Below are 144,179 nucleotides of genomic sequence, written 5' to 3' on the forward strand. Positions count from 1 at the left end.
CGCAGACCACTGACTTTCACTACCTCCTCTCTACTCCTGGACATTCCTCCTCACTATAGCAGTGGTACAACTTGCTGTACGCAGACCACTGACTCTCCTCACGTTTACTTGTCCATCTGGTTCCTCGTGTTCATACATCTAAGTCATTACCAGTTGCTGCTAGTCATAGACTTTCATTGAGCATTCTCTCACCATCTGCTGATTCTCCTGTTCCGTTGTCACCCTGCTACCAGAGGACCATAGTACCTGCTATATTACTCTGGTAAGAACATCATCTGGTGATATCCTGGGCAAAGACTCCTAGTGCCCGTGACAATCCCTTTTCTACAAAAGAAGCCTTCATATCATGTATCTGAGCCCAACAAACCTCTTCCTCTGAACAATTTCTCCTCACCCTCTTCCTCTGTCCTAGAGGGATATTGTCCAACCATATATTGTGATGGTTGCTGTCCAGTTGAATACAACTGCATGTATCTGTCGGTTTTCTATATGTCATGGATTGGATCGTTGCATCTTTGATATAAACCGTAGTGTCTAAAAATTTGACCCTCTACTAGATTTAAAAGATGGTTCAATATTTAGGGAATTGCTATTGAAATACTCGCAGAACTCACATAAATCTCCTTCCGTACCTTTCCAAATGACGAATACATCATCAATGTATCTATATCAGGCCACCAGGTTCACCCCAAAGCCAAGCCCCATCCACACGCTCGACTCCTCCCACTGAGCCATGAAGATGTTGGCATAGCTAGGGGCGAACCTGGTGCCCATCACCGTACCAATACACTGGGCATAAAACTGACCATTGAACCTAAAATAGCTATGATCAAGAATGAAGGATATACCTTCCTTGAAAAAATCTTTCAGGCCTTCCGAATAAATGGAACTCTCTAAAGCCTTGGATACAGCCTCCATACCCAAATTATGTTTAATGATAGTGTATAAAGACTTGACATCCGCTGTCACCAGTATTAAATCATCATACCAAATAACCTGGGATGATTTTTCCAAAAACACACAAATATGATCTACTAGAACAGACTAGAGGTTGGAGATAAAATCTATGACCTCTGATAAGTTGACCGTGATAGACCCCGTACCTGATACTATAGGTCTCCCTGGAACTTTACAACTATCCTTATAGATTTTTGGCAAGGTATACAAAACCGGTGTTCTCGGATGGGGAATAACAATGGAATCCAAAATTTCCTTTTCTAAAACACCTTTATCAACATATTTAGTAATAAGTAGACTCAATTTGCTAATGATGGAGTCAGTTGGATCATTTTTCAATTTTTTTATATGTACAACCAGAACTCAGTTGCCCATAAATCTCCTGTACATAGTAATCCAAATCCATGATAACCACCGCTCCTCCAGTATCTGCTGGCTTTATTACTATCTGTTTATTTCCCTTAAGATCTTCAAGGGCCCGTCTTTCTTTAAAAGTCAAATTTTGGGCCCCTATTTTTCCCTGGTTTTTTTTTTAACCAAACTTCATGTTTCTGATTTCATATGCCACTATTTTACTGAATGATTTACTCAATAAAATGACCTTTCACATATGTGGGAATAAAAATTGAATTTTAGAATTTGGAATGATTATCCATAACCCCAGATACCTTATTTGGCAACTGGTCTTTCTTCATATGAAAAAACTTCTTAATATAAATTTTTCTTATGAACCCTTGAATGTCAACAGACATATCAAAACGGTTAATCTTATTTGTAGGTGCAAATTTCAAATACTTCCCAAGTACAGATAACTCATTCTTAGTCAGCTTCAATTAAACTTAACTTAATTTAACTTAAATTAAAACTTACTTAAATTAAAAATATTGGAAGGTGGATCCATAGCTTCTGGCAACACCTCCACGATACCTGTCAGGAGTGATTGTATAGATCTGAGGGCGATAGGACCATCAATGGTTTATTAATGAGGGGTCCCCCTGAGCCATATCTGGGTCCGATAACTCTTGCTATGGGAGAGGCTGGGGGCCTGTTTGCCTGGTTTTGAGGGCAAATGGGTCTGAGCCCATGGGGATGTTGAAGCCCGAGAACTCCTCCTAAGTAGTTCACAAGAGATGGCGACTTGATGGGTTTGACTTTCTTAGATGGCATGATAGGGATTTTCTGCCTTCCTATCCTGAGGGGATTGAGCAGTAAAGTAGGTGGCCAGGCGTCGGCGAGGTCCCTGGTAGATCCGGTAGAGTCCAACGGTGCTGCTTGTATAGTGGTAGGGTCAGGTCATAGTCCAAGCGTCCAACTTAGTTATCCATCAACTGGCCATGAAGTCATCTTTGGAGCCAATAGCGATAATGAGAGCTTGTTATACAAGTCAAGATGTAGCAGAGGGGACAACGGTACCCCACCTCCCAGATGGGCACTAGGCGCTGGTACTGTCCACTTATACAAACAGGAGTTAGAAAAGGCAAGTGTTACTGGTTATATGTAATATCTCAGATGACCACTAGATGGCCATACAAACCAGTGTAACACAGAAAGTCAATGTTACTGGGAATCTGCAATATCTCAAACGACCACTGGGTGGCTAAGGATTACATGTGCAGATTCAGAGGCTGTGTGAGCCGGAGAACAGGTACACTGCACATAGAGAGATCACAGCTGACAGCCAGAGGCAGACATCTCCAAGACGGCCCAGATTTCAGATGACTGACAGGGAATCCTCAGCCCTTGAACAGAAAACCCGAAATAGGGGGGCAGCTTAGCAAGGTCCCACAATTAGTAAACTGGGCTGTATAACAAGTCTCTTCAGGAAAGGCTTGGCTGACAACGTGAGACCTCCCAGAAGCAGAAGCAAACCCTGTCTCTCACCCCCTATCTTACTTATTTCTGCAGCTCAGCGCGTTCACTGCAAACGGCCCGTGACAGGGGAGGAGGGATGTCTTCAGAAGCTGCTGATTATCCCCACTGTGCACCAGCGGAGGCCAGCTAGAGACAGCAACTTAAAGGGTAACTTAGTGGGGATCAGGTAACAGCTGGGGGACAGTGGCGGATCCAAGGGGGGGGGGCGCGATCGGGGCAATCGACCCCCCCCTAGCAGGGGCTTGCTGCCGACAGCTGCACACTGTGCAGGTCCGTTCGGCAGTGACAGTGTTTTAAACACAATCAGAGCAGCCAGGCAGCACATTGTCACTGCCGAACGGACCTGCACATAGTGTGCAGCCGCCGGCAGCCTTAGAAGTCAGAAAGGGGGCGGGGCCTAAATCCCCCCCCCCTATATCGCCCGGGGTAGAAAATTTTTCTAGATCCGCCCCTGCCTGGGGGGAGCCTCACAAAAGAAACTAGGCTTACGATAATCGCGGGTTCTGCCCACTTGGTGCTGCTGGCTGGATGCAGGAAATTTAGTCCGCGGCTAGTGGACTGCCTAGGCCGCAGGTCTGTCAGTTGAGGTGGAGTGTGTTATCCGGTCCGTAGCGAGTGAGAGGGGTATCGCCTGGTGTCGGGAGGCAAAGGTACCAGTCTGGGCTCAGAGCCGAGCTAAATTATCCCCTATACAAGGCTGGTCCGGAGCAAATTTAAAAACGTGGCTGTTCAGAATGATAGCCAAGTCACACCCCTGGTTTCATCTTTTTAAAGATACTTTTTCCACCTTCCTCCTCCTACTGGGATATGGTCTCCAGAGGGAACCTGTGACACATTTTACAGTCACAACCTGTTTAAAGTCTCATTACTAAAATGTAACAAAACTTTCCCGGGGAGCGTCACACAGACCCAATTTTGTTATTAATAAATCTAGTACCAATTTATAGATACCAAACAGCATAGGTCCAGTGTATTAGCAGTGCTGATACAGATTTCCTCTTCTTCTCTGCATGACAGCTTTATTTGACGTGTGAGCTGCCCTTCATCATACTTTTTATGAATGTGTGACTTATCACTAATTATATTGATTGTAAGTGTATTTTGGAAATGGAATATTTTTGCCTATATAACATATAGCAAGCCATCATCCTTGTGTAAGACCACAACCTGTGAATGGCTCCTTAAAGTCTCTCTAACATCTCTTTAGGTGTCAAAAAACTATCCTATGCCAGCATATAGCTCCTCCCCAGGAGGCCTTTGAAGCTGTTCAGTTTCCCATAAGGTGTTAATGTTAACTAGTAACACAGGACACAATGGGCCCGAGTCATTAAGAAAAGTATGGCAAACAAAAGGAGTAATGTTCTCCAAAACAAACCATGTTACAATGCAACGGGTGCAAATTAGTTTATTGTTTTGCACATAAGTTAAATACTGACTGTTTATTTCACGTAACACAAATACTTGATAGCTTTTATTTTTACATTGAAATTTAAGTTGATCTAGGACATTCCCTACCCAAACTATAAATATGTCCCCAGATTTTAAATTTACCTCCGCCTCCAATGCAATATGGTTTTGCCCATGTGCAAAGTTACTCCTTTTTCATGATTTGCTCTCCTTAATGGCTCAGGCCCAATATTTCTGGCCTCACATTTTACACATAGAATTACATTGTTAACCCTGGGAGAGCAGGGCTCCATATTGAAGTCATCTGCATTTAGTTTACAGAGAAACACAAATTATAAATAGATTAATTTGATATTTACAAGGCAGTTATGTTTATGTTTTTTTCCCCCACAATGATGTTATTTGTTAATCCTTATAACTGTAATTGCTCCTTGTTCACTACAGTGGCGCTATATAAATAAATGATGAATCATCATCTACTTACAGCTGTCCCTGACCACTCTCAAATAAAATCGCTTTATCATCCGTCTCTGCGACTCTGTCCCAGTATGAATACAAACGCAATTGCTAGAACACGCCATTACTGTACATTGTCCGTGTTAGAATATCCCTTCCCTCCCCATCACAGGTCTAAATAGCCACAGTTGCGTGCATTCACTTTCTGAGCACGCGCAGTGCAAAAAACTCAAGTATGCTACACAAATGGATGGCCATATCTGAATTATGTCCATATTTCTCAGACATTTTGGTTCTCTCCAGGCAAAGAAAATACATAAGTTGGCTTCATCTGTCGAGCAGCGGCAGCAGGGATACTACACCATACTGAATAAGAGTATCATTATCACGTGTTTGGCTCTGCTCTGAATTTACTGTACAAATAATTGCATGTCAGAACGAGCTGCCCGTCCCTGGACAAGTGTTGTTTATGGCTTACACTTCTAACCTGAACCATACATATCTGAAGCAATGAACACTGATTTAAGAGTAAAAAAAACAAAACCCTGAATTATTTTTCTGACAGACAAGGGAGAAATAATAAGACTCAGTACTTTTCCAGAGGATGCTGTCAGACTTGTTTATGAAAACCATAAACTGTTGATGGTAGAGACAGTGAAATCATTAAAATTAAGTACACATTCAAATATAACAAATATTAACATTTATTTTATTATCATTTTTATAGCACCACCATATTTCACAATGCTTTCCAGACACTATTGAATCATTCACATCAGTCCCTGGCCCCATTGGAGCTTACAATCTAAATCCCCTACCGCACAAACAAAGGTCCATTTTTCTCAAAGGACAATTAACCCATCAGTATGTCCTAGGACTGTTACTGTCACGGCTAGCGGCTATTGACATAGTCTTGTAGAACAGGTGGTAGAGGTCTTCGCCTTTAGCAGCCGCCTTTCCCGCAGAGCTTGTTGCGCTCACAGGTACTCAGATGCCCTCGGGTCTTATGCTCTGCGTAGTACAAGCTTATGGATATAACCGTAGCGCGGGCAAGGGGATGACGGCAGGACATAAGCGAAGTCAGAGACAGATCGAAGTCATAGGGCACAAGCAGGCAGCGAGGTGAGGCCCAGGAAAAGGGTCAGGTCCGACAGAAAGACAGGATATCTGAGTCACAGGCAGACATTAGGGTCATCAACAATGAATCACGGTCCAATTAACAAATCAAGGGTCATACACAGAAGGGTCTATCCATAAGTACAGGCACAAAGTACAGGAGCAGGCCAGCAGCCAGGGAACTGAACGCTATAACAGACAGGGAGGCTAAGCCCTCCCTTGCCTAAATACAGATAGTGGCCAATCAGGAGCAAGCTCCACAAACAAGATAATGGGCCCCAGCTACCACAATGAACCAGCTGGGCATGCGCCCAACGACCAGCTTGCCGGGATGCAGCGCTAATCAAATAATTATAATACACATGCCTGGCTGTGTGTACCTGCCGGGACACTTCGGGGACTGGGAAGGCATCCCAACCATTGGCAACAGCCGGCTTGAGGCAGAAGTGATGTTTCAGTTGTCATGACGACTCGACGAGGGGCACTGAGCACAAGCAAGCCGCGGCGGCTCATAGTAAAGCCGCGGCTCATGAGTTACTTTAGGAAATATTTAAAAGGTAGCCCTGGGGCCTAAAGATTGCGATGACTACATAAGTCAATATATGTATGCTGGAAGTTGTAGGTTTATATGACATTAGTTGGGGAGGCGCAGGTTGACCAGCATGGATTAATAGATACTCCTCTGGAACGTCATTTCTCATTACCAAACAACATAATAAAGTAAATAGGGCCCCACCCCTTAGGATTTTGGCACATGAAGCGAAAATATGATACACACGCCACATGCTAAATGATTAATCTCATTACCATTCGTGTATGCACTAAATCTGCCCTGACTCCTCATCTGGGCATGCCCCAGGCATTTGGACATCACTGAGGAGGCAAAAAGTGAAATGTACCGCTCTCTCTCAAAATGTGACTTAATACACATACCCCATTGTTCTAAAAAGCCTGCACAAATAATAGCATTGTACTGATCTTTAATTTATTTTCCTTTAAGTATTCCATGGCAGCCCTTATAATGGGTTAACTCCCTAATCAGTTGCAAAGAGACCGTAAAAGAAACACACCTGTAAGTTATATAAGGCAACTTCTACTGCAGTTGGGTGTCTGAAAAAATTTCCAAGTTAATTAGTCTTACTGCCCTGACCATTATAAATTAGTCTAGTGAGCATATGATTAAATAAGATATTTGGGAGTTAATAGCAGTATCTATAATAATAGGGTCTTGTGCTGTGGTATTACATTACAGGTTTGCAAGATCCAGAGTATGCAATTGTTCTCCCTTTTGATTAGTTGGTTGTGGACAGAGAAACAGTAGTGTAAAATTCTGGCTAGATGGAAAATGGAAACTACTTTATGAAACGAAGGATTAGTTCTTGATACTACTGTGTCTTCATAGATGTTTAGAAAAGGTTCTTTATACAAAAAGGCATGTAACTCTTCCACTCGATGAACAGATGCAATTGCTACTAGAAACAATACTTTAAAAGCAAGCCCTTTATCTTGAACATCCTGCAAAGGTTCAAAGAGAATAAGGCATCCAAAACAATAATAAGATCAAAAAGCCACAAATTTGATCTCAGGCCATAATATTTTTACGGCTTGAAATAACTGAAAAATAATGCATCAAGAAAAATACTGAATGTAGATAGCTGAACTTTCATGGTAGAGAACGCTAGACCTCTATCAAAACCATCATGAAGGAAAATTCTAAATAATTGGGACACTGGTAGAAGTGGGATCCTATATCTTCATTTTAGTCCACAAATTGAACATTTTCCATATTTAATAATAAACAATAGGATCATTATATTTTCTTGCTTGAATTCAAATATCAATAAATTTATCAGACATCTTTGCATCCCAACATTGACCACACCATCAGAGTGGGATTCCGTTGAATAGTTGGTGTAGAAGGTCTAATTAGTATGGTAGAATGGCCAAGTTTGCTCCATTGACCAAGCCAAAATAAGGCAAAATAAAAGGATTGCAGCAATCTCTTTCTTGATTTTCCACAGAGTGCGGGCAATGGTAGGAAAAGGAAAAAACACATAACCTAGCTGGAAATTCCACAGTATTGACAAAGCATCTACTCAGACTTCCCTGATGTCCATGTGATGGGAGTAAAACTTGACTACCTTGGTATTCTGAGCGGATGCCATCAGATCCATGTCGGGAAGACTATCACTGAACTGCCAACTGACTTTCCTATGACAAAAATGCCATCTAAATATACAGCCAAAGGGTTATTCCTCATTATTCGAGAGTGGCCATAAAGATCATCAATACCATGGTGAAGGTGTTTGGAGATGTGAGGAGGCCGAATATAGGGCAGGGAAACCGGAAGGTACATCCTTGAATGAAGAATCTGAGAAACCAATGATGTTGTACTGCAATAGGAAATTGGAAATAAGCGTGCTGTAATTCTCGTCACGTTTGGAACTCTCCCTTCCTTATTGCATTGGGAATGGAGTTCACCGACTCGATTTGGAAATGTGTTGAGTATACAAACGGATTGAGTCTTTGTATGTCCAGGACGGTTCTGAAACATACTGAAGATTTTAGTACCAGGAACAGCCATGAATAGCTGGTGCCTTCTTGGTCCAAAGTAACAGTAACAATCATCCATGCCTTTAACAAATGATGCAAACTGTCTTGCAATGCTTTGCAGTTCCAGTGGAGAGGTTGGACATAGGATTTTACTATTTTGCTCCCTTTGGGCGCCTTATGAAACTCCATGTTTTAGCCTTTGCCGACTATATCTTAAACCCACCGATCCTGAGTGGTAAGATTCCAGACCTCTGTAAAGCTTTACATTCTGCCACATACAGGATTAACTAGAGATTGTGACTGGAGATAATCATTGTGTTACTTGCTGTCCTGGCCTACCTCTTTTAGGCTTAAAGGGCCGAAAGGATAATTAAGAAGAGCTTTCAAACTGCCTAGAATATAATTTCCCAGGCCTAGCACTATATTTTAGGCACAAAGCTCCATCTAAAGACTTCCTCACCCTGAAATGGATACATACAGGCTGTCATTCTTATAAACATGATCTTTAAAAACTTCTTGTGTATGAAAAAATAAGGTCTTTGTCCAATGATCTTGAAAAAGAGCATCTTGGAGGATAACAGGGTCTGGTGTAGCGTCCATTCCCATGGAATACATATTAATATGTTTAAGGATTAGATTAACAGCATCAAATAAACAAACTGGGTAACTTCCTAAATTTATTGGCTATGGGTGAACTTTAATGGCTGTCAAAGCTGGGAGGTGTGATCCACTAGTTTCCATAACCACACCCACCTAAAACTTTGTCCGCAATTCACCTATGATTACTCACTGCTAAAATTTTTGCTCATTGAAAACAATTCACATTTAAAAAATTAGAGGGACCACAGGTTGACACAAGAAATCAAGGAGTCATAGAAGATTCAGATTATCTATATTTTATTGGCACTGGAAGAACAGAACAAGTTCAGATCACAAGGAGAAAAACTAAATATTACAAATAGATTTTAATAGGGAATTTGCGCTGGTTTAGAGAGGAAATAATAATAAAAAAAAAATGTTCCTACGTGCTGTTACAAACCCCATCAATATAATTTACAGCAATAGACTATAGTTTAGAAAAAAATATTAACACTTTTGCCTGGAAAAGATCCCATACGGCCATGAATGACGGAGTTAATGAGCAAATATTTGCCAAATAAAAATACTAGAAGTATGCCATTAATACTGAAAGCTCTTTGAGCATTACATCTGTTTCAAAATACTTTTTTTTTATAATACAGTATACAGTCGTTTGTGTTTCCCAAAGGCTGCTTTGCTTCTTCCTCTGTACTACTTTTCAACTGTGCATAGCTAGAAAAAAAATACTTATAATACCAAAGGAAATATATAATACTGGTAAAGGGTGGAAAAGAAATTTCAGCATGGAGCTGTAACCACCAAGACAAAAATTATGTTCAAAGAAATACTATCCAGCAGTGAAGAATTAAGTTTGTAAAGAATTCCTAAATGACACATGTATACTATGATTTAGACAAGGAAGCAAAGAAATGCTTTACATCTTGGCCAATTAAGCATGCTTCCTAGGGTGAAAATGGGTCTATTGTGTAATATATATTACACATAATCAGAGGCACAATTGGTAACCAGATACATAAAACATGTTTCCCCTTCTATACATTTAATGTTTTTTTAAAAGCAATTAATAGATCAGTTACTGGTTTTCAAAAATAAATAAGTATAAATGATTCCAGAATTTCTACAATATGCTATGCTCTCATATCTTCTGTCAAATGATATAAATGAAAGACTTGCTACAATATTTCGAATATGAAATTTAAGACAGAAACCAAATTAATGTACTTCAGACAATAACAAGTCATTACACATTACAGTGTTGGAACTGTACAGCTCCATTTAACCAGTGCAAGAAATAGACAACAGCATATTTAAAAGTTGGTCTTTATAAATTGTACATGGGTTAGGCACATAAAGCTCCACTGTTTCGTCAGGAAGAGACATTTTTGGGGCAGGATTTTTAAATCTTCAAAACTGCTGGAAAAATAGAGGCTTTCTATTTTGGTTGCATGTTCAGTATCTCTGAAACTGCCAAATTTAGGAGGATGGAGCAGTATCCCTGCACAAGAGGAAGAGTTGAAAGACTACAAGCCTATGATTGTACTGCATCAAACCCTGCCTTATCAAAGTGGTACAGTAGTTCCAGCTGAGCCATGGAAAGGAAGGAGATCAATGTGTGAAACAGACAAAAATTTGCAGGTTTTACATAGATTCAAATTCATCTATACGCTGCTTGGTGTTGCCTTGACGGATCTGGCGAAGAGTCTTGTACTTGTCTCTTCCAGCGCGCACATTTTCAGCATGCAGAATATCATTTGCTGTCTTCTTCTCCTCATCTCTGGCATTTGCCAGCTCAGAACTTAACAGCTGAAAATATGAGAGAAGCAGTTACAGAATTTTTTAGTTTCTCTTTTATAGAGAAGATTTGCATATAGAAATATCTACCAAGACATTTATATTAAATATTTTTACTTTAAGGCTCATCTCTTCTAGTTTGATGCTGTACTATCTATATTAAACTAATACTTCAGTAAAATTAGTACTTATGTAACATTAATTATGACCAGATCGACTGTTAATAGTGATGGCATGTTATATGGCACTTTTAATATGCTTTCACAGCCAAGAAAATACCCCTGTGCATTTGAATCACTGCTAAAGCAATACAGTATTACACAGCTCTTGCAGAGTCACAGGAAGAGAAATGGCCCAAGAGATTTGTCAAAGAAAAAACTGTGCATTTTAGGGTTTTTAATGCTTTTTGACTACCAGCTGAGGTTACTGTGTTTCCTATGGGGCACTATTTCACTTGCGTGACTTGAGCAATAACTATTATGTGACAAACAAAGAAATATACACTTTAAATTGGCAGTCTTCCCACAATTTCATGAAGTCACAAAAAAAATTGTTGGGGAACAGCAAGCATATTTCTGCCAGTAAATGGGATGTTCACACTCGTCACTGAACCTTATATATTAGGTGACTATAAAAAAAAAAGCTAATACAGGTGTAAACTGCCAATAAAATTTAACACTTGTATATGTATATGTTGTACTACTAGGTTGTAGGGAAACTTTAAGGTGAATAGGGGTTTATTCCTAAAATCATCATTACCTGCAGGGCAGTAAAAAAAACCACAGCAAAAAATAACTGCCTAGAGATGGCCACACACCATCCAATATATGTTGGCTTAGCTCCTGCTGCATGTATATCTTGGATAAGGGTTTGTAGATTGTAGACAAAGCACCAGTATAGGTTGTGGTGTGCAAAACCAAGCTATATGCTCTATCTCAGTTATGTAAAATACTATAAGTACAGTCGCACTCAATCTATGTTGTAATGAGGAGGCCACTTAATGCAAGTCACAGTGATGACTTTTTGTATACATTGCAGACTGGGGTGTTTAAAAATTCCACATAATTGAACAGGCATAATGACTTTTGCATATTTCAGTCCACGTCCCTAGGTACAGGATTTTTTTCTGTAGCTATGCATGTGAACAACTTGCTTGAAAAAATGTGAAGTTTTTTTATTTCAAAATTCTATTAAAATAAATCATGTTACTATATAGACATCACTGTGTATCTTTAATTGTTTTTCAATGCTATTCCTAATTTTTTCATGCATCTAGCTTGGCACTGTGAAAGAAAATGGAGTAAGGCGTTTATAATCACATAGAAATACCTGAAGGTGTTTCTGAACCCTTTCATTTTTCTCTGCCTCTGTGGTGCGATCTTCCTCACTCCGGTCTTTGATTGTGGCTTCTGGTTTCAGCTCTGCACTCGCCTCAGCAGTATTCTCATCCTGCTCATCGTCATGTTCATTCTCTGACTGCATGGGCTCCTGTACATGTGGAGTGGTCATAACCAGCTTCAGTTCCTCCTTGGTCTTTTCTAAGTCAATCTGCACTGTCTGGGCCTGTAGACGAGTGTAATATATTAACAAAAATGTCAATGCATCATAAATATTTAAGTTTGTCCTGTGAAAAAAGTCTATTATGAGCTATTCTGATAAGCACTATTGAAAATATAGAATATCTCAAGTTAATTGACCAATTCCTTGAGTTTCTGAAGAGTTCCATAAAACAATCCATAAACAGTCTTTGCACCACTTCAGTACATAGCCCCTACGGTAGTCTATAAAAAATAACGAAACAAAACCCTGTTGTAGCCCTTTACACTGTATAAAATCACCTGTTCTCTGGTCTCTTAGCCTTAAAGCACATTTCCACCTAAAATCTATATTTCTATAGCGCGAGTGTGTGAGTGCCAACTATGATGGGAGAATAAAAATATGTACTTACTTCTCACACTACTGTCTATCCCAGCATCCTAGCTTCTCATTGTCGCAGTAATGCATTGCTGCTAACAGATGCCATGGTTACAATGGCAACAAAAATCATATACCTGCAGCATGACCTGCTATTCTATTCCCAGCAGGTTTAGGCTGTTCTAGGCGCCTCACACAGAATGTCGGGACACATGCCATCATAGGCTCAGAGCAGTGAAGGAGATCTAGCATGCCGCAGTAATAGAAGGGGCGTGGGAGGCATTTACATTTCTATTTTTAATCAACCACCAACTAAATATCAAAATATATGTTTTGGACATAACCATAAAATTATCATGGAACTCCTTAATGGGTTCATTACCCTTGTAAGTTGCAAAAACATATCAAACATGCACTACGTGTTATCTTATATATAATTTAGATGTTCTCCTTTTAATGAAACTAGACTTGAAAAATAAAAGATTATTTGAAGTGATAAGATGACAAAAGGAATGAAAAACTGAACAGTATAGAGAGACAAATAAATTAAGGAGCAAACCTGAAAAAATGGATAATGGAGACACTTTTACATTTCTGATAAGGGGACATAGAAAAAAAAAAATTCCTTCTTTGTGCAGGAGAAATTCAAAACCATTTTGCTTAAAGAGAAGGCACCATTAGATTAATCTTAGTCACATAAATATGGTATAAAATAAATGTGCAATTCTTACCTTCATTTGCCATTCTTCAGCTTCAGCTTCCTTCTTCTTTCTGGAAAGTTCCAGTTGGCTGATTGTATTTGTCAACTCTGCTAATTCTGAAGACTTTGAAGCAAAGTAATTCATGTTTGCAATGTAAACAAGGTTATAGTGAAAAGTTAAAAATAAAGTTACAATAAAATAAAGTTTTTTTAAAGTTTGTATTCCTGATCTAAGGAAATATGCTGCCTTATCTTGGAATGGTACTGTTGGGCAAGCCAAATGTTAGTTCCAAAAAAAACAAAAACACTGCTGCGGCTAACCACATTATCATAAGGTAAGCTGAGGCGTATTTTTTTTTTAAACTATCAAAATTTAATTTTTTCCACAACCTAATAGTGCAGAGGCCATACCTTACTAGCATCACACAATACACCTACAAGCGCATTATTTAGGAGAGCAAAAATCCAATGTATTTATGGATGATCTGGATCGGCTTATTTATAGTGTAATTTCATAGTAAGGTTGTGTATAAAAAAAAAAAAAAAAAAGGGGCACAACCAATCAATTTTTTTTTTTTTTTGTAGTTCATTACTTATCCAACTAGAGAAACACTCCCAAATATGACTTCAGCTACTGCTATCTGGAGACATAACATGGACCGTAAGTGATGGTGTATTATAAATTTTGGGGGGCAATATTTTCTATAGCGGTTTTTCAGGCTCCATGCTGTCACTGCAAAGGCTCTGAAGTCCCAGACCACTAGGAACACTCTGACAATGACTCCCCCTTAGCACAGTAGACACCCACCAAGCTATTCAGAGACCGTATACTGTCAATTTTAACCTATTCCTTTGAGGATATTAATTGGAACTAGGCACAACAAAACACTGGGGGAAAAACAGAATTGACAATACTTGATGCTACAGTGATATATATTTTTCACAAAACATGGACAATTGGAGAATCACTTCCAAACACATTTTAAGCTACTACTGTGTACTTTTATACCACAAGTGTGCGCTATTGTGACTACTTAGAACCAGACAAAATTTTAACAATTCAGTCATTGCAGAGTCTCAGGATTGCCAGAACATTTAGAACACACCAAAACAACAAGATATATATTGCTGGGGGATTTTTCTCTGTAGTCTTTCCTTTCTGGAAAGCCCCACCCTTTCAAGCACCCGTTGTGAACCTATAAATTGAATGAGCAACTTCCATTTCTGAGAATATGTCAGGATGACAGCATAAATCTGATATGATGAAATAGAATATTGAATGTCAGGGCCCAAATAAAACATTGCATTGATACATAAATAAACCTGATTTTCAACTAAATGTTTGACCAAATGTTTTTAAAAAGGAAACAATTAGCCCAGTAGGAGGTAATTAGGTTGAGGAGACCTGCTTAAGATATGCAAATCGAATATCCATTGTTTTGATCATGGATTCCCCTTCCTAATTGACTTCCTTTCAATAGGTAGTATAAACACAACAAACAACTAAATGTAAATGACAGAGCCATATGCCTAGGTGAGATCCTTCTAGACAAAGATAGCATTTGAAGACTGCCTATAAAGATATATAGAATTATGAGCTTCAAAAGGAAAATGTCTAAATAGTTCATGCTGGCGCTACATAAATAAATGTTGATGATATTTTGGGAAATCTGGGTGTCACTCCATACTGAGAAGCAGAAATCACACCAGGGTTGTGAATGTCAGGTACTGGCGTTATCCGGGAACAGTTATAATCACATATCTTTGGTATGTCATATTGTAATAATTCCATCATGTTTGGTATCAAAAGATGGACAAATTCATAAGGGATTTATTAATAATGAAATTAGGTCTGTGTGATGCTTCACAGAAAAGTTAGGTCACATAGTAGAATTGGGTAGTAAATCAGGCAACATACAAATAGTGATTGAAAAAAGTATCACAGACACAACCCGTGTGGGGCGGGGACAGGTGTGGAAGTGTCTGTTGTAACTGGTCTCAGTTTTTTTAAAAAATTTCAGACTTTTGGGAAATCAATTCACATTGATAAGCTGTCCATCTTCCAAGCCAATTTCCCTTGGCCAGAATATACCTCTTAAACTGTTTTGCTTGTATGTCAATCTATTAATTGTTTATTAATTATTTTTTATATCCGAATGCCCTGTACTTTTGTATATTAAATCTATAATTTAAAATGTTGCGTCTTTGATACTCGAAAAAAAATAAAATAAAAAAATTAATTACTGAAATGTTTGGTTTTTTTTATTTTTTCCAAGGCACTTAATATAATCATTAATGGTATATAACAATTTATGTTAATACAAGAAAATTATAAATTATATGTGTGGGTGTGTATGTATATGTGTGTGTGGGGGGTGTGTATGTATGTATGTATGTATGTATGTATGTATGTATGTATGTATGTATGTATGTGTGTGTGGGGGTATGTATGTATGTATGTATGGGGGTGTGTATGTATGCATGTGTGTGGGTTTGTATGTATATGTTATATCTTTATTTTTCTTTAAAACAGTAAATATAAATATTGATGCTTGACACTCTTATTTTCCCTGCTTTATGTGGTCATTTCTAAGGAACAGAAAACTATAATTAAAATTATTTAAAGAGGTGTGGCAGATGTCTGCATTGGGCAGGCTTAGGATGACAATCTTCACACACTCTTCTTATGCTATTTTGGAACAAACCCATCACTTTGTTTGTGCCTGAACTTTCCTTCTGTGCAGGGGAAATGCCTCACTAGCTTTCAGGGGTTATCAAGAGCACACTAATCTAGTACTAGCAGTTCAACACTGCACCATTTTCTGGTTACGACCGTTCTATCCATCAATAAACATTATTATCCAGATAGAAAAAAAAAGGTAGTAGCCTTATTCAAACAACTGGGATTAAAAGGACCTGCACAATCCTTGTATACCCAAGAATAGCATTAGAAATGCCAGACATCAGAGAAAAATTTGAATTTCCATTCACTATAATAGTTCCAATACATAATTTCTCATATGTACGTTGAGGTGAAAAAAAAAAGTACACCCTCTTTCAAATTAAAGGACCTAATTAAAAATCATCTAGTCCTCACAAAATTTGATAAATCTAATCTCATGTGACAAAAAAGTAATATATCTTACTTTTTCATTATATATTCAACCAAAAATAAAAACAGACATGAATATGCCATGTGTGAAAAAGTAAGTACACCCCATGATTCAGGAACTTATACAACCACCTTTAACAGCAATAACCTGAAGTTATTGTTTTCTGCAGGAGTTTATCAGTATCATCACATTTCAGGAATTTTGGTCAACTCTTAAACATAAACAAACTTAAAAAGTGTTTTATAATGGAGGGCATTTGTTTATGTACATTGGGATCAAGATCTGGACTTTGACTGGGTTGTTCCAAAACTCTGACTTTCATTTTGAACCATTCAGTTGTAGATTTGCTTGTGTACTTCGAATCATTGTCCTGTTGCCAGGTCCAATTCTAACCAAGCTTCAGTTGGACAGATGGCCTCACATTTTCTTGTTGAATATTCTGGTATAAAGAGGAGTTCATAGCAGTCACAATGTATGTGAAGCATCCAGGCTCAGGGAGTGCAAAACAACTCAAAATAATCACCCCTCCATAACTGTACTTTACAGTATGTATGAGGTTCTTGTGTTACGTAGTGTTTGATTTCATGGGAGTTCCCCACTAAGAACAAAATTGCAAATCGACTTCTCATCTAAAAGCCATACTTATGCAGTGTTTTTCTGAGGGTAGCATAATTAACAGTTGACAGAGGCCTGTACGTCCCATGTATATAGTGGCTTTTGGTTTCTGTGCGATTTCTCAAATATGGTCTGAACTTTGGGAGAATTTGCTAGGACTCCCACTCTTGGGAAGGTTGGTAACATTTATAAATAATGTCACATTGAATGATGGACTTCAAATTGTTTGGAAATTGCCTTGTAGCGATTTCCAGACTGAAGAGGCAATAACTGCTTCTCCGAGATAAATGCAGAGGTCTACTATCCTTGGCATGGTTAACATAAATGTGAATGCTCATTGAAATGAATGGGCATTGGTTCTCCTTATATATGTATATCCCATCTGATAATCAAATAATTATAATTATTTGCACATAATTATGTGCACTTGATTATCAGCACCTTACTACTTACGAATCCGTAAAGAAGGTAAGGGTGCATTTACTTCTCCACACATTATTTGTTCTTGTTGCTTTATTTGTTGTTGAAAAAATAATAAACAAATAAAATAGGCTAAGGGTTATTTATCACAAAAATTAACATTAGCGAGGGCTGGATAACTGTTAATTATGTCCAATATGTACAAACATAATTTTGAAAGAGGGTGTACTCTTTTTTTTCTTCCCCTTTTTAACAAATGTATGTTTCTATAACATCCCTGCTGATATTGACAGCTGATATAGTATCTGGGAAGTAAGACTGGCATGAGTTCTTGAAGAAGAAAACCTCAAATATCTATACTATTAAAACTCAGTCATTGCTTTGTGGGTTATGGTCACTCACCAGCTGCTCTTGACTCTTCAGTTGATCCTGTGATTGCTTCAGAAGGGCTTCTTTGGCTTCCTCAGCAGCCTGGCGCTCTCTAGCAAGTCTTTCAGCCTCCTCATTTGCCTTTCTACGCTCCTCCTCTAACTCAAGGGCTTTTCGGGTCTGCTCCTCCAATTCTGTGATTGAACATAAGAAAGATTACACATTCACCGCCTCAAATTTACTATAAAACTCATTTATTCTGAATAAAATTAAGGGTTATCCATCATTTTAACAATAAAAGTATTAAAATGGCAAGTCCATGTTTGTGGATTTTTTGTCATGATTTCTTAGCTAGACTTTCTAGACCAAAATTGCTTATTCAGTAAATACAGGTGCTTCACTGTGTCTTGTGTTTGGTTATATAGACTTTGTAGCAGAATCAGTCCAACACTACCTGCAGCGGAAATCCGCCTGATATGAGTCCTGGCATTTTTCCCAGCTTATCTTATGGTTTAGTAAGACTGAGTGAGCGGTGACCTAGTGACAGCTCGATTAACAGCAGTGCTAGTCCCTTCATAAGAGTTGGTGAAGGACATAAAGTAACCACTTACTTGCCTTGGCAGGGATTTATTGGTGTGCTACAGGGCTGGCAGATACGTTAGTGATTCTCAATGGTGCAATCGGGGTGGCTAGGTCAATCAAATATTCAAATATTAGGACGGATCAGATATTAGGACTGATGTAAATAAAACAAAAAAAAAGCTTTTAAAGAGGATGTAGGGAATAATGTGCTTAACATTTCGTTTTTGCACCGTCTATACTGAATTACTAGACTACATTACCATCTCCCAAAAAGCATATTTATTTATATAGCGCCAACATAATCCGTAGCGCTTTACAATTGGGGACAAACATAGTAAACTAATAAACAAACTCTGTAAAACAGACAAAGAGGTTAGAAGGCCCTGCTCGCAAGCTTCCAATCTATTGGACAGCACGGTGGCTCAGTGGTTAGCACTTCTGCCTCACAGCACTGGGGTCGTGAGTTCAATTCCCGACTGTGGCCTTAACTGTGTGGAGTTTGTATGTTCTCCCCGTGTTTGCGTGGGTGTCCTCCGGGTGCTCCGGTTTCCTCCCACACTCCAAAAACATACTGGTAGGTTAATGGTCTGCTAACAAACTGACCCTAGTCTGTGTGTCTGTTTATGTGTTAGGGAATTTAGACTGTAAGCCCCAATGGGTCAGGGACTGATGTGAGTGAGTTCTCTATACAGCGCTGCAGAATTAGTGGTGCTATATAAATAAATGATGATGATGATGATGATTAGACATTAATTGCGAGCACCGGAATTATATTATTCTACTTGGGGGTAACTGAAATGCGAGGCAGTAGCCCCAATAATAGTCTAGTTTTTGGTGACCTCACCCACTGCAATTTTTATTTGCTTTCTATTTCTATTTGTGAATGTCACAACTGCTGTAGCCAACATATTTAGTGGATCCATACCAACAATAATATATTAAAGAATCAACACATGCCAACATCTAACCTTCTTGGGCTTTTTTAGTTTGATCTTCTATCTGCCTTAGCCTCTCCATCAACTCCTCCTTCTCTTGCTCAATCTTTTCCTTTTCTTTCTCTGCCAGTTCTCTCTTCTTCTTCTCATTTTCCAGGAGGGCTCTGAGGATTAGAAATGCAAAACATTGAAGCTTCTAGTACCAACAATAGAATATGTTGTCACTGGATCACTTATTATATAAATGTATTTCACAGTGCAGTGCGCCAATGTTTATAATGCAAATGTACAGAGTTTTGCATTGAAAACATACTGATGCCATGTTAGAGGATATTTGTTTCTGCAACTGTCTGAAGAAAGGAAATCCTATGCTAATTAAGCATCTGAGTGGCCCACACTTTTTCAGCCTGAATACACAGCAGAGAGTTGTTACCTTTTATCGTCTTGATAAAAAGATAGTCAAAGTACATGAAAAATGCAATCAGCAAGTCATTTAGGAAATCACAGATTGAGGTGAATTTTGTAATACCCAAGATTAGATAATATATTACATCCTAGTGCTAAATATCTGATGTAATATCTCCGACTTTGTGGTGGCAGCTGGGAAGGGGGCTGGGTTATCCCCTGCCAACATGTGTGTCAGAAACAGTAATTAAAAGCTGCATTTTGTATTTTAACTGTATTATACCATCTGTACTCCTGGATGATCACTAGTACCTCCAACTAGTGTGTAACTGTCATTGCAAGGACACCACGAGCAAATAAATATCACTACTTGTAGATACTGCCTGACGTCTATTGCCACCTGTCTCCTGTGACCAACAGATAAGAGCTTACACTCTAATCCGTTCCCTGGCTGTCCTGTGTTGAACCCAGTGTCTCTGTTTCAAGGCTCTGCCTGCTACCCAGTAGTCTGGATCCATAGTAAGCGGTCAGTAGGTACCAACTAACCCACAGCAGCTATACCAGCTACCCAAGAAGTAAAAGGTTCCGCGAAGGACTCTAGTGGTGGCAGCGAGATTCTCCTACAATCGCGCAACTGGAGTTCGCTGTCAGTGGTTTTTTTTAATTGATGTGGACAACAAAAGGCCCATAGGCGTGTTATATATAATAATCACCATCTGGCCATTTTGATTTTGTTTTTCTATCAGTACCACCACTGTATGTTAGACTGGCCTGCCTGTCTCACACCTATGGGGCCAAGTCAATACAGTATGCGTCACTGCCTCCTACTACACTTCCATGCCTGAGCAAACAGCATTTTGTTCTCCACAAAACCAGTGTCCATTTCTATAGCTTTTCTAACTCCTAATAACATCAGAGAAGGGGCAGGTTTTATAATTTCACCCCACCCAAAAAAATCCCCCTCAAAATAATGTGTAATGCTGGTGGACATGATGGCCCGCACATGTGCACTAATGTCAGTAATTGATAAAGCTCTGCTCACAGTGACATCCCTGAGACCAAGGGAGCGAGGGAAAAGTAACAGTTAGGTGAGAGGAATGACTCGAAACTGGCAGTTGCAGTGTGAGAGTTGGGCCCGGTCAGCGGTGAAACCTGTGAGCCGTTTAGGGAAGAACCCTGTCATTTAGTCAGCAGAAAAAAACCTATGAGTCTCCGAAGAAAATCAGCTCATGAGGAAACAGACTGGAGGGACAGGAGAGGGAGAGCCCTGTTAGACTTGTCAACCCTGTCCTATAAGAGAAATGGCTGAAATTTCCTGTGAGGTCTGAGGAGAAAACTTAATCTAAATGGATAAGTGTCATGTGCAAGCTAATTTTTAGGCATAAATCTGCAAATATATGTTTGTGAATTACTTCCTAGAAATAGTGTGACATGGTTCTCTTAGAAGCTGTTAGATCAATGGGTTGTGTGTATGTTAAACTGCCCAGCGGGGCTGGTAGATAAGAGTAGCACCTTATACCATTTATGGCAGGACGCAAATGTGAAAGCCTTTGAGGATATCTCTTGCAAGACAATGAAATCTAACACCTGTTTGGGAGGCCCCAGACATGCCGACTGCAGAGACAGAGGTGTATGGGAATGACAGATTCAAGCTGAATAGGATCACTGGAAAATATCATATCATTTTCTCCAATATCATACCTACCAGAGGCATGTGTGGTATGCAGATGAAGGGAAACTTATGACCTGCTGTGTGAAGGTAAAATCAGGTTTGTAAGGCCTATGGGTGAGAAGTTAGGATAGAGTGACAGAAACTTGTCTCTACAGCATAATCATAAAACCCTAATCTGCATTCTTGAGACCTGTTGGTTCTGACCTCCCAGGAAGGTGGGCTGTGGGCTCTGTAGCTTGGCTTTAAAACTGTATTGAAAATGTAACTCTGGGTTCTTCTGAGGGAGTCATTTAATTGAAGAAGTCCCATTTGTTCTGCTCCTCCCGGCACCACAAACTTGATTCTAAGTGAGGTATCAATTCTGTGTTTTATCCTTTTTATTTTATAAGAAACAATTGCACTATATTTGTATGTCATTTTATTATCTTTTTATCTTAAGCATTGTGGATGTATCTTCCATATTAAATTACACTTAATAAGTTCTAGTCTCTGTGTTCTTATGAATTCATGCGACAGTTTGGTTCAGGCGCTACCTAATTGAAACTGTGCAAACCTTGTGGTTTAAGTGAACTCTGATTAAAGTAGATTGTGTTGGATTAATGCTAAGGAGAACCGAAGGCTTCCTAAATAAGAGTGTCAGCTCTTATCCGAAACAACCTTGGTGGTGGTAATTAGTATCGCAAAGCTAGTGTGTGGCATAGATAGAGAAGTATTTAATCATTTTAGACAGGCCAGGTGGTTGTCTTTGTGGTTGACCCTGTGTCACATATGCATCACGCACACTCAGGTGAGTGCTGTTTGTTCGTGACAAATTGGTGGCAAGCTTGTGGGATATATTTTTAATTTTTTAAGAACTTGAGTGAATTAGGGTGTGTGATCCCTGAGAGAGGAAATACAGACTAATTCACCAGAGACTGAACTCAATGCTTAAAACATTATAAGACATACAGCAATTGTTTCTTTCCCTCCCCTTCTCTTTTTTTTATTTGGCATTAAGCTGAGGAGATGGCGGCTGCATATAAACGCTTGACAAAGGAGGCGCTGATTTCAGACTGTGAGGATGGAGGAATTCCCATCAGTGGCAAAAGCAAGGAGCAATTGATTGAAGCTCTTGTGCAGAGGGATCAGCAACTCACAGCTGTGTCCAAGGAAGAGCATAGCCAGAACTCAGAAGTGGACCTGACTGTGGGTATTCCTCAAAACCAGGAACTGTTAATTTCGGATGATTCTAATGGTTCATGTGTGGACACTGCTATGGACGTTTATTTGCAAACTGCCCTAAAATATTTGGGCCCAGCGGACATTACAACTAAAAAGCAACTCATACAGCAGTTCCAGGAGAAGGTAGCTGCTGACCGTCAGGAGAGAGAGGCGCGCTGCTATGGAGGCAGCAGAGAGGCGTGCTGAGCGACAGGCAGAAAGAGAATCTGCCGAGCGAGAGGCAGAGAGGAGATATGAGCTGGAAGCTTGCCAAGCTCAAACGCCAGCCAGAAGCCAGAGAGGCTGGTATTAGCAGACCCCGTCCTGAGAATTTCCCTGTATTGGAAAAAGATGGGGATTTGGATACTTTTTTGCGAGGTTTTGAAAAGACTTGCCGACAGTATGGACTGGCCGAAGATCAGTGGGCACAATATTTAACCCCTGGTTTGCGAGGTAAAGCATTAGAAGTCTTTGCAGATCTTCCACCTGAGATGGACGGAAATTATGAGGCAATCAAAAGTGCCCTGTTGCAACGCTTTAACATCACCCCATAGGCGCATAGGCAGAAATTCAGAGATTTAAAACGCAGTGCCTCTGACACATATTAAGGACTTGTGGCCCAGCTGTGTGCTTCCTTCAAACAGTGGGTTGGAGGGCTACAGATCACCACCTTTGATGCTCTGCAAGATTTGATGATCCAGGAGCAGTTTCTGACTTTGTGCCCAGCTGATGTGAAGGAATGGGTAGTGGATCGGGACCCTACATCATCTGCGGAAGAAGCTAGACTGGCTGACAAGTACACTGTCACCCGGGCACCTGCAGCTAAAAGAGGAACTTTTGTGCCAGGGCAGTCGGCCTGGAAAAGGGGCCGGCCAGGAGGATCAACGCCACCCCCCTCAACACCATTACCCACTGTTTCTTCATCTTTTGGGAGGGTTGGGCCAAGCCTGCTATGGGAGACACCCGCAGGTGTTTTGTGTGCAACCAGGTGGGGCACATTAGTACCGCCTGTCCAGAGAAGAAGACCAGTTCACCCTCCGCTGGGGGGGTACCTTCCCTGCAATCTTCACCAGCTGTCCTGTGTGTTGTGGGACCAGAAGGGGGCCGAACGGACAACCTACAAACAGTCACTGTGGGCGGCAAGGTAACTGTGGGTTTAAGAGACACTGGTGCGGATGTTACGTTCGTACATTAAGAACTGGTAGGGTTAGAGGACTTCATTCCAGGAAAATGTATTTATGTGAAAGGGGTGGGTGGAATTAACCTTACTGTACCTGTAGCCAAAGTTTACTTTGATTGGGGTGCTGGAAGAGGTATAAGGGATGTCGGGGTCTCGGATAATATGCCTATACATGTGTTACTGGGGACAGATTTAGGAAGAATGTTGTCTCAGTATGTCTGTAATGACGATCTCAATGCCACCCCTGTTACTGTGTCAGAATCAACTGAAAGTACCAAAGTTTGTTCCCAGGTAGCAGGAGGTGACAAGGAAAAGGTCTGTTCAATTGCACCTGAAATGTGTAAACCAGGATGTGACAGGGACAGGGAATGTCTTATTATATCTGATGTAGGTAATGATGCTAATGTCACTGTGTTAGAATCAGCTGAGAATACCAACGTTTGTTCCCAGGCAGCAGGGTGTGACAGGGAACGGAAATGCCATATTATACCTGAAGTGTGTAATGATTTTAATGCCGCCCATGTTACAGTACCAGAACCTGCTGAGAGTAACCATGTTTTTTCCCAGGCACCAGGAGGTGACAAGGAAAGAGAATGTATTATTGTACCTAATGCGAATAATGAGGATAATGCCAATAACCGTATTGTGTTAGAATCCAAACCTGTCTTCACAATGATATCTTGTCATGGGATAGGGACAGCGGACATTGTTATTGCAGATATTGGCATTAATACTGGTGTAAATATTATGCTTACTAGAAATGGGACAGATGCCCATGTGATTACTTCTGTTGTGCTAGAGAAAGACAATGTTTCTACCCAGGTAATATGCCCAGAAGATGCTGTACAAGGTAACTGGGAGGACGGGCAGAGTGAAGATGTATATTCTGTGCCGGAACCAGCTGCACACAGAGCGGGTGAGCATGGGGGTGGGGGGGGGGGGGGGGGGGGGAGACACACCTAGTCCTGACCAACGGGAAATAGCGAGTGACAGCAATCCTTACCTTGCTGCTGGGACCTGTAGTTCGAATGTTCACCACTCAGATCTACATCCGAGTTCTGACCATTCATCTGAGTTTTCTATAGAGACCGGGGGGTCAGTTGCTAGCCCACCCTCACTTAGCCAGCCGTCTAACAGCTTAGAGGAGATAGATGAGGGGCCCAAACTCCCTGTTACTCTACACCCCCAGATAGATGAGTCCAAGAGGGAGGGGAGCATCCTGTTCCGTAGCCCCCAAGATAAGAATTGCATAGTGTGTCCCCACCTAGAAGGGCAGTGTCAGGAATCCTAGGCCATTGTTCCCTCAGGCTTTAACTTAGAGGACATGAGAATTAGAGACAAAGTGCACACTGCAACAGGGTTGGTACATGAGAACATGACGCAGGCCCAGACAAGCCAGAAGCAGTGGTATGATCCCCCTGCCAGGATGATAGAGAGAAATTGTCATGATAATCTGTTGAAGGCTCCTAATGACAGTGATGCGTGTACCCTGACAGTCTGTAGATTGCCAGATGAGGGGAAGAAGGACTTGCCATTGGATCTAGTAGCTGCAGCGCAAGGGATAGGACCCCTTAAGAATGCAGAGGTTAGCCCACAGATATTGCCGGACCAGAAGTCCCAGCTGTCTGAGATATGTAACCCCTTTTTAACCCTTCTCCCCAGAGAACCTATTGAGACCCAGCTAACAGCTATTCCATTTGAACCAGGTGGGATATGTGGGAGATGTCTTGGGCAATGACCTGTCAGTTAATTCCCATGCCATCTCTTAAAAAGGGAAGGTGTCATATGCAAGCTACTTTTTAGGCATAAATCTGCAAATATATGTTTGTGAATTACTTCCTAGAAATAGTGTGACATGGTTCTCTTAGAAGCTGTTAGATCAATGGGTTGTGTGTATGTTAAACTGCCCAGGGGGGCTAATAGATAAGAGTAGCACCTTATACCATTTATGGCAGGACGCAAATGTGAAAGCCTTTGAGGATATCTCTTGCAAGACAATGAAATCTAACACCTGTTTGGGAGGCTCCAGTCGGCATGACTGCGGAGACAGAGTTGTATGGGAATGACAGATTCAAGCTGAATAGGGTCACAGGAAAATATCATATCATTTTCTCCAATATCATACCTACCAGAGGCATGTGTGGTATGCAGATGAAGGGAAACTTATGACCTGCTGTGTGGAGGTAAAATCAGGTTTGTAAGGCCTATGGGTGAGAAGTTAGGATAGAGTGACAGAAACTTGTCTCTACAGCATAATCATAAAACCCTAATTTGCATTCTTGAGACCTGTTGGTTCTGACCTCCCAGGAAGGGGGGATGTGGGCTCTGTAGCTTGGCTTTAAAACTGTATTGAAAATGTAACTCTGGGTTCTTCTGAGGGAGTCATTTAATTGAAGAAGTCCCATTTGTTCTGCTCCTCCCGGCACCACAAACTTGATTCTAAGTGAGGTATCAATTCTGTGTTTTATCCTTTTTATTTTATAAGAAACAATTGCACTATATTTGTATGTCATTTTATTATCTTTTTATCTTAAGCATTGTGGATGTATCTTCCATATTAAATTACACTTAATAAGTTCTAGTCTCTGTGTTCTTATGAATTCATGCGACAGTTTGGTCCAGGCGCTACCTAATTGAAACTGTGCAAACCTTGTGGTTTAAGTGAACTCTGATTAAAGTAGATTGTGTTGGATTAATGCAAGGGAGAACTGAAGGCTTCCTAAATAAGAGTGTCAGCTCTTATCCGAAACAACCTTGGTGGTGGCAATTAGTATCGCAAAGCTAGTGTGTGGCATAGATAGGGAAGGATTTAATCATTTTAGACAGACCAGGTGGTTGTCTTTGTGGTTGACCCTGTGTCACATATGCATCACGCAGACTCAGGTGAGTGCTGTTCGTGACAATAAGTAACGCCTATTTATTTATTATTTGATGGAACTGTGTATTGTGAATCTTGTTATTAGGTAGATAGGGACTTGGTGGGAAGGCCGGAAGATAATTTGTACACCATTTGCAGGTCTGTGATAAACTAACAGGGGTAGTGATAGGGAAAGATAGTTAAGGATCAGAGACTGAGATATATTGTGAATATCTGCACTAAACAACAAAAGATTCCTCAGACAAGTGCCATTTGTTGCAGTGATGTACAGAGGAGAGATAGTTCACTGTCAGACTGGGCCTGTGTAATAGGATGAGACAAGGAGGAAAGTGTATACAAGCCTAACTTCTTCAAGTCATATTCCTCTGGGATAAAGACAGAATAGAGATTGTGCTTGTTGGAAAAGTGAGGGTTACTACAGATTGTCACCATTAAAAGAGATTAATGTTTGACAAAGCTAAGGAAGACTAACACCAGCGACTACATTCTGGATCCTTTTCTACCATAGTTTCTGGGATAGAGACGTAGAGAGACATTTGCTTGGTATTAATTTCCTCATAAGACCACTTAACTGCATTTTATCGCTAAATATGTATATATTGATCTATAACTTGTTAAGTTAGTAGATGTGTTGAGTTTAGTATGTGCTTTGCTAGACATTATTACAGTTGAAGAATAACTGCAAGTAAGCATTTAAGGTAGAGGTACCTCTTGGCTAGGGTAAGAAAGGTTAAGGTATTGCTGCTTTGTATTCTTGCACATTACCTATATCTCACCTGTTTTAAATGGATACTTTTAAAATACAGTTTATATAAAGAGATATATTATGTCTATATCTATTTTGGTATATATAAAGTCTAATTAGATATGAAATTGGTATACATTAGACATGAAATTGGTCTTTGAAAGCCACTTCGGCTTTCAAAGACCAATTTGCCTATTGCTGTCTCTTTCTGTGTGCTTGTGTGGTTTTGTTAGTAGGGGGCGGAGGGTTCCTTGGTCTCCCTCTGGTGTTGCTTGTCAAGAACTTTACCCAACAAAGAGCCTACTGCACTCACACCACTGCGCTGAGAACAGAAGTAAAGGAAACACCACAGGTCACAATACACTTTATAGAGACACCCAGGCTGATCTACGGGAAAGGGGATGCTACAAATAATTCAGTCTTAGCTGATGACTAAGGATGTACTGTGATATGGGGAACTTCTCCAGTCATCAGAACAAGAAATGCTAGTATCATAAGTGGCACAGCCATTTCTATTATCTCACCATCCCAGTTACAGTTCACCAAGCTGCAACAGTGCTGAAGAAAACCATGATTTACTAAAAGTAAAAATAAAAAGCAGCATGTTTATGTATGGTTTGTCACATCTGTAGTTTCAGTTTTTATAGTCTTATTCTTGATATAAAAGGTAAATGATCATTTTGTAAACATTTCAATTTTGTAGTAGTTTGCATTTTCGCACTATTGTGTTTGAGGGATGTGCTGGGAACTGCTCAGGCAACTCCAGACTTAAAACATAAGCTAATTTTAACAACGTTACCTATTTAAGTTTGTATATACTGAGAAAAAAAAATTAACACGCAATTTAGACAACTAAAACTATTCAGTTGAAGCTAGGTAGTAGATATTTTGCAGGGAATGTTCAGCTTTCTACTAAGTGCACTTCACAGGACGGGAAATGGATTTATATGAAAGTCTGAAAAAAAATGTCTGGACCAACAAAGGTAAAAGATTTCCATGACCCGGACAGTGAAAAGGTTAATAAATGAAACTTGAGAGTCAATCATGTGAGAGAACAGACATCACCCACTTCCATAACATATACTGAATCTCTTTTGGATATGCAGCTAATGACGATACTCATCCCAACTGGCTAGCTTACTTTACTGTGGTATAATTCTCTTGGGGAGACATTACCATTGGTCTGTGGTACACAACTATATTATGATGGTAACTAAGCAGGGGAAGCAAAGGAAGTTGACAAGTCTTGGCAATAATTCTCACCTCTCCATCTGCTTCTGGTGCTTCTCTTCTCTTGCTTGAGCTTTCATTTGCTGCACCTCAATGGTGTCTGGCTTCCTGCGACGCATGTACAACTCATGATTCCCCATGCACAGTGCTAAGATTCGCTTGTTGATCCGTAACCGGGGAGCGTAGAATACAAAGTCCTGAAATACAGGAACAAACTACATAAGGCATGTGCACATGGCAGCAGGGAAAACTAAATACTAAAACAGGGCTTCCTAACCAAATAAAAGATCTTTGTACTATTTAGCATGGGTACCCCATACTGAATACCACTCTCAAAACTGCAACTTTGTCCAAATCTTAAAGATCATTCTGACCTTAAACACACTGGGAATTTTAAAGAGCACAAAGTCATGAGCTTCAAAAATGGTGTATAAAGTCAGATATACTGAATCTTGTTTTTTGGATGATTAGCACTCCATGTCTGTAACGGAAAAACAATTAGTTAACTCTAAATTGCAATGAATTTTTTTTTTTGTTAAATCAGAAATCCAGAGGCAAATTGTGGATAAAGTACCTTTCAATTATGTCAAAATATCATTTATGCAGGTGTCTTGTGGATAAAATGGACAAATAATGGCCTCATATACCATAATAAACTTTATAAGAGTATGGAAAATAATGGTGATTTATAACCACTTCCATAGCAATCTGCTCTTTTGATACTAAACTTCAATAAATATGATTAGGCTTCAATAAGTACAATAAACAGGTCCTTGCAAACATACTTACTGGAGCCTTCTTGTCAATAGGTTTGATAACAAATTTCTTGTCATTGAATGAGATATTCCTGATCTCACTCCATGGGAAACCAATCTTAGGAGTCAATCTGCAAGGGGGAAAAAGAGATGGAATAAAATATATCACACAGGCTGTTTCGATGCATTCTTGCTGGTGTTAGGATATGTATAGTTAACCAACTAAGGGGTATATTCAAATGTTTGTTTTCCGCGCCTCGGAAAAACTATTACCGTTAATACGGTAATAGCTAGCTGGATTTCAGCTCCCGGCTCAGGGAGCTGCGAGCTGAAATCCAGCGAGAAAATTACCGTATTAACGTTTTTTCCGCACACGATTACCGTAATAACGGTAATCGTGCGCGGACCGCGAGATTCTCTGCGTTTTCGCTGAGAATTGAATATGCCCCTAAATGTCAATATGTCCAGTACATAAGCATAGCAAAAAAATAAACCGATTTGTACATCAAATCTTCATTGACACCAAGCCAAACCACAAACAGGTGGTGTGGAAAGATTACACATAATGGACAAAAGGAACAACCAATAGAAACAATAGGCCACAAAGAGAATTATATTTAAACACAAACAAATAGATGTCAACCAATGACAATAATCAAGTGAAACATACTCAAATAATCAATATAGAATATATGAGTGGTGTGAACCCTTGCATATACACCTGTGCACGATATCTTCAATTTTCTCAATCTCTGACATCATTAATCAACAAAGATAACAACTTTCACTATGGTTGCCTTATTAGACCATACTATCAACAAAGCTAATGCAGTTCACATTGTTTACACACTGAAAAAAATAATTAAAGCTTCTCTGCTATATTTTTGCCTTCCTTCAGTAATTGTTTCCAGCCAGATATACAATATACTTGTCCAGTGGGGTGCCATGATCCAGCCCCTCCCCATGGACTAGTTCCCTCCTCATGACTTTATATGTTAGTTTGCAATATGATCATGCCTGATGTATGCTCAAACAAATTTGTCTGTTTGTATTTTATTCATTAACATCTATTTATAAAGTGCCAATCATGTTATGTGGCACTGTGCACAGAATATGTAATTATTCACATCATCCCCTGTCCTATTAGAGCCTACATTCTAAATGCCCTACTACATACAAACTAGGGTGCTTCTTGTCAAAAGCCAACTATGCTTTTAGACTGTGGACAGAAGCCTGAGCACCCAGAGGAAACACGCAAACATGGGAAGAATATACAAACGCCTCAAAGATAGGGCGGTTGGAATTGAACAGGACAGCGGCACTATGAGACATAGTGCAAATGTTACAGATAAGCCTTAAAGACTTTACTTCTGGTACGCATATATTATATGCATAAGGTGTTGGCGCTTGAAAGTGTGTATGACTATATACAGTACTGTACAGATAAGCTATAAAGCTTTCATATCTGGTACGCATATTGCACATATAAGGTGTTGGTGCTCTATAGTGGTGATCACTCTATGTATTTCCATGTATCTCACTGATCTTCGGGAAAACTCTGTTATCTTACACTGATACTCCAGTATATTCACGTGGAGATTGTCAATTCTGGGCTTGTGGAACAGTCACTGTATTTGTGCCTCTAGAAATACAGTATTATACTATGTGGCGCCCCATCCCTTCTGTTTTGCTCTAGATTTTTCCAGCTCACAATCTGGATCTTGGGAATTGGCAGCCGCCTGTACAAAGGCAGAACGTTTTCTATAGAGACTATATTGGGACATTTCTCATCTATCCAGAGTTACGCGCTGTAATATCTATTTGTTGTGATATAGAGATATATATATATATATATATATAATTACACACACACACACGTATACATATATCTCGATCTACATCTATATAACACGTAACCTCCTTTGCCATTGATCCGCTAATTCCAATAAATGTACATTTTTGTGTCCAATGATTGTATTAACAAAAGATCGTAGCTTACAAATTCTTTGCTGTCATACCAGTTACTGATGCAATATTTTTCTAAATCACTAAAATGTTTGTAGAGTCTCATATTCATGAAACGAGAGAACAAGAAGCTGCAAAAGACACATAAAGGTAAACAAAGTAGCAGGTGTTTCCTGGACAAATGCTATAATTAGCTCATAATGTGCCGATAACTGTGAGAAGATGTTTATTCCAAGGACCACGTTTTGATCTGTAATCTGTACATCACTGTGAAATATGTTGGCTCTTTTATAAATAAAAGGATAACAATGACCACCTCCTTTATTATGACCACTTTCCTGGACAAATCAGCATCTATCCTCATATGATAATTACCTGTCATTCTGTTCATAAATGTTCAGTCCCAAAGCATCCACTCCAAGCCAAAGTTCTGAACCCTTCTTATTCTTAATGCTAAAGTAGTTAACTCCGTACATCTCCAGATCCTGGGCTATTTTCAGGTATTCTAGAATAGCATCTTCCCTGTAGTGTAGCATAATATAAAACGTTGTTAAAACAGACTTCAAATCGCAAAAGAAAATAAAAATCCAAGTTGTCCATACACTCAAAATTCAATTCATAAAAGTAATCACGATTCGCAACATGGACATTTCACAAACATTCAGCAAATCAGATTGCAGTATCACATAATTTCAGGCATGTCAGTAGTAAGAATTAAATTGTACTTGGAATTAAGATAGGACAAAAATGTAAAAAAAATAATGAAAAAAAAATAAATAAAAATATTGTACTTTTTTTTTTTTGCTCTCCCCCGGTGACCTTAACAATCCATCGCAGAAGATCCCTCATCTTCTGGGGTAGGCTTTTTTTTTTTTCCCCTCAAACTGACGACGGAGCCGTTGAAACCCTTGCCCATTCTTGCAACTGGAAAGTTCATATGAAGGGGTCAGCAGGGTCTGCCGTCTGTTTGAAGAGAGCCTGTCCCAGCAACGGAGGGAATCTCCTGTCTTAGATTGTCACAGCCATTGGCAGATATGCCAATCTTATCATACCTAAAGAATACTTAAGGCCAGCTAAACACATTATTAAACTATTATATCATGTATAATACCTTCACCTTTCCCAACCCATCAATTTCCTATACATACCTCTATTTTGTAATCTTTCAATAATTATCTAACCTTCCAAGTTCACTTTCTCCAGTCTACTTGTGTCTTTACCTGCCTTAATGGATGAAGCTAAAGCTGAATGGAGCAGAGGGAAACAATAAAAAGTAAGTAAGATGACTGACTCGGCAGTAAGAAGATCGTCCAGGTAAGGCATGATGGAGGCTCCCTGAGCTCTCAAGAGGGCCGCCATTACTGCCATGACCTTCATGAACACTTGTGGCGCAGTGCCCAGGCCGAACGGTAGGGTCCTGATTTGGAAGTGAGAGTCCTGTACTGCAAAGTTGAATAAGCATTGATGCCAAGTTGACAGTGTCACCCCAAACAGGATGAGGGAGAAATAAAGCTAGAACTTCGCTTTTTGCAACTTCCTCCAAACACCTATGGGGCATTCCCACTGCTCATCTAATCCCGCTTGAACACATCCTAAATGCAACATAAATTATCTTGCTTTCTCGCTGCTCCAAATGCGAAACTTCACTCTGCAAACCCCTACACTGTCTCCTCATACCCTCCAGAAACCAATTCAAATTACTCACCCTCATCTATGAAGCCATCAACACCACCTCTTCATACATCTCAAATTCCTCTCTCAGATGTACTTTTGACCCGCAGGTCATCTTTGTTAACTTCTCACTTCCGTCTACAAGACTTCTCCAGTATTGCTACCCACTTCTGGGGGGTAAATGTATGAACGTGCCGGTTCTTCAACACCCGCGTGTTCAGCGATTAAATTTCAAGCGGCGCTGCATTGTAAAGGGAAACTAAGCTTTACAATGCAGCGCCGCTTGAAATTTAATCGCCGAACACGCGGGTGTTGAAGAACCCGCACGTTCATACATTTACCCCCTGTAGTTCTTTACCATACCCAATTAGACACTTCCCCATCTTTTAAAGTTTTAAACACCCTCTGAAAACCCATCTCTTTTGTATGGTACACCCTCACGACGGTCACACTGTCTATACTCTGAGCCACACTCAGATGTGTCCTCTTCCCATTAGGTTATAAGCTCTTTTATAGGTAGGGCCTTACCCTCAATCTTCATATCTGCATTTATTATGTCTACCTTGTTTGTCCCTATTTCAGGTACGTCCTATTTTCCTCTCTGTCTGGTGCTGCAATCTTATAAATAAACAAACATAGCGGGATTGCACCAATATTTAAAGCTATATGCACACTGCTTTAATTTGGAATGGTTAGTACCCAAATCTTACCTTTACAACTACACACCTTAACATTACACTGCATTAAGACATACACATAAAACCTAACATAAGAATGTATACACCGGTTTTAACAAATGCACATTTTACAACATGTATATGTATAAAATACACGTTTTCATACATCTGTGAAAGGACTCTCAGAAGTAATCCAGAGGCAAAAACAGTGCATTTGATTAATATAAGATACACAGGGGCATATTCAGTTATGATTCGCGGCCGCACGGGTCCCGGTACCGCAATATCGTGGATTTCTGTGCGCACCCCATATCCACGATATTGCAATACCGTAATAATGTTTTATACGTGCAGCCGTGAATCGTAATTGAATATGCCCCACAAACTGAAATGTGAAACAGTAACTAAGTGCACACAACACTGTAGCTAGGACCTACATCCTGTACATTTTAGGGCTCCGGGGCTTTTCATTATCAGCTGAAGCCAGTCCTTTAATTTCTGTAACTTTGACTATTTTGTTCTGTAACTTTGTTCCAAAATAAGTAAACCACCAGTTAATATTTTTAAGGCAGCTCAAAGTCAGCCACATATGTAATGCTCTGTTCATTCAGCAAAACTACCAAACTGGCAACAAGCGTATTAGGACAAATAGGACAGATTCAGTCACTTGGCAGGTTGCATTGACTGCAGCGGCCGCATGTTTCCCAAGAGGCATTGATTGCAGATAGACAGGCTGATATATATTCCTCGACCAATAGGATTGATAATAATGACTCATCAGTGTCTACTTTGATTGTTCAAGAATACGGTTTTGAACGTTATGGACTTGTAATTGTTTGGCCATTTTGATTGTAATTTTAACTGAGTTGTGCTGATCAGCAAGGATTTTCTTTAGAAGAGTTCATCCTGTCCAGTTTGCTGATATGTCTGCCAACACAATGCAATGGTCTTACCTTAGCATGCCCCTATGTTCTTCATGCCAGACATGGATTCTGTCTTCCCATTGGTCCTTTGTAAGTTTGTGCTGCTCCAGAACTCTACACAAGAAATTTACATAGCCAAATGAGATCTGGATTAATGCAAAACAAGTTATCTATTTACTTCTGATGGACACTGTATCAATTAGTTTCTTTGAAAGTTATTATGAAAACCAAAAACATTTGTACACACTTTTATAACACACAAGTTCAGCACGTAGATGTATACGATTTGCAATTTTATATGGTCACAGACCATAACAACGTACTCTACTTTTATGTTGGTGTGTATTACTCATATATATATATATATATATATATATATATATATATATATATATATATATATATATATATATATATATATATATATATATATATATATATATATTAAAGTGACCATAATGTTGATTGCAAACATTTCAGAAATCTTAGTACTCTTGTTATACAAAACATGAATAAAGTTCCATATTTCCATATTTAACTTGCCATAAACATTTAACATAGTGCCTTTTCCATTATTGCTTTGATGCACATCACTGCACAATGTGTTAGGCCTGATGACAAAAAGGAACAGTGCTAGAGTGACAAAAATCATGGGGACACAGAATTGCTGCATTCCATACGGGTTTCAAGTGTTCTTCTTATTTATTTTTAGTATTTACTGGCCCTTAATGTTTTAGGCTATCTTGGCTCAGTTACTAGCTTGGAAAATCATATTATTTTGTCCATGTACAATGTAAATGGAATGATGTCGGGTATGGATACAAAAGAGAAAAACAAACAAAGTCTGGCCCTGGTTACCATGTCTCCAAGTAGTTGAATTAGCATGAGCAGCCATGAACACTGATGCCATCAGAATTGGACAGAAGCACTTATCTAAATTATTTGAGGTGCGCTGAGGTAAGCTAAAATAAAATACCCATTCTGTGCACTCATACCTCTGAGGAAGAATCTTGTCCTGGGACAAATAGCCTGTTTTTTGCACATCCTTGTTAAAATCACCATACTTGGCCTGCACAGCATATGAGGCCAAGAGTACTGCAGTCTCTGGTGGGCAGTAGATGTCATCATTCAGGATTCCTTCCTTCACTTGCAGAAAGAAGAGTCGCTGGGTAATATCCTGGATCAATTCCTCAGAAACGTCTTCAGGGTAGAATTTGGCACGGAACTTGAAAAGCATCGGACTATCTTTCCGTACATCCTGAGAGGTCACCTGAGTAAATAACAGTCCATCATTAAAATTTAGCATAATCTAAATTTCTGTATAAACAAATAAGGCACATATTGCTTTAGCACACTGATCAAAAAGAATGTTGTGTGTGATAGAAGCAATGCCATCATTAAGGTATGCTAACTAGCAAGACAAAGGTTTTGCATAAAAGAATAATGATGATATTATTTATTATTAAGAATAATAATAATAATAATAATAATAATAATAAGCATTTTAGCCATGCAAATACGGCTGTGCAACGTTTGTCGGTAGACGATAGTTAGATGTCTGAGGCTTGCACGAGAGGGACGTTTTCCTTCATATTGTAGCTTAAGAAACAAAGACCGATTCCTGCTAAAAAGGACATGATTTTCTATAAAAGCACTGCAATTAGTCTGTAAAGCCCCCTTCTGGAAGCAGCTGATCCATGCTAAAAAAAAAAAAAAAAAAAAAAAAAAGGGCCAAAATACTTAAGCAAACAATGTATCCACAATATTCTTGTTTGTGGTTAGTTCACAATTTAGATAAAGTGGAAAGAATATCAATATAAAGAGAAAAAACCTTTTTGTTGAGCTTTAACCACGTTGAGAAGCCCTTTGTGTCCTGGTACTGGAGCCCAAAGTACCAGATTTCTCGTAGGCCAATTGTTTTCACAACCTGTGGAGAAGGAAACAGGTGTTACGTAAATTTTGTTCTAATTAGGACACATGTTAAAAAATATACAACACTTAAGTTAAAGAATCCCATATATGTGTGTCCCATTTGCTAGGTCATGCAGTAACAGAAATAAATGGTATCTAGGCTACCGAATATCTTTTGTACAACTGGCCACATATGCCTGTTTGAACAATCAAGTCTCTGCCAATTTGTCCACAAGTGCAGAAAATAACTGGATAGCAAGAATATACATTATGGTCAACCAATGACCAACTCACAAATACAGTGATGTAATTAACAGCTGACCACATTTTCCTGGCAGCCTAAACAAAATTTGACCATGTGAAATTATACATTTTATACTACCCATAGTATAATGTCTGGAGAACCTTTTCAAAATTGTCCCAACTGGCCATAAGGTCAGTGCTGTTTGTCCAGCTTAAAAGTTAGCCACATACACTGCGATGACGGATCTCTATCAACATTTGATGTTCATTAGGACTGGTGGAAAATGTGGTCAGACAGCATACATGGCTATCATCCAACTGCACTGTGTATGCCATAAAAGCCAAATGGCTGAATTTATTACATTTAGACCCAATTTTTCAAATTGGATATTGATCTAGCAGTGCGAGGGTGGCATTAAGCAGCTTGATCTGCCTGTGTAAGGGCGCCTAAGAACTGGTATGAGAACAGGGAGCAATTAACCCATAAGAAACAAATTGTATCTAATATTTGCAACAGTACATACAATTTCAAAAAGTTTTACTCATTCATATGTACATCAACAACACTATTAACTTAACGACCATTAGAATCTGAGTGGTTGCTATAGATATATAGGCATTTCAGTTCAATTAGGTTTTGTATCCTATGCATACGGACCAAAATATAGCAGTCAGCTTTTAAATTCAGTTTATAATTCATTCCACACTTTTAAGTTATAAACCCATATAATCTCAAAACTTCACACACATATTGTCTTGCAAATAATTTAGTTGTATTAGTTAGCATGAGGATTTAATTATTTTCGGAGACTTTATTTGGACTATCTTTCAATCTCCAAAGCAAATACAGGATGATGACAAGACAAGTAGAGAAAATAAAGTTAAAGAAACAGACAAGGATAGGGGCATATGCTGGAAAAAGAGTTATAAAAATCTAACTTGATATATATATATAAATATATCAGTTTTGATTGGTTATTGTTACGGAAGCGCTATTTATTTCTTAACTACAGGATTTTGCAATTCCTTACTGATACCATCTAGCTTACAATGTTTCTATGCAATAGCTCATTTGTTTGTGATTTGTTAATGTGCCAATTAGAGAGTAGATCATGACTGTCTGCATTTTGTGTCAAAATCATTATATTGGTCAAAATACACATAAAGACTCTTCCCAATAAAAAGTACACCTTATACGCGATCAAGGTGTCCCATTAGTATTGGCACTCTAACACCTGCAAGCGTTAAGTCCTTTTGCTGGGAGAAAATGTTGCGGACCCCACCAACCAATAAATGATAAGTTTGCCTAGCCCCAAGGTGTTCAGTGAGGAACACTCCTCCAGGTTCTACATTCAGAAGATTGCCCCCACAGACACAATCATCTTGATGTGCAGATCCGTGTTTCCTATAAAAACTGGATTGGTATCTTGGCTTGTTTTATTTTTAGTTTGTGAACCTGAACACCAGAAGTCCAGCTGCTGCTATTTCCTGTAGATAGATATATATACACATTCATTCATTGTCACAAATTGTTTATGCTTTAATTCATAACATTCCATAAGCATATGACATTTGAGAAACGGCAACATGTTGACTGTAGTACAGAGCTCTCAGAAATTTGGCGATGAATAATTGGAACAACTATAAATCATTAATGCTGCAGATGCCATAAAATACACCCATTACTGGCTTTAATTTGTAAAAAAAAAAAAAAAAGTTGTTGGAAACTATCGTCGCTTAGCCTGTTAACTTGTTGCATCAAAGAAAACTGGGGGACAGTTTTAAAATACCAGGACAAATTGCGGCTTTTAGTAGTATTTTTTTTTGTGGACCTTTGCTACAACTTTGACTGTACTTTCTGAATTCTGTGTTGGGACGTCATTCAGAGGAGCTCCCACTATAATGCGATTTGAGGAATATTCACCCGTCAGTTTGAGCTTGACGCAGCTCAAAATAATTTTCTATGGCACCAGGTTTACTGGAGAACCACATCATTAAAACTAATATGCATATAGAATGCCAAGAGTATATAGAGTAAAATCATGATTCAGAAGGAATACACAAACACTGTAGAGGGCAGACAAGTGAACCAACTTGGAAACTAAATTCTAATAACCAGGCAACATTAACAATGCCACAGCCCCACCCTTAGGGTTCTCAACCGCTCTGTCCTTTGTGAAAAAACAGATATGGTTCCCGGCAAGACAGAGCTCCTAATTCTGAAACCCTACGCGCAGATGCAATAGCCAAAAGAAAGAGGACCTTCCAGGTCAACCACTTCAAATCTGCCACAAATAATGGCTCAAAGGGAGGCCTTTTAAGCATGTCCAGCACAGGTTGAGATCCCACGGTGCTGTAGGCGGAACATAGGGAGACTGAATATGCAAGACTCCCTGAAGGAAAGTCCTAATATCTGGCAAATCCGCTAATTTCAGGTGAAAAAAAGACTGAAAGTGCCGATACCTGAACTTCTAGGGAACCTAAACGAAGGCCTGCTTCTAGGCCATCTTGAAGAAAAGCCAATAAACGAGGAAGACGAAAGGAGGACGTGTGACATGTCCTATTTTCGCACCATCTGATATAGGCCTTCCAAATCCGGAGATAGGTGCGAGCCTGGTCAGGATCAGAAATAATTTCCCCCTCTTCCTCTGAAAACTCCTCAGAGTCTGAAAGGACCATAAGGGTATTATCAGATCTAGGCCTCCTTCTTTCAGCAGGTGGAATGTTTGGGGATTCAAGTAACTGGTTTAGTTTATCCAAATCCTTTATAAATGCTGTAGACCATGCCGGTTCTGTGGGAACAGGGGCTAGGTCTGTATGAGAAGAGGAAGGTCCTGGTATAGACGTTCCAATAGAACCTGTGGTAACAGGGAGGCCCAAATGAGTACTAGAATTATTAGCCACAGAAGTAGCCACAGTAGATAGCAACTGATTAGATTGAAAAACCATCTGTGCTAGGGAGGAAACCGACTGTGTCAGGGAGGCCACCCAGGCCGGCTCCTCCGTCAGTGGGCCTGAAATCTGCTGGGTTTGCGCAGAGGGGACCCCTGCTTCGCATACAGATCAGAGCGCCAAAGGGTCCCTTCTGCCCACAAGGTAATTTTACATGACATTTTGAACATGTGAAATATTTTGCTATAGGGCCCTTTCACTTATCTGTCATCTTTATAAAGGAAGGCACACCAAACACAAACACTGTAGAGGGCAGACAAGTGAACCAACTTGGAAACTAAATTCTAATAACCAGGCAACATTAACAATGCCACAGCCCCACCCTTAGGGTTCTCAACCGCTCTGTCCTTTGTGAAAAAACAGATATGGTTCCCGGCAAGACAGAGCTCCTAATTCTGAAACCCTACGCGCAGATGCAATAGCCAAAAGAAAGAGGACCTTCCAGGTCAACCACTTCAAATCTGCCACAAATAATGGCTCAAAGGGAGGCCTTTTAAGCATGTCCAGCACAGGTTGAGATCCCACGGTGCTGTAGGCGGAACATAGGGAGACTGAATATGCAAGACTCCCTGAAGGAAAGTCCTAATATCTGGCAAATCCGCTAATTTCAGGTGAAAAAAAGACTGAAAGTGCCGATACCTGAACTTCTAGGGAACCTAAACGAAGGCCTGCTTCTAGGCCATCTTGAAGAAAAGCCAATAAACGAGGAAGACGAAAGGAGGACGTGTGACATGTCCTATTTTCGCACCATCTGATATAGGCCTTCCAAATCCGGAGATAGGTGCGAGCCGAGACCGGCTTTCTGGCTCGCATCATAGTGTTCGCCACGCTGGAGGAAAAAAACTTCTAGCTCTCCAGAGGCTAGCTTAAACAGCCATGCCGTTAAACTGAGCTGAGGTAAATTCTGGTAACGGAAGGGACCCTGCAGAAGAAGGTCGTCTCGAGACGGAAGACGGAAACCCTGTCCTTCCGCCATAAAGATTATGTCCGCGTACCAGACTCGGCGCGGCCATGAGGGAGCTATTAGAATTACTGGCAGACCTCCCTGCCTTACTCGTCTGAATACGCGAGGAAGCATGGGAATCGGAGGAAACAGGTATCCCAACCTGAACTCCCATGACATCGTCATGACGTCCACTGCCACCGCTAAGGGGTCTCTTGCCCTTGCGCAGAAGCTGTGAACCTTTTTGTTGTGTCTGGAGGCCCTGAGATCTATGTTCGGAAGACCCCATCTCTGAACCAGGGACTGAAAAACCTCCGGATGGAGTGACCACTCCCCCTGTTCTGCCCAAACCAAAATTTGAGCTGCAATATTCATTGCTGCTGCACTCCTGGTTCATCCCTGCCTGTTGACATATGCCACGGCTTTGGCATTGTCTGACTGAACTCCGACAGGGTGGCCCTGGAGGAGGGACTGCGCCCCCCGGAGGGCCAGTAGAATTGCCTTCAACTCCAGCACGTTTATGGATAGGGCCTATTCCTGAACCGACCCAAGTCCCTGGAGCCTGAGGTGCAGGATTACCGCCCCCCCCTAACCTTTTAGGTTGGCGTCCGTCGTAGCTATGATCCAAGACCATGGAGCGAAACACCTGCCCACTGTCTTGTGATCCTGAATCAGCCACCACTGAAGTGAATCTCTCACCCTGGAGATAGAGAGATTCTCTGGAGATCCAAACGTAGGTGGGATCCTGACCATTCGTCCACAGACATCGAGAATGGGCTCGACCAAAGGGGATGGTCTCAAAGGAGGCCACCATCTTTCCCAGCAGCCGCATGCACAAGTGCATTCAGGGGCTGGGAGAGGACAAGACCCGAGTAGTAATACTTTGAAAAGAACTGATCTTCTCGACAGGCAGGAACATCCTTTGCTGGCTGGGGTCCATAATGAGCCCTAGGAAAACCATGCTTTGACACAAAACCATCTGGGATTTACTTAAGTTTATTAGCCATCTATGGCCCTCGAGAACCGCCAAGGTGAGGGATAAGTGATGACGTAAGCAATTCTCCGTGGAGGATTTGATGAGCAGGTCGTCTGAATAGGGCACGACCTGAACTCCTTGAAGGTGAAGACATGCTGCCATAACTGACATGATCTTCGTGAAAACCCTCTGTGCCGTTGAGATGCCGAAGGGAAGGGCCCGAAACGGATAGTGGAAGGATCCCACCGAGAATCCTAGAAGAGACGGATTTTGGATCTAAATGGGAATATGGAGGTATGCATCTTTTATGTCTATGGACGCTATAAACTGATTCTTCTCTAATCCGTTTATCACTGACTTTAGGGATTCCATCTGAAATTTGCCCACCCGTAAGTGCACATTGAGGCCCTTTAAGTTTAGGATGGGACGAAAGGAGCCGTCCGGCTTCCCGACCAGAAACAGGTTTGAATAAAACCCCTGTCCCTTCTGGTAATCTAGGACCCGGCAGATAACTCTGAGAAAGAAGAGAGGTGACACAATCCTGTATCGCCTGCCTTCTTGATGGATCTCGGGGGAGCGGGGTCATGAAGAAGTGATGTGGAACTGGGCCCAGCAGGTCTATCCAGTAACCCTCTGATATAATGCCCCGAATCCAAGAATCTTGGGAGGACGCTGCCCACTGTTCCTGAAACAAAGACAGACGTCCCCCCACTGGCGCCCCTTCCAGGAGTACAGAGTGGTCGTCAGGACGCAGGCTTTTCCTGGGTCTTGGAGGCCTGGCGTCTAGCTGCAAACGAGGATCTCCCCCTGGCAGAGGAGCCTCAAGAATTGGGCTGTCTGCCTCTAAAGGACTGTCCTCTAGGCAAGGAAGTCCCCCGAAAAGGCTGACGAAAGGAGCTGACCCGAGGGTTTCTGCTCCTGCTAGGGAATACCGGCAAGGAAGTACTTTTGTCCCCCGTTGCCTGGTAAATCAGGGTATTCAATTCCGGACCGAACAAACCTGCTGCAGAAAAAGTAATGGTTTCCACTGACTTTTTTGATTCCGCATCTCCTTCCCAGTATTTCAGCCATAACGTTCTTCCTGCTGAAATAGATGCAGCCTGAATAGAAGAGGATACAGCCACTGTGTTCTGGGCCGCCTCATAAAGGTACCCCGATGCCTCCTTCAAATGCAAAGCCAGGGGAAGTAAATCAGAGTCCTGTAAGGCCTCTGCCAGCTGATCTGCCCATGCTTCCATGGCTCTAGCCACCCAAGCCGAAGCAAATGTGGGCCTAAAGGAAGAACCCGCAGCCGTAAATATAGATTTCAGCTGGGATTCCACTCTGCAGTCATTGACATCATGCAGAGATGCAGAACCTGGAGCTGGGAGTAAAGTGTGCTTGGCCAATCGGGTTATTGGAATATCCACTTTTGGAATACTCTCCCAGTGAACGACATCTTCCTCCTGCAATGGGTACAGGGAAGAGAACCTTTTGGGAACAGAGAACCTCTTATCAGGCTCTTTCCAGGCTCCTTCTGCAATATCCTTAAGTTCCACAGAAGGGGGAAAACGGATAGCCTTTCTTTTGGCCTTCTTAAAGAGACCTCCGGTTCTGGGAGGTCCAACGCCTGTCTCACAGCTAAAACCAAATCATTAATAAATTGGCTTTTAGAGCTTTCTTCCTGCCCCAAAGGTTTAACCTGGTCAGGATCAGAAATAATTTCCCCCTCTTCCTCTGAAAACTCCTCAGAGTCTGAAAGGACCATAAGGGTATTATCAGATCTAGGCCTCCTTCTTTCAGCAGGTGGAATGTTTGGGGATTCAAGTAACTGGTTTAGTTTATCCAAATCCTTTATAAATGCTGTAGACCATGCCGGTTCTGTGGGAACAGGGGCTAGGTCTGTATGAGAAGAGGAAGGTCCTGGTATAGACGTTCCAATAGAACCTGTGGTAACAGGGAGGCCCAAATGAGTACTAGAATTATTAGCCACAGAAGTAGCCACAGTAGATAGCAACTGATTAGATTGAAAAACCATCTGTGCTAGGGAGGAAACCGACTGTGTCAGGGAGGCCACCCAGGCCGGCTCCTCCGTCAGTGGGCCTGAAATCTGCTGGGTTTGCGCAGAGGGGACCCCTGCTTCGCATACAGATCAGAGCGCCAAAAAGTCCCTTCTGCCCACAAGGTAATTTTACATGACATTTTGAACATGTGAAATATTTTGCTATAGGGCCCTTTCACTTATCTGTCATCTTTATAAAGGAAGGCACACCAAACACACAGACTTAATTGTTAAATTTAGCTGAGTAGAGAGATAGAGAGAGTAATGCACGGAGAGAACAGAGTGAATAACAAGTAACCAACTAATCTTGTCATAAAAGTTGTACTTGTAAATTTTTTTAAACACAATATAATTATATATATATATATATATATATATATATATATATATATATATATATATATATATATGCGCAAGTAGGGAGACTATAATGTAAACCCTTACTAACCCAGTTTGTGCACAGCAAAACAGATTATGGGTTTAAATAAATCAGATACTTAGCCCATAGGCCACAAAGGGGAGAAGTCCAACAGCAGTGTCCTGTGCCTGCTCCCTCAGCTCTGTTCACTCTTCCCAGGCTTCTCTTGGCGCCAGAAGGCTGGGATAGACCATCTCTCTCTGGAAGGAGGGGGGAAGTCTATACTTTAGCTCCCCCCCCTTCAGTAATGCTGTCTCTGCAGCGGAAGATGACTTGTAAAAAAAAAAAATTCTTCCTTGTGATGGTGGCAGAGTAGTGGAGACCTCTAAGACTGAGGTCTCCGCAGCGAAAGATACCTTGATCCCCCCTCCTAAGTATGAGGGGGGGATCTTGGTATAGCCCCCTTCCTCCTCTCTCCGTAGCGCCGACTGATGAAATCCAAGATGGCCGCCGGACATCTTAAGTATCCGATAACCGGCGCTCTATGCCTGTAATGGCAGCGCCGGTTATCGGGGAGGCTGGAGGAGTGACAGCAGTCTGTGAGACCGCTTGTCACTCCTAAATCAGGCACCCATTCTTCCTTCTCCTGTTCCTGTCAGTGAGAGCCGCTGGCTCTCATCTGACAGGGGAATGCCTGCACTGCACAGCTGTGAGTGTGTTCTCTATAGTAGAACTCACTCCAGCGCTGCTACCTGAAATAAAAATGAAAATCAAATAAAAGAAATAAAAGTTTTAAAATTTACACTAAGTACTGAAAAACGCTGCCCAACTCCTGGGCACCTAAAAAAAACTGAGGAGGAAGAGGCGGGGGGATTGTAGAGGGGAGGGGTCTGTAGGCAGTACTAAAGTTAACTAGTTAGGTGCCAACTCCACAAGCTCCCCTCCACAACCCATGGTAAGCAGTGTCCCCCAGACTGGATGAAAGAGAAAGTTACATTTGAAGCTTTGTATCAGCTGGCATTTGTTCAGCTTTTTCAAAAGATACTTGCCAGATTCAATGAAAATAAACAAGCAGTTTAAGATTATACGCACTATCAGTGTCAGCTGTCACTGCACAAACAGCGGAAACGGAGGCCCACTGTCCAGCCAGCGTCACTCTCTCCTGCTATCAGAAATACAGCATCCTCACAGAGAACCTTTCCAATCTGAGAGGACCATCATGATCTCAAAATAGCTGTTAATATTTGTGCAGGACCTTTAAGGCTGGCTAGGGACAGGTTGTGCGTGTGGCACAATAAATTGATATCAATACATCTGTTCTCAATTTTCATTCACATACATTTTCAGTATAGACATTTAACACAGGTTGTATCAAAAGTAAATTTAAAAACACTTGCTGAATAAAAGAATCAAATTTATTTTCAATTTTATTTTTCAAAAGTTCTTGACTGAAAGCCAAGCAATTATTCTTCCATGTTTCATGGTTATATGTGTGTTTTAGTGGTAAAACAACAGTGTACCATCAGATACTATCGGAGTGCAAACTGCTGATTTTTAAATTTACTGTACATAATTTTGTAGCCGACTAATAAACATTGCATTGAATAACACTGCAAGATAAATCAATTGCAGGAATAAAAAGTAAACTGACAGTGCCAACAGCATGCACCATTCTTGGAAAGGTACATTATAAAGAAGCATTTTATATCAAAACTAGCATCACTGCAGAGATCACATGTCAAAGACCCCACACAGTGCCTGATGTACTCACCCTGGGAACTGCAGCAGTAAGCACACAAGATACAAAGTGGACCCTGGGACATGGAAACCCTGCAGTTGTGCTAGACTGCGGGAGGGTGGTTGTTTTATAAATAGAAAATATGTGGCATTCCACAGTAAAGTATGATAGTACATCAGTGCTTTAGACAGACAGGGGAGGAACAAATCTTTAGTCTCCCAACAAGCTTTCCAGTGGAGCCCAGTATCTACCATATATGGGCTCCATAATCACCTGGAGTAGCCAATGACATACTCTGTAGACCACCAATCTGCTACATTCCTTCTTGTGTTAGTCTTCTCTGGTTTATATCCTGATTGCTTCAGCTAACCTAATTTCTAGACCTCCAATCTCTGAACCAAATCTTTCCCTCTCCTTCTTTACTGTTTACCCCATCCACTTTGTCCACCCTGTCTTCATCTATTGTCAACCTAATCCAGTCTCCCAATTCCTTGATAACTTCTCTGACTAGCTTCCACATTTCCTCTCTTCTGACCTCCCCTGTTTCATCTGGGTAGACTTCAACATCCCAATGGACAATTCTACTAAGCCCACATCCTTCAAACATCTCTGTCACTAACCGGACTGTGAGTGCCATTTCTCCTGTGTTCAGGAACCATGGCCGTCCGCCATCCTGAGGGTCTGCGCATGTGCAGCCCTTATCAACCTTCAGTACCTGTTGCTTTTAATTGATTGGATGATCAGGCAACCCTCCCTATTTAAACCACCTGTGATCATTACCTGGTTGCCTGATCTTGGAGTCTCATTCCCCATGAGCCTCTGAAGGTGTTCCTGTGTTTCCTCGTGTATTCAGCTCCAGCCGATTCCTGTTTACTGCTATTGTGGTTTCCAGACCACTTCAACTCTCCCGTGTTCATCGTGTATGCTCTTAGCTGATTCCTATCTGCTACTACTACCGGACTCCAGTTCGTCTCAACTCTCCTGTGTTCAGCGTGTCAGCTCTCCGCTGCCTTTACCTCTACTACTGGATACCAGACAGCCTCAACTCTCCCGTGTTCTTCATGTTTCCAGTTCCACTTACTACTGCTTCCTGAGTATTGCTTCGTTGATTTGGATTACCTGCCGTGCGCTGCACCAACCTGATTACCGCTTCCACCCTCCAGTGGTCTCTCCTCCTGCCGGCCTTCAGCCGTTCAGGTATCCCTGCACGTCTCTCTGACAGCCTGCTTACCTGAACCGCGGTATGCATACTTTCCATTGACTTTGCTTTTGTATTGCATATCCATCTGGACTGAGTTGTGTTCTTCTCCTGAGTCTCCTATCCACTGAAACTATTGTTACTATTGACTTTGTTTCCTATTACCTGGATAGCTATTGTGACTTTGTATACTTCAAGCAGCGCTTGTCAGTTATTGTTGTATTGTGGATATCATCGTGGGATCAAGTTCTGTGTGCCCCGTGTATACTCTGCTTTAAATTCATCTCCTCGTGCCCCTCCTCACATATATATAGCAGTGGTACAACTTGCTGACGCAGACCACTGACTCCTGTTTCCCTGTGACACCAGTTTCCAGTATCCTCTCACATAAGCAGTGGTACAACTTGCTATACGCAGACCACTGACTTCCCCGTTACCTACTTGCACCTGGAATCCATTCCTTCACTATAGACAGCGGTACAACTTGCTATACGCAGACCGCTGACTCTCACTACCTCCTCGCTACTCCTGGACATTCCTCCTCACTATAGCAGTGGTACAACTTGCTATACGCAGACCACTGACTCTCCTCACGTTTACTTGTCCATCTGGTTCCTCGTGTACATTCATCTACTCATTACCAGTTGCTGCTAGTCATAGACTTTCCTTGAGCATTCTCTCACCATCTGCTGTTTCTCCTGTTCCGTTGTCACCCTGCTACCAGAGAACCATAGTACCAGCTATATTACTCTGGTAAGTCCATCATCTGGTGATATCCTGGGCAAAGACTCCTAGTGCCCGTGACAATCTCTCCCTCTCGTCCTCATTTGGTATCTCCCAATGGACCCTCCTCCACCTCCCACAAGTGGGCACTATTGATTTTTTTTTTTTCCACCTCTGTGGTGTCTACGACTTCAGCAACTCCCCCCTTCCCTCTCTCATTACCATCTCGATACCCCAATCACCTTCCCCACGGCCTATGGCTACTCTAACAAAGCGCCACCTTGACACCTCTGATGCAGCATTGTACTCCTCTTTGGACCTTCTTTTCACCCCTATCCTTACCATCCCGTCCTGACCAGACTGTCTTCCATTAAAATTGCACCATTACCTCGGCCCTGGACTCCTATGCCCCTAGTGTTCCCAACATTTTACAATGATACCTACTTCAACATTGGCATTGTAAACTGACCTGCCAACTACAAAAATGTTCTTGGACCAATAAGCATCTGGAGAACATTGTGCTCTCATGCCGACTTCCCCCACTTCAAATTCAAACTTGTAAAATTTTGTCCCATTTCTCACTCTCTGCCTCTTGCACCATCTTCTCCTACTTCAAACACACCCTGGTCTCCCACATACTTACCCTGCCTCCCTATCTGAACTACTGCTCCATCTCCCTTTCACCTACAAGCTTCTTGAGCAAGTCTTCTAGAACTGCTTCACCACCTTATGTCTTTCGATCACTTCACTACACCAAAACTACTCTCACCAAGTTCACTACTGATTTCCTTACTACTAAATCTAAGGGTTATTTCATTTCAAGCTACTTATCCTTACTGACCCCTTTGTAGCATTTAACACGGTCGACCACCCTCTCCTACTGCCTGCAACCCTTCACTCCAACTACCTCCATCGTGCTGCACTGGTTCTCCTCCTACCTTTCCAAATGCTCAATCTCTGTCTCTACCCTTGTCTACACCTCCCCTTGCCGTCTGTCCCAAGGTCCCATTATTGACCCCCTACTCTTCTTCCCTTGGTTATCTTATCAGTTCCCTCGGCTCCAATACCACCTCTATGCCCACGACACCCAAATTGATATTTATCAGGTAACACCATAGTTGAGACAACTAGAACTCCTATTACTGGCAGTCAGGCCTCCTATGTGTCCCAATAAGCTCAGTTTTTGAGCCTGTGGATCTTTCACTGTGAATTTAGTACAAATCGGGATTCTGACTCTTGATGTAACTAGATGAACATAAAAATCTGGAACACACACTTATGCATGTGATGGCTTTTACGATACGTGCTTCTGTGCAATTTGTAAACTGATTGTCTATGCAAAAGTATCTCTAGGAACTGGCATTTTCACATAGGAAAACGTCTCCAAAAAACAGGACAATCAAGTGGGTGGATTTTTCGATACTCCCATTATTAAAAGATCACAAACAATATCTTTGGGATAAGTAATATTTACACGTGTGTAATACTGCTCTGAGTGAAGTCTGTTTCGGATGTACATGAGCAGAGAGCAGCTGTAATTAGCCAGTTATATATGAAATACACATGCTGCATAGATGTGCTGCAATCAGTGCAGATTTTATTGTTCAATCATCTGAAATAATTGGAATGCAACCTATATATTACATATATGGCCTGTATTAAATGTCACCCCTAGAGGTCATCAAGGCTTATGTGTAACGCACACGAGAGGCATACAATATTTTACAGTGTTATTTCCTAGTCAGATTCTGTTTGAAGCAATTCTCTAGCACAGATCTCTATTGAACTTAGTGAAAAGTGGTTTCAAAGTGAGAAGACTATTAGCTAGCATACATGGTCAATTTTGATCCACAATTGTACACATGAGATTAGTGTAATAAAATTTGCCCAACACTTTCTGTGATCAGTTAAGACAAAAACAGGAGACTGCACACATCGGTGGAGGCTGCGGGATTTGGCAATCACTTTAACTAAGTGAATGCAGAAGATTTTAACCTAAAGCTGCAAACGAGTATGGATCAAATTCGGCCATGTTGCCTGATCCTATATATTTATTATTATTATGTAGTAAAAGAATAAAATTAAATACAGTATTATCGCCAGGAGTGCGGGGCATTACTTATAAACTAGGAAAAGTGTTAAATTTTCCTTTGGCACATGTAGGAATTTATTACCATAACAGAGAAATAGCAGAAAATAATACACTTTTCTATGAAAGTGTAAATGATTAAATGTCTGAAGTAAGTGCAACCTTATAAATATATTCTAAAATTGAAAGTGTTACTTCTACTAATTACAGGGATATGAGGTTCAGCATCAGCCAATGGGGATTAACCCAAAGACATGCAACTGTCTTGAGGCAGTGTGGAAAAGTGTTATAGGAGAGAAAGATCTGAACTCTGTAGATTTCGAAGACTACTGCATGACCAAAGGCCAGTTGGAAAAATGCATAAAGTCCTTTATAACCTCACCCAGACTAACACACACTAAGGGAATTTGGCAGCAACAATTCGTTCTCAACAGAACAGCTAATAAGTGTCATTCTTCATCATTTCTTCCAGCAGACAACACCCAATACTTTCCCCAGTCTGACCTACAAATCTGGCTCTATAATTGGCTCCTCAACAAAGGTTTTTTTTTTTTTCTTTTGCTGCAGCAGTGGAGTAGTTGTGTACATCATCAACAGCTGCTTCCCACATAGAAGCTCAAATCCCTTAACCCAGCTGATCTGCTTCTGTTTGGGTTGGAATTTAGTGCAACAATTCTCTTCTTGGAAGAAGGTTATAACTACTGGTGGAAATAAAAGATAATAATCTCAAAATAAAGTGCAGAATAGAGTTATGGCTCAGAGCTGCAATGTGTTCCAAAGTCCTGTAAGCACCGTGTCACTGATCTTTATGGAGAACGCAACGACAGTACATCAATCCTGGATTGACCACTAACACAGAAATTATGCTTTCATAAGAATTCAAACCCTGCAGACTAGTACTTTGTAGAACCACCTTTTGTTGCAATAAAATCTTTAACTCTTTGAGGTGTAAGTTTCTACCAGGGTTGCACACTGTTTGGGAGGTAGGTTTGCCCATTCCTCCTTGCAAATTTTGTTTTTTAGTGAACAGGTTGGTTGGATAACGCTTGTGGCCTGCAATTTTGAAATAGTGCCACAGATTCTCAATTGGACTGAGATCTGTAGTTTGAATTGGCCATTGTAGAACATTCACCTTTTTGTTGTTCTACCACAGGAGTGTTGCCTTGTGCTTGGGATCATTGTCCTGCTGAAAGATGAACTAGCTCCCAAGTTTTAGTTTCTAGCAGACTGAAGCAGGTTGTCTTCCAGCATATGCTTGTATTCTGCACAGTCCCTGCTGAGGAAAAGCACCCCCACAAATAGTGTTTACTGAGGAATGGGCAGTGTTTGTAAGGCGCAATACATAGCATTTTGAATTGGGGCCAAAAAGCTAAATTTTTGTCTCATCTGACCACAAAACCTTATCCTACATTGTAAATTGGCCACTCGGATGTGTTCTGACATGACGTGCTTTGATATCGTTTTTCCTCAGCGATGGCCACCCTCCCATACCAGCCAGTTGTAAGCAGAGCTCTTGATATGATTAAGCGGTGTACCTAAACTGAGATATTGAAGTACCAAATATTACATTTGTAGCCTTTCCCTATCTTGTGCATGTCTATAACATTACCTTTAATTGTCTTAGAATTATCTTTGGTCTTCATTTTTTCAGCTTTCCTTCAGATTCACAGTAGGACCAAGATGAATTTGAAAATGTATTCTAAGAGCCTACTGGTTTGCAATAAAGATACTATTTGGAACAATCTGTGTATGTGTCATATATCATACACACAAATTTTCTGAGTTTGAGGAGCGCGAGAAAGAGCGAGCGCCCGAGAAAGAGCGAGCGCGCGAGAGATAGAGCGTGAGAGCGAGAATTGAAGTCCCCCCATATGTGAAGTAACTAAATATATGATGTTCCTAGTTTGTTCTTGTACTCTTATTCTAAATGGTCTCTTTGTTTTACCAATATACTTCAGATTGCACGGGCCCTGTAACACCTTAATGCCTAAATGAAGTACTGGTACAACCCATGAATTTTTTTTATATTATATTTGTACATTTGTTGACGAACTCCATAAATTGTTTACATACATTAGCATGTCAGAGGATGAGAAAGAAGGGAGCAAAAGAAAAACTATCAAAAGATGTAAATTTAATAAATCACTTTATATTTAATCTGTCTGATGACAATTTATAAATTCAGAATTATCCCAAGTTTTTTAATACTATTACAATTAATATACACTTAAATAATTTATTGTTAAATGTATCCATATTTAGAGTAACTTTAATGGTAACCCCAGACTGTACTGCAGGATTTTTTGTATTTCTTGGTTTAATTTAGAGATGGGCGGGTCCAGTTCCCCGAGAACCGAACCCACCCAAACTTTGGGTATCCGAGTACCGAGCTGAGTAGCTCTGTACTCTCCCGCCCCGAATCCAAATAGAGGCCGAACGTCATCGGGACGTCGTCGGATCTCGTGGCTCGGTTCTCGCAATACTTCAAGATTATAAATGCACGCCTCCACAGCAATCCATCGCCATTTGACAGAGGGAGAGAGCAGGGTGTAGTCAAGGCTGATTAGAGCAGGGACAGAGAATACAATATTCTAATTGCAGTAACAAAAATCGCTAGAGAAGAGAGGAGAATAGAGATTTATTTTATTTTAGTAATATTTGGCAGTCCCCAGTGCTTTTGGGGTGTCCCCCATAAATGTGCATAAATATTTCTGGCTGTCAAAATTACTGTCAGCAGTATCCACCAAATAATTTTTAGCACTCTTCCGTGCTTTTGGGGTGTCCCCCATAAATGTGCATAAATATTTCTGGCTGTCAAAATTACTGTCAGCAGTATCCACCAAATAATTTGTAGCACTCCTCAGTGCTTTTGGGGTGTCCTCCCTAATTGTGCATTAATATTTCTGGCTGTCAAAAGTCATATTTGTCAGCAGTATCTTACCAAATAATTTTTACCACTACAAGTGCTTTGCACTCAGAATGGATTCAAAGCAGTCCACATATGATCAGAATGAGCAACCAGGTTCTGTCACCGGTCCTGATGGTAGTGTTCCCAGTACATCATCTGGGCAAGGAGATGTCAAACTACAGAGCGTTTCGAAATCAGTCCAAAAAAAATAAAATAATTTACTGTGTTGAAGCGAAAAAGAAGTGTAACTGAGGAAAAGTTAAGTGCCGATAAAAAAAAAAAATGCCAACATGCCATTCTACACACGCAGTGGCAAAGAGACAATGAGGCCTCCACCTTTCTCTATTAGTGGCAGATCCCAAAAAGTTACCGAGCCTACAATTGGTGCACAACTACTGTTACACGTCAAAGCCGAGCTGCAAGATAACAGTAAGACATTAGAGGATAATGTTTGCTCTGATTCACAAATGACACCAATCCCTGTGGAGAGTCCATCCAACAGTGGGATGTCTAATTGTGAGCATTCTGCTGATGTGTGCCTTAATAGCCTGAGTGTAGCCGGTGATACACAAATTGAGGATGCCACTTTGGAATTAGAAGAGGATAAGGGGGAGATTTGTGTAGGCGACGAGTGCGCTAATGAGGATGTTGATGAGGATGAGGTTGTTTGTGTAAGTCCTGCACCAGTGGCAGCAGTTCTGGCACGTGTCAAGAAAAAGGCCATTGTCATGCCTGGGCATAAAACAAAAAAATCCACTTCTTATTTGTGGAATTATTTCTACCCAAATCCAGACAACAATTGTATAGCCATTTGTAGCGTATGTCAAGCCACAGTCAGTCGAGGGAGGGACCTTAACCATCTTGGAACCTCGTCTATGTTACGCCATATAACGAGAGTTCATGGCAAAGTGTTGGGAAAAGCTGAAAGTTCTTCCCAAAAAATTACAAGCACTCCATCATCAGCTAAGACCCTCCGCTCACCGACATCCCGACGGCTACAAAATACACCCACCACACCATCCTCATCAATATCCTCAGTAGTGCTCGGAGTTAGCCCGGCTTCCCACTTGAGGCTGGATGACTCCTGCACTATTATTGGTTCCTCTAAAGAAAGCGTTAGTCCCACTGCTGCTGCTGCTGCTGGGGGTGAATCGTCATCCCAGAGGCAGGTCAAGAAAATGAGCAGTCCTACATTTCAGCAATTAACTGTGAAACAATCATTTGCGAGGGGAAGCAAATATGACAGCAGTCACCCAGTCGCCAAGCGAATCACAGACGCCATGGCTGCAATGTTAGTGTTAGATCTGCGTCCAATCTCCACAATAAACGCAGCTGGTTTTTCACAGTTAATTGAGGTTTTGTGTCTGCGTTACAGAATTCCATTGCGACACCATTTCTCCCGTAAAGCAAATTCACAACTATGCCAAAAAGTGTGTAAAAATGTAGAGATTGCACTGAAAAATGCCATTCTGCCCACTGTCCACTTAACTACAGATATGTGGACAGGTGGAAGTGGGCAAACCAAAGACTATATGACTGACAGCCCACTGGGTTGGTCATTCACCTTCACCAGCAGGAACAGGAGCAGCATGTACACCACTACGTAACATTTGTTACAGGCAGGCCGCTCTTTGTATCACCGGCTTCACTAACAGGCATACGGCTGACAATTTGTTACGCAAACTGAGAGATGTGATTGATGCATTGCTTATACCACATGGACTCTCCCCAGGGCATGTCATTTCTGATAACGCCAACAATATAGTGCGAGCATTACAGCTGGGTGATTTCCAACACATTCCCTGTTTTGCTCACACCATCAACTTGGTGGTGCAGAGCTTCCTAAGAAATAACTGTGAGGTGCAGAAGATGCTTTCGGTGGCCCGTAAAATTTCAGGCATTCAGCATGTAGGAGATTGCAGCAGCTCCAAGAGCAGTTTAACTTGCCCTGCCACCAACTTAAGCAAGAGGTGGTAACTAGGTGGAATTCCACCCTGTACATGCTGCAGAGGATGGAGGAACAGCGCAAAGCCATCCAAGCATATTGCACAAGCCATTACATTGGGAAAGGAGGGGGATGTATTTCACTCTTGCACAGTGGGGAATCCTTTCAGTGCTGTGCAAGGTGCTGAAACCATTTGAAGTTGTGACATGTGAGGTGAGTGCAGACTCTGCTAGTTTGAGACAAGTCATTCCTTTAATTAGACTATTGGAAAAGTAGCTTGAGAAAATGAAGGAGAAGCAAGTATGTTTGCCTTGTCGATCAAGTACTTAATTCGCTTCACAATGATCCTCGAGTTATTAAGATCTTGAACTCGGATCAGTACGTTTTGGCCACTGTGCTTGATCCAAGGTTTAAAACCTACATGGAGTCTTTACTTGTAAATGAGCGAGATGTGAACTTTTGCAAGGAGCTATTGCTCAGCAAGTTGGCCGCTGAACTGAGCCTCGGCTTGACGACGTGTCATCCTTAACTTTCTCAAGTTGCTGCTGCTCGTAAAAAATTAAATTTCCCAAAAAGAAGCAGGGAAGACGCAGGGGGCAGACCAGAACAATTTAACATCTGGGCTAGTTTGAAGGATTTTTCAAAAAAAATGTGTCACTTTGCCCATAACTCCATCCAATACGAGTATAAACATGCAAAGGATGGTGGAGGATTACTTTCAAGAGGTTGTTGATATGGAAATGTCAGACAGTCCCTTTCCTTACTGGGAAGAAAAGCAGGTCATATGGAAACCCATGTACAAACTTGCTTTACAATTCTTAAGCTGTCCACCCTCCAGTGTGTACTCTGAACGAGTGTTCAGCACAGCAGGGAACTTAGTCAGTGATCGCCGTAGAAGGTTACTTCCCAAAAATGTGGAGAAAATGATGCTTATAAAAATGAACTACATCTTCCACGAGGAAGGCCTTCACCATCCATGACATCCAAGCACTGACTGTTCTCTAATGGCAGATTCAAGCGACGATGAATTGATAGTCTGTGATGATGACGTACACACTGATGAGGGTGAGGATTAAGCTGAAGATGATGCCGATAACATCTTTTTAAAACTTTCTATGTAAGTGTAGGGTGCAATCTACCCCCAAAGAGGAAAGGGACTTGTGGCATTTCCATATCACATACCGTCTTGAAAGGCTGCTGTTTGTCTGACACCCTACCCTTAAGGATAAATTACCAGAGTGACACCAAACTGGCTTTGTCCATTTCAATTAATATTGTACAGTCTATAATGGCTGAATTTTATTGTATTTTTGACAAGTGGAGGGGGGCCTATAGAGACAGAAAGCAAACTGCCTTTTTCCATTTCATTACATATTGAACTACAAGTGTAGGGTGTAATATACATCCAAAGACGATGGCTGCATTGCCAATATGCATAGATGGAGAGGAAGACAATCTGTTTTTTGTGTAGAATAAATGAAGGCCTACCTACCAGGAATTAAACAGTTTTTTGGATGATTTATTACCTCTACAATTAGATTACTTATCTATGAAACAGTTGGAGCACTAAATTGGGTTATTTTAGGCCCAAAAACATTGATTTTCCAACAAAATAGCAAAACAAAACAAAACCAAAACCAAAACACGCAATGGCGGTTTTGCAAAACCAAAACACGACGGTAATCCAGATCCAAAACCGAATCCAAAACCAAAACACGGGGGTCAGTGACCATCTCTAGTTTAAATAGTGTTTCATGTATGGACAAATTGATACCATTAATTTAACTTCTATTATGCTGTGCACTCCCTATTTTGACAATATTAAAAACCCACCTTCCTTCAAACCTATTCTTACCACACATTAATATACTTACACAATTGGTGGGGAAAGTGGGTTAGTATACGGTGGTATGTAACACTGGCACTTCCTCTACAACTTCCAAACTATAAAATTCCATTTACTTGCATTTTTCATAACACTTCTAAATTCCACTTCGACCATTGCCTTCAATTTTTGTAAAGTTTATAGTTCAAATTATAATGTTTTTCTTTAACTCCTTTTACTGTTAAGTCTGTGTTATTGGATGTCACTTGTGTTATTATTTCATCTATTGACACTTAATATGCAGTCCATGCAAAGACATCAAGCGCTTTAGATCAGTACAATAATATTAGCTTACTTTCTATATGCTCATGTTCGATATAGGTAAATGCAACACTATTCAATCACTACAGTTTATCTGTGTCCATACAAGCACAAGCATTTCTCCCTAAATGATGTAATACAAGTGGCCACAGAATGCTAAAGGTTTCCTTGCCTTGGTGTTATTGCACATGAGCGGATCATCCACTAGAGCACCAACAACATACTAATTGCTTGGGGTGCACCTTAATTACAGAGATTTGACTATACCCTACTATAGTTCATTAGAACTGAAGCTTTTATGCCATCACAAAACTATCACTAGAACATGTGCAGATATAGCTCTTTACTTTCACAGATTACTAATTAAATCACTCAACAATTTCAACCCAGGGCATACAAAATTGAAATACAAGTATCCATGCAGGATGATGCCACATCTAAGATTGGGGAGGACGGCTTTAGGTTTAGCATCTTGGTAAGTTTTTTTAAAATGCTACTGAACCATACTGCTTTTAGTAAAAATACTAATGTATCTAATGGATGGTTGTGAGATATAAATAATAACTTAAGGTAGCAGAGAAATCAGCTTAAGACATGACAACAAGGTTATACGAGGATGCCAGACATGAGACCCAAGGAGGAGCCTGCCTGAGAGCTTACAGCAAACAAAAAAACATACATAATTAAATACCTAGAAAACAAAAAAATGTATAGTGCCCTTAAAGTATGCAGACATACATTATAACCCCCTTTTGAAATATAGATATTTCAAAAGGGGGTTATAATGTATGTCTGCATACTTTAAGGGCACTTCCAAAAAGTGTCATGACTGGTTTATACGTAATTCCACTAATCTATGCCAAACTTATGGACGACCTACAGTTCATCATGTGTTTTCAGAAGTTTGTGAGAGAAACACATAACAATTTTCCATTCATACGGTGTACAGCAACATCCAGCAAATCCATCCTGGTAGCATCAGTAGGGTCTGCAATATAGCACCATCATATCCGAAAATATTTATGGTGTTCATGAACAAAATGTAATTTACTCAGCATACTGCACTACAAGAAATTTATAGAGGGTATATTTTGATTTGGATGGGAACGACGGAAGAGCTCATAGATATGATGAATTACCTAAATGCCTTGGTTTGCTTGGAATGAGTCACATTCCATATTGATATAAGGATGGATTTTTTCGATGGCACTGTATACCGTATGGATGGGAATTTGGATACAACATTATATCGTAAACCTGCACACCGCAATACGACTCTTAATGCTACTAGCCATCACCAAATCTCCTTAAAAGATGGACTGCAGGCTTAAATGTTTTGATCAAAATATGAACTAATACATCATGTTTTCATTTTGCTAGATACACACATTTATGCAGTGTTAAGGATAAGCACTAATAACTGTATTTTCCTTTTGTGTAATATAATCTATATATCTTTATCCACACACACACTTTTATTGCCGTGCAGTTGGTACCAGATAATTTTGGATGTACTGAGCGTGGGCATATTTCTTCTCTGGTTTTGTTTCAAATATTGCCTTATGTTGCCTTAGTAGCTGTCTATCAGGCCTATTAAAGGCTCATTTGGGTGTGGCTCACATGTCAGCCCTAGATAGATGCAAAACCCTGTACCTGGGAGGTGAATGAATCTAATTTTAACTGCATTTTATTAGTGTTTAAAGCATTAAGGGGAATGTAGGACCTGCATACAATGATGTGCCCTTGCTGCTGGGATGCAGGCTTAAAAATGCTATATACACAGAGATATGCAATGTTAAGGATAAGCGCTGACAACTGTCTTTTTGTTTTGCCTATAGTACAAGTCATACTTGTAGAAAATGCAAGGATTATACATACTCTACTAGAATAGTGTACATTTCAAAATTATTTCTGAAAAATTACCTGTTTAAACTTAAAATTATTTTAAAATGCACACAAAAGATAGACAAGCATTTAAACTGTTACATACTTGTCTGTAATTTTTAAACGTTTCTGATAAAATGTAGATTTGATTGGACAACTGTTGGACGAAAGTAAAGTTTGTATTACATTATATATTCTCTATTATTGCCCACATCCAAAAATTGCTTTTACGATTTTTATCCGTTTGGGACTAGTCCTTTTTGTATGATGCAATACAATGCCCATCGTAAGTACAAGTATAGATATGAAACTTACAACCAAAGCTACTCACTTGATCAAAAAGCTGTTTTCCAGTGGTGTTGGGCTGGATTGCGAACTCCAGCTCCGCATCCATTGTGGTTACACGTACACTGGTCTAAAAAACAAAAACAAAATAAGCATTCATGTTAAACTAATAAATTAAGCAAAATACAGGATTATAACCCTGTTACCAACAGACTTTAAACAAGACAATACTATACCATAATGTCAGCTAACCATAGCACTAGCTGTTTTAACACTAGTAAAAATGCAAGTAAAAACATTTGTTACTAGCATTTAGAGCTCACAGTAGGCTTCCATAAAGTATGTGGATAGAATGAGATGCGTTGAGTAATGCAAATGAAACACTTCCACAGCACTAGCAAATGCAAGTAACAGTGGTAGTGGGTATGTTGACAATAGAAACAATGGTTTAAAAAACACATTTATTGCCAGTGGGTAGGAAGCCTAACATTCATTGTTTTGCAGTTCTAATCTATTAATCAATCATTAACATTTATATTTAAAATGAATCCATTTAGATGGACCTGCATGCACATAATTTTACAATTAAAGCAGCATACTCCATTATTGGCTGCATACAGCAGGGCATGTGAAAAGGCTATAGTAGATGCACCTTAACTTTCTTAAGTTAATAACTTAACAGTATGTCATAATAGTGAAAAGATATGTGATCAGTTAATATTACATTCTGATATTTATGGCCAGCACGGTGGCTTAGTGGTTAGCACTTCTGCCTCACAGCACTGGGGTCATGAGTTCAAATTCTGACCATGGCCTTATGTGTGTGGAGTTTGTATGTTCTCTCCATGTTTGCATGGGTTTCCTCGGGCTCTCCGGTTTCCTCCCACAATACAAAAACTTACTAGGTTAATTACGTTGCTATCAAATTGACCCTAGTCTGTCTATGTAAGGGAATTTGGACTTTAAGCTCTATTGGGGCAGGAACTGATGTGAGCGAGTGATCTGCAGAATTAGTTGTGCTATATAAATAAATGATGATTATATTTACTGTATACTTTAAAATAACCACAAAACAATGGTTTGGCTGATCAGTTTTTTGCCAGTGGCTTTTCATGTTTTATTCACATTTCTTTTTTCTTTTTTTACCATTAATCGTTTTTATTGAGTTTTGTCAAGTAAATGGGGGTTGTTAACATTTCTTATATGCACCTTGCAAACAATAACAATGTTTGATAAATAGGAAACATTGATGTCCAGCCATAGTCAGCTACAAATAGGCTGTGTATGTTAGCCCTAAAGAAGCTGGAAAACACAAAATAGATTTTACATATGAATCACACTGGATATAGAGCACAATCCCCTCCTTCAACAAGTGTCGGTTCTGAGCCTGGTACAGCTATCAGTAAGTGCATTCCTGAAGCCTCTTTAACATGGAGTCACTCATATTTCTCTGCTCAGGCAGTGCCAAACACAATTCAACCCTCTCAAGAAATAAAATTTACATCTTTACTATGAATTTGTCAAGAAGGTACAACATTCTTTCTCCATAGAAGTACTGGAAATTCAAAATTAACGCATACAATTATGCACCTATACAATTAACAATGGCAATAAGTTTTCATTACCTTTAAAATAAACGTTCTTGAACATTTGTTTGCTCTCCATGGCACAACAAATAGGACTTAAATTTGTCAATGAATAAATGTTTGTTATGGCTGTAGAAACGGTGGTCAGTAGGTTAGAATGTAACTTTGCAAGATAGTAACCTATAGCTAGTTTTTCCTCAAGCCATGTGTGATATTTTCCCCTTTATAGAGCAGCAGGTTATGTATGCACTTTATAAAGTTAGCATCTTTCCTAGCAACCTCTACAAACAGAGGCTAGGGGCCACTCCCCAAAAACCTACTACTATTTAAAATTATATACAATCACAACAGGAAAGGGTGACGTGGCACATTAAAATCTCCAAAGTCTTCCTATAATTAAGTGGAGTGACCAAGGGCCGTATGTGGGCCATAGAAATGAATGTATTGCTATTGCCCATCACTCATGTAATTCTTACCAAGGAATTAATGTTCCTGGGACAAGTGGTAAGGACTACAACCGAACTGTAGACATTTAACAGAGTCCTTGCATGTCACAGGTTCATTATTTTTAATGGACTTAATGCAAAATTGCAAACATGCATTAACCCATAGTAATCAGATATTTGCTTTAAAATTAGCTAGTCTGCATTAGACTGATCAAAACTAATTGCAAATGAACAGTAATCTGTAGCAATAAATCAGTAAAGTGTCCTGCATAACTCCCACAAAATGACAAATGGGTAGAACAGGTAGTATTATGGAATTCAGGACCAAGGTTCACAGAAATGCATAGATCAGTTGTTCATTAAATTAAATATATATTACAGTATATTCTTAGAGACAAAATCGACAACTAATCTTTTACAGGATTATGAAAAGCATAAAAGAGGCCATGTCAGCCTGTACACTAAACAGAAAATACAAATAAGCAAAAAGTAACCACAATTATATGCAAAAACCAATGAGTATCTCAGTTAGTCACAACATTACCTTATCAGACATTAATTTAACAGAACTTAAATTAAAATAAAATGTATATGGCGTTCTGCTCTGAAACACCAAAGAAAATTTAGCTCTTCACCACCACTAAACTGTTAAGTGCATTTAAATTGATTGTTTGATTTATATTTTACAAAATGGTTGAATATAACTAACTTTCCAGGTAAACAACAGGTTTTTTTATTTTTTTTTTAAGAGCTTTGCCTTATAGTTTGATTTACTTACAGACATTATAATTACGAGGACACAGCAGTAAAGAATCAACAAGGGCTTCTGCTTCTCTCTCCGGTCACAGGCAAGTTCTAGGTCATATGAAAGGGCTTGCAATTTTTCAAGGGATTACATGTTTAATTAAACCAAGCCTCCTACCCAGGGAAAGTGAACACCCTTTTCATACCTCAAGAAAGGAGTGTGCAGAATATAACTAGACAATAAGGAATTACTTCCAGCACTGATGGCCAACATGATGCCCTCCAAGCCTTTACTTGCGGCCCCCAGCTCATTCCTGTTTTATGGTCAGATTTCTTTGCTATAGCTTGTAACACACTTGGTTAAAATGTCTGGTGATATGTTACTACAGAATGGGGTCTCTTATTAAATGTATTGTTTAACTTATTATTGAGATGAAGGTTAGTGTGCTGCCCATGCAGCCCCTGACGTGTATTCGTTTTTACTATACTAACATTACTTAATTTGGATGCATGACATAAAAAATTGCTGGTCTTCTTCAGTACCATCCTACCAGGCTGTGGTGTAAAACCAAACCAAGACAAGAAGTTATTTCATTGTATTAAAGCTTCTTTAAGTACTGCCCTCAAAAATATTTTCTCCAGAAGAGATGGCAATGGTGACTTGGGCTACATAAATAACCATATATAAAATTGTGGACTGCATATAACAGTATACATGCAAATTATAATTTGCATGTGTACGGCGCTGCGGAAATCTTGTGGTGCCTAACAAATAAATGATAATAATAATTAGGGTTCACTTTTTCAAAATTGAAAAATTGAGCTGTTTTGTGACAGTTTGAGGTTTCCATAAAAACATCACTTCGTTTCCTTTTGGGTGACAAATGTAATTCTCATTTTAAAAAGTATTCATAGAAAATAAGCAGTGTTATATATTTCTAATGACAAAAACTGGAGCTCTCCTATGCGACGGGTAGGTTATGCCATTTGTATAGCAAGAGTCTTGTGATACCACTGTGGTTATTCTTCAGGTATAAGAATTTGTATGCAGGAGGAGCATATCTTCAAAACATCCAAGTCCAAAAAGGTTCATACCCGAAGCATTAATATGAAACCCATTATTCAGTTTTACCGCTACAGTTTTTTTTAAAAAATCTCTATTAGAACATGTATTAAAACTGATTATACATTCACCGCTGGTGCATTAGCATGCACTGCATTTCCTATTTTTACGTTTGCTGAATGTCGTACAGCGTAACACACAAGGATGTATAACTGCTCTGGAGTGAAAGCCCTTATAATCAGAAAACTTTCTGCACATTTCAGATAGTGGCTTAAGGATGAGCATATTCGACCATGGTAGGCCATACCACTGGTTGGCCCAAACCATGCCTGTACTATGTAGGACAGTTGTAGGACTGTTAAGACTTAAATAATATGATTACAATACATACATTTCAATCCAATCACACTTTAACTTTTGGATGCAAGTGTGCTACTAAAAATGTACATATCCGTGTTTGATCGATTGTCACAAATCTTGTTTAACAACCCCCCCTCCCCCAACAACATTTAATGAAATCAAAAAGAAGAAACCCAAAGATTGGAATGAATGACCAGATTGTAATATGTGGCCACCTGTAAAAGTATATAGTTCATGGACTTTTATTTTGGTGTAAAATGTTAAAATATGAACCTTATGTTACATCTACACATTAGTTACATCCATGCTCTGAACTGTTGATGTTGGCCAGATGATGCAGTGGTTAAGGTCAGGTGTTGACGAACAACTGCATTTACCCAGTACCCCCCAGAATTACATTCTGCAGGAAAGAGCAAATCTTAGACACATTCTATAAGAGTGATAGGCAACCTCTTCGCCCGTTGTCCATCACTGCTCTATAATATACTTTAGCCAGCATCCTCCTCTCTCCTGCAGCTTGTCACTGATTGTCGGGCGCGCTGCAGGAGAGAGGAGGGTGCTGGGTCCCGGCGCCTCGTGGATTGGTAAGTTTTTTTCTTTTTTTTCCCCTCTGGCTGGCCGCGGCAGAGGAAGGGGGGGCAGAGTGGCGGAGGAGGGGGAAGGCAGCGTGAGAGAGAGGCCAGCGTGAGAGAGAGGGCAGCGTGAGAGAGAGGGCAGACGGGCCAGCGTGAGAGAGGGCAGATGGGCCAGCGTGAGAGAGGGCAGACGGGCCAGCGTGAGAGAGGGCAGACGGGCCAGCGTGAGAGAGGGCAGACGGGCCAGCGTGAGAGAGGGCAGACGGGCCAGCGTGACTGGATGCAGAGGGGGCAGAGTGTGTGGAGATGAAGATGGTCACAGTGTGAGTTAGTTAATTATTTTTTGACAAAAATATAAATGAAAAAAAATATTTAAAAATATTATTTTCTCTTGGATCTATGCATATTATTTTTGCATTCAACTAAATAAGTATTTCTGTTCTGACCTAAATACTTATTACGTTTTTTTGACCCAACTACTTCTAAAACAGAACTGCTCTATAATTATTTTGGAGGGGTGCCTTGAAAAAATTATGGAGACTCTAAGGGTGCCGCGAACTGCAAAGGTTTGGGAACCACTGGCCTACGCATTGCAAGTAATAACTCAATCAAAAAAAGTGGTACAAAATAAAATATGAATAAATAGAACTGAAAAAATCCAGGCAAAGTCCTATCTGCCCTGTAAAAAAAAAAAAATATAAGAAAACAAAAAAATATATACAAAAAAAGAAAAAATATCCCAGAAAAACAAAATCAGTATTTAAATGAAAAAAAAAAAAACTACTTGGATCTCCTGAAGTATAATTTTCAGTATAAGCTCATGGCAGCAAAATGATTAAATTCAGTCTTAAATCTAGGAGCCAATGGGATGTTTTAAAAAAGAGCCAGGGAAAATGTGCCTCTATTCTCAACTAAAGACATGTCCTTGCTAGTGGTTAAAGGATTGTGGCTATGTTTATTTGTACTTGTATATTTTCCTTACTCAAAATTGTACTGGTATGAGTAATACTTGTATCATTTATTATTAGGTTTCATTTGTATTTGAGTGATTTGTATAGTGCTGCGGAATTTAGGATGCCTTACAGTTAAACTATGATGATCATATATTGACCTGAAAATACAAAAAGATCCACTTAGGTGGACTTTTTCTTTAAAAACTGCAAGCATTCCTTATGTCATTTATTAAACTGAACCTTAAGTTTAATAAATTATAATTACACAGAACAAATATGTTTGTCTACATCAAGTATAACTAGCTGTAACTGGCAAAATCAGCAGAAATACTGATACTTTGTCTTTAATTAATACTAATTAAAGACAAATGTACAACATAAAAAGAGAAATTAAGCATAGGGTGGAAAATACAAAAAAATATTGGCTTTTGACTTTAGTATGCAAGACCTGAACTAAAAATGCAGCTAGCCCTAGGGTAGGTCTGTCACAGGAAGTGAGCCACATCCTCTCAAAGCACAGTTTACCATCATAGCACACATCAGAGGAGGAAGGGGTGGGAGGAATCTGTGTGGGTGACAATGAAACTGTTTAACATGAGTTATCACAAGTCAGAATGTTGAATTAAGCTTATTAAATGAGATTATAAGCATGAGGTCAATTTTAATTTTGATAATCTGTAATGTCCCCAAAATATAGAATTTCTCTCCTCATGTAAACTGTGTAGCAAATCTCTTCTCCGTGACTTTAGAAGGATGAAGTCATTATATCGAGGTGTATATCATTATCACTAAACAGTAGCAATGATCTTTTTTTAAAAACTTTAGATAGCTGGATAAAAAATTTCATACATATACAAACACACAAGGAAGTAAACAGAGTACCGTAATGGTCACATGTTCATTACCATTTGTGTATAAAAATAGACCACTTAAAATTTCTAAAATGATTCTACAACATTTTGAATAGCAAAATGTGTGTCATGCATTTTCTGCATTTTTGAGATTAAAGGGATCCTAAAACTAGAAGCATCAGGACACAGTCAGTAAAGAAAGGACGTGTGCAAAGGAAATTTCATTGTAAAATCCTGGAAATTGGTAGCAGGATTTGTTGGAAGAGGAAGTGAAACAAGTTACAGAACCATAAAGCAGAACCTGAAGGGGTTCACATGTACAGAAATGGCACAGTTCTCTAAATTGGGATTAATGACTCAGGAGTCAATATTATATATGGTTCATCAGCAAATTATGTCTCTTCTTATAATGAAGTGTAAACAGGAAAATTATTTTCAAACAAGGAAACCATGCTCAATTATGTCTCTATTTGTCCTTCTAGGGAATATAGATGTTTACAACACAAATTTTGCTTTGAAAACCACCAGGATACAAACTCTATGGTGGCTTTTGATCGGTAAAGATCAAGGTTGCGACACTCAATTACCAGGCCTCATAGCAAAATATTGTGAGCCCTGGATATCTGCTCTGGAAGTATAAGCCCATAATGTGGCTTCACTGTATATGCGCATGCCCCGCATACTTGGAAAAACAGCGTGAGAAGTATCTGTAGCGTATGGATTAGCATTGCCAAGTCCCATAGTGGCCATAGGCGTTATTCCCACAGTAGTTTCACCACTGGGACTGGAAGTGGGCATGGTGGAAAGAGCAAAAATGTCTTAAACGGACATTAGGCAGGAATTTCAAGACCACCATTTCACTAATTCAGATTTTACCCTTTTCAGTGTCAAAATCAGCTCATTATTTAAAAACCAAAAAACACCACATTTACATGTTTTAATCATACTTGCCAACTCTCCTGGAATGTCCAGGAGACTCCCGAATTCTTGGTAGGTCTCCTGGGAGAGCAGGCAATTCTTCAGCATCCTGCATGCTTCCTAGTGAAGCCGCCCGTTCCCTCCCACCATGCCCCCTATTCGGCATCTCCTGGAGTGTACCAACTAAAAGTATGGTTTTAATTACACAGGTAAAACTGCAACTGTAAATTCATTTCCACATAGTAAGTACTCTTGGAAAGGCAAAATTGTCCCATTAAGTATAGACTGCAGCACTAAACTCCATTCATTCAAAGCACTCAACCACTAGAGGCTCATTTAAATATCTTGCCCTGCAAAACATATATCCCTCCCCCCCTTCCCCAGTGGGCACAATATGAATTGCACACATGTACCTAACCTGAATTCTGCAAGGAGTTTGCAAAGTTTCATTCAGATCTACTTATCACAAGATGCAAACTTTTGCAATCCCAGCAAACCTGACACATTAACAAAAGTGGTTCCTGTAAAAATGGCTGTATTTGCACGAAAGAATGGTGTCCCAAGATAAAATTTTGCTACAAGTCTGCATTCAGAAAGAGATATACCGACGCACCAGATAATCATATACCCGGTCTATTATTGTAATATTTGTTATCATATGACTGGGTTGGTGCACCCTACACACGTTGGACTGATATTCGCAAAGATAAGTAGAGGGTTGAAAACGTGTATATTAGGGGCACTCTATGATTGTTTATTTAAATAAAACATACATTTTAAGGATTCATTTAAAACGATAGTAGAGTCCCAAATTAGTACCTTAGTACCACTAGTAGCGAAATAAAACCAAAATAATAACCAAAATAAATTTATTAAAAAGGCAGAACCAACTGCCTAGCCTCGCTGTGTAATTTGTATTACAATTTCCCTAATTATATTATATCTGGGTAATATCGATCATCATGCTGTCCAGGTGTCTGGCATAATAAGCAGATTAACCAAGTCAGTGTAGACACTGTTTAAAAGTGCAAGAGAGATAAGCTATACCGTTACAAACAGTTCCTATTTGCATACATATGATGTCATAAATCTAATGCAAATAGATAATATCCTCTCAATACTTTATTGATAGGGAGAGAGACAATTTAATAAAATTGAATACATAACGTTTAGGACATTTTTAATCTCTTTTTTTTCTAACTATATTTAATATGTTGAATGATCTCCAGTTTACTCTTTGCCAAAATAAATATTTTTATTGAGCTTTTCTAAGGAAAAAAAAAATTGAAGTGTCCCAGTTACTAAAAGTACAAGTACCAAGGTTCATGTATTTCCCAGGCAGAGCTGTGCAAAGATTCAAATATGTTTAAATGGTAGTGAAAGTATTAACTCTAACTTTTCGGTTCCCATTTTCACACAATTCAACGGTATGATTCATATGATGGGGGTATAGTAAAAGAGCACGCCCAATTTGAATATACAGAGTCCACTTCGATATCTGATCTACAGTACTGGCTGCTACATTAAAACAAAATATTTTGCAATGAAACATTTAATTTAGAAATATGCATTTTAACTTTAAGGGGAAAAACACAACTCACAAAATAGTTGGTTATTCTTTTAATATTAGACAAAACACCTTAAAGAGGAACACACAAAATATAAACTATTTTGGCCTTACCACAAGTTATCTAGGTGTAACATAAGCCATAATAATGGAATTCCTAATAAGACTTCTAAGGGTGGTAGGAAAGTGTAGTTAGCATGCCTAGCAATTATAAAAATCTATGCAAAGAATTCATCATCATCATGTTATTTATATAGCGCCACCAATTCCGCAGCGCTGTACCCATTCACGTCAGTCTCTGTCCCATTGGAGCTTAGTCTAAATTCCCTAACATACACACACAGACAGACAGACAGACAGACAGACAGACAGACAGACAGACAGACAGACAGACGGGTCAGTTTTGATAGCAGCCAATTAACCTACTAGTATGTTTTTGGAGTGTGGGAGGAAACCGGAGCACCCAGAGAAAACCCACGCAAACACAGGGAGAACATACAAACCCCACACAGATAAGGCCATGGTCGGGAATCAAACTCATGACCCCAGTGCTGTGAGGCAGAAGTGCTAACCACTAGGCCACTGTGCTGCCCAAGTGTATACAGCAATATAGCTAAAGAGAGGATGAGGATTATAATTATATATATAATATATATATAATATATATATAATATATATATAATATATATATATATATATATATATATATATATATATATATATATATATATATATATATATATATATATATATATATATCTCAACTGCTGGCAGCCTCTTGACTGTGAATAGCATAGTGTTTGTATGAACCACCCCACCAAAAAAAAAAAAGTTTGCCAGGAGCGAGGACAGTCCCCCAATCTTTCCTATACTCTTCTCATTCCTGCCAATATACAGAAGGACTGCTAACCACAACCACAGTACAAGTGGGAGTGGGCATACAGAGATTATGGGACCAGCCGCATGACAAACACAGGACCACAGGTAAGCAGTTCAAGTTATTCTAACCAACATGAAATACTTTGTTTACACCAGAATTAGCCTTTACTATAATACAAGTATTCAGTATCAAACAGTTTGGAAAATCTGGTTTTCTAAAAAAGGTATATAATAGTAGTGGGCAATATGATATTTTTTAGGTGCCTTACAAAGGACAACATATTAAATTTACATTATGAGATCAGAAGACTTAAAAACACAAACCGCTATCATCATAAATCACTTTACATTCAATAAATGTAGGCAAAATGTCATCAGCTGAAAAACACTTTACTTTGAAAAAATACACAATCAGACATTTGGTCTGTACAAAGACATATGACAATGATACATTGCACAAGCTAATTTATTATACACAATGGCCGTGCAAACTTATTTCAAGCAATGGGTACTTTAAAACCTTATCAGTGGTGTCACTAGAGAACTAACCAGACATTTCTAGATGGTCATTATTGATAAAGCCACGCCAGTCCTCTGGATTGTTAGTGTTCAGACCCATTCAATCACCGTCCTGCTCAACCACAGACTTTCCTGCCTAAGTACAGGTCTACCTACCCGTACACTGGCCCATCTGTGAACAGACCATAACAACTGTAATATTGCATTACTCTGGCACTCTGAAGTGCAAGCACATCAGATCTCCATGCACAAGGCTTCCTGTGACCAGGCCACATTAGCACAGTCTTGCCAGACTCTGGCCCGCAAAGCACTGGCACACCACTTTCACAAGACACAATCTGTTATATTCCTATTCTCCCTGTTGCTGGCTCTGTTAAAGCAAATTCTGGCCCTTACCTTTCTCCAAATGTGAGTGTTCTTTTTAAAGGTCCCAAATGTGCAGTCTTCCAAGAAAATATTTCTAGTCCAATGCATAAACTGGATAAATTAAGGACTTGGTAATTTATGCACAAGCCTAAAGTCAGAAGTTTTACATAAAATAGGCAAGATCCAGCTGTTTGGCCATCATCATTTACCAAGTAGTAGTCGGCCACACATGTTCAAATATTGGGCCAACCACTGTATATCGTCTGCAATATCGCAGGGTGAGTGGCCAACTTAAATGACTAATGCAGGGAAATTTGCTTTGCATGTTTTAGCTAGTAGAGCAAAGTTACTGTGTTGAAAAACCTACATGCTGTAGTAAATTCCTACTAACAGATTCATGTGAATGCAATTTCCGGTTATGTTCATAAGATGCCTATACAAAAGATCCTAATATACAAAGAAATCTGTGAGAAAGAGTACTTGATGAAATAGTATAAATATGTACAAAGAGTGCTGTTAATATGCTCGTTGAGAAGAGGATTAACAAGAAATCATTTATTCATCTCCTCTTAAGAGTTGCTAAAATTGATTATGCCATTAAAATGTGAAATTTTAACATAACATGTATAATTAAATGTAATGTAGTTTCATTAGAAAAAATGCTAAATATGGATTACATCCTCTTCAGTTTGATTTGATGTAAAGTAAGGCTTTCTGCTAGCTTTGTAAATAGTATGGGCAGCAGCAGCTCTTCTGTCTTACATTAAGTTTGTGAGTTCGATTCCAGACCAGGGCCTTATCTATGTGAAGTTTGTATGTTCTTCTCATGTTTGCGTGGGTTTCCCCCCACTCTCCAAAACATACTAGTAGGTTAATTAATCAAATTAATCAATTAACCCTAGTCTGCGTGTGCTAAGGAATTTTACACTGTAAGCGCCAGTAGGACAAGAACTGATGTGAATGACAAATATTCGCTGCACACTGTTGCTCTGCTAAAGTATGGCCTTACCACAAAAAGAGAATGTGTTATTCCAAGCATTGTATTTGTCCTCTTACTGTTTTTTTGTGGCTTGTGTTAATTAACTACTTGGCAGGGTAAATAATTAGTTAAAGTTAACCAAGTGAGCAGATCAGGGATCAAAAATTTGTTGCTGACCTACACGCTGGCGCAATGCGTTTTGTCTTATTAAAACCGGTTTGGTTAATACAATATTATTTCACATTAGACTATTAGACATAGTAACCAGCTTATGAACGGTGTTAAACATGTTTAAAACTGCACCCTATTGTTATAGAATAAAAAAATCTTTTAAGGGATCAGATGTACAACCCTATTTATGGTCTTGTAAAGATGAGAACTATGTCTGCATACCCATTTACCTCTTGTTAGGACTATGGGCGAATCCTCATTTTTCTGTAGCAGTGCAGATAGTTCAGCTCATACTGGAGATGGTCATAGTAAAAAAAAAAAATATTTGAGTAGGGAGAACAAGCAGGATGGTGGATAATGAATGACTCAGTGGTGAAAAGATCCATATACACACTTTGAAATGTTTTCCTCTGGCAACCAGAAGAAATACAGCTATTAGTCTGATAAAATGTGTGTGCACATTGCACACTCTACCTATTAGATGGTTATGAAAGCTTCCCCTTTTTACTTACTCAGTTATAAAGTTGTCAAATGAGTTGGGTTATAATATTCTACGGGTTGGGTACGAAATGTGGACAATGGAAATGTCGGCACTTCCATTCTGGTGACTGCTTCAAAATGTTGACAGTGCGATTGTCGGCATTCACAATTTGGACAGTCACGATGTAGACATTAAAAGAGCAATGCCGGTGGATATGGCGGTACAAAACGGTTATAAACAAAAACAATTATTTTTTTTTTTATGTTGACAGGATAACTTCCGACATGTCCATTGTCAGAAATATGACCACATCCCTATTCTACAAAGGGCTAGACAGCACTAGCAATTATAACCTGTGATCGTTAGCATATAACCATAGGCCAAATCTTGCATGTGTTCTTAAGTCCAATATAAAAACTAGGAAACTTCCTTTTAACAGACATGTGGTGAGTGTTTGTGTATATAATTAGATCATACTTGCCAACTTCTTTTAGTTGGCTTCCGGGAGCTGCCGGTGGGAGGGGAGCATGCAGGGACCCAAAAATCGCGTCATTTTGGTCCCGCCCCCGTGAATTAATGACGCAAACGTGTCATTTTACAGCGGGGGGAGGGGCAAATGCCGCGATTCCCAGAGAATCGCAGCATTTTGGACCTAATTATGCCCACTTCACTAGGAAGTGAGCAGATGCGGGAGATTGCTATACACTCCCGGGAGTCCGGGAGACCCATCCTGAATCCGGAACTTTCCCGGACATTCCGGGAGAGTTGGCAAGTATGAATTACATTGGAAATCAATTGTTACAATGTCTCCAATGTAGAATCCACTGAGGGTGCACTATTTACATAAGCTGTAGTGCATTTTGCTCTCCAGAATAATGTCTGCCTCTTGCATAGCTCACTTAGTAATAGAGACATACTGTAAAGATAAAAGTTACTTTTATCTTACAGTGTGTAACTTAATTTAGGAACTTCCCCTCAGCAGAATGAACAAACCAGGAGTTAAAACAATGCTTGCTTGGTATTATGGGGCCTAATGTGTGCCAAGAAAACATTTACCACACCATTACACCACCACCAATCTGTACCACTGACACAAGGCAGGATGGAGCCACGGATTCGTTGTTTATGGCAAATTCTGACCCTACCATCTGCTGTTGCAGCAGAAATTGAAATTTATCAGACCAGGCAACATTTTTCCAATAATCCTGTTCTCTCATTAACAAGACATTTTCACCCAGATAACTGCCATTCACTGGATGTTTTTTGTATTGAGCAAAGTTCTGTATTGTGCGTGAAAACCTCAAAACATCAGCAGTTTCTGAGATACTCAAATCACCCTCCATCTGGCACCAGCAATCATTCTATGGTCAAAGACACTTAGGTCCACACTAAAAATACCAAACCGCAGAATTGGGGGAAAAGGTGATCACCTACACAGAGTGGGGGAATTATACATGAATATATGTCTTAGGCTGGTGCCACACCAGACTGCTGTGTGATGGGTTATTTCCTATTAGTGCTATTAGCACCTACCTTACTATAAAGTGGTACCAAAGAGAAAATGCAGACCTATATGGACTAGTCCCTGCTCCAGCTAACCTCTCTTCCTTTCTGTCACACCATCCTTCTCTGTTCATATTTTCTATCTGTTCAACATTTTGCTCCAGACATTTTATATACATGGACAATTTGCTCCAAAAGCTAGGTGCCAGAGAAAAAAATTAGGAGCCAAAAGATTTGAAGAAAAAAAAAAATCTGCTGTGCGTGGAACACAACAGCAGAAAATATTAGTGATATTATGTAAAATATTTTAAAGCCCAAAATGAGTTGCACGGTATACAGAGCTACTACACACTCATTACTCCAGCACTATTTTCAGTGACCCAACAACAGTGTTACATCTTACCTCAAAGTAGAGCAACCAGATACCCTAGACCACTTTAGAAGCCCTGCCTTTCAACATACAGGCCAGGGCCCACACCCAATTCAACAGTATAGTGATCAAGGCTAACAGCTAGCCTTCCTTACATGTCAGCACCAGTGCATCACTTTGCAGCCATTTCCCTAGCTCTGGTCAGGATAGGTTTTTTTAATCATGGCGATTTGTATTTGATCTGCCCTGCTTTATATTATAAATGTATGTATCTATATGAATAATACGCAGCACTGTATATTTATCATTCACATCAGTCCTCATTGAACATAAAAACTCCACACACATAGAACCCTGGTTGGAATCAAACTTATGACCCCAGCATGCTTAGCAACAATGATACAGACACACAGTTCACTACATACACCTATCACTAGTGAAATGATAGACTGTGCTATTGAGAATATTGCTGCAACAAAATGGGCGGGTCCTTGAAAAACTGGGAAACAAGGGAGCCCTATACAAGATGCACAAGCCCTCCACAAATGTTCTCACCCTTTGCTCTCTGACATAACTTTGCAGAGATTGGTACTCCTACTATAGTTTAATAAAACATTATTCAAATAAATCAAATATAGTGCTTGTATTATAGGAAAGATCAGATTTTCCGATATACAAAAGCACAATTCTTCATCATGGCTGTACTAATACCAGTCACCATGTTGACAAAAAACGTTTCCAAAGAAGTGGAGCATGAGGCAGACACAGAGACCCTATTTAATATAAGAGGCAGCCAATCAGAGTAGTTAAGAAAACCTAATCGATACCAGCAGGTATCAAAGAGAAACTCAACGCATTATGTGTTGTGCTGATGTTCTCATACTCAAGTCATAACAGTTGCTGGTTACATAAATGAAGTCATCACATGTTTGACATTGAGAGATCATAGCTCTAGTAGGTTATTGAGGTTAATCTGTGAGGCACTGACTAGCAAGTAGCCATCAATTGGCATGTGTGAGAACTGGTGCAGGTACACTATGGCGGCACTCTCTGATATGTGGAATTACTAGTGCGGATATTCTGTGGAGACAGTGGCTAGTATTTAGATACACTGGCATAGTAATAGCTTGGTAGCCTGGGTATATTACACACACACAAAATTATGGACTCCAGTTTCAAAAATGGGAAAGGGAAAAAAGTGAACTACTGCAGCTGCTCAGCGATGTCAAACATGAGGAACACTGCTAAACAATCGAATGAGATGGAGAATGCCAAGGACAGTGGTGGGAAAGATGGGGTAACTTTTTTATAACGGAGTTTTGATATATTTTTAGGTATGGCTGACCAAATTCCACAAGAGCCCAAATTCCAACCACATGCTCATCCTCCACTTGTTATAGTATGATCTATTATCTACTATTATACTCTGTATAGGCTTGTGTTTTACTTTAGAAAAAAATATTCAGAGATTTGCTTTTCAGAAAGTGCTCAGAAATCCCACAGGCATTTAGTCCAATTAGTGCCAAACAATTCTTGAAACCATTTTTGCTTTACAGTTTGTGGGAATGAGAAGGGGTTTAAAAAATAGTCACACACGCAAATTTAATGCATGGCATTCAATAGCTGTATATAATGAATTCCGGTTGCACAGCTGAAAGAATTACCATTCCTCTGGAGGGAATGATGAATACTTAAACACTGGAGAAGGCATTATGAACACTGTGCAGAAAGCATCCATCCACAAAACTTAAAAGTAAATGTGTTAACTTCCACTAATAAGTAAGTTGTAAGGTTATTCATTCACTTACCCTTTGAACAGGTAATACATAAAACTTAAACAGTAAGACTAATAGCAGAATCTGTGTTGCATTTTCGTCTCCAAAGTGTGGCCCTTGCTAGTATAATGACCTTATATCAGAGGCCGAAAGCCATTTCAAGTCCAGTAAACAGGCTCATTAGGGCTATGCAAAGAAAGTTTGTGTGTGTGTATTAACTCAGAAGTGGGGGAGTTACTAGATTCAAGTTTTGGCAGGAATACAATGAATCCCTTCAAGAAAGAAGCAACTACAGCTAACAGAATATAATAAGCCTTCCTACTGAAATATATAGCTTAGTCACAGTGCCTTCCCATATAATAGATGTTTGGCAGTGGGGCATATATAACCCTTTCATTCATTTAAATGGAGACTTCGCTTAAGAAGTCAAACCTATTCACGAACAAACAAAATGCTACACAAATAAACAGATGTAATTCAGATAAATCATCATTTAGGTATAGATGTGTGCATTATTGTAACTGTAAATGCTTCTTTTAGAGAATTTCAGTCTGAATTAATCAACATGGTGCAATGCCAGTGTTCTCCCTAGAAAATGTTGTCATCCGGGTGGCATTAAGAAGCAGCCAGGTGGGGGTAGTGTAATACTTTGCAGTAAATTTGAAAAATGTTGGAGGTTATTGCCCACACCTGCCAGACTGGTGTCAGCAATCTAACACACACTGCAGGCTGCAGTGCTCACATAGTGCCTGTTCTAATAGTAGAAACAGTGGTCTATTATATAATAGGCCTTTGTTGGGCTCCAAGAGCTGTGTGGAAAGTGAAAACAGCCAGGTGGACCACCCGGGAAATAGGTGCTGGGGAGAACACACTGAATGAGCACCCATAACAAATATTCAGATCATGGTGTTAGAAAAAAAAATGACTGCAATGAGAGCTAACTATGGGTTATAACACTATTAAGCAATGTACACCACGTTAATACATGTAAAGAATCCATTTATGTACTTCTCGTTGTGCTGAGAAACACTCTAGGCACCTCTACTAAATAAATTTAAATGCCAACTCCACCAAGAACTATTTTCTTCTTCAGTTTTGCGTGTAGATGCACACGAGAGGAGGGTGTCCCATATCTTTCCCATATAGCTCACCTTTTAACTAAACGGGAGAGAATTTCTGTGGAAAGCAGACTTAAAAGTAGCCATCTAAATCTGAGATCTTAGAGTGTGGGGCATAGTAATAACTTCCAGAAGCTGAGTTACTAGCTACGTCTCTTAATTTTACATAGAATTTTGAAATTTTTAAAACTCTTTCATAAACAAGTATATAACATGTGAAGATTTTTTGGAAATGTAATGCAGAGGTTGAAGATGGCCAAGCATGCAAATGTGAGCTGGAGCACTTTAATTTCTTAAAACTTCACCAGCACACTTTTAAAATATTCTCTTAGAGCCTTTCTTGGTCAAATCACTGAAACATTTCAAATAAACCACCATCTTTAGAAGTAAGTTTTTTTCCAGATTGAAGCATATTTTCCCACATGAGCAGCCCAGATTCTTAATGGGCATGGACAGAGAATATCACCAAGCTGAGCTTCTATAGTTCATAGACATCAAACAAGCAGACTGTGCGAGCATAGAGCTAAGAGTACCAGCCAGACTGCCAAATAAGGATCGCTGAGGCACAGTAAGCCAGGAAAAGGCCTCCACAGCTTACGCAGACCAGAGGAAGACTTTAGTCATCCATTTCCTACAAAGGCTGGAGTGATTCCAACACTTTCAGCAGACAGAACTGAGAGCTATAACGGTCGCCCAGCTTTCACACAACTTCTCTTGCTCGGTGTCAGCTTAATATTTTTACTACAACTTTTCATCACAATATCTATAAATTAACATAATTTAAATAATAATGTAGCAAGCAGCTATTGAAAGAACAGAACTCAAATAGACTTAGGGCTCTATTTACCAAAAGAAAAAAAGCCCCATCTTCAACAGGGAAAAAAAAACAATAAAAAATGTTTTCATTATTTTAATAAAGCATTTTTTCACATGGGGATTACTTAAAATATTTGTATTTCTTATTATTTAAAGCTCTTTATTTATGTTTTCAACAAGTGGAACTGGAAGCCCAAGCTCCAGTTCTACTATGCATATCCCGTGACTGTCCCATCAAAGAAGTTAAGCCTTACCACTCCTCACCAGTATCACAGTGGCAGATAAATATCTCTCAGCTGCTCCGGCAATATTTTATTGATAAATCATAAATATAGAGGAGGTTCTCTACTGCTGCAATAACCAGCTTAATAAATAGTCTCATTAAGGCTGTACAATATATATGTGGAATTGCCAGCACTAATTTTGCAGAAACTTAAACAAAAAGTCACATTTTTACATAAATAGATCGCAAAGGCTGTGGTACTACTGTGCTGAATAATATATATGAAATAACTGGAGTTTTTACACTTAATATACCCACTATGCTCTCACTCATTGGCAGCATATTGTCATGTTAAGAGGGTGGTGGGCATCTAACTAAACTGGCAGACAATGCAGAAATTTGTGTGGATTAGTGGATTCATACACAGGGGCAGGGATGTCACAGCTTTTTCAGTATTAGATCCTATATATGTGGAAGTTGCACAGTCTAATGTAATACTTCACTTTTTAGCAGAGTTGCAAAAGAAAGTTAACACTGTACTATGTATTTTATTTTAATTTGCCATGGTTTACATCTGAAAACTTCAATTATGGGTACCATTGGTCTTTTTAATCTAGTAGTGAGACATGGTGAATCTGTTCAAGAAGAGCCATGTTTATTTGAAAATTAATTAACAGGTTAAATAAAATGCTCTACCTTGTGCAAGCAAATGCAAAGCAGAATAGAATATACAATGGCTTTCAGTCACTTTATAAACTGGATGTTTGCGCTGGATATCTGCATAAGCATTTAATTTCAAACACTTTTTACATTATCATTTTATGTATACATACTTTTAAGCAATTCTATAACTAGCAACAAATCCCATGATAAATTTTGCGATAATCACATTCCAGTAGTTATGACATTTCTACTAAAGAACTTTCTACTTGAGAGGTGACTGGTCAGAGATTATCCAGATAATTTGAGGCTCATACAGTCAGGTTTATTGGGTGAACCACATCAACCAATGAATAACAAGAAAAACACATATAAAAGTATAAACGAAAATTAAAGCATGTAACCGTTGTCTCTGATGTTTATGTAAGGTGTTATGTTTACCAGAGAGCCCTTTTGTGGAATAACAATTATATGGCTAGGTTCCTAATTATTCCCTGGTTATGCAGGGTTAGATTCAAAATAGATAATTTACATTATTTGTAATCTCAAAAAAAATATAGGGTGGATTTTATGGCTTGAAAATATTTCCGGTCACATGGGTGTCCTGTTTTTCCTCATTTCAGAATTATAGGAGCCTTATCTAGACATTTATGAAAAATGTTCAACAGGTAACTATATAAAATAATTTGTTGTCTATAATAACCAATCAGATCCTAGCTGTCATTCTTGTACTATAGATTAGAAAATGACAGCAAATCTCTATTTGCTCTGGAGCCTTTCAGTTAACCTAGTATTATTTATTTAAGTATTTATATATATCACCTAAATATTCTACAGCACTATTTCTAGAGAATATTTAATCATTCACATCAGAAACCACCTCAATGAAGCTTACAATCTATATTGCCTACCACATAGACACACACATACTAGGGTTAAATTTGCCAGAAGCCAACTAACGTAGCTATGTCTTGAAAGTGTGAGAGAAATCAGAAGCAACCGAGGGAAACCGAAGGCTAGCACAGCGAGAACGTACAAACTCCACACAGATAGGACGTGGTTGGAATTAAACCAATGACCCCAGTGTAATGCTAAATTGGGTGACAGACAATTTATAACACTTTTCAGAATTTGGTCATCATGAATTTTACTTAAAAGATCTTTTTCCAAACAAAACTTGCAATGAAGGATTTGTTTATGCAAAAGCAGAAACCGTTTTTAAATATGCACATAAAGACAATTCAAATCTTTCTTACTAGGGAGGGCCTCTGGAGACCCCTCTCATCTGAAGCCAAGAATTGGCTTGCATCTGACAACGCATTCCCTTTGTAGTGCTAGAATAGAACACTATGGGGCATGATCAATTGACGCCGGGATCGCCGAAAATCCCGCGCTCAAAAAATATTACCGTTAATACGGTAATATCTCGCTGGATTTCAGCTCGCAGCTCCCTGAGCTGTGAGCTGAAATCCAGCGAGTAAATTACCGTATTCACGGTTTTCACGCGCAGGATTACCAATCCCGCCGTCAATTGAATATTCCCCTATGTTCGCTTTATTGCAGAGCAATGGACAGCATGAAATACAGCTGAAATGAGTGTAGCTCTGCATTAGCCATCTATATCAGTCTGTGGCACTAAGGCTGCAATCAAGTTTCACCAAGCATGAGTGTAATTATAAAGTATGCATTACTTTATATCATAATTTACACTAGCAAACAATTCCACTGCAAGGAACAACAGTGTCTAGTGTGAAGACATATGACTCAAAAGACAAATTAATTTATTAAGCAATATAAAAAAAATATTCTTAGAAATCTACAGAAAAAAAATGCATTTATAAATAGAACATAATTAAAAAGGGACTACATTCGGTAAAATTAGTTTTAAAACATGTAGATATATTTATTTTGCCTAAGAAAATACAGACTGCAAACATTCAGAATTAGGGAAAGCAGTTGTAGACCCACAGGAGAATGCTCTTACTAGCATTTTTTTGTAACCCTAGAACAGACATGTCAAATTCGCTGTCCACATTTGACCCAAATGCATATTATTGTGGCCCTGCATTGCTGTTTAAGTGGAATGTGGCCCGCGTCTTATTTTATTCTGTTAAACTGCTCAAAAATTCACTGAATACGACAGAACAGTTTGCGTGTACCTTCAATCAACCTTACCCGTCAGGGTCATGTGCATGCGCCGATTCCGTTTGTCTCCCTCCAGCCACACTGTATGTTGTTGCACGTAGTCAGAACAGTATGCTTTCGTAATTCAAGTGAACTGCTTGCTACTTGGTAATCTGCGACAGTTTGCGCTCAAAACATTAGGTATTCGTTTGGCAGGTTGGTGTCCAAGTACATTTATATGACAGTTTGCCAATTATCAAAAGTATTATGCATTTGTGCAGAAAATGGTTATTTCTTTTTAGTTTTATTGCGGCCCATACAATCTAAGACTTTGATTATTTAGCCCAACTGGGGTTTTGAGTTTGACATGCCTTCTCGAGAAGAAGCATGTAAATAAGGTATGGAACCTGTTCATTCCAATAACACCTGCGGTCTGGAGAGCAGCAACTTTTAGATGGTGCCTAGTCTTTTTACACTCATACACTCACTGCTAGTGAATGCAGTGGGGTGTCAATGAAGTGTCCCCATTAAGCCACCCTGATCGCAAAGGCTGGTTAGACACACCACATATCGAGGGTGTTTGACATGCGGACGCTTTGGGTAACCAGTCTGACAATAGCAAATGAAGAGATTAAAGGTTCAATTCTTTAAAGGGTGGTATTAACCAGTTGATATTAAGAGCATCCATTTGTACTAGATCACTTGTGGGAAACTGGTGGCCCTTTGGCAGATAACAGGAGGCCCTCCTGGACATAGTAATCTGACCTCCTAGATCCCATTCTTAATTACCCCAATGACACAGAGGGAGCGTAGTACACAGCTATTTAGTTCATAGGATGCCTCATAACATTTTGACTAACCAATCATAGGTTAACATACATAAAAGCTTGAATCATGAAACAAAAAACACTTTATAATGGTGCTCTGAGCTCATGAGGTGTTCAGATGCTTATGTGCAAATGCAGTCCCTTTATGAGACCAAGGGCCACTCGTGAGTCACCTTAAAATTATAAGTGTCCACTATTATACAAGATTGTACAATTCCTCCAGGTTTAAGGAATGGGCCACTGGGTCACACTGTCCTACTGAGATATGTGGGTAAGATTTCATTTTACCAAGAGCACAAACAAACACTAAAAACTCCTACAGGTTACAGTTATCACAGTTAGTAAAGCTCAAAAAAGTCACAGGTTCATCAAGTTTCACTTCTCATAAATTCTATTGTGTTGCTCCAGAGGAAGAAAAAACAAAACCCCTACTGTGACAGTTGGCAATTTAACCTTGAGGGGATAGGTGGTGACAGGTTTCTTCCTGAACCCCTAAAATGGCATTCTGATAAATTCTCTAATCACCATTATAGTCTAAACAAATTATAGATACAGACCAGATTTATCAAGGCACGCATTTGATGATTTTGAGCGTATCGTACGCAAAATCAGTCTGTGCATGCCCAGAACCGGACCATACACCAGTAAATGTAACCCCGTCCGTTCCGTCTTCGTACGCAAATGACACTACAGTCATGGCCAAAAGTTTTAAGAAAGACACATGTATTGGTTTTCACAAAGTTTACTGCTTCATTGTTTTTAGACCTTTTTGTCAGATGTTGCTATGGTATACTGAAGTAAAATTACAAGCATTTCATAAGTGTCAAAGGCTTTTATTGACAATTACATTAAGTTTATACAGAGAGTCAAAATCTGCAGTGTTGACCCTTCTTTTAGAAGACCTCTGCAATTGGCACTGGCATGCTGTCAATCAACTTTTGGGCCACATACTGACTTGGAGTTTGTCAGAATTTGGGGATTTTTGTTTGTCCACCCGCCTCTTTGAGGACTGACCACAAGTTCTCAATGGGATCAAGGTCTTGGGAGTTTCCTGGCCATGATCCCCAAGCCACTTCGTTATCACTTTTGCCTTATGGCATGGTGCTCCATCATGCTGGAAAAGCCATTGTTCGTCACCAAGCTGTTCTTGGATGGTTGGGAGAAGTTGCTCTTGGAGGATGTTTTGTTACCATTCTTTATTCATGGCTGTGTTCTTAGGCAAAATTGTGAGTGAGCCCACTCTCTTGGCTGAGAAGCAACCCCATACATAAATGGTCTCAGGACGCTTTACTGTTGGCATGACACAGGACTAATGGCAGCGCTCACCTTTCCTTCTCCGGACAAACGTTTTTCCAGATGCCCCAAACAATCTGGAAAGGGGATTCATCAGAGAAAATGACTTTACCCCAGTCCTCAGCAGTCCAATCCTTGTACCTTTTGCAGAATATCAGTCTGTCACTGATATTTTTCCTGGAGAGAAGTGGCTTCTTTGCTGGCCTTCTTGACACCAGGCCATCCTCCAAAAGTCTTCACCTCACTGTGCATACAGATGCATTCACACCTGCCTGCTGCCATTCCTGAGCGAGCTCTGCCCCGATCCTGAAGCTGAATTACCTTTAGGAGATGGTCCTGGTGCTTGCTGGACGTTCTTGGGCACCCTGAAGCCTTCTTCACAACTATTGAATCTCTGAATCTCTCTCCTTGAAGTTCTTGATGATCCGATAAATGGTTGATTAGGAGCAATCTTACTAGCAGCAATAACCTTGCCTGTGAAGCTCTTTTTGTGCAAAGCAATGATGATTGCACCTGTTTCCTTGCAGGTAACCATGGTTAACAGAGGAAAAACAATGTTTTCAAGCACCACCCTCCTTTTAAAGCTTCCAGTCTGTTATTCTAACTCAATCACCATGACAGAGTGATCTCCAGCCTTGTCCTCGTCAACACTCTCACCTGTGTTAACAAGAGAATCACTGACCTGATGTCAGCTGGTCCTTTTGTGGCAGGGCTGAAATGCAGGGGAAGTGTTTTTGGGATAAAGTTCATTGTCATGGCAAAGAGGGACTTTGAAATTAATTGCAATTCATCTGACATTCTAGAGTATATGCAAATTGCCATCATAAAAACTGAGGCAGCAGACTTTGTGAAAAATAATATTTATGTGTCATTCTCAAAACTTTTGGTCATGACTGTACAGCCTATGATTTTGGGAAGAGAACGGGGCAGGGAACGGGCGTTTGGACCTTGTCAATTTATGGTAATGGCATGCCAAGCTACAACGCACACAGCTACGTCTGAAGTCTGAATCAAGCTCTGAGCATTGCAAAATTACTTCCTTTTCTGCCCTATCTCTTGCGTCAACTACAGGGGTTGTCCAAGTCTTGATCAGCAGTGACGACAGTCTGCAAGCACATGTTATAGCATGCATAGTAATCTGGACCAACTGTAAAAATGTATTTTATATTCATAGGTGTTGAACATATCCTGCAGTGTCTTGTGTAGAAGAGCACAGCAGACCTACACCCATATTCATCACTGTAGGTATCTTCAGATCAGTTCATTTTTTGAATTAGGCAGTTCACAGAACTGATTTACATGCTTTTTAAAACAAATGCACAGTTGCACTCAGTATGCGGGCCTTGATGACTCAGGCCCACAATATCTTGTTTTCTTTGCAGTACATCTGCCTAATTGTATTAAATGGCATGACAGTGATCCCTACATTTTTTAGATAATCATTAGAAGCAATCAACTTAAGCTGGATAAACTGCTACAAGCCACTACCTGTAAATTTGTCTCGGAAATGTGTTAAATCAGATGTTATGTCTATATAAGAAAAATAGACGACATGACCTGCACCTTCACCCTCAGAGTATAAGTGCCTATCCCACAAATAGGTTCACATACAGAAAATAAAACTTTGCTACTCTTTACTGTCCTGACAGACAGATGCACTGTTGTGCAATGGGAAGCACTGTAGTTTCTTGCAAAACAAGAACATGTTCAAACAATTGTTTACAATAAAATTCTACTCCTGAATATTATAAAAGGAGAAAAATATTTAATAATGTAGATCATTTTGTTGGTTACTTGTCCTGATAGCTAGAATCTTTACTACCCACCCACTTAGTAGATAAGAAAATCTATTTTTAAAAAAACAGCCCACTCCCTTCCTGACCTGGTAGTAGACACATAAACCCTTCATTAAATGTTTTCTTGCATTGATAGTGGGAGTTTTTAGTTGTTTTTTTGTTGTTGTTTTTTTACAGCCTAATGCTTGAGTCAATACATTTGCAAATTAAACTAACTAAAAACCCATCAAGGAGTCAATGTCCTCAGAAACCAATACTGCTAGTATTGTTTACTTAACAGTTTTTCATGCTAGAACAAAACCGAAAAAAGCAGAAACTACAACAAAAGAGCAACTCTGACAAGAAAGGAGGTCAGTATTCTGCAGTCTGAAATCATTAGTGTGACACTGGTGTATTATTATTAGGGGGCTGTGATAAGATTTTTACCGATCAACTTTCTTCTTACATTTCATCATTTTTATACTTTAATTAATCAGTGAACTTACTGTTCGTTAGTCGTCAACCCTCTTTCCCAAGCTAATAGAGCCGCAAAACAAAACTCCAGTCAGGGAAGTTTTTCAGAAAAAAAAAAATTCTTCTACAGAAGTAGTGGAGCACCTGGTAGCCATACAGTTCTGGAGATTCAAGTGTCTTACCTGCCTCTTAAAGCAATGGCTGCCGAGGCGATCTCACAGGGGTGCAGGCGATTCTACCACATCATGCCCACTTCTTAGTAAAGCCTACATGATGTGATTCTATGAATTACATCATTTTGTAAAATGATGCATTTGCGGCATTTCTTAGTTTTGAGGGATTTCTTAGTTTTGAGGGAAGCTCTCCCTTAATTAAATTTGCAAATTAATGGGTCCCCGGCAAAATGGCACACATGCCAAACTAAGGAATGTGGTTACAAATGAACAATACTAAAGAGACATAAAAACACTGTGACATGCTACTTAAAAACACTTCTGTTCCTGTTAAGTCTTACACATATTTAAGACTTAGGGGCATATTTAATAAAGCACGATAGTGCTTTTAACGGGTCATTAAGGTCCCACAGTGTCCTCCGCAAATTTATTAAGGGGGCATCGCAGCAGATATCATGGATATCTGCTGCTTTGCATTCCTCTTCGTTTTTGGGAGCAGTCACCATTCAACAGAATGGTGACTGCTCCTGGCCGCAATCTAACAAGTCCCGAAAAAACATTTGGCGTACATCATCCGAATTGAAGAAATCTAAATGCTGTCAGCTCTGCTCCGAAGAGCAGAGCTGGACAGCGCATGTGTGGAGGGATCACATGATCCCTCCCTGTCACTCAGCGCTCTCTCTCTGCAACTATCGTTGCAGAGACAGAGAGGGAATCTGTGTGCGCATGTCCAGTTCTTGGAACTGGACATGCGCAATTGAAGAGTGAAGAGAAGACCCGAAGACAGCGCTTCCGAAGAGGGGGGTAAGTATGATTTTTTTTATCACTGAAACAGCAGTTTTTCGGAACTGCTGTTTCTGTGCAGGGCTGTACATAAATGTGAGAGGTAGTTCAATCCTTATCATTGCGATAAGGATTGAAAACTACTTTTTACTTTATGTGAATATTGATAAATGTGCCCATTAGCTTCTTATCTTGTGCACAATAAAAGATCACAATCACATGGTTTGCAGAATATATATATATATATATATATATATATATATATATATATATATATATATATATATATATATATATATATATATATATATATATATATACACACACATATATACACACACACACACATATATACACACACACACACTCCGTATTGTTTAGATTCTAAGACGCAACTTTTTTCCCCGTATAAACATCTCTAAAATCGGGGTGCATCCTACAATCGTGCGTCTTTAGCGTTTTATTTTATTTACAGGACTCATTCTTAGGGGGGTATTCAATTGTTGCGAGATGCGTTAAAATTTCACGTTCGAAAAAAAAAAGCGCTCGTTTTTTCCTGTTCGAGCGCGTTTAAAAAAAAAATACCCCTCAAATCAATTGTTTTTTTGCATGCACCCCCTCGCGCTCTATTATTGGTCCTAGCGAGTTTGAAATGAGTTTGAAATGAGGAGTGGTTAAGGCAGTCATTTTAGTATAAAAAATAAAAGTAAATTAATGCAATCAAGAATGGCCCCAGCACTGCAAAGGAGATTATTATTATTATTATCATTTATTTGTTAGGCGCCACAAGGTTTCCGCAGCGCCGTACATAACACAAACAGGAGACCATAGAGGGTGACATATTACAGAGCAATAAACACAAAGTACCAATACTTCAGAACTACGGGCAGACATATGAGCGAAGATGGAGTAGAAGAACAGGTATGGAGACAGGAGGGGAGAGGGGCCCTGCTCATACGAGCTCACATCCTAAGGGAGGGTGGACAAACAGGCACAGGAGGGAGCCATTAAAGTAAGGGAGAAAAAGGCGGGGCTGGTGGAGAGAGGGGAGAACGAGAGAAGGATGTTTGCGAAGGTGCAACAAGGTAAGGGTTAAGTGGATTGTTGGTAGGCTTTGAGGAACAGGTGAGTTTTGAGTGCCCGTTTGAAGGAGCACAGACTGGGTGAGAGACGGATGGAGCGAGGGAGGTCGTTCCAGTGGAGGGGAGCAGCTCGGGAGAAGTCTTGGATTCTGGAGTGGGAAGAGGTGACCAGAGTGGAGGAGAGGCGATGGTCATTGGCCGAGCGCAGGGAGCGGGCAGGGGTGTGAATGGTGAGGAGGTTGGATATATAGGGGGCAGTAGACTGGGAGAGGACTTTGTAAGTGGTGGTGAGGAGCTTGAAAAGGATCCTGTAGGGGAAGGGGAGCCAGTGTAAGACAAGGCAGAGAGGGTGGCGGAGGAGGAGCGGCGTGAGAGAAAGATGAGTCGGGCAGCCGCATTGAGAACAGAGCGAAGGGGGGCGAGGTGGGAGAGGGGGAGGCCAGTAAGGAGAAGGTTGCAGTAGTCGAGGCGGGAGATGATGAGAGTGTGTATGATGGTTTTGGTGGCACCTTGTGAGAGGAAGGGCCGGATGCGGGCAATGTTACGCAGCTGGAAGCGGCAGGTTTGGGCTAGAGATTGGATGTGGGGGACAAAGGAGAGAGAGGAGTCAAGGGTGACACCCAGGCAACGGAGCTGGGTGACAGAGGAGATGGTTGAATTATTGGGCCCCTACACTGCAATCAAGAAGGGCCCCAGCACTGCACAAGAGAATGGGCCACCACACTGCAATGAAGAAGGGCCCCAGCACTGCACAAGAAAATGGGCCCCCACACTGCAATGAAGAAGAGCCCCAGCACTGCAAGCAACAATGCCCCCCCCCCTGTACAGTAGAATTAAAGATTTTACAAAGAGGTAAAATTTTTGAAATTTACAAACATTTCTTGAACACTGGCCAAGCATGGACATTTGTAAGGTACAAATAATTGTGGGACAGTGGGCAAGCCGGACCTTTCTTCGAAGGTACAAATATTTGTTGGGACTTTGCGTAAATGAGTGTGTGTAAGTAAAGCATCATAAAAGTGAGGATTTCGTCCATGGTGAGTATTATTATTTTTTTTTTAATAAAAATCTATGGTGTACATGAGGGTGTTTACTGTATTTCTTGGGGTTTTATTATTTTTAATAAAGATTTGTGGTTGTAATGAGGGTGTTGTGCTTTTATTTAACATTTTGCTTTGTGGAACTACAGATCACAGCCAGCCGTGGGTGTAAGAGCATGTTGGCACTTGTGGTTCTACTACAAGTGCAAACATGCCCTGGGTGCAATGGGTACGCTGGTGCTTGTAGTTAGACAAGTAGCAGCATGCCCACACTATTTAGGACAACATGGCTGGCTGGGACATGTAGTTCCCCAAATCAATTTTTAATTTTTTTATTTATTTTTTTATCCAAAATCCCCATTTATTACCCTACTACCCATAGCCCAGGGGTAGTAGGAAGAGCCCTAGTGCTATCGGCACTGGCCTGGGTGTCCCTAGGGGGGGTGGCCCGCTTACATTTTTCAGCGGACCACAATCCCTAGGGAATCCAGGCCAGCGCTGAACAGTCTGTGGGTGTTTAGTCATTATGGCCGTGGGACCCAAACTGCGTTCCCCCCCCCCCCCCCCCCCCATCCTGCTATAGTGCCTATCACCCCGGCTGGTTTGCCTAGTGCTGGTTCAATTAAATTAGGGGGAACCCTACGTCAAATTTTTCAAAGAGTTTAACTCACCCATCAATAGCCTGCCAGCACTAGGGCGAAGACTAAATAGAGTGGGGAGCAAACGATTTTGCTTTTAAAAAAAAAAATAAAAAAACATGATACTTTGGCACAATCACCCACCCCCCCCCCCCCCCACCTTAAAAAAAATAATATAAAAAAAGTTTAAATACATGCACCACTATGGTTTTTTCTAAAGGGGGAAATTTCCAAAAATTATTAATTATTATACACTTTTTTAAGTACTTTTCTGTTTTTAGGTTACTTTTACACCTATTTTTTCAGTTTTATGTATATTTTTTCTTAACTTTATAAAAAAAAAAATTTCCTTTGAGCAGACCAAGGAGATGCGAGATGAAACAGCAGATTTGCCTGTTTCACACTCAGCGCTAAAAAACAATTGAATAGCTTTTTCCGCTAAGGGTTCGCAGCCAGCCTATACTTTAACATTGACAAACGCTTGGAGCGCGATAACACCGTTTCGGTAAAAAAAAAAAAAAAAAAAAAAAAAAAAAGATTAGAATTGCATGAGAAGTTTTCGCGCTCGAAAATAAGGTAAAATAGCAAAAAATTACTTAGCATGCTCGAACTTCCAAACTCGCTAACAATTGAATACCCCCATAGAGTGTGTTTTACAATCAATGGCGTCTTCGAATCGAAAAATATGGTATATACACACATATATACACACAAGTATTTCAGATACCGCACCACTGTCTTAACTTGCCCCTTTTATCGATTACCAGCTTCACAGCAACAAAATAGCTCCCATATAAAGATGTAAATATTAATCTTTGATTAGACAGAGGATTCTATACTCCTATCACAATTACTTAACAGTTTACGAACAAGCCACTTTATATATACACAACTCTATACATATAACAATACATACAACACCACATACTGCATTTTGGAGGAAATAGATCTGTTGGGAGTATGACCCAAATCCCGAGTTAACCAGCTAGATGTCAATTTATAAAATGTGATATCAGGGATGAATTTGCCCAGAGGCATAACGTCGGCGGAGCAAGTGATCTGGGCACTGGCATTATGTTATGTTTTTTAATCTGGACGGAGCAGAAATTACGCCGTTGTGTCACCTGTATATTAAACATGCTGGGGAAGCAGCAGATTCGCCCCCACTCCTGTGCACAGCTTAATATATATTACCAGCATGCAGCCCCTCTGTTAGCATAGGGAACTCAGCCTTTTCCTGTATATAGAGCACATGCGTGTCCCCTAACCTCTGCTCCTCCGTGGTGTGTGTCTTTCACCCTATGTGTGTCTGTACCCCTTCAGCACTGATTACATTCTATCCTCCCACCACCCACTTTTCTCCTGTGCCTCTGACAACCCACTTTAACACTTGCTCTGCACCTTCCCCCATCACCCCTTACTTGTCCCACTTTTTCCCTCTTCACCCCTTTCTTTCCTCCTCCTCTTCGATGGAGAACTGCTGGCTACTGATAAGAAGCAAGGTGGACGAGCTTGAGGATGGCAGGTATGCACAATCTTCTGATTTTAATATTTTTTTTTGCCCTATAACCCTATCATCGCCTGTGATAACCCCGACAGTGGTAAATTTCACCGGCTTTTACAAGCAAAGTCCTCCCCATGTGAACTGCAATAGTATTATGGTGTCCATAATATCTATTCTGTTAACAGATAACATATTAAATTATTTTAATAATTTGTAAAATGCATTATTCCTTGATGAGAAAAGTAGGTGGGGGGTTTTTTTAAAAAAAAAAAAGTTTTTAAAAATGGTTTTAATTTGTTTAAATACATTTTTATTCAATGCAGTACTTGTAGCACGTCTTTTGTATACAGAGACTTTAAATTATGTAATCTCTGAATTGTTTCTATGTTCTGCAAGTACTGTTCCTTTTTTGTATATCCAATTTCAATTTAATAAGTTGTCCTTATTGCTCTAAAAATATCATAGTCATTTTAAGAGAGAGTTTGCCTGGCTGTGTTAACATTTTAGATGCAAGTGTGGAAGGGCTAACTCTTTTAACCACCATAACAAAGTGTATGCAATTGGTAATTAAGTTACAGGCTTCTATTGGTCTTATACAGTAGATGGTGGCAGCTGTAGGTGTGTATGGAAGGAGCTGTCTGTGTTGGGGAGGGATACAGTTAGATTTGTAACCTGAGACAGGTGAGTAAAAGACTAAGTGTTTGGCCACTTACAATAGCTTCCAACTCAGGAGTGTGCATTGTGCCATTTTTGACAGGTTAAAGTTAGCAAGGAGTGGTTTCTTGACAAATTAGAGGCGATAATTTGATAGATCGGAACTCTGGAGAATATGCACCAACTCACTCGAGCACTTTTCAGTAGTTACCACAGTGGTTCACAAACTTTCTCAGGTTCTCCATATTTTTTTTCAAGGCACCCCTAAGCCAGAATAGTTAGAATAGTCCCGTTTTTTAATTAGTTGGGTCACAATAACGTAATAAGTATTTAGGGTTTTTCGCCATCACACAGTGCCTCTTCATTGTCACTTTTGTCCCTCTATCAACACACTTTAACTTGAACTTATTTCCTCTTATTTTCATTTTTTTGCTCCTCTCTGGACCGTTCCTCACTGAAAATGTCAGGCACCCCTCCCCGCCTTGCTTACCACGGTTGGCACCCCTGCGAGATCGCCACAGCCTCCCAGGGAGCGGTGGCGCACAGATTGGGAAACGCTGAGTCACCATATATAATTCAACTCTCATTGGTATAACAGTTTCATAACCATATTTGTTACACTGTATTTCATCAATTTGTATTTTTCGTGAGATTCATAGTCATGAAGGACTAATCACCGGAGCATAGATGTGGTTAGATAAAAGCCTTGCTATAACAGCAAACCCTGGCATCCACCATGAAAACTTTCCTTTGGACATATGCACATTTTTATTTTGTTTAACGGACTAGCTTTAGAATCAACAAAATGTTTAATTTTACTAATGAATATTTCTTTTCTTTTTTTCTTTTAAATTACTGGAGATACACCAATCACACTTGCTTCAAATGTGGTCAATTCGTTTGAGAGCAATCACCTGGAAAAAGCATGGATTGCTGGAGAGAGAGGTACAGCGCTGATTGTGAGCAGACGTGATTTTTTAAAGAAAGCAGTTGAGTCTCATTACTACTAATTAATTGAAAACCTGAAACACTGTTTTAAACTTGTGGGTTTTTTAAAAATTTGCACAAGGCTGTCAACCCTAAAAGAGTTCACACAAGATTACCAATTAGTATGAGAGTTTGTTCTCATTTTTTCTGTAAACTACACAACAGTACAAACACACAATTAAATTAGAGGTCTCTTAATTAAGGAAGAAATTCAAAATATTAAAATCAATGCCAAAGACATTCAGAGATTGCAGTTTTAGCTAAAATATTGTAAATTCACATTCACAGTATAAAGCAGGTGGCTACCTTAAACTGTAAGGGTATTTTTTCCAACAGTGTTTTCTTTCATACTTTATACATATTTATGCTATTATAGTTTCTTCGAATCAGACTGTGAACTGTTAAATGAGACTGTCCCTTTAACGGTTCTGTACAGTTCACATCCTGCTGTCTGACTGCAGGAAGCAGGCAGCCAAATATAAGGCGTGGCAGGAACACAAGTATTACTCACATACTCTCAACTTAACAGCTCATTGCTGAAATCCCCCAGCTCACAAGAAGAAAGAGCTTGTGAAACTCCTAAAGAGCAATCAAAAAGCCCACTAGGCAAATAAGAGACTAGATTGTTCTGTCTTAATGAGTCATTCCTCTTGTATATAAATTACATTATCATGCGACTATGGCAGTGGTCCACAACTTCATCACTCATGAATTTCACACTGACTAAACGCATTATGCCAGTATACTGTAAGTAGAACCACTATTAGATATGAACATAAAATAGACCCTCTGTACTACAGAGTTGAATAATATGTTTGCAATTTACGAAGAATACTTAAAATGTGTCCAGCATGCTACATGATCGATGCCTTTAAACAAATGTTAATGTGGTTAACAATGTTCAAGGTGGCGGTGAAGGGATGTTTACAAAGCTTCTTAATCATGGGTCACTCTAAAATAGAGATGGAGAGAGGTACAGTTCACAAAACACTGAAGGTCCCTGTGATTGGCTGTCAGTCCTGCTGTAGAAAATACTCTGCTCAACAGTGGTGTGTATAACCATTCTGCCAACTTTGGTGGCAACAAAAAATGGTGCCCTTTGTTATGCCCTACACAAATGATTAGAAATAGTTGTATTAGTGTATAATCCATCACATTACAAATAAATATTGATTTAGAATTTCCAGCAAAAAAATAAATAAATCAGTATTTTCTTAATTGTTTTCTTACATTACTCCTCCCACCCATCAATCTGCTGTGTGCTGATTATAACAAATACATGCTTTATAAACAGGTGGTAAAAAAGTAGTAAGGCCATGAATGTCATTGGATGTTTTAAGCTTTTTATTTATTTTTAATGTGAAAAAAATAAAAACAAAGAACACTACTGCATTTTACTACTTAACAAAGTATCTGCAGAAAGTCTTGGTAATATTGAACGGTGTATTTAGGTTTCATATATGAATATTTTAGTATTGTTGGAAGTCCATGGGACCCACTTCATGTGCGCTGGGGCCCCTAAAATAACTTTAAATAAAAATGTATTTAAAAAAGCATACCTCCACAAAGAAAGACCTGGGGTATATTTACTAAACTGAACGTTTGAAAAAGTGGAGATGTTGCCTATAGCAACCAATCGGATTCTAGCTTTCGTTTATTTAGTGCATTCTACAAAATGACAGATAGAATCTTATTGGTTGCTATAGGCAACATCTCATCTTTTTCAAAACTGCAGTTTAATAAATATACCCCCTGATGTTCAGAGCTGTAGTACAGTGTAATGCAAGCCATGCCCCCACCATTTGTAAGTGTTATCGGATTTAAAGTCACAGACAGTAAACTATCACAATCAGCCTTGCTCGTACTGTCCTCACAATCAACATCATCATCATTTATTTACATAGTGACAGCAAATTCCATAGCACTTTACAATTGGGACTTTGTCAAGACCAGAAGAAAGTGGTCCCAGAGGAAGCATCTCACTGTACAGATATAGTGAGGCAGGGGACATTAATACATTATATTATAATAATACAGACAGTTACTACAGGCTTTACTATCTTCCAGGAAATTGTTTTCATTTTAACCCAAATCATATTAATGCAAGAGGATGAAACACTGCATTGCTAAACTCTACCTCCTAGGAAGTATGTAGATAAATAGACAAGATTCAATATAGTGCATATTAGAATCATACAATAATATTTGCCTTGCACTGATTGCCTTAAATCTTGCCATTGTGGCATCTATACTATAGACCTGTACTTGGGTTATTGATTGTGTGTTGAATATGAAAAAGGATTCTTGCAGCATTCTCAAGAACAAAGTATAAATTCCAGAATATATGCATTATCTATCTATCTCTTCTTCGATTGAAGATAGGTCACAACCGAGTCCTATTTGGAATTTATAATATCATAGAACAGAATATTTGTGTGTGTGCAGAGCTGGTGTTTGGAGGAAAAAGGGGGTCCCACATGTCCGTCTGTTGCAGAAGAATACAAATAAGCACATTATTGGAAAATTCAGAAATGACTGCTTCAAGAGGTGGCTGTGCTGCTAGACTAATATTGGAGAGGACAAATGGAGAGGAATATTTCTTCCTGCCAAGGCAAGAGAGTCTGACAGAACCAAGTGAAGAGTGAGCCCGGGAGTTTAAAAAGCTTCTTCCTTCTGCACTTTCTACTTTGTCAGATGGATGCTAGTAGCAGGACTGTACCCGATAGAGCTTCAGTTCCATAATCCACAACATAACTGGAAAACTGTATTATTAATTGGGAAATATTTTTGTTTTAACTCTTCTGCAGCAAAAAGCTGTCAGCCTAATTAAGAGCTGTGTCAATGGCCAAGGTAAGCTGAGGGATGCAGGGATCTGACTGTAGAGAAAGGTTTGCAAAGTTTGTCTGTTTGGGCTATCTGGGATTGGCTGTGTCAACATGAGTTTAAACGGACAGTAGCTTCTACTAAACTGAATGAGCTGTGTAAGAATGAAGCTTTGCCTCTGCTGGTGAGGTCACTTGGCTCAGAAGCATATGGTCAACATCCAAAGAAATCATTGGCCATTGCGAACATACAAAAAAAACAACAACAAACAAACACAAAACAAAAACCTTCCACCAGTAATACCCAAGACAAGCAGTGGAACAGACACGCGTTCAGTCTCCAGACTGGCAGAGAGGAGAACCGATAACATGGGATGCCCAATTTTGGACCAGTCCTTTCTTAAATGAATATGCCCCCATTGTATAGGTTACATGGTGGGCATCACCACATTATCTACAGTCAGCTAGTCCTGAATCTTGCTCAATTTTTAATGTGTATTACATTCCGTTCAGAACTCTATGGAAAAGCTACAGACAGTCTGTGTACTCTAGCTTCAGAAAACAAGGGAGAACCCAGGAGGACCCCTATTAGCTATATTGTTATGGTTATACTTTATTAGGAAACTGTTGTGCAAAGTGGACAACCTCTTTAAGCTGTATTTGAGGAAAAAGGGTGGCATCTTTCTACATGCGAGTTTAATAGTTTCTTTTTTGATTACACTATTTAGAAACCTTTGAAAAGGAAAGTTAAGAGATGAAAAAATAGAATAAAAATAATGGAATAAATAATTATCAATATTCTAGAGTATGAAAATTAATCAACCTTCAAAAGTAAACTGATTGTTTATCAAAATGGTAGCTTCTGACACTGCAATAATGAAGGGAAAGAGGCCAGTTAAAGCACACATAAGGGTAAATTTATCAAGATGCGAGTTTGAAAAAGTGAAGATGTTGCTTATAGCAACCAGACTCTAACTATCATTTATTTAGTACATTCTACAAAATGACAGCTAGAATCTGGTTGCTAGAGGCAACATCTCCACATTTTCAAAGCTGCAGCTTAATAAATTTACCCCATAGTGTTTCCTTGCGTGAATGTTAAATGCTACCCAAAACTAAAAAAAAAAAAAATGTAGCGTTCAGTAGAAGAATATAGAAGATACAAAATCTTATTTACCTGCACACTGGAGATACCCGAATTCAGTGGGTTCCCCTGATGTCTGTAACTGTCCACCATAAGAGGCTGTCTCTCTTGCACAGGCAGACATTTTTCCAAACTTATAGTGCAGTATTTGAAACTTCCCCCACACTCCTGAAATCCCTATGAATAAGTCATTCAAAAAGGATGGACATGAACTACACTGGTGCCTATTTGTAACTTTGTGCAAGATATGTTTAAGTGCATGTATGTGAATCCTGTTTTGGGAAGCAGGGACTAAAAGTGCAAGAAATCTCAAAATGATTTAGGATAACATATAGAACATGAAGGATTAATGAAAATACAGATGTAAAAGAAAAATACTGTATATTATATTTTAGTCTGTGTGTTGCAATGTTATTAAGCCTTAAGGCACCATTATTACATTTTAGTGTTTAAGCTTTTCATTTATGTAACTTAAGAGGACAAAACAAGAAATATCTTCACTTTAAAAAAAAAACCAAAAAAAACATATTTCAAAAAAGGTCATAAGTGGTAAATCAAAGTATGTAGTTTAAAAAATATATATTTTTTCCCCCATCTTGCTCCGCATTGTAGTAGATGAAAGTTTCTTGCACTTGGGTTTTACTCTCGCCTCAACTGCTTTCCAAACTAAAGCTACATGCTGCACAGCAGTCAAGTACAAACTTGACAAGCTTAGAGCTTAACAGAGCTGTAGCCAAAATATTTCATTCAAAATGAAGCAAGGTTTGGCCTTTGCTCTAAAATGTAATCACCCACAGTTAGACTTACCCCAGAAGGAGGCAAGACTCTTAGCCCTGGTCTCTGTAGAATGATTTTAAAGACTAGAGCAACGTTACATGCACACAGTTACATAACAATATTACAAAATTCCATACAGTAAGAATGATAAATGAAGCAAGGTTATAAAAATGCTAAAGGTTATGAAAATGCTTGTTCATTTTTAAGTATTCAAAGCAGGAAAAGCACCATGGGACGCTTTAGGAAGAACTGCCCACCAGAATAGAACTCATAAAAGGAAGTATAGTGTCAGAGCATGCAATATAGGAAGTGACATAATCACACTCCACCAGTTTTTAAGAGTTTAGCTAAAACTTAAGCTATAACAAACTAGAGATACTTCCTGTTTGTGGATCAGACAATGAAAGCAGTGTTTAAACAGATTTGCACCTAAATGCATTTTTGGTAAATAAATCTTAATATATACATTACCAACATTCACAGTTGCATTTGTAAAATTTGCCATAAATTGAGATGTTTGAAAAGAGGGGCTAGACAAGTTTACATTAAAACTTCAATAGATTCTGAAGGGTTCAATGGGCGAGTGATTCACATCAGATCTACAATGTTAGATTTTTGTGGAAGGTACTGCTTATGGTGACTGTCAAAATCCCATGTTTAAGGAAATTTTTATTATTGATTTCATTTTAAGGGGCCTATTTACTAATCTGTTTTTCCAGCAAAATCTCCTGAAAACAGCAGTTTTGGGGAAGTCACATTTTAAAGCAAAGTTGTCATTTATTAATAGGGCATCACAGCAGATATTGTATATATCTGTCGCTTTGCCTTTTTCTTCGAATTCTAAAGCAGTCCCCATAGATGTCTATGGGGACTGCTATTTTGCACAGTTTAATATGTTCCAAAAATGAAAGATTTTCGGAACTTGTGCACGATGGCCAACACCAGCAATTAAAGCCTATAGGAAATACATTGCAGTAGATGGATCTTCAAATCCCTCACCGCAACTTAACTGCTCTCTCATCCAGTCACTATCGCAAAGGTGGTCACTTTGCAATGGTGACCATAGAAAAGATAGGATACAGGTCTTCGCAGGAACAGCAGTTTTTCATCACTGCTGTTTCTGTTGGAGATTTTTAGTAAATACTCACGATATTTCAATCCTTATCGTTGTGATAAGGATTGAATGGGATCGTGGTTAAAAAAGCGGTGATTAATAAATATGCCTGGAAGTATGGTACTTAACAGGTATGAAATGTTGCAGTATCATATTGTCAATATAAGTTTCATTTACGTACTGATCGGACAGAATTTGACATAATGACAATATGTGGCTCATAAACATGGCTCCCACATCTTATTTTTCCACTTTGCAAAATATTCTTGAAATCGCAATTTTGCTAGAATATTTCATATGCGATTGGGTTACCAGGACTTTTGGGAACGTTTCTATTACAATGTTATAGCAGTTGGTACCCCAAATTAAACAAGGTGTATTCTATATAGATTGAGAAAACTTCATGTCAAATTTGTGTACTTGTCTAAAGCTTCTAAGAGCCCTGGTCATAAACAAGTAAAGAATGATGTTCTGTCGATGGGTCACACAAAAATTAAAAAAAAAAAAAAAAAAAAAAAGAGTGGCCAGTGATATGATAAAGTGGTAGCGGAATGGGTGGCTGATCCTGAAAGCCATTGAATAGCAGGCAGACGATTGCAGCTAAGTAGTAATATACTTAAAAATCATATTATAAAAAATAAATAACACATATGAACATGAAAACCTTTAAATACACGCTGTAACATTTTAAATGTACAATATAAACAGGAAATAATGTAAACTAATCAAAAACAATTGTTTCATATAGATGGACAACCCTCTGCTCTCTAGTTACCGCCATATGTCAAACATTATTGTGCTTGCAGCGAGGGGTCATTGGTGGATTCCTAACACCCACTGACTAACCAGTCTTATGAAGGACAATTTAGGCAGATTCTCGGGGTATAAAATTGCCTGATAACTGTATAAATCTATACTCTTAGCTACATGGCAAATGTAATTCTCAATAATATGAGAAGTTCTGTAGAAGCTTGAAAGCATATACATTAAACTGCTTAATTTTATGTCATGATAATAAATGACACAAATCATGTACACTGATGTCAAGCAAAGCAGTGTGATCGGAGTGTGGTACATTGTCCTTGCAGATGTTAATATAGATGGACAACCCTTATTTCAAAGAGACTTAGAAATAAGTTTTAGAATTACAACATTTTAGAAAATTAAGAACAGTGTGCCAAAACGAAGACCTCTGTAACTCATTACTAAAGTAGCATAGATTAAGCTCACAAGTTGCTCTTCTGCAAACTTTCACTGGACCCTTTTAAAATGATATTTCTATAGGGATGACCAGATTACTCACAGCATACAAATACATAGAAATAGAATATGTTCTTACACCCACCAATATTCATGAAAGTTTATTGAATAGACTCAAATGCCATCTTTGTCACTAGAACAAGGACAACTAAAGATGTAACTAAACTCTGTCCGTCCATCAAAATATTCTGAATATTTCAAGACTTCAAGAATCTGCTCAGCATAAAACAAATGAGATTTGTGACATTTCTATGGTCTGATAGTCATGTGCTGTAATGAACTGAGGGAGGACTTGATACCTCAGCAGTAAAATAGTCATAACTACAGTACCACATATGTGATCACTGATAGTGAATGGTTAACGCTGGACACTTCCGGTTGGTTAAAAACTTTAAATGGAGACACCCTGAGGCACACACCCTGGGGAGATTTCATCAACTGTCTTGTATACTAAGGGGAAACCATTTAAGAACAGGGACCCCCACCACGCCCTATAAAGCAATGCATCAACTTTTACTTACTTCAGGTCCTACAAAGGGTATTTTTTATCTAGAGGTTTTATCTCCGTGTATGTTTGAAACAGAATTGCCTGTATGTTATTTTTTATTGCGGTTTATCAATGGCATTGACAGATGCCTCCAGTCTCGTTTGGTATCTACACACAGCAACCATAAGCGCTGTCACTTTTAAAATGTCTTACGTTTCTCCACACTGATAAGGTATGAAATGGGAATGTGTGTGTGTGTGTGTATGATATATATATATATATATATCTCATACGTGTATATTAAACTATCACTTTCGACGAGAGGTAATACCAGAGGTAGAAAGTTTTCTACAAAAACTAAACGTTATAAGAATCACATGAATGACAAATCAAAATACCCTATTAGGACGTGTAGCTATTATTTAGCAGCCATATTGTACGACCCCAATGCTATATGGATTAGCTCTCTCAAACGCAGAAATTCAAGGCTCACGGTAGACAACAAATGCACGAAAAATGGCGCAAAAGTGCATTAGACGACTACTCAATGAACGGTAGTAATGAATGTCCCTATGGGTAAAAAATTATCACTTGTTTAAACTTTTGTTCCGCAATTGTAGCACATCAGACAGCTAGTTGCAGTTTGAAGAGATACAGTGACACGAGCAAAGTTTCGGAAAGAAAGAGAAAGATGCGAGGAATGAACTCACTGTTTTTGGCATTATGGCTGATTGTAAGTTCTCTGTAACTTGTCTTTTGTAGATATCAGCTTCTCTCCATACAGGTCCGATAGAAGGCGGGATATACAGGGGGATTACAGTGTCTATGAGCCGGGGTGTCTGCCTGTAACAATGTGATTCTTCGGCTAACGGAACACTAAAGTCTCTCTACTAACCACACCCAGGGAAATGAAGACATGGCACAGAAAATGGGCTCACTGACTCCTCCTGCTTGTCTGCCTCAGGGCCTCCTATCACCAGCCCACAGCTTCTCATCGCTAGCGTTGGAAAGAGGCTTGTAAACTGGGTGGGTGTTAAAAAATACAAAGTTATAAGAGGCTTGTTCAACGTATAGAGAGACCCTGTTCCTTTTAATGATCTGATTTGTTATAAATGAGAATTCTCGTTGAGGTCAGTGTTGTTAACATCCTGGTCGACGTTGTGCCGTTACACTATGTAGAAGATGGCAAATACACTTTATTTTTATCTAATAAGTAATTTTAGAAAAAATATTTATAGTCTTAACGACAAACTTTACTTTTTGAAGCCTTTGTATTAATGTACACGTTTCCATGCTTTTAAAGAGAATGGTGGAGAGAAGGTAATGAGGACTTAAAAGAACACACCCCACGTGTACAAGTCATTAGATGCTTCCCAATTGTCTCTGTTATTGCTCTAAAGTATAAACCAACAATTCCTTAATAAGCTGACATGCATTTTCATTATTTGGAATGTTGGGGTTATATAGATCTGGCTATGTTGGTTCTTGTGGATTCTGTGTCATTTCATTAGTAAACCCCCCCCCCGTGCATGCAGTTGTGCTTTATGCATATAGTACCTCATTTAGGGGCATATTTAACAACTGGTGATGGGAATCTATTGTGCACTTACCGTTAAAAACACGTCCCTCTGTGTGTCCCGCATATTTAAGAAGGCTGCATCGGCTGCTTTGCATTCCTTTTTGTTTTTGGGAGCAGTCACCATTCTACAGTATGGTGACTGCTCCCAACCGCAATCTAACAAGTTGCGAAAAAAAAGTTTTTTATGGTAACTTGACATGTATGTCAGCTGAAGCTGGCGTACATTATCATAATTGAATGATTTCAGTGCTGTCAGCTCTGCTCCGAAGAGCAGAGCTGGACAGCGCATGTGTGGAGGGATCACATGATCCCTCCCTGTCACTCACCGCTTGCTCTCTGCAACTATAGTTCCGGAGATAGAGCGGAGATGTCTGTGCGCATGCCCGAGGGTTACACTCGGCGCATGTGCACTGGAGTCAGAAGAGGAGTGCCGTTCATCGCATGCTGCGTCGGGAACGAAGAGGCAGTGTTAAGTATGTTTTCCACTTCACAGGAACAGCAGTTTTTCGGAACTGCTGTTCCTGTGTTGCTTTTTTAATAAATATGAGAAATAGTTCAATCCTTATCAATGCGGTAAGGATTGAAAACTATTCATATTTTGCGAGTGTTGATAAATGTGCCCCTTAGAGTCAGACGCTAAGTATCTTTAAGAAGTGTAGAGTGTGGGAGTGTGCCACAGCTTGGTAGGGTATTACAAGTGGCAAGCAACCCCAGTTGCGTCCCACTCTTAATACCCTATGGAGCTGCAAGCAGTTCCTGCAGCTAGCTAACCGCTTGCGCCACCTAATTTCTGCCGCACAGCTTTATCCCTGTTTTGACGTGTGTTACATCTGCGCCTCACTGCGACTATGATTTATTTACATGGTCACGTCTTCACAATTACGCGTTCCTCCCATTCTCTCGTAGTGAGTCGTAAGCTGTCGCTAGTGTTAATTGCGTCCAAGATGCAGGCGGATTTGGTGCTTTCTGCACATGCATGATAGTGTTTTCCTGTTGGATGCACCTAAAACGTACTTTGCGTCCGACTCTAAATGAGGTCCATAATGTCTGTATTTAATGGCATAATTATAGCATCAAGTGTCACAGCTATAGATTATGGCTGTTTAGATCACCCATAACCATTTAGTTAACATTATTTTTCAGTCTCTAACAGTACACTCCAACATTCAGACCCAGTATTGTATAGTAAGGTTGTTATATATGTTGGGTATAGATCCAGTGATCTGTATACTAAATCAGTTTTTCCCAGGGCTCCTCCCTTTTCTGTAGTACATCAAGGGCAAAAGTCGAAGCTGCGTGGATAAACCAATGTTGTTTTTGACTACGCAGACCTGTAAGAAACTGCAAATATTAAGCTTGCAGTTCCTATTTGTCTTCCTGCTCACAACCATTTTTAGTGATTTTAGATTGACAGTCAAGCAGCCTTTGCCAATACTATACAACAGAATTGAGAAGCCCCAGGAAAAAATTGTTTCATTGTGCAGTTCCTTGGGCTCCACAAAGAGGAAGAAGCTGCCCTAGTTAAATTTTATTATTTATCCAGGAGTGCTGTTTTAAATAAATTTCTGTTCAAATCATCTCCACTTTAAAAAGATTTCCATCTAAAACTAAAGCTGGTTACAAACTACAGAAAATGTCTCATGTCTTTACCGACGATTGAAAGTCCAGATGAGCAAGCAGATATGTGTACACACCTACACGATTTACCTTCACATCTGTGCTCCTCATCTGTCATAACCACCTGCTAAATAGATTGTGACTCTGTAAACTTCATAAAGATCTTCCTACATTGATGATCGTGAGTGCATACATACTTCAGAATTTGCCCTACATTGTTCCATCGTTGATAGTGATTTTTAGTCCGTTTCTAAAATTTTATTTTACCAAACTGTGCTTTGGTAAGATAAAACATGATTGTGGGAGCAAACACAATCCCATATCGGACCTAATAGTCACTTATCGCGTGATACTTGGGTGAAAAACCTGTAATGTGTACCCAGCTTTAGACTAGTTTTGGTGGTGTTAACATTGAATTTTTATTGTTACTCACAATAACTTATCTGATGTGCAGTCTCCTGTCCCCTGGATACCCCATAGCCTTTAATAGTCTATATGGTTGTTCTGTATAATACTGCCATTGACCCATTTCAAGCAGACATCCGTGTCGTCAACGCCCCTAGCATTCGTATGAATTGGGAAGTCTACAGGGTAGTTTAGAACACTTTTTGTTAATCAGGCTAAAGTTGGTAGTACATAGAACAGGAGTGTGGGGGCATGAGAACTTGGAGACTGTGAGGATTGTTAGAATGGAGCATCTGAAGTAAATACAATAAAACTCAGGATTTAATGTTTTCACAGTGAACTCCATTGTACATTTTTCATTTTGGGTGCAGTTCTCCTTTAAATAGACTTAGAAAAGGCATTAGAGTATATGGGTATCTCTCAGGGGCTTTGAGCACTAATACATTTGCAGCTATGGAAACGCTTCTATCAAATGCTGCAAGCATTTTAAGCTCTGCTAAACAAAAAAAATTCTGAGCTTAAGACGATCTGCTTTTTCTTAGCACTAAAAGCACTTTGTGTGACAGTGTCTGCCATTATAAAATACCTATGTAACCGCATTTGACATGAGCACTTTTTACACAAATGCTGCAGGCAGCATTTAAAAAAGTTTATCCAGTACTCAACTTGATTTTATGGCCGTGTGTTCTGCTTATGCAGAGCTTTGAATGCACTTGCACACTCATGCATTGCAAAATACTTTGGTTTTGCTCTGGTGTGTCTGAAAGACCTGCCCACATCACATCAAGGTGCACATCTACTCTCCACTCTCTGGAGATGCGCCTTTTCAAACTAAAAGTGAGTTTATGTGTGTGAAGTTGCAGAAAAATTTTCAAATGCACACTGTGCAAACTTGTAACCATCACATCAAAGTTTAACCTCTTGCCAATTTAAGACCACCTCTCATTACAATAAACTTTTCTATGTTTGCAATATGAGTGTCATTAAAAGTGTAGGACCTTCAAGTATTAGAGAAGTCACTCTGCTCACGCTGTATATGTTACACATGACCAGAGGACCTAAGTTAGACTTAGTAGAAAGTTCAGCTAGAAGGTGCAATTTTGCACCTTGGCAAAATATGTTGTGCTGCAAGGGGGGCAAATTTTAAAATGTAAAGACAGTTTTAGAGTAGGTAGGGGGCTGGATCTTAGGTATTGAACTAAGTCACAGTGTTAAAATAAAGCTACTCAGTATCTGTGTGCTACGGGTAAAAGCAGCAGTATTTTCCCTACATCTAAACAAACAATATATCGTGGATATCTGCTACTTTGCATTCTATTTAGTTTTCTGAGCAGTTGCCATAAAATAGTATGGGAACTGCTCCCTAATGCAATCTAACAAGTTCAGTAAATGAATAATTTTCGGAAACTTGTTATGTTAATGTACGCCAGTTGGCGTACATTAACGTAACTGAAAACTTTCCTAGCTGTCTGCACAGCGCATGTGTGGTGGGATCATGTGATCCCTGCCTCCCACATGATAACCGTTTCATATTATGCGGTTGTTGGCAGGGCCGGACTGGCCATCTGGCACTTCTGGCAAATGCCAGAAGGGCCGATGGCCAGATGGGCCGGTTACTAGCTGGCCGGCCCCATCGCTCAGCACACAGACTGTCATGCCAGAATTCAGCATGACAGTCTGTGTGCTGAGCAGTGGGGTCGGCACTACACTTACTTCCTGGTGTGGTCGCTCCTCCCCTCTCTTCTATGAATGGCTCTTGAGATGTCACATGGGATGAGCACCATGTGATAGGTGCCGTCCCATGTGTTAGGAGAGACTGTACAGCGCGCTGCGGAGTGCACAAGGTAAGAGGGAGGGGGTAGTTTGTGTGACAGGGAAGCTATATGTGTGACAGGGAAGCTATATGTGTGACAGGGGAGCTATATGTGTGACAGGGGAGCTATATGTGTGACAGGGGAGCTATATGTGTGACAGGGAAGCTATATGTGTGACAGGGAAGCTATATGTGTGACAGGGGAGCTATATGTGTGACAGGGGAGCTATATGTGGACAGGGGAGCTATATGTGGACAGGGGAGCTATATGTGGACAGGGGAGCTATATGTGTACAGGGGAGCTATATGTGGACAGGGGAGCTATATGTGGACAGGGGAGCTATATGTGTGACAGGGGAACTATATGTGTGACAGGGGAGCTATATGTGTGACAGGGGAACTATATGTGTGACAGGGGAGCTATATGTGTGACAGGGAAGCTATATGTGTGACAGGGAAGCTATATGTGTGACAGGGGAGCTATATGTGTGACAGGGGAGCTATATGTGGACAGGGGAGCTATATGTGGACAGGGGAGCTATATGTGTGACAGGGGAACTATATGTGTGACAGGGGAGCTATATGTGGACAGGGGAGCTATATGTGTGACAGGGGAGCTATATGTGTGACTGGGGATCTATATGTGTGACTGGGGATCTATTTATTTGTGTGACTGGGGATCTATTTATTTGTGTGACTGGGGATCTATATGTGTGACTGGGGATCTATTTATTTGTGTGACTGGGGATCTATTTGTGTGACAGAGTATCTATTTATTTGTGTGACAGAGTATCTATTTATTTGTGTGACAGGGTATCTATTTATTTGTGTGACAGGGTATCTATCTATTTATGTGACAGGGTATGATTATAGTGTAACAAAAAATAACACAGAATTTACTGACAGGCGCCAATAAAAATGGGATCGACAAAGTTAAAAAATATATAAATCAAGCTCTGAATGACAATGAATACAAATTACCAAAAAAATAACCCCCCAAAAAAATATCCAAAGAATGACCTTTATGATTATAGTGTGTATGTGTGTAACAGTATAACTATAGTATGTGTGTCACGGGCACTAGGAGTCTTTACCCAGGGATCACCAGGTGATAAGCTTACCAGAGCAGTATAGATGGTAATATGGTACTCTGGTAGCGGGGTGATCACGGAACAGGAGACAGCAGATGATAGAGATGCTCGGGAAAGTCTATGACTAGCAGCACTGGTAATATATATGTAGTAATACACGAGGAACTGAATGGACAAAGGACACGTGAGGGTAGTCAGTGGTCTGCGGTAGCAAGTTGTACCACTGCTATAGTGAGGAGGAATGTCCAACAGCAACGAGGAGGTGATGAAAGTCAGCGGTCTGCGTTTAGCAAGTTGTACCGCTGTCTAGGTGAAGGAATGGAATCCAGGTGGAGGTATCCGGGGAGTCAGTGGTCTGCGTTAGCAAGTTGTACCACTGCTATGTGAGAGGACACTGGAACAGGTGAAACAGGGATCAGTGGTCTGCCTCTAGCAAGTTGTACCACTGAATATATATGTGAGGAGGAGCACGGGGAGAGACTGCAATACAGAGGATACACGGGCACCTTGAACTTGATCCACAATGACATGCACAATATAGTAATGACTGAACAGCACTGCAATAATAATACAAAGTCACAGGAACTATCCGGGCAAAAGATAACACAGTCAATGATGGCAATAGTCTCAGCGGATAGTAAGCTCCAGAGGAGAACAACTCAGTCCAGCAAGATATGCAATACACCAGCACAGTCAATGAGAAGTATGCATACCGTGGTTCAGGAGCAGGCTGTCAGACAGGAGTGCAGAGATACCTGAATGGCTGGAGGCCGGCAGGATGCGAAGTCCCTGGAGGGTGAAGCGGTAATCAAGTAGGTGCAGCGCACAGGTAGGTAGACCAGCAGGGATAGCAACAAATACTCAGGAAGCAGTAGTATGTAGAACTAGACTCCTGGAGAACCCTGAAGAATAGCGATGGTCTAGACGAGATGAAAGCAGCGAGGCGTAGATCCGATGCAGACTGGCGAGTAGACACCAGCAGGAACACTGAGAAGCACGGAGAGCGGATCAGCTGCTGCAGACACGAGTAGAACTGAGGAGTAGCAGCCAGCAGGACTCTGCAGGTACACGGAGGTAGCGGTTAGAAATCAGCAGGTGCAGTCACGATGAAACACGGGAGAGTAGAGCTGAGCTGGAACTGTTGAGCACGGTGAGCAGCGGATAGGAATCAGCTGTTGCAGACTCAAAGAAACACAGGAGAGTTGAGATGAGCTGAAGACTAGCGCACGGAGGCAGCGGATAGGAATCAGCTAAACAGTCATGATGAAACACAGGAGGGTTGAAGTGATCTGAAGACTGTAGTGCACGGAGGCAGCGGATAGGAATCAGCTAACAGTCACGATGAAACACAGGAGGGTTGAAGTGGTCTGAAGACTGTAGTGCACGGAGGCAGCGGATAGGAATCAGCTAACAGTCACGATGAAACACAGGAGGGTTGAAGTGGTCTGAAGACTGTAGTGCACGGAGGCAGCGGATAGGAATCAGCTAACAGTCACGATGAAACATAGGAGAGTTGAAGTGGTCTGAAGACTGTAGTGCACGGAGGCAGCGGATAGGAATCAGCTAACAGTCACGATGAAACATAGGAGAGTTGAAGTGGTCTGAAGACTGTAGTGCACGGAGGCAGCGGATAGGAATCAGCTAACAGTCACGATGAAACATAGGAGAGTTGAAGTGGTCTGGAAACCACAGGAGAGTTGAAGTGGTCTGGAAACCACAGGAGAGTTGAAGTGGTCTGGAAACCACAGGAATCAGCTGCGCTGAATACACGAGGAAACACAGGAACACCTTCAGAGGCTCATGGGGAATGAGACTCCAAGATCAGGCAACGAGGTATGGAACTCAGGTGCTTTAAATAGGGAGTGTTGCCTGATCAGCCAATTAACTAAAGGGACAGGTACTGAAGGTTTGAAATGGCTGCGCATGCGCAGACCTTCAGGATGGTGGACGGCCACGGTTCCTAAATGCACGGGAAGAAGCACTCACAGTCCGGTGAGTGACAATGTGTGTGTGTGTGACAGGTTATGATTATAGTGTGTATGTGTGTAACAGTATAACTATAGTATGTGTGTGTGGGCCTGTGTATGACCATAATGTGTGTATGGGTAGCTCTTAATATAATGTGGGAGGTAGGCTGTTAATCTAATAGGGAATTGCAGGTGGGGGGTAATTATTGGGTGCTATTCTATTTGTGGGGTGAAGATGGGGGCAATTTAATAGTGGGGCCTATCAATTTCAGATGGGGTGATTGGATTTTTAATTTAATGCTGGGGTGCTTTGGAGAGAGGGAAATAGTTTTATTTATTAAATGGGAATACTATTTAATGTCAGGGCTAGTTAGAGGGAAATAGATGTATTTATGTGAATACTAGTACTTTAATGTTGTGGCTGCAGTGAGGCCTAATTTTAAAACATAGATGCTATATTGATTTAACACCAGGGCTAAATTTCATCTGCTCATTTTTTTCTCCAAATAGGGCATCCAACATTCCAGGATCCAGACAAGCAGCAACTGATCTAAAGACACCAGCAGCCACAAGTGGTGACCATGACAAGACAGGTAGGAGAGACTAGGACAGTCTGCCAACTGTTCTGAATTTGATGGGTGACTGTCCCACTTAGTCAGGATTTGGTCTGACTACAAGGACAGTTGGGAGATATGTCCTGCTTCACACTGTACTGCTTAGTAAGGCAGAACTGCGTGCACCTAACAGTAGTGCACACTGTATTGCCTTTGTATTTGTCAAAAATTTGTCTAATAGCCAAATTGCATTATAGGAGCCCCCCTGACTTAAGTGCCCGGGCCCCCCGAGCCTTAATCCAGTTGGTCAGCAGGAGGATCTGTGCTCCGTCCCGGACAGGGCACAGCCTGCAGAGCAAGCTGAGGAGCTCTAAGTCTCACGAGATTTATTAATCTCATGAGACTAAGAGCTTCCCTGCTCACTCTACAGGAATGTCAGCAGCATCAGAAGCATAGATAAGTGCAGTGGGCTGGGGGTGTCATAATGTATCTGGGGGGGTGGCGTAATGTGGATGGGGAGGGTCTGATAAATGTAATGTTTTATTATAATGTATGTATCAACGCACCATTTTGACCACGCCCCCAACATAATGTAGCTACGCCTTTGGCGGCACCGCCACTGCACTGCGGCACACATTTATTTTTCCAGCTTATCAACAGAGGTGGGCCTGTGTGCTTTAAATGCCAGGGCTGATTTTTAGTCCCAGTCCGGCCCTGGTTGTTGGTAAATGTGCCCCAAAGGTAGGCACAAAAAAGTAAGTAGAGGAAAGACACACAAAGAAGTAGAACCTAAACATGGAAAAGAAGACTATACAAAGAGAGGAAGCAAAGAGGAAAAGTAACTAAAAGGAAAGCAACATGAGATACAACACAGCAAATTATCATCTGTGACTGGTATTGTAGCTTACATTTTGAACTGTATTACATGTGTAAGATGCATTGTCTGTGTTTTTACTATTGTGTCTGTCTGTAATTACTTTTTTTTTTTTTTTACACCTTTAGTATAATGCCTTAGAGATCCCTGTCCATGATACTAGGACTAGTGAGTTGGTTGAAAGGAACCACAGTGCTTCTCAGCTGTTGTTTTGTGGGCCTCCTTTGCTTTAGAGGTACCAGCCCTGTGCTGACTAGCCTAAGGCTAGTTTCCACTATGACACAGGGACACCACCTTATAGTCTCCCTATTATAATAGAAACCAGCTCAGATTATCTAGCGTTGGTGCTGGTTAAGGATTTTTTTGGGAGGAGGGGTAGCCACACTGTCCCCTACAAAAAAAAATGTTTTATTTGCATTTATAAAAAGAATTGCCTGGTGAGATGGCACTTGTCTGACCTGTTATGCTGGAAGAATCCATCCCATCAGGCAACACAAATCACACATTATCATCATTTATTTATATAGTGCCACTAATTCTGCAGTGAATACACTCACATCAGTCCCTGCTCCAATAGAGCTTACAGTCTAAATTCCCTAACGGGTCTGTGACCATTATGTAGCATAATAGGAAATTTCTACTCTCTTCTTATCTTCCTACTCTACCTCCTGTACTCTTGATCCTATTCCCTCGAAAATTGGTAGATCCCTGTCTCCTGTGCTCATTTCACCTCTAACTTAAATCTGTAATCTTTCGCTCTCTACTGGCATCTTTCCATCACTATACAAGCACGCAGTGATTACTCCTATTATAAAAAAAACAAGATTCCGACCCAAACTCTCTCGCAAATTACCGTCCCATCTCTCAGTTCCCGTGCCCCTCCAAGCTTCTAGAGAGACTTGCCTACACTCGCCTCACATGCTTCCTTTCCGCAAACAACCTGTTGGATCCTCTTCAGTCTGGCTTTCGTTCTCAAAACTCCACAGAGACTGCGTTGACTAAGGTTGTCAATGATCTGATCACTGCTAAAACTATGTGGGGGTGCTACCCCGGGGTACCTCCCCGGAGGGTCCCCTTCCCTATGGAGAAAGATTCTCAACTGATCCCGAGGGCCCGCTATGGAAGGTGTCTTCCTCAGTTGTAGGAGGTTCCCTCCGAGCTGCAGAGTGTGCTTCCCCCTGTAGGCGAGAGAATGAAAAGACACGTATCCTACGTGGGGGGGAGGGACTGTCCGGAGCAACGTCTAGGAACAGAGGACTCGCTCAGCTCTGCTGGACGACACCCCGTTTTGTTCTGGCTGGGACACGGGACTCCCAGAGTTCGGGACAGAGAATGTTCTCGCCCGAACCCTCTACTCACTAGTAGTGAGGGCCACCCAATAGTCACTAGCAGGGCCCCCCTTGCCAGCAGAGCGCTGCCGGATCTAATGGTCCCCACCTGGAACCGCCAGAACGCGGGTGATCTCCGCCTTACCCCTCGAGACACTGCCTGTCCTGGGATCACCAGGCGAACCTGTCGAAACCCAGAGCAGACACTCCAATGAAACCGCAGACTACCTTAGCCACCCGCAGAGCTCAAAGGGGCTGTGTTGTACTGTCCCAATGGAACCGCGGAAAACCTTGGCCGCCCCCGGAACCTAAAGGGGCCCTGCCACACTACTGACAAAGGCGTGCGGGCGTGGATCCAGGAAAGGTGATCCCTACTGGGGCCTTACCTGTTCCAGGGACTCCTCGGGTACGTCTGCATAACTCCTCCTCGGGGCTTTCAGGGCGGGGCACCGGAACTCCATCTCCTGCTGCTGCACTGTCGGGTCTTCACCAGACAGGTTGGTGATCCTGTCCTCGACCCACCGCACGTATTGCGCCTCCTGGCTCCGCCGTTGACTGTCTTGCCGGGTGCCGCCACAGGCGTCGATAGATGTCGGCGCCTGATGACATCAACGCGCCCGCGAGCCGGGATTGGCTTGCGGTCGCGCTGTCTGTATGTCCGGGTGGGGAGCGTCGAATGGCGCCCCTCCGACTTCACAACGAAACGTCGTTACTCTCTCCTAATTCTCCTGGATCTCTCGGCTGTATTTGACACCGTTGACCACTCTATTCTCATACAAACGCTGCAGTCCCTGGGTCTTCAGGACACTGTTCTATCCTGGATCTCATCCTACCTTTCTAATCTCTCTTTCACTGTTAATTTCTCTGGGGCCACCTCTGCTCCGATTCCATTTTCAGTTGGAGTACTGCAAGGCTCAGTGCTAGGTCCTCTGCTGTTCTCTATCTATATTGTTTCTCTTGGAAATCTAATAAGTTCCTTTGGATTTCAGTATCATCTCTATGCGGATGATACCCAAATGTATCTATCTTCTCCTGATCTCTTGACATCTGTGTTGTCCCGTGTAACTGACTGTCTTTCTGCCATTTCATCTTGGATGTCCTCTCGCCAACTCAAACTTAATCTTTCTAAAACAGAGTTAATAATATTCCCACCCACCAACAAGAGCATACCTGACATTTCTATCTCTGTTGATAACATGACCATTAATCCCACCCCACAAACTCGCTGCCTAGGTGTAATCCTTGACTCACACCTATCCTTTGTTCCCCACATTGACTCTATATCTAAATCATGTTCCATACATCTAAAAACATTTCCAGAATTCGCACATATCTCACGCAAGACACTGCAAAAACCTTAATTCATGCACTTATCATCTCCCGCATTGACTATTGCAATTCCCTCCTTAATGGTCTTCACCAAAACAGACTCAAACCTCTACAATCTATTTTGCACGCTGCGGCAATATTGATTTTCCTTGCAAATCGTTATTCCTTTGTTCAATCACTCTGTATGTCTCTACACTGGTTGCCTGTTTTCTACCGAATCCAATATAAAATACTTTTACTAACCTACAAGGCCATCAACAAAGCTGCACCAACATACATCTCCTCTCTTGTCTCAAAATATCTCCCAACTCGGCAACTCCGTTCTGCACAAGATCTGCGTCTCTCATCCATCCTCATTACATCCTCCCATTCCCGGTTACAAGACTTTTTTCGGGCTGTACCAACTCTATGGAATTCTCTCCCTCGCACAATAAGACTCTCCTCTGGTCTACAAACTTTCAAGCGTTCTCTAAAAACCCACCTCTTCAGACAAACTTATAATATTCCTTAACCACCCTCTTAACCTCACTACATTACCCTATTACCACCCGTTACACACAAGACTACTACCCCCTGACCAACATTGTTGTGTAACCGGATCATTTAGCTTATGAGTCACTGTTACCTTTGCAGTCTGGCTGGGCTGAAATGCAAAATGTAGACTTAACCTCATATGTCAATCTCCCATTGTCCCATAGATTGTAAACTTGCGAGCAGGGCCTTCTCACCTCTTTGTCTGTTTTACCCAGTTTGTTTATTAGTTTACTATGTTTGTCCCCAATTGTAAAGCGCTATGGAATATGTTGGCTCTATATAAATAAATGATGATGATGATGATGATATCTAATGACTGATTGTCATACATTAATTCAACAGAAAATAACAATGTGAATATTTTTTGTAAGTTTGTAATGTAATCTCATGAGTTTGAACCTCTGCAAGTGTCATTAATGTTTTGAAATTATCCAGAGATAGATAAGCAGCTCTGAGGAGTTTATTTGGTATGCAGAGGATTTGGACCTGACCAGTCAAGCCGAATGAGCAGAGGTGAGAAATCGAGTCCTGTGAACATTCCAGAGCTCAGGATGTCCCTAGCTCACTTTGAAAGCCCTGTGACATCTGGGATATCAATCTGTCCTTACTGACAGCTAAACTCCAAAGGTGGGGGGTGAGATCTATGTGGAGAAAGGTTTAAAATCTTCTGCCTTGGACAATAATGTGTGCATTTTCATGAGGGGGTCTATCAAGACTGAAATGTCACATATTTTTCAATTGCGTTCCCTCACACACACCAAGTCTTATCTAAGCCGTATTTCCCCATGTATAAGACGCACCTTTTTCCCAAAACCTGGGTCCAAAACCTGGGTGCGTCTTATACAGGGGTAGCATTACAGGGGCAGCGGTGGGGGGGGTAATCCAGGAGGAGGGGGACAGGCAGCGTGTCAGCGGGGATGCAGCAGGCAGAGTGTCAGCGGGGATCCAGCAGGCGGGGACAGGCAGCGTGTCAGCGGGGATGCAGTAGCCAGCAGGCAGAGTGTCAGCGGGGATCCAGCAGGCGGAGACAGGCAGCGTGTCAGCGGGGATGCAGTAAACAGCAGGCAGAGTGTCAGCGGGGATCCAGCAGGCGGAGACAGGCAACGTGTCAGCGGGGATTCAGTAGCCAGCAGGCAGAGTGTCAGCGGGGATCCAGCAGGCGGGGACAGGCAGCGTGTCAGCGGGGATGCAGTAGCCAGCAGGCAGCGTGTCAGCGGGGATCCAGCAGGCGGAGACAGGCAGCGTGTCAGCGGGGATGCAGTAGCCAGCAGGCAGAGTGTCAGCGGGGATCCAGCAGGTGGAGACAGGCAGTAGGTCAGCGGGGATGCAGTAGCCAGCAGGCAGAGTGCCAGCGGGGATCCAGCAGGCGGAGACAGGCAGCGTGTCAGCTAGATGCAGTAGCCAGCAGGCAGAGTGTCAGTGGGGATCCAGGAGGAGGGGGACAGAGGCACAGTGGCAGCGATTGCAGGGAGAGTGTGCTGCCCGGCTGCTCTGATCACTATCAAAGCAGCCGGCCATTACACTCTCCCTGCCTTTTTTGACAGCTACCGTAATATTTTTTTTCCAAATTTCGGGGCCAAAAGTAAGGTGCGTCTTATACATGGGAGAGCCTTATACATGGGGAAATACGGTAGTAACTCTAGTTTTTTTTCCTATTTTATTTTCTGGAATTTATTTGTGCAACATATTGTATGTCTTGTTATTAATTTATTGTAATTAAGCCTTGGAAACATTTTTCAGATTTGATAAATTTTATCTAGCATATTCTCCGTGATTCTTTGTGAACTTACAAAGCCCAGGGAGGCTCATGTTACATGTGTATGTGATTTAAGTGTGAAACATTAATAAGTGGTTTTGGTGAACATAAGGACACCATAATAAATCCTTTGTGGTGGCAGAAAAGGTGTATTCATTGCTAAGTGACTAAGGTGACACCAGTCACGGCCAGCTGTTCAGATTGCTGTATCTGGGAAAGGCTGGGCGTCTGTGAAAGCATCAATTTGATAACAGCCAGTTAACCTACTAGTATATTTTTGGATTGTGGGAGGAAGCCACAGTCCCCGGGCTAACCCACGCAAACACTGGGAGAACATACAAACCACACAGATAAGGCCATGGTGGGGAATCAAACTCATGACCCCAGTGCTGTGAGGTATAAGTGCTAACCACTAAGTCACTATGCTGGCCACATTAAAACTGGATGTTTCATACACATATGTTTTTGGCATGCAGTTGAGCTTAGAAGTTTGATATGCAAACCAGAATTTCAGATGTATTTCAGTTTAGGCTTTCAAAGCGCTTCCAGTGTATGGTGGTTTAACAACTGCATTGAAAACCTCGGCTTAGTAAATCCTTCATGTTGATTTCAAATACTTTTATTGTATATCCATTTTGCAGTGATAAGTATCCAGATTGTATAGCTAGTATCATTTTCTAGTTACCTCAGCAGGATAATCAATAAGATGGTACCTATACATGTTATGCAAAAATAATCATTGCTAAAAAAATAAATAGGAACTAAACCCTATTTATGTTTCCTTATCAGCATTGGGCATTTTTCTTTCATTTCACATGCCAAAACACACTAAGTATTACCACAAGCATGAACATGAGTGAGGGTTAATGATAGGTGTTGTGCTCACAATAGGTCACACCCAATTTTATTGTGAAAAGATAGAGAGCAATTAGATAAAAGGGATACATTTTGGTAATTGGATATGGTAACTAGAAAACAAGTTGCATATAGCATCTTAATCTTATAAAAAGGAGTATTTAACACTTATTTGTTAACTTGTGTGTTGTGAGAATTTAAATACACTTATTGGCTATAGGTTGGTATAGTCCTGTGAACATTCTAATGCTCATATATTGTAAGCTTGCGAGCAGGGCCCTCTTACCTGTCTGTATGTATTAGCCAGCATTGTCTTATAAATGTTTGTTCCCAATTGTAAAGCGCTACGGAATTTGCTGGCACTATATAAATAAATGATGATTATGCTTTATGATAAAGTTAATGCTCAGGAAAACAAGTTGAAGTTAGTTTCAGGCAGAGTAGCATTGACACCACAATCTTCCTGCATCAGGAGAATCACATAACTAAATCTGTTATGGGGGATTCCCTCTCCATAATCGATCTCTCATGCTGTGGTTTTCTACTTTCCTCTGTTTCTTCCTCAAATCATGGCACTGCACCTGTAATATGTAACCCTGCTCTCACTAACATAATCACATTAGTCCACCAGTAACAGCACTCTCAACTATCTGATTATTTGAATGGCTACAGGTTGTTCCATCCCTGCCCAATTTATGAACATCCAACCCAATGCATTGTGTACATACCCACTAAGATTTAACATAAGCCATTTAACTAGCAGTGAGATGTTCTTTTTTTTTTTTTTTGTTTTAGACTTATAGGGGCATATTCAATTAACTTTCCAGTTGGCGGTAACGCGCGTTACCGCGAAACCTGCACAGTATTGCCGGTAATACGGTACCATAATAACGCGGATTTTCGGATGCAACCCTATGGGCTGCAAACGAAAATCCCCTTTATTGCGGTACCGTGGATTGACTTTGCGACCTGTTCCGGCGCGATCCCGCGAACCGGAAAGCTAATTGAATATGCCCCATAGAGCCTGTTCATATCAATGGAGCAGTAAGCTACATGTGGAAACTCCATTGAAATTAATGAGCCATAGACACAAATGGAGTTAGACAGCATTAGTAATGTTACGACTGCCTGTGTTTTGTATGTGGCAGTACCTCAAATCCACCAGAGGTGCTGCTGTTCTGCCCTTGAACTATCCACCATGCCTGAAGGAGTTAATCCACCTTCCCTGATTAGAACATTTTACCTGGCTGCTGCTTGTCTCCTGTTATCCCTGTTCCTGTTTTGCTTAGCTGCTGTTTGACCTCCTGTTGTGACCCTCTACCTGATTCCTGGACCCTGTTTGTTTGCCTGTTGTCCTGACCTCGGCATGATTACTGGGTTACACTTATTCGCTTGTGTCCCTGACTTCTGCTTGGCTATCAAATTCTGCTATCCTGTGTTAGGAACTCCCAAGCCAGTACAGTGAAACTCGGGGACTACTCTGAAGGCCCGGTATTCGCTGGAGCCACTAGTGGTGGGGACAGACTTGGCTGCGGGCCGACCGAGGGTCGAGTAACGTATACTGACTTAAAGGAGAACCCAGGAGTGGAGTGATTGGCAGGCCGAAGTGAGGAGGAGATCCAAGGTCAAAAGGACACAAGCACAGGTACGAAATCCAGGGACAGGCGAAAGGTCAGGTGCACAAGCGAAAGGAGCAAAATCCGGAGTTCAGGCAAATGGTCAGGGTCAGAAGCGAGGGTTCAGGAACAAGCAGAGGTCAAACACGGGTAGTCAATCAATGGTAATAATAACCAAACAGGGAGAACAAGCAGGTAGCAGAACTGAGGACAGAACGCTATAACCGGCAATGAGGCAGCAGACCTCATTGCCTTAAATACACAGTTGGCCCAATCAAAACTTACATGCACCCCTGCAGACTAATGAGAAACATAGCACCAGACCAATCAGGGCTAGTCCCTGATAGGTGCACACAGATGCAGGCTAATGCCTGTAACTAGTCCTCTAATTAGCCCACAGGCTGTGTCATCTTTTGCGCATGCGCTCGGCTTCCAACAGCGCCGGGACGCAGCGCTATGTGACAGGCGTCCGGCTGTTGCCTTGGTGACGGCCGGGTAGGAAGAGGAAGTGACATCCCTGTCGTCATGGTGACGGTCGGGACACTGGGGCAGGCAGGAAGCGAGCCGCGGCGGCTGTGAGTACCGCCGCGGCTCGTGACATCCTGATCTCTGCTTGGTCACTGGATTCCATTTGTCTGCTTCCCTGGACAGCCTCGTTCCTCCTGGACTTCGGTAACTCATTATACCTGTCCCTGCAATTAACTGTAACTGTGATTACTTGAAATCTGTTGCTCTGTGAACGTTCCTGCCATCCATCACACCTGTTCATATCTGTGTATTGGAGTTATACCTGTTTATTCTGCTACCTGAAAATCTGCACATTCCACGGACTGATTCCTTGCTTTTATATTTGCCTGAATAAAGACATTTGGTTTATAATACTCTGTTGCTGCTTCCTGAATGCACTAGGAATCATAACAGGTAAATGTTTTTTCTTCAAAATCAATAGAGATGAAATTACTCATTACCAATGTGTGATCAAGCCATGGAGCATCCTGGGATCCCCACAGCTAGCATGGGAAAACCTGCTATTGATGGCTGAGTGGCTAAAACATATGCTGCCTGATATTTTTTTTTGTCTCATTTTGAATTGGGCTTTGCTTCTTACTTTGTGTTTTTGTGTGTTTTGCTATTTTTCATTTAGATTGCCCTTTGGATTAAAATAAGTCAATATGGTTTGGGTTTCTCTTTGGATTAAAAGAAGATTTGACTTGTATTTCCTTAAATAAATTTATTTTAAGATTTACAAATGTCTCCCTTTGGATTAAAAGAATATATGATTTGGATTTCCCTATGGAATACAAATTACTGAGATTTCCCTCTGGATTAAAAGATTCAGGAATGTGTTTGGATTAAAACATGCAAGAAAGCCCACAGTGGTTGTCTTTGAAAATTATTTATTTAATAGCAGAGCTTCTCTCATTCACCTTAATAGTCCATTCAGGCTATTTTACATGCTAGAAACTCCATTGAAATGAATAGAGTATGGAAATGAATGGGAAAAACGCTGCATAGGGATGCACCATGTGAGCCACGTAATGTTTGTATTCGTTGTCACGAGCAACTTGTATTAGGGATGTGCACCGGCCACTTTTAGTGTCTCGTGTTTTGTGTTTTGGATTCGGATTTGCTTGAGGTTTTGGGTTCGGATTTGTTTCGCAAAACACCTGACGAAAGGTTTTGGTTCGGATTTAAGGTTTTGGATTCGGATTTATTTTGAAAAAAGCATAAAAAGTGTTAAAATCAAGTTTTTTGGTTTATTTTCACTCCTACGCTATTATTAACCTCAATAACATTCAATAACAATCATTTCCACTAATTCCCAGTCTATTCTGAAGAATCAGTGAACTTTGTAATATTGCAGTATCAATGGACTTATACTGCAGGATTGTTTTTGGATATTTTTTTTTAATTTCTTTTTTTTATAATTATTTTTTTTTATATAATTTTTTTTTAAATTTTTCGTGCTGTGCTGTGTCGTGTCCTTCTAAGGGCATTGTTATTTCCCCAGCACTGCACAGCACGAGATATAGCAGGACAGAGGACCACCTAACACAACCTCCCTCTACCCTGATCAATGCCCGAGTGAAGATGGCGGCGACTAGCGGGGAATTTATAGGATCCGAGAATCGCGAGATCCGACAGCGGGATTATGACTCAGACCCTCGGTTTCGGTTTTGCAATTGGTGGGAATACCCGGATCTGTCTCGGATCGGCAACGTTCGGGTGGGCTCGGATTTCAGATATCCGAGCCCGCTCATCTCGAACTTGTATTTGCTTTTTTTTATTTTTTTTATGCACAGCCGGTGCAAGAAAGATCGAAGCAATATATACCTCAATGAAATGCACCTAAAAAGGATTGGGGGCACTTGAAATACACACAGATGAATAAGCTGTACAAAGATGAGGCCATTCTTTTTGCTAATAAAATTCTTTTTTAGTATTGTTTTGTGAGGTCATAGGGTTTAAATTGTTTGCAAATTCCATACTGAATTTTGTACTACTCTGCTTATTGTCAGTATGAGTTTTACTGCCAAAACTGGAATGTTTAGCAGTAATAATTCATTAAAGAAAAAGGCTAAAACATAAACAACAATATACTTTTATGCGTGGTGCAACCTGATTTTCATTTTACCAAGTACAGAAAAGAGGTGCAAATTAAAGCAATTTTAGCACAGTGAGGGATAGTAATATTTTTTGGACACTGGTAAAGATTGCACATAGTTGCGCTTATTTAGTTAAAAGAAAATACACATTTGAGGTAAACTTGCTTAATCCCAATGGATTTTAGGAGCAGTTTAAAAACCTCTGCACTGCCAACATGAAATAAGCTTGAGTTTAGACATGTCTGGAGCTGTGTGCACTCAGTGTGCACATGTGCTGAGACATCCTGAAGGATTTTACAGATCTATTTTATGGAAGTTTATGAACAGGTACAGCAACACTTCAAACATCAAATAAACATATGTAGCAATAAACTGGTGGCTCTATTATTGCATATATTATAAAACCACTGATCTAAACCGTTGCAAACCCTTTTCTGCACATTACAGTCAGGGCTGCCAAGAGGAATTCAGGGCCCCGGTACAACAAATTCATGGGACCCCCCTTATAGTCGAGCATGCAAAAAAAAAATCGGGTGTGGTCATGCATTTGGGGGCGTGGCAAATGTGTCATTGGGCGTAGCTAACATCAAAATCACTAGGCTCTCAATTCGCTGGAGCGTGACATATGTTCAAGCACTCCTGACTTTCAGGACATCTAGCACCACAGTGTAGTATACAAAGAATGCAGTGTGTACACAAACAGTTCAGTCTTGGCCTGCACCTTACATTGGGCACAACACTCACCAAAAATTGCTATTGTCCCTACTAGAATCACAACATTTCACACACTGTGCTGCTCTCTCCTACCTGTTCTTCTCCACCTGTGGCTGCTGGTTTCTTTTGTTGCGGCTTGTCCGGATCCTGCAATGTTGAAGGGCCTATTTGGGAAAAAAAATGGCTACATTTAGAAAAATTACAGCCAGCCCCGGCGTTAAATCAATAGCACCCACGATTAATAATTAGGCCTTCCTTCAGCCCCAACATTAAAATAATAGTATTCACATTTAATAAATAAACCTATTCCCTTCCTGCAAACAGCAATACCTATTTCCCGCAATCATCACTGCCATTAAATAACTCATAGTCACATTTAATAAATAGACCTCATTCTCCCTAAACTCACTCCCATATTCAATAGCCCCCAAACCACCCCATCTTAAATTAATAGTCCCCACTATTAAATTGCTTCACCATCACCCTACAAACAAAATAGCACAAATTAATTAGCCACCACCTACCTCACACACACTACATTGCAACAAGCCCCCTGTGCCATCACACACACAATACTATGCCCCTTCATCACTACACTGTGCCCCTTTATGCTCACACTGCACCCTCCATGCTGCTTTTCCCCCTTCTTTTTTACTCTGTGCCTTCCCCCCTTTTTTTTTTTTTTAATCAGTGCTTCTCTCCCCCTTTTTTTTCTTAATCGGTGCTTCGCTCCCCTTTTTTTTTTAATCTCAGCCTCTCTCCCCCTTTTGTTTTTTTTTAATCTCAGCCTCTCTCCCCCTTTTTTTTTATCTCAGACTCTCTCCCCATGTTTTTTTACTCTCTCTTTATAGTACTGTCCCCTTCTGTTTTCCTCCCCTTGCCTCTCCATTTCTTTCCTTACCTTTTGTCAGCTTCTTTCTTTTCTTCTCTTCTCTTCTGTCTTCTCTTTTGTCTTCTGCCTTGGTCTTGTCCGGCGTTCCTTGCTGACTGTCAGGCGTGACTTGATGATGTCACGCCCGACAGTCAGTGTGAATGGTGCAGAGAAGAGAGGAGGGAAGCGGCTCCGCGACCACGTGAATATTAATTATTATTTTTTTTGCTTTTTATGCTACAGCTCCCCCCACCAACGATTTCGCCGGATAAATGTGGAGAATAAGGAATAAATCATAACTGCAGTGTATATATGTTATATCAAATGAATCCATTGATTAATTGAGCTATTAAAGAATAAAATGGGAAGACAGAATGTCTGTTGTATGTTCTATCTTCTCACACTGGGAGTGTCACCTGTGAAAGCTTCAAAGAGCCCCTGCTGTGAGATAGAGCCTGGCCTGGGATGGACTTTGACACCTGAATAGACTTTTAGGCACCGCTCAGCATGGTATCTGGATCACAGAGCCCATCTGCTAACTTGGCTATACTTTATATAGACAAATAGAATTCAGTTTTAAAATATGCCACTTAAAATCAATAAAAGTAGTAATCAACTATATATTTCTCCATAGCATGATGGGTAGCTCATATGTCAAAATCAGAATTCTGCCCCACAGAGAAATTAAGGAAATGAGTATAAGCTCTAGGCTTACACTGTATTTATGCGTGTTTTATATCAAAAGATGGTCAAGTTCATAGGGGATTTATTAATAATAAAATTGGATCTGTGAGACAGAAAAGTTAGGTCACATAGTAGAATTGGTTAGTAAATCAGGCAACATGCAAATGGTGATTGAAAAAAGTGTCAAAGGTGTGGAAGTGTCTTTAAAAGGATGAGACCAGGTACAGCAAATTGTCAGACTTTGTGGAAATGAATTCACATTGATAAGCTGTCTATCTTCCAAGCCAATTTCACTTGGCCAGAATATAGCACTTATCTGTAAGTTATGCTCTTAATTTAATTCCTTTTATTTTAAACTGTGTTTGCTTGTGTATGTTATGTCAATCTATTTATTGTTTATTAATTATTTTTTATATCTGAATGCCCTGTACTTTTGTATATTAAATCTATAATTTAATATGTTGTGTCCTTGATACTCTAACGAATCTATTTGCCTGTTAAGAAGAAATAGCTCGACCAAGATAAAACTTTGAATGCCAGTGTGTGATTTGTTGATACATTTGATTAACAAACTTAGCGTGTGCTTGTATTTACATTTGTGTAACAGTCTGGAGGTGTGAAGAGTTAACCCTTTGTTTGCTGGTGTGGGTCTTGCTAGTCTGTGAGCAGTTAGAAGCCTTGTGTGTCAGTGTGGGACAGTATATTGGGGTCCTATTGCCCGTATTCAATAGGTGGTGGCAAACCTGAAGTGTGTGAGGTGTGAGCGCTGTTTGAGGGCGATTCAGTAGGTCTATAACCTGTGAGATAGTTAGAGAGAGAGACCGAGCTGGAATCGTGTGTGACCTCATACAGCAAGCACCCTAAAGTCACGGCAGCTGGGAGCGTGTTCATGACACATAATTTACATCCATGTGGTGCAAAGTTTGAATTCTGCCGAATGAAGATTAAACTTTGCCAAATTAAGTGGCAGTAACAATGTTGAAGTTTTTTTACATGCTGTAATTCCTAGTGCACTGGGTGGAGATTATAGAATGGGTAAAATAAATAAAAGTCTTAATAGGTCTGTGTAATATTAAAAAGATGTTTAGAACAGGACATGTTAAAGTTTTGTATAAATGTCACATCAATATATCAGTGCATACAGGGCCTGATTCATCAAGGCACGTATCTGACGATTTTGAGCTCTTCATACACGAAATCACTCTGCGCATACACAGAACCGGGACATACACCAGTAAATGCAGCCTTTTCTGCTCCATCTTCTAACACAAAGGACAATTACCTCAGCCTACAATTGTGTTGAAAGTGCGTTTTGCCATAGTTAATGTACAGTAACTAACAAACTCAAGCGAATGCTGCCACATCCGAATCAAGCGCTGGGCATCGCAAAGTTACTTGCTCCAGCTACAGGGTAGACTAAGTGCTGATCACTAGTGATGACAGTCTAATATGCATGCTATAATATGTGTGTGCAATCAGGAGTGAGAAATGTGATTTTGCTAAGCTGACACCATCTTGTTGCCTTATAGCCATTTTGTTCTCTTATAGCTTAAAGACAGATTAGATACAGCTAGTTTGTAGGAGTAATTCATTATTTGCAAGAAACTGCCCATAACCTTGGATATAGCAGATGGAGATAAACAACTCCCCCTGGGGAATATTCCTGTGTGAAAATGTGAGAATGTAGCAAGATCTGTGTAATGGGAAGCATGAGTGGTTAAAACCTTTTGGGCCATAGTTTTCTGTAATACGTGATATTGTACTATAGATATAAACTTGTAACTAATAAAGCAGAGCTAATTGTACATGCAAAACATGCAGTGTATTTAGTTCTCCCCAGCTGATGAGCTCATAACTGATAAACTGACACTTACAGGTGAACAATCTGATTTAGATTCAACAGTATTGGTGGTCGACACCGAGACTGCTGCCCTGAACCGAGGACAGAAAAGTGGAAGACGCCCTGGACACAGGACTCTGACTATAACCCGGGTGAGTAGAGTTTTCTACTCGTCAGGCTTCTCTGTTTAGAGCATCCTCATGTCCGTCTAAGGTATCAGGCTCGCAGATCTGTAAGTCTCAGATTTAGACAGTGATTACTAACTCAATTTGTTTATTGTAATTGTATTGGTAATTAGATTTCTGAAAGATGAGTGAATTTTGAGTGCATATGTTATACAGCAACACCATCCCCAGAACTTTGTCAAGAAGTTAGATGAATTTGGCAGACCTTTACCCAGATGCTGTCGGGATATTCTGCAAAAGGTTCATTCAGTGCACGGAGTCCAAAGAATCGGACATCCAGTGTCTGGAGTCCAAAGAACCGGACATCCAGTGTAAGGACTCCAAAAGAGGCATCCAATGTTTGGAGCCCACAGAACCGGAAATCCACCCCAAGGTGTCCACAGAACGGGACGTCCACTATTGGGACAGCCCACAGAAACTCAATCAGAGTCTATTGGGGCTCAAAAGTACACAATATAGGGTAATATAGACAACAAGGAGATAGATGACAGCACCCCTCCACCCCCCCCCCCCGTAGAAATTATGTGCAGATTTCTAGGATATGGGTGGGAGTAAAAGGTCTGCAAGTAATTTTTCAAGAAAGCAGGGATAGCCAAAGAAGGAATTGATATATGTTAATGGAGAAACAAGGGTGTTGCAAGTGGTAATGTGACATGAACAAAGGTGTATTGAGCCCAAACCCCAAGAGATAGTTTTATGTGGCAAAGGAAAGTTAAGAGAACTGGAAAGTCGCAATATATGTGGATATGCTACATGTATCAAAAGCTAAATGATATAATGACTAAAATAATGAATCAAGTAGGTTGTGTACTAAAAATGTATGTTTATGCTGCGCAGCTGAATGAGTGAAATGTGCCCCTCCCGTATTCTGTGTAGAAGACTTCAGTGTTTTGAGATAAGGACTCTGTATTTTGTTATCTGGCAATGTATGTAACATTGATAAAAAGGTTCTTCAAGTATGCTTCAATATTTCAGGAGTAAAAAATATGTCCGGAGTGCTGAGTGATAATAGCATATTGAAGCTGAATTGTATTAAATGCTGGGACATGTAGTTCCACAGCAGTAGGCTGGAAGATAACAGTTAATTTTTATTTCTCTGTATGTGAGTTTTCCCTCCGTCTTACTGCGTGTGAGAGAGATCCGTGTTTGTCTGTCTTGTCCGTTTTTATAAGAGACATGTTTCAAGGTTGAAAAAGTTGTACATTTGTAAATGTAATGCCTGCATTGCTTAATTGTAAGCTTTTGAAGAGGTGCAAAACAAGTGTTGAAATGTTTGGTCCGTTACTGCATGATTCAGTGGACAGATAAGACTGTAAATAAAGTAGATATTGTCGAAAACAAACTGGCTGAGGTACAACAAGCTGTTTCTGTATTTGAACAAAATAATTTTGTTTCTGAAGTTGAGAAAAATAGCTTTCTCTTTAATGAAGTTAAGAATTGTGAGAGTGAGCTTTTACATGCAGATATTACAAGCGGTTTTAATCTGTGTAAAAATGGCGCTGATGAATGTTCTCAGAAATCAGGAGGGTTTGTTATGCCCATAAAGAAATGTTACGAGATAAAATGTCGTCTGAGCGAGACTTGCTTAAATAAATATATTTGTAGTTTCAACATGAAATCACAGAATCTGGAAATATGTGTGAATATTTGGTGACAGGAGATTTTGTTGAGAAAATGTTGAGTGATTTGTAGACACAATGCAAGGTGTCTACCGAGAGTACTCTGATTTATGAGAGAAGCAGTGTTGCTTTCAAATGGCTGAAAGCCTGGAACCAAGATTTAATGTTTGTAAACCCGGAAAACATATTAGTGTCATTCAAGGAGGCTGTACTAGGTAATGATGAGAAAGGAGTGGCTTTGAACGTCCAGGTCACGTCACTTTGACATTTCCTGTTTGTGAGATTAGGGACTGCCCCTTTGAGGAAATCCTATTTTAATGGCATGAAATGCATAGCACCACAGTTAACATTTAAACAGGTGTCTTATTTGCGGCTGTTCACTGCACAAAAATGTTTACTGGTTACCTGATAATGATGTACTGACAAGCATGTTACAGTTGCTGTAATTCCTATTGAATAAATGTTAATCTCTATGCAAAAGTTTTCTTTTCTTCACAGAAGGTCTCCAGCTACAGAGAAATCCAGATTGAATTTATCCAACTTCCAATGAATAGAAGTTTGCATTATGTCTTGGTCCACAGCCACAACAAACATAATTAGAAACTAATGAAGGATTTAAATAACGTAGACTCTGCTGAGTAATGACTACTGTGTTTTTAAAGTGAAAAGGAGAAATGGACTAACATATTTGAATATGAAATAGTGTTTGGTTTGTTTTTGGGTTTTTTAATCAAATTTTATATCAGATGGTTTGAAAGAAAGTAATGCAATGTAATGTCAAATTATGGTAGATAACAAAAGGTTTTTATTTTTTATCCTTATAATAGTTTTGAGTCAATCAGTGTTGTAAAGACATGCACTGCCCTGATTATACTGTGCTATAATCATTATATACTGTAAATACCTCTTTATATGATGGGTATGGTTATGCATTTATGGGAATTTAATGTTTGTACATAAATGAAAAAAACCTTAAGACTTTATGAGCTATTATCTGTGATCCTGCATTAGCACTTCTGAATGATAGCAAGCCATTTACACTCTCCTCTGAGCAGAACCAAATGTTTGACCAATTTTAAGATGAAGTATCTTCAGCTCCAGCACTGACTTTGCCAGATTATGACAAGCCTTTCACATTATTTTGTTATAAAGTAAGTGCACATGCACAAGGAGTACTGATACAGATACACAGGGCCGGACTGGGAGTAAAAATCAGCCCTGGCATTTCAAGCATACAGGCCCATCTCTGTAGATGAGCAAGACAAAACCGTGTGCCGCTGCAGCAGCGGCGCCGTCAGGGGCGTGGCCACATTATGTTGGGGGCGTGGTCTCACAAGATTAATAAATCTCATGAGACTTAGAGCTCCTCGGCTTCCTCTGCAGGCTGTGTCCTATCCAGGGACTGGGAGTAGCTATTCGCTCCCTCCTGCTAACCAGAGCTGGATTAAGGCTCGGGGGGCCCTAGGCACTTAAGACAGGGGAACGCCTATGATGTAGTATGATTATTAGACACATTTTCAACCAATACACAGGCAATACTGTGAGCACTACTGTTAGGTGCACACAGTTCTACCTTCACAAGCAGTACAATGTGAAGTAGGACATACCTCCCAACTGTCCTTGCAGTCAGACCAAATCCTGACTAAGCGGGACAGTCACCCACCAAATTCAGGACAGTTGGCAGACTGTCCTGGTCTCTCCTACCTGTCTTGTCATTGTCACCACTTGTGGCTGCTGGTGTCTTTAGATCAGTTGCTGCTTGTCTGAATCCTGGAATGTTAGAGGCCCTATTAGGAAAAAAAAAATGGGTACATGAAATTGAGAAAACTCCAACCAGCATCGGTGTTAAATCAATATAGCACCCACGTTTTAAATTTAGGTCTCACTCCAGCCCCAACATTAAAATAATAGTATTCACATTTGATAAATACATCTATTTCCCTCCAACTAGAACTGACATTAAATAGTATATACATTTAATAAATATACCTATTTCCCTACAATTAGCCCCAAACATTAAATTAATAGTATTCCCATTTAATAAGTTAACCTATTTCCCTCCCTCCAAACAACCCCAGCAAGAAATTAAATAGCATTTATGTTTAATAAAAATAACCATTTCCCACAACCATCTCAGGCATTAAATAATTCATAATCACATTCAATAAATATACCTCATTTTCCCCAAGCAGCCCTACATTCACTTAATAGCACACATTAGTCATATACTGTCCCCCACACACATTACAGTCATATACTGTCCCCCCACACACATTACAGTCATATACTGTCCCCCACACACATTATAGTCATATACTGTCCCCCACACACATTGGCTATTTTTATTGTCCCCCTCCTACAGTTATTGCCCCCCTGCAGACATTTTCACTCACCCCCCTTCCCCCTGCAGACATTTTCACTCACCTCCCCTTTCCCCTGCATACATTTTCACTCACCCCCCATTTCCCCTGCATACATTGTCACTCACCCCCCCTTGCCCCTGCATACATTGTCACTCACCCGCCCCTTTCCCCTGCATACATTGTCACTCACCCCCCCTATCTCCTGCATACATTGTCACTCACCCCCCCTTTCCCCTGCATACATTGTCACTCACCCCCCCTTTCCCCTGCATACATTGTCACTCACCCCCCCTTTCCCCTGCATACATTGTCACTCACCCCCCCCTTTCCCATGCATACATTGTCACTCACTCCCCCCCTTTCCCCTGCATACATTGTCACTCACCCCCCTTTCCCATGCATACATTGTCACTCACCCCCCCTTTCCCCTGCATACATTGTCACTCACCCCCCCCTTTCCCCTGCATACATTGTCACTCACCCCCCCTTTCCCATGCATACATTGTCACTCACTCCCCCCCCTTTCCCCTGCATACATTGTCACTCACCCCCCCTTTCCCATGCATACATTGTCACTCACTCCCCCCCTTCCCCCTGCAGACATCACTTCTCCCGTGCAGTAACTTTTAGTTATTACCCACCCCAGCCCCCCTCCGCAGTACCTGTCACTATCCCCTGGACGGAATACAAAGAAAAACAGCGCACCAACTTACCGAAGGCTCCTGGGCGGCTGCGGCAGCGCGATGTGACGTCATAGCACGGCCGCGCGGAAGTTTTAAAAAAGTAAAGAAAAAATTGCGGGACTGGAAGCGCAGGGACCGGACCGGCCCATACAGCCATCGGCCCTTCTGGCAAATGCCAGAAGAGCCAGATGGCCAGTCCGGCCCTGCAGATGCATGGTCGCAAGCTAAGGTAACTTACATACTACTCTGCACAATTAGACCCAGTCAAACGAGCAGCACCTACATATATTAAAGCAGTGGCTGTAATTACCATAGTGTTTTGGAAAAAGTACAGATATTGTGTTAGGGCACCCAGTAACCCTAATGGTGCCACATGCCATACACTTTTCAGCAGCCAGACTTACCAAATATGAAGTAGCACTGCTAACTCCCTGTAACTTTACACTTAAGCGGTGCACAATCTGGAAGCCTGCTGTCTTATTGCAGCAAGTTTCAAAAGATGGGAGAAGTACCTGTATATATCGGGGTTCCCCTAGTGATTTGGGGAATCCCATCCCAGCTTGAACAGGAAGAAAAAAATGCAAACACAAAATTTTTCTGAATATGATTGTGTAGAACTAATGAGACAAGGATCTTTAGTTTTATCTGACATTAAAGATACACCGCTACCAAATGCAGACATCTTACACTACCACATAGATGGTGTTTCTTATACAAGGTGTGCTGTAACCACACACACACAAATAGTGATTCAACAGACTCTACAGAGTCACATGTCAGTGCAAGAAGCTGAATTAAAGGCGCTGACACTTACATTCATATATGCAAAAGGACAAAGAGTAAACATTTACACTGATTCAAGTTATGCGTTTGTAAGTGCGCATGATTATGACCCTATATAGAAAAGTGGGGACTTATGGGTTCAGCAAGCAAACCAGTCAACATGCTGAACATACCAGGGCACTTCACTGCATTCCAGCTGCCCTCCAAACAGTGATGAAGGTGAAGGAACACACAGAGACACTACCCCCAAAGCTAAGGGAAATAGACTGGTATACCAGGCCACACAAGAATTCGCCATAGCCACAGTACCCCAAGGAGAGTCTATTTACATGGTGACCCCCTGACCCCAAGTTTGATCATACCACACTCCAAATTATGCAGAGACAAGAAACAGAGAATGAGTAAAAGACGTGGGCAAAACATGGAGCACTAGAAGTGGAAGGACAGTGTTTGTGTCTGCCAAAAGCACTTTATCCCATTATGACCAATATAGCACACGGGAAAGTGCATTTGGGGAAAGATGCTATGGTTGTTTTCACTAACAGGTTATGGATAGCACTAGGGTTTGCCCAAGCACCACAGGCGTTAGTGGCAGGTTGCCTAATCTGTGCTCAGAATAACTCCGGTAAGTCTGTCCCAACACCCCTGACACAGTATCCCTATAAGAGGATACAGATAGACTTTATACAACTTCCCAAATGCTCGGGCTTTGAGAATGTGCTAGTCTGTGTCTACTTCTTTAGTCACTGGCTAGAGGTGTGGCTGTATAGGAAAGCAAATGCTAAAGCAGTAGCCAAAAAAATTACGAGTGAGGTAATCTGCTGATATGGGGTACCAGAGGTCATTGAAAGTGACAGAGGGACACACTTTACAGGGAAAGGATTCCAGGAACTGTTAAAGACATGGGAATTATATCTGCCCTTCACACCCCTCACAGACCCAAAAGTTCGGGATGTGTGGAGCGCCTTAATGGTACTCTGAAATTGAAAATGCAGAAAATAATGGCTGAAACAGGCCTGCTATGGATCTGATGTTTACCTATGGCCCTGCAGTCAGTAAGAAACACTACTAGGAAAGACACAGGTTTAGCACCAAATGAGATACTGTTTGGCACAGCACACAGAACAGGCTGTTATTTTCCATAGCAACTACAGCATGTACATGGTGATTTGTTGAACTATGTTGTTTTATTATAGAAACAACTGAAATACATGGTCAAGTGTTCTCTTCCATTCCAGGCCCTAATTTTGATGCAGGTACTCATAAACTGCAATCAGGGGACTGGTTGGTCATGAAAGAGCATGTCAGGAAGAGTCTTGAACCCAGATATGAGAGTCCTTTCCAGGTTCTTATTGACGACTCCCATGACAGTGGAAGTACAGGGAAATGACACCTGAATACACGCATCCCACTGCAAGATCTTCAGACAAGGGTAGTCTGAGTAAAATGTATTTTACAAGTTATTTAAAGGTCCAAAGGACACCAGAGAGGGGTGTTCATTTATATTAGCAGGAGGAATATTGATTACACGTTATGTTCCTTTGCTGTGGGCTGTAGATGTGTGCTAGTTTAGAAAGGAAAGCTAGGTCTGGAAGAACCAGACTCGCGCCAATAATAATGTAGAGATCATTATACATAATGTGAAAAATTCTAATATAAAAGTTTAACCCAACCAAATAAAGAAAAGAGCAACCCATGACTGTAGGGGTTTACACCCAATACAGAAATGTGTTTGTGAGTATTGTGGCACAACACATTATTACATTTACACAAGACAATAGGTTAATATTGGACTACCTGACAGCTTAGTCTGGAGGGTACTGCCTGACCCTAAATATTTAAATTGAAGCCCAGGGTTGCACCTTTTTAACTAGTGACGCAGATGATTAAGAGAAAATGTTTGATGAACACTTACAAAAAAAATTAAGACATGAAATATAACATTTTTAAAGGAGCACACTGGAGATGCTTATCTAGAAGGATAGTTTTCATGGCTGTACATGGTCGATTGGTTCAAGGGTCTAGGAGGATGGGTATCAGGTTTTATACATGTTGTACTTCAAGGACTGTTACTAATCCTTATTATTATATATATATACTAATAAAATTGATGATGTGGCTTATTAACAAGTGTAGTAAAGCTAAGTGTTTCTCTTCCAGAAAAATTAAAGTAATCACATCTGTCTTAACCGCTGTACTGTACACCACATCTAATGAGTGTGAACCTTATGCTCGTTACTGAAGCCTATCCTTATGAAGATATATAGCACAATGGACAATCCTTTCTATTGTGAAATAAGTGACATATAACACTTGCCGAGCACACTGTGTATTTTCTACCTCCCTTTCCTTTTTTCCTTCCCTAAGAAATCCATAGTTAAAAGACAAAAAGAAAGCACAAGAGGCCCCAGAGCCTCTTATGTTCACTGATATATGTGAGGATCTGACATCAGGACATGCAGCCGGTGCAAGACAGTTGTCGACTCATTGACCATCTATTAGTATCAGCTAGAAGAGGGATCATGGACTTGCTATTGGTGGGGGATGGGTTGTTCTATGTATCCAGTTTTAAGCATCCTTATTCATATGTTCTGTTAGAAGGGTGTATGCATATAAGTACCCATTAAAAGCAACAGCAAGAATGTGATCTCTGATAGGTAGTGTTAGGGCAAATAATGAATAAAAAGATTGGAAATGAGAAATGTGATTTTGCTAAGCTGACGCCATCTTGTTGCCTTATAGCCATTTTGTTCTGTTATAGCTTAAAGACAGATTAGATACAGCTAGTTTGTAGGAGTAATTCATTATTTGCAAGAAACTGCCCATAACCTTGTATATAGCAGATGGAGATAAACAACTCCCCCCTGGGGAGTATTCCTGTGTGAAAATGTGAGAATGTAGCAAGATCTGTGTTATGGGAAGCATGAGTGGTTAAAACCTTTTGGAGCGTAGTTTTTTCTGTAATACGTGATTTTGTGCTATATAGATATGGACTTGTAACTAATAAAGCAGAGCTAATTGTACATGCAAAGCATGCAGTGTATTTAATTCTCTCCAGCTGATGAGCTCATAACTGAAAAACTTACACTTACAGGTGAACAATCTGATTTAGATTCAACAGGAGAAACTGTAAAAATGTGTTCTATGCCAAGTAGATATTAACAGCAGCCTAATGTAGCCTTTTTCATGGGGGGGATTTTTTTTTATACTGTTAGATCATTAATTCCTATACTATTAATTAGTGACTATATATATATATATATATATATATATATATATATATATATATATATATATATATATATACATGATTAATATAAATATGTGACAGCAGCAATGGGCACCTGGTGAATAGTAGTGGTATATGTTCCAGGCTTTCTGTCTTGTATGCTCTAAAACCCCAGGGAGTTTGTCTTGTATGAGAAGGAGCTTCCCAAAGAGTGTATTCAGCTTCAGGAAAACATGGTAAGGGTCCCTGGGTTCTAAACTGAAAGGGAAGGGTGAGTTCCATTTACAAGGCCCAGTCTTTTGCTCTGCCAGTAGATTGATTAATGTTTGCACTTGTGAGGTGTATTTAGAAGGAATGCCGTACATATCAGCAGTATGTGAGCAAAAGCTGCCTCCCCAAACTGTAGAGCTGAAAGCCGCACTGACTACCCGACCCAGCAACAGCAACCATTATCTGAAAAAAAACCTCTTACTTTAATATCTATTTGAACAGACAGCCTAGAACATATATTTTCAATTCAAGTGTACGACATACTTACCACTATGGATCGCTACTGAGATACTGGAATTTCACACCAATCTTGGAACTGATTGTGCACATTACTGTGACGATTATTCAGTATATCTAAAGACTGATTACTATTTTCATTTGAATTCATGCATGACAATGTGAATATTTTATGTAACCTCTCAAAGTATGCTTTGCTGACAGACCTAAGAGACCTATGCAATTGACCGAGAATTAAGGGATAGAGATAGATAAGCATCTCGGAGGAGTATGAAGCCCCAAAGTTGTAAACCATTTAGCCACTCGAACATAGGTGAGAGATCCTCTGAGGTGCCAACATATATCTTAGTGATAGAAAATTTACTTTGAAAGCTCTGTGTCATTTTGAGAATCAACCTGACTTAATTGAACATGTAATTCCTAAAGCTGGGTACACACTACACTGTTTTCGTCCAATAATTGGCTCAAACAGCCGACATACGACCGCTCGTTCAAAAGTCGGATCAGTGTGTGTAGTGGCACGATTGTCGAAAGTCTGCCCAAATGGACGATTGTCGCCTCATTTGGTTGGTCGTACCGTTTAATATTTTCGTTCCAATCTCGTTTCCGTTGTGCAGTGTGTATAAACTTACGTCCGATCCACGACAATCCTCCGATACTTCCTCGACCTGGGGGGCGTGTGTATGTAAATTTTTTTATGTCTGTCCCAGTCCCACGTGGTGCAGATGATGTCTGTCCCAGTCTATGTTGGCAATGTATTCATATTTACTCTTTCTAAACTTTAACCTTTATAAACTATTAAAGTTATATTAACCTTTATTAACTTATAATTGAGAAGTGCCCAGAATAAACCACACAGTGTTCATGCAACATTTTTATTGCATGAAAAAAGGTACAAAAATGTTTACACACACTGAAAGATCCGCATGAGAAGTGAGCGTGCCCATACCAATCAGAGCGCAGAGTACTGCAGAGTATTATTTTTAGTATTTAGTATTTTTAAAGGCACTACTGGTTTGTGGGAGAACAGGTCTTGATGTCGCTTGGGTTTCTATCCCCTTTGATTTCTTTATCTACGATGCAAGGAAATAAAAATATGTTTACCATTTAACTTCTATATCTGTAATTTATATTCAACGACATAAATACTCTCATTTTCTCACCTTGCACACTGCTCGAGATCAATTTATATTTTGGTCCCTGTGGTGAAATCGCAATAATAGCGAGCTTAACCTCCATACATTCTGGAAAACAGGCGCCATTTTGGTTATTATAACGGTACAGGTATGTGCCCAAAGCATTTAGCTGTCTACACATGTTCACTGAAATACCTTTGTGTAGAACTTCTTTAGTATATTTTTCTTTTTCAATTTTTTCTTGTTTGATAACAGGTGTAACATTAGTGGTATCAGTGGTATCTAAACAGGTCTTCTCACCGTTAATTCTTCGTTCTGACATAAAAAAATTAGTTTTGAAATTAGGCGTTTACATTGTTTTATGTGACACTAGAATGAAATAAAGTCCTTCAAGCAGGTACACTACATGTGCTACTGACCTTTTTTTAATGTCGTAGTCGTCCTGGTCCAGTACTTTGACCATCATCTCCACTTCTCTTGGCCTCATAGGATTTGCTCTTTGCTCTTCTTGAGCATCTCCATCCCCCACCTTAACTTTTCCAACATTTTTTGGCCCTTCCAGCACCATGTCTGACTCTGTCTCTGTCTTCATAGCTGCAACCTCTACTGACACCTTCTCCTCACCCGCAACACCCACTGACACCTTATCCTCAACCTTAACACCCACTGACACTTGCTCACTCGCCATCTTCTGATGCTCCTAGGCGCCAAACAGGTTCCTCTGTAATTTTATACACTCAGACATGGGCGTTCGTTTCTGCTGTGGACCAATCAGCTATGATGCACGCCGAGAATGGAGCATTCCATTACATACAAAGGGATTTTTTTATTAGGGAATAATCATTGCATTGCAGGTTAGCAGTTAAATGTTTTTCTAAATTTTATGTATGTTACTAAACTTGTATTTTATATGAATGAATGAAGACATTGTTGTCTTCTCTTTTTATTCAGCTTTGGGAGTTAACTATAGTGTAAGCTCTGCCCCTTTATGCTAATGTCTTTGGTATCTCGTTACATTTCCTGCAAATGTCGCTTCAGTGTGTACGAAATTAAAATCATTGCTCACGACAAGATGGCTGTAAAAAGTCGCTAAAGGGACGTCCGCTCTTCTGTTTATCGTCCTAAACAAGGCTAGTGTGGATGCAGTCCATGGACCAAGCGATCGGACCATCGATCGCATGTAAAATCGCTCGGCATAAAAAGTTGGTTGAAATTTCTGTAGTGTGTACCCAGCTTAAGGTGGGGGTGAAGAGCCGTGTAAGAAGGGTTTAAAATCTGCTTTAGACATTACATTGTGCATTTTCTATCAAGACTGAAATGTTTCCTATTTTTCAATTGTGTTCCCTCACACACGCCAGTCTTAACTAATAAATAGTGACTCTGGTTTTATTTTATTTTTTGTACTTTTGAAACTTATTTGTGCAACTTATTGTATGTCTTGTTATTAACTTTTTTGTAACTAAGCCTTGGAAACATTTTTCAGATTAAATTAATTTAATCTAGCGTGTTCTCCGTGATTCTTTGTGAATTTACGAAGCCCAGTGAGGCGCATGCTACATGTGTATGTGATTTAAGTGTGAAACATTAATAAGTGGTTTGGTGAATATAAGGACGCCATAGTAAATCCTTCGTGGTGGCAGAAAAGTTGTAATCATTCGTAAGTGACTAAGGTGGTGCCAGTCACGGCCAGCTGTTCAGATTATTTGTATTTGAGACAGGATAGCGGTCATGACAATTACAAAGACCAATTCAGATTCTCATTCATCCTACACATTCTATAACCTTTACCTGGTGAGCTAGGAATTCTATCATATTGCATATATCTATTATTGGGAGGGACTACCTCTATCCTTGAGCAGCTCTTTTGCCTTTTGAAGCCCTTCTGCCCCAGGAAGAATGCTTCAGCTGCTGCGGCTCCTGAATCCTCCCATGCTCCAGCTCCTAGGAAGAAGGGTGAAAAGACCTCTGTACCAAAGCCTCTCCCTGAGGCTGGAATCTATGCCTCCACCGCCCCAACTGCTCCAGGACAGTGGAAGCCCAGCTAGGATGCCCCCCAGAGAACTCCCACCCTGGAAATCTGTATGAGGCAGACCGTCGTCCTGAAGCTCAAGGAGGTGGATGGAAGAGTTCCAGATATGATGGTAGAGATCTTTGGCAAGAAAATGATCCTCGATCAGGGATTCCCCAAGGCTGAAACTCTCAATGTGCAGAAGGGGGTCTTCTACATCACCTTTGCCTCCATAGAGATCTGCAAGAGATACTGGGAGGCGGTGAAGTCGGCGAGACCTGTATCCCCATTTGCTTGATTTGTGGGTAACTGTCCCATCCAGAGAGATTAAAGAAGAGTGATGGTCTCCATGAGAAATCCTCACACACCAGGCAAAGTCATCGCTTCCTTACTGAACCGCTTCTGCTCTGTGATCAAGGACCCCTCCAAGATCCTGGATGCCAACGGTTTCTGGACAGGCAAGTGGTCCATCATTTGCAAAAGGAAGAAGAGAAAAGTATCTTTTAAGAATTTGTAAACCTTGAGTGCATTCTTTATGGGAGAATCTTTTTTTTCTTCTTCCTTTTGCAAAGGTTAATCATTTTCTCTCTGGAAGCACCTCCTGCTTGGCAATACTTAGATATAGCTGTTAGGCTGCTGGCCCTGATCCCCAACCCACAGAACCAGATGAAGAGGTCTTCGCCTATAGCAGCCACCTTTCCCTTAGAGCTTGACGCGCTCACCAGTACTCTGATGCCCTCAGGACTTAGCTCCAAGAGTAGTGTGGGTTGGAAATAAAGGACCACAGCGGAGGGCCAGGAGACTGGTAGAAGGCAGCTGGTAGTCAATACGATAGCCAAGGTCAAGGGTCACAGGCAAGCAGGGTAATCGATAAACACACCAGAGGTTGGGGTCACAGGCACGGTAGCGAGGTCCAAGGTACAAGCACGAAGGGTCAGGGTCACGAGCAAAACAGGCAGAGTCCAATAATCCAAGCAGGGGTCATACACAAGGAATCAAACAGTAACCACAGGACAGGACAAGTGAACAGGAGCAGGTCAGCAGGACTTGGACAGATACGCTATAACCGGCAGTGAGGCTCAGATCTCACTGCCTTAAATAGTACTAAGAGCCAATCAGGACAGAGGAGGACAGGTGTTATGTTCTTGCCCTTAGATTTGCCCTCATTCAAGATGGCCGTGATTGCCTCATGAAGTTTCCATCTTGGATCTCTGATATGAACTTGCCCTTACAATAGCCCTTATCCAAGATGGCCAGAACTGTCTCAGGAAGATTCCATCTTGGATCTCATTTCCTGTTTGGGCCTAGAAAAGGCACTTCCTGTTATGTAGCCTTTGCTCGAGTATTGTGTTTGTGTCTGAACCAGATGCTTCCACAGAACCTTGCTCCCTTGTGATTTGTAATACAATTACTTGATACCTCTACAGGATATTTATCCTGTTGATACTTTGGACTTGCTTGCTGGACATTTAAGATTTATTTCTGTATCAAAATAAATTCTGTTTACTACAGTACTACCTGGCTATTGGGTTCTGTTTGTAATACCAGAAGTGTGACAACAGGGCTGACAATCAGCCTCAGGAGGCAGCTAATTAATTGCTAGCTAGAACTAGCATAGGTAATAACATAAACCAGGAAGCTTGTATAAAAATATAAATGAACCAGTTTAAATCATATGAGAGCTCCCCCTGGTGTTGGAGGATGTCCCTACACCCTCCTGCATCTATGCCACAAGGATAATAACAGAGCATAGAAACTAAAGCACGCGCCTGGCTGCTAATTCACTCCAGGATGCGGCGTACCGCCACGGCTCATGAGAATAGCAGGTGGTTTAATTGATATAAGTAAGTTCTGTGTGTATTTTTCAAAAAGTTCTATCAAAGTGGTCCATCATTGTCAGGCTGATGAAAAACGACTCTGCAACAGACTGTCTCCAGCATCTGCCATTAAGCTTTACCCTGGGCAGCTCCGCCGGCCTTCTTCACTACGCTGATCAGCTGAGGAGCTGCAGGAATTGCAGGGAAGCTGACCACTTGTGGACAAGCTGCAAAGTCTTAGCCTGCAGGATCTGCAGAGTGGTTGGGCACGAGACCAAAGACTGTCCAAGAAAAACATCATATAACCTTTGTGGCTGTAACGGATTTACTGGATTCACTACTAACCTTGATTAATGCTGGCTTACCTGAGGTGCGGAGTCTAACGATCTCCCCGATATTCACCAAGAACCGCCGCAAGGTGGGATGGGCTTTGCTGCCAGGAGTCGCAGGTCGCGGTCCTCAGGTTTGCCCCAAGGTGTAGTACAGCGGAGCAGGAGCGAGATGAGAGTAGTCGGACAGACCGGGTCGGTACACAGGCAGGCAATGCAGACAGAATCAGGAAACGGTCTCGGAGTCAATCAAACCGGGTCAGTACACGGGTCACAAGAACAGAAGCGAGGTCAGCTAGCCGGGTCGGTACACAGAGAACGGAATCCAGAAGAGTGAACAAGCCGTGTCGGTACACTGGGAGTCAATACACATGAAGCAGGAACAAGGAAGGACACAGGAATCAGGAGCCAGGAACTGGTAAGTTGCTCTGACACTCTCCAAGTGTCAGAGCTAGGTTTTTATGCAGAGTCCCATTTGAATTCCCCGCCCTGGGTGATCATGTGACCGCCCTAGGAAGCAGTCACGTGATCGTTGAACCCGGAAGTGCGGCTTCCGGTTCGACGGAGCGGCGGGGGAGCGTGGAAAGGTAAGTATCGTAACATTACCCCCTACCTTAAAGGTGGACTCCGAACACCTATACAGGTTTACAGGGGAATCTTTTATGAAAGAGTTTGAGTAGACGGGGTGCATGAAGTTCGACTGCTCTTACCCAGGAGCGTTCCTCGGGACCGTAACCTTTCCAGTCTACTAGGAATTGTACACCACCTCTGTTTTTACGGGAGTCCAAGATTTGTTTCACTTCATATTCACCCTGATTCTGAATAATAACAGGGGGAGGAGCCCTAGAAGGGGTGGAAAACTTGTTGGTAACCACTGGTTTCAGCAATGATACATGAAAAATATCTGGGATACATAGAGAACGTGGTAAGCTTAATCTGAACGCTACTGGATTGATGATCTCTGAGATGGAAAATGGACCAATGAACCTGGGAGCAAATTTCTTGCTGGGAACCTTTAACCGAATGTTCTGTGTAAATAGCCAAACTTTATCCCCGATAGAGAGATTAGGGCCGGCTCCTCTCTTTTTATCATAAGACTCCTTAGAACGAGAGATGGCTTTTCTGAGACTTGATTTGGTTTGTTCCCAGATATGTGCGAAGTTACGAAATAATACGTCCACTGCTGGGACTTCAGAAGCAGTAATTTGGGAAAAGGTGGGCAATCTAGGATGACAGCCATAGAGAACGAAAAAAGGAGAATTAGAGAGAGCCTCATGGAAATGGTTATTATGGGCAAACTCAGCCCATGGAAGGAGGTCCACCCAGTTGTCTTGATTGGCAGATATGAATATTCTTAAAAATTTCTCCAACTCCTGGTTGGTTCTCTCTGTGAGACCGTTAGACTGGGGGTGATATGCAGAGGAAAAATCAAGCTTGATCCCAGATTTATGACAAAAGGATCTCCAGAATTTGGATATAAACTGAGATCCTCGATCGGAGACAATGTGATGAGGACAACCATGAAGGCGGAATATCTCTTTGATGAAAATATCAGCCAACGAGGAGGAGGATGGAAGACCTTTCAATGGAATGAAGTGAGCAGTTTTCGAAAAGCGGTCTGTGACCACTAGGACCACAGTACAAGACTTGGAGGAAGGTAGGTCAGTGATAAAATCCATGGAGATTTGTGACCATGGGTATTCAGGAACTGGATATGGAAGTAGATGACCATAAGGCCTCCTCCTGGGGGTTTTGTGTTGGGCACATATGGAACATGAAGACACAAACTTCCTTATATCTTTCCGTATGGAAGGCCACCAGTAATTGCGAGATAACAGGGCCCAAGTCTTGCGGATGCCAGCATGACCCGAGAAGAGGGAACGATGAGCCCATCGTAGAAGTTTGATGCGAAGAGGTGCAAAAATGAAGGTTTTGCCTGGAGGACAGCTTTTCTTGATATGGGTTGCTGCCAATATTCGACTAGGGTCCAGAATAAATTTATTCTCCTCCAAGGGTTCCGAGACAGCAGGATCAAATGAGCGAGATAAAACATCTGCCTTGATATTTTTAGATCCAGAACGGAAGGAAATGTTGAAGTCAAATCGGGAGAAGAATAAGGACCATCTTGCTTGTCGAGGATTTAGGCAGCGTGCCGTACTTAGATATAGCAAGTTCTTGTGATCAGTGTAGATGGTAATGGGGAACTGGGCTGCTTCTAGAAGGTGCCTCCATTCAAAAAGAGTCTATTTGATGGCCAGGAGCTCCTTATCCACGATACCGTAGTTCTTCTCAGCAGGAAGAAGACGACGGGAAAAGAATCCGCATTGACGGAGTTTTCCGGTAGTGTCTCGTTGAGAAAGAACTGCTCCTGTACCTACGGAGGATGCGTCCACCTCTAGAATGAACGGGCGGGAACAGTCAGGTTGCTGGAGGATGGGTGCTGAGGAAAAGAAGGATTTTAAGGTAGCAAAGGCTTGGATGGCCTCTCCAGACCATATTTTGGCATTCGCAGACTTACGGGTTAAGGCAGTGATGGGAGCCACCAAGGTAGAGTATCCTTTAATGAACTGGCGGTAGTAATTGGAGAATCCCAGGAACCGCTGTGAAGCCTTAAGGCCCGAGGGTTGAGGCCAATCCAGTATGGATTTTAACTTGGTAGGATCCATTTGCAATCCAGTGCCAGAGATGATATAGCCTAAGAAGGGAACTTGCTTTTGTTCAAAGATGCACTTCTCTAATTTACAATATAGATAATTCTTCCTAATGCGGGACAGAACCTCCAAGACATGTTTGCGATGTGATACTAAGTCTTGGAAGAAGATGAGGATATCATCCAAGTAGATGACCACACATTGATATAATAGTGTAACAGATTCTGGATACTATATTACTAATCTTGATTAGCACTGGCTTACCTGAGGTGCGGAGTCTAACGATCTCCCCGGTGTTCACCAAGAACCGCCGCAAGGCGGGGTGGGCTTCGCTGCCAGGAGTCGCAGGTCGCGGTCCCCAGGTTCGCCTCAAGATGTAGTACAGCGGATTGAAGCGGTGGTAGCGGAGTCAACGAGCCGGTTCGGTACACAGGAATGGAGTCAGGCAGAATCAGAAGGCAACTCGGAGTCAACAAGCCAGGTTCGGTACACGGGTCACAAGAATAGGAGAATGGTCAGCAAGCCGGGTCGGTACACAGGGAATAGAGAGCCAGGGAAGTCAAACAGGCAGAGATCAGCACACAGGAGACACAGGAACAGGAAGACACTGCAATCCACGAAGAGCAGGAGCCAGGAACAGGTAAGTGTTGCTCTGACACTCAGCGAGTGTCAGAGTGAGGTTTTTATACAGAAGGGGATTCAAAATCCCCGCCTCTAGGTTGTGGTCATGTGACCGCCTCCGGGTGCGGTCACATGGTCCTGAATGCGGAAGTGCGGCTGGACGGAGCGGCGGGGATAAGGTAAGTCCGTAACAGTACCCCCTGCCATAAAGGTGGACTCCGAACACCTAATAGGGTTTCAAAGGAAATTTTTTATGGAAGGATTTAAGTAGACGGGGAGCATGTAGGTCAATGGCTCTTACCCATGAGCGCTCCTCAGGGCCGTAACCCTTCCAATCCACCAAGAACTGTATGGCACCTTGAACTTTACGAGAATCTAGGATAGTTTTAATCTCGTATTCCACTTGATCCCGATCCACAGCAGGAGGAGGAGTTCTGGATGAGGTGGAGAATCTGTTGGTTACCATCGGTTTTAACAAGGAGACATGGAAGACATTGGGTATGCGTAAGGAGGGAGGCAGACTCAATCTAAAGGCTACGGGATTAATAATCTCAGATATAGCAAATGGGCCAATAAACTTGAGAGCAAATTTTTTACTGGGAACCTTTAAACGAATGTTCTGGGTGGATAGCCATACCCTGTCACCAACTGCAAAACTTGGAGTCATTCTTCTCCTTTTATCGTAGAATTTTTTGGAACGAGTAGTTGCTTGTTTTAAGTTTGTCTTGGTTTGTTCCCAAATATCAGAGAAGTTACGAACCAGAGAGTCCACTGCTGGAACTTCAGAAGATGAGACTTGAGAGAAGGTGGGTAGTCTAGGATGGCAACCATACAGAACAAAAAAGGGGGAGTTAGAGATGGCCTCATGAAAATGGTTGTTATGGGCGAACTCGGCCCAAGGGAGAAGGTCCACCCAGTTGTCTTGGTTACTAGAGATAAATATTCTTAGAAACTTCTCTAATTCTTGGTTGGTTCTCTCAGTAGCCCCATTGGACTGGGGATGATATGCGGAAGAGAAGTCAAGCTTGATCCCGGATTTATTGCAAAAAGACCGCCAAAATTTTGATATGAATTGTGATCCCCTATCGGAGACAATATGTTGAGGACAGCCATGGAGGCGAAATATTTCTTTAATAAAAATATCGGCTAAGGAGGAGGAAGAAGGAAGGCCTTTGAGAGCAATAAAGTGGGCTGTTTTAGAGAAGCGATCCGTGACCACAAGCACTACAGTACAGGATTTGGAAGGGGGAAGGTCCGTGATAAAATCCATGGAGATCTGTGACCAAGGGTAATCAGGAATGGGTAATGGGAGCAAGCATCCATAAGGCTTCTTCCTAGAGGTCTTGTGTTGAGCACATTTGGAACAAGCAGCAACAAATCTCTTCACATCCTCCAGCAAGGAAGGCCACCAGTAGCTTCGGGACAATAAGTCCCAGGTCTTGCGAATGCCAGCATGCCCAGAGAAGAGTGAGTGATGAGCCCAGTGAAGGAGCTGGGTGCGTAGATGTGGCAAGATGAATGTTTTGCCTGGAGGACAACCCTTTTTTAGGTGTGTAGCTGCCAATACTTGACATGGATTTACAATGAATTTCTTATCTTCCGAGGATTCCATGTCAGCTGGATCAAAAGAGCGAGATAAGGCGTCTGCTTTCGTGTTCTTAGATCCTGAGTGAAAAGTGATGTTGAAATCAAAGCGTGAGAAGAATAAGGACCACCTTGCTTGACGAGGATTTAGACATCGGGCAGTGCGTAAGTAAAGCAAATTCTTATGGTCGGTATATATGGTGATAGGGAATTGCGCTCCTTCTAGTAAATGTCTCCATTCGGAGAGAGCCAATTTGATGGCCAGGAGCTCTTTGTCGCCAATCCCATAATTCCTCTCAGCAGGTAAAAAGCGACGGGAAAAGAATCCGCAGGGATGAAGTTTTCCAGAAGGACCTCGCTGTGATAGTACGGCTCCTGTGCCAACAGAAGAGGCGTCTACCTCCAGGACAAAGGGACGAGAACAATCTGGCTGTTGAAGAATGGGTGCGGATGAAAAGAGAGACTTTAATAATATAAAGGCTTGGATAGCCTCAGAGGACCAAATACCAGCATCAGCAGATTTGCGGGTCAATGCTGTGATGGGGGCCACGAGAGAGGAGTACCCCTTGATAAATTGACGATAATAGTTGGAGAATCCTAGGAAGCGTTGAGTGGCTTTAAGGCCTGAAGGTTGGGGCCAGTCAAGTATGGCTTTCAATTTTGTGGGATCCATCTGTAGACCGGTGCCCGAAATAATATATCCCAGGAAGGGAATTTGTCTCTGCTCGAAGGTGCATTTCTCCAATTTGCAAAATAACTGATTTCTTCGGATACGAGAGAGGACCTCCAATACATGGGTACGATGAGATGCTAGATCTTGAGAAAAGATGAGAATGTCGTCCAAGTAGATGACTACAGATTGGTACAAGAGGTCTTGAAACAGCTCATTCATAAAGCTCTGAAATATGGCTGGGGCATTGCATAGCCCGAAAGGCATGACCAGATATTCAAAGTGGCCGTCTCGGGTGTTAAACGCCGTCTTCCATTCATCCCCCTCCTTAATGCGTATAAGGTTATACGCTCCTCTGAGGTCAAGTTTAGAAAAGATGGTGGCACCCTTGATCCGGTCGAATAGTTCAGAAATCAGTGGCAGTGGATACCGATTTTTAACGGTAATGGCATTCAGGCCTCTGTAATCAATGCAAGGGCGGAGGCCCCCATCTTTCTTTTTTACGAAGAAGAAGCCAGCCCCAGCTGGGGAGGCAGACTTGCGGATGAAGCCCCTGTTTAGATTTTCTTGGATGTACTCCTCCATAGCCTTAGATTCCGGGAGGGAAAGGGGGTAAACACGGCCCCTGGGAATGGGTTTACCAGGTATCAGATCAATGCCACAGTCCCAGATTCTGTGAGGGGGAAGTCTAGTGGCCTCTTGTTGACAGAAAACATCAGAGAAGGTTTGGTATGGCTCAGGCAGGAGAGTCACAGGAAATTCTTGGGTACGTCTGGAACTATTCGGGGGAACCACTCTCTGTAGGCAGCGAGAGAAGCAGGACTGTCCCCAGGACAATATGTGACCAGATTTCCAGTCCAAGGTGGGAGAGTGGGCACGAAACCAAGGAAGTCCTAGGATGACTGGGTTGGTAGATCTTTGTATTACTAAAAAAGAAATCTTCTCACGATGAAGTGCTCCTATCTGAAGTAGAAGAGGAATAGTGCGTACCAGGATGGACCCCTCAGGGATTCTTCCCCCATCAATGGCCATCAGAGAG

The 144,179-nt window shown here is 40.7% G+C and overlaps 1 protein-coding gene across 1 annotated transcript; it reads right to left on the reverse strand.

Annotated features, from left to right (window-relative positions):
• Positions 1-9,241: 9,241 nt before the first annotated feature.
• Positions 9,242-99,835, reverse strand: MSN (moesin). Its single transcript, XM_075184560.1, has 13 exons — positions 99,633-99,835; positions 59,088-59,171; positions 36,533-36,628; positions 35,697-35,971; positions 34,732-34,815; positions 31,806-31,952; positions 29,500-29,596; positions 28,744-28,907; positions 19,434-19,564; positions 17,917-18,077; positions 13,398-13,490; positions 12,082-12,315; positions 9,242-10,764 (listed from the first exon to the last, which is right to left on the reverse strand). Exons 1-13 carry the CDS (start codon positions 99,642-99,644, stop codon positions 10,600-10,602), a joined length of 1,743 nt encoding a protein of 580 aa, XP_075040661.1. The 5' UTR covers positions 99,645-99,835; the 3' UTR covers positions 9,242-10,599.
• Positions 99,836-144,179: the final 44,344 nt, after the last annotated feature.

This window comes from Mixophyes fleayi, chromosome 9 (genome assembly GCF_038048845.1).
Source record: "Mixophyes fleayi isolate aMixFle1 chromosome 9, aMixFle1.hap1, whole genome shotgun sequence".
In the NCBI taxonomy this organism is placed as follows: Eukaryota; Metazoa; Chordata; class Amphibia; order Anura; family Limnodynastidae; genus Mixophyes; species Mixophyes fleayi.

Coding starts and splice junctions, on each gene's coding strand:
- MSN (XM_075184560.1), bottom strand. Junction 29,597..31,805: donor ATTTATGAACAGAATGACAG/GTAATTATCATA, acceptor TCCCCCTTGCAG/ATTGACTCCTAAGATTGGTT. Junction 18,078..19,433: donor AACTAAAAAAGCCCAAGAAG/GTTAGATGTTGG, acceptor GTTCAATCACAG/AATTGGAGGAGCAGACCCGA.